The sequence below is a fragment of the Lemur catta genome, chromosome 3 (assembly GCF_020740605.2).
Source record: "Lemur catta isolate mLemCat1 chromosome 3, mLemCat1.pri, whole genome shotgun sequence".
Taxonomy (NCBI): Eukaryota; Metazoa; Chordata; class Mammalia; order Primates; family Lemuridae; genus Lemur; species Lemur catta.
The window spans coordinates 4,736,007-4,880,185 of record NC_059130.1 but is presented as its reverse complement, the minus strand read 5'-3'; the positions used below and the strand labels follow the sequence as shown (position 1 = coordinate 4,880,185).

The following is a 144,179-nucleotide window of genomic DNA, read 5'->3' as shown; positions in this document are numbered from 1 at the left end:
GGTCCAATCTCCATGATGTCATCAATGTAATTGAACAGCGTGATATCCTGCAGAAAGGAAAGGTGATGGAGATCCCTGCATTTACATTTAGGAGCGAAGAGTTGATATGTCCCTTAGAGAGGGCAGTGAGGGTGTATTGCTGGCCTTGCCAGCTAACAGCAAATTGCTTTGATGGGCCTTATGGATGGCATGGGGGAAAAGCTATTTGCCAGATTAATAGCAGCACACCAGGTACCAGGAGATGTGTTAATATGCTCAAGTAATAAAACCACATCTGGTACAGCAGCTGCAATTGGAGTCATCACTTGGTACAGCTTACAATAAGCCACTGTCGTTCCCCAAGCTCCACCTATCTTCTGTACGGGTCCAATAGGACAACTGAATGGGGATGTGATATAAATCACCACCCTTGCATCCTTTAAGTCCTTGCTGAGGGCCCTAATCTCAGAAATGCCTTGAGGAATGTGGTACTGCTTTTGATTCACTATTTCTCTAGGTAGAAGCAGTTCTAACGGCTTCCATTTGGCCTTTCCCACATGTTAGCCCTCCCTTCACTGGTCAAGGAACTAATGTGGGGATTTTGCCAGCGACTAAGTATATCTATTCCAATTATGCATTCTAAAACTGGGGAAATAACCGCAGGATGGGTTCAGGGACCCACTAGGCCCACTGTGAGATGGACTTGACCTAAAACTCCGTTGGCAACCTGACCTCCATAAGCCTCCACCCTGCCTGGAGAGCCACAGTGATGTTTTAGATCTCCTAGAATCAATGTCAGTTTAAAGACAGTGTCCGGTGGTCCCCAAAAGTTCTGATAATTTCCTTTTCCCCAGTGCACAGTTACCCTGCTAAAAGGCTGTAGGTCCCTTTGAGGAAGACTGGGAGAAAAATTAACAGTATAAATTTTTGGTAGGGTGCTATAGTCCTTCCTAGAGGGAACTTGGTCTTCATCCGAAGGCCTGAGAACTGGGTGGGCTGCCGGTGTAGGTCCCAGGGTCTGAAGGCCAAGAACCATGAGCTCTAATGTTTGAGAGCAGGACAAAATGTATGTCCCGGCTCAGGCTGGGAGAGGGAATTCACCTTCCTTTAGCTTTTTGTTCTATTCAGGCGCTCAACAGACTGGATGATGTCTGCCCGCATTGGTGAGGGTGATCTCTACTCAGTCTACCAATTCAAGGTAATCTCTTAATCTCAACTAGAAACACCCTCACAGAATGTTTTACCAGCTGTCTGGGCATCCTTTAGCCCAGTCAGGTAGACACATGACTCTTCTGATTTGTTGGGCTTTAGAAAAATTTCTCCTTTATCTCAGCCTTACTATCTTTTAAAAAAAATGTTCTATATGCTTGAAAAATCATTAGGAAATATTGAAGGTATACAAAAGATATAAAAATAGAATATAATGGTCTCATGTGAAATTATGACCTGGCTTAAAAAATAGCATTACCATTGTACTTGAAGTCCCCTGAGTACACCCCTGACAGTTAGAGAAGATAACCACTATCTAGTCTGTTATCTTTTACATGCATTTAGTTCTACTTTTCATAAGTGTCTATGCTATCCAACATGTAGACTTCTTTTGTATATATAGAGTTTATAATACTGCATATATTCTTTGGCAACTTGCCTTCTTCCATCAAAGTTATGGTTATGGTTCATATATTGATATTTGTAGTTATAACTCATTATTCCTCACTATTGTACAATATCCCATTTTGTTTGAATATACCATGATTTATGTATCCATTCTCCTGCTGACAGATGTTGAGGTTACTTTCAGTTTTATGTTCTCACAAACAACACTGCTACAGAGATTCATACATTTCTCTCTTTCTTTAAAACAGTATGCTGACCACTTGGGCCACAGATAGGTTATTGGTGCATCAAGAAATGTATCTCTCGTGCCCTCAGATTGGCTGGTCAGGGACTGACCAGAGTCCTTCACTGGTCCACTCTCCCCAGGAGCTATTTCACCTGTTTATGCCAGTGTGTGCTACGAAAGGAGAACCTAAATAATCTCAGCAGGGACACTAAAAACATAAACCAAACCTTACTGTCAGCATTCACATGACCTTGCCATTCCACTGTGTTAGCATTGCTTTACTTTCCTAGGAGTCTCTTGTCTAGGCAAATGCTTTGATTGTTCAATACAGAAACTTCCCAAAAGATGCATCAACAGCTTGTGCCCTAAAATTCTTTGACTCTTTTGCCTCAAAATCCTCATCTTGCTGTTTCCACCAATCCTGGACTGTTGTATCATGATCCTCACCCAAACCTAATCAAGTCCCCAGATTAAGGTACTTGTCTTAGACTAAAATTACAATCCCCATTAAATTCTGACCTTGCCTTTCCCCTTCTGAGATACTACCAAAGTTCTGCATAGGTGATAAACAATAAACTAAGCTTTGTGTTATCAATAGGTTATGTTTGAGGAGCCAGCATTCTCATTCAACATGAATACTCATATTTTCAACATGCGACAGGACAAAGACAGCTTTGAGAAGCAGGGCTCTGGTGATACTCACTCTCTCCCCATCTAGGATGCCCCCTTCTCTCATTTGGTCTAAGCTCCTTAGGGACATTTTCAAGGTTAAACTCACATCCAGTCTCCTCTGTGAAAGCTTCTCCTGCAATTGCATCCTGGTGACCTGTTCCATTCATAAACTCTGGAGGAACTTCAGCCTGAAGCCATCCTCCGTGATTTGCCATGCTCTGAACGTAAATGCTCTTTAGCGTTTCTGTGCCTTTGCTAGTGTTTTCCTTACACCTGAAGTCTCTTACCCTTTTTCAGCCTGGCCAACTCTCACTCCCTCTTCAAGATTAAGTCCAGGGGTCACGTCATCTGCTCTGTGAAGTCTCATAGACGCCTCCTTCAAAAGTCAGGCATTCCCTTTCCTCATCTCCCAGAGCATCCTGAGCTTTCCTCCTTCATAGCAAGGAGCACGTTGTCATGCCGCTGTTCGTCTCTCTTTACCAGGAGACAGCAAGTCCCTTGAGGGCTGGGATTTGCATTCACAACACCTATCACAGTCCCAGGTGCAGTGTTAGCAGGCAAGGAATGTTCCGCTGAGTTGAAATGAAGTGAAAAAAATTAGATTTACTGCAACCTATAAAACTAGTCCAGCTTTTTCAGGAAAATCTCAATTTCACAACATTGTATTATTTTTACTGAACATAATTCGGTAATGTACAACTGTGGGTTTATTTACAGAATTCTGTCAGGCTTTTGTCATAAATAAATTCACAGATGAGGAAAAAAGTCTTCTGTCAGATTCTGTGTCCTCATCTTGGTGGAAGTATTGTCACTGAACACCGCACGATTGCATTTGCTGCTGGAGGAACTATTCCCCAGGAGCACGACCTATCTGCTCTTCCATTTCCCAGACAGTAGACTCGTTGGTTGTGGTTTGATATATATACTGTCACCTAAGAGGAATGGAGGACACAAGATGACCATCTAATGCAGTAAATAATTGAGAAAAGTCCCAAGTCAGTGCAACTGTAAAAGTATAGGACAGGTAGGGAAGAACCTGGCATTTTACTTGGTGCAAAATGTTGGATGCTTGAGAGAACATTCAAGTAAAAACTATGGGGTGATGAACTCTTTGGAAATACATCGCACGGTTGGTCAAGAGTAGAAAGGAGATAGAATCAGGTGTCTCTTTGAGTAATTGTGTTTTTGCAGTCAGGTCATGTTTTAAAGAAAACAGTGTGGGAATCGGTGATAGAGAGTAGCTGAGAGAGAACATTTCTATTCCCCAAGGTTTATTTTGCAGCCTATTTTTCAGATCCTGAAGTTGGAAAAAGAGCACGATATTACAATTAAGAGCTTTCTCCATAAAGTTGATCAGCAGAAAGAGTTCACCTGGGCTGTGAAGGTTTAGGAATTCTATACAGCTACCCCTAAAGTGAGAAAGACCAAGGAATCTCCAGGCAATTGTCAGATCATGGTCCATCAATCTAATTTCACCATTAGGGTAGTCAAAGCAACTGGATCAATAATTTTAAAGTCCAACTCTTTGTTGTCTTGGAAACAGAATGGCTCTCTCCTGAATGGAGCTGATCAGTTGCTCAGCGATCAAACTGCAAATAATGCTCTGGCTAGATTGTATACCTGGCAGTTTTGGGACACAGACTAATTAGAATTCGAGGCGAGTTTTCCTATCACAGAAGGTTAAGGAGACTTCACCAACACAAAGGACTGAAGTGTTATATATGTGAAATTACTCAATTTTCTAATTCCTTTGTCCTTTCCCAAACTCAAAATTGCTTTCAATAAAGTTGCATGTTTAATTGGTTTCTCTGAAACCAGTAAAATTGCTTGTTTTAATCTAGGACTTAGAGGTAATGATTATAGATATAGCATTTTAATCACTTGTCATGTATATATAATTTCTGAAAAAGTTATACATGGTTTTCTTACATTGTTTCATTTTGAAGTGTTAGGCAATTTGCCTCAGTCCCATATTTGAATAAAAGAAAATGTTAATGAATCCGTTGGAAAGCAAAATGAAGGAAACAGAAGGTTTAAGGGGCCGGGCGTGGTGGCTCACACCTGTAATCCTAGCACTCTGGGAGGCTGAGGTGGGAGGATCGGCTTGAGCTCAGGAATTCAAGACCAGTCTGAGCAAGAGTGAGACCCCATCTCTACTAAAATAGTAAAAATTAGCCAGGTGTGGTGGTACACACCTGTAGTCCCAGCTACTAGGGAGGCTGAGGCAAGAGGATCACTTCAGCTCCAGGAGTTTGAGGTTGCTGTGAGCTAGGCTGATGCCATGGCACTCTAGCCCAGGTGACAGAGTGAGACTGTGTCTCAAAAAAAAAAAGGTTTAAGGATACTGTAAGTGCTCTTTAAAATAAGAAGGAATAATTTAAAAAAGCAAAATAACTGGGGGAAAATTTCTTTCTTCCTTGAAAATCTAGGATTAAAAGAATTACAATGAGTAGATATGAGGAGCAAATAACCAGTTAACTCTCAAAGATGTATACCCACATTCTGTGTCAGCCTTCCTGTTATATTAGAGGAGGTGACCCTCCTCCCAGGCCAATTTATGTACCTGTGCTTTGGAATCCTCACTCTCCCCCATCTTTAGAACCTTCTCTCTCCTATATAAATCAACCTCTCCCTTTTAATTGGATCCTTTCATCAACAATTATACATGCTCAAGATTATCCCATCTTAAAAAAAAAACAAAACTCTTATCACTCTACAGCATTCAATTTCTCTGCTGCTCTTCAGAGTTAATCTCTTAAAAGAGTTGTCTAAACCACAGCTTCCATTTCTCACCTCCCACTCACTAAAACTCACTCCCATATGGCCTCTGTGACCAACATGCCATTGAGACAGCATTTGGTTTACATGTCCACAAATCCAAAGGACACTTTTACTTGTTTAGGACAATACATGACACTCCCTCCAACTTAAAACACTCCTTCCCTTGGATTCCACGACACCCTACTGTCTTGGATTTCCCTCTCATCTTTGATTTCTTTGCCTCCTTTGCCATCTCTTTTTTCTTTAATAGGCCCCATGATGGAGTTCCTCAAGACTGTGTCCTTTACCGCCTTCTTGCTTTACTCTTTGCTCTCTCCTTAGGCAATTTCACCCAGACCCACGCTTTTGACTAGCATCTCTGGTCCCTAAGATCCTCAAATACATACGGACTGCCAGACCAGACTCCTCCTCTGAGCTCTCAAACACTATGCCTAACTCCGACCACGGAATCTCCAGATGGATGTCTTGGGCACATCCCAGTCTCAACATGTCCAAGGCTGAACTCATGATCTGCCCCTAAAACCTAATCTTACTCTCATGTTCTCAATCTGCGTGAATGGTACCAAGCTAGAATTCTGGCTTTGATATTTTTTTAAATATTTCCACTGGTTATCATATCTACTTCCTCTCCCCTCATCCATGCCGCCATTGTTTCTGGCACAGGTTTCTGCAGTAGCCTACTACCAGATGGTCATCCCACAGGACCACGTATCAGCTGGAGTGATGTTTTCAAAACCCAAATCTGTTGCTGTTGCCCCTTACACCATTATTGACTTCCCACAAATAGTCACAAATCATAAATTAAGGATCAAAATCCTTCATGTAGACTACAAGGTCCTGTAGTTCCGACCCTTATCCACTTTCAAGCATCAAATAATACCGTCCTCTGCCTTGTTCTCTGTTCTCCAGCCCCATGGACCTTCCTTCAGTTCCCTGGGCTCTGCAATTTTTCTACACATATGCCCCTCTGTTGGCCTGGAATGCTCTCCCTCCATCTCCCCGCCCCACCTCCAGCCTAGTTAATGGTCTGTTAACCCTTTATGTCTTAGCTAAACCATCACTTTCTTCCAGAAGGTTCCTTGCCACCCCAGTCTAAGTCAAGATCCTGTTATACATTTTTGCAGAAACCCATACTTTGTTCAGGGAATTTACCTACATTTTTAATTATACATCCATTAATGCCATGATTTGGCTAATGTCTATCTCACCCACCTGACTGAGAGCCCCATGGGAGCGAGCACTAGATCTGCTGTTGCTCACCACATTTTCCAAGGAGCCTCGCGGAGCATCCAGCACATAAAGACCACTTGAAAAATATGTGTTTAAGAAGAAATGTTTCTCAAGTATTTCACGTGTTTTATCTTTCTGTCATTGAAATCGTGCTAAAACATCTCAGAATGGCTGTTGGGTGACTCATACAACTACTTTGCGTGAAGGCAGGTGTCATAAATGTAGCACAAACATTCTGGGAACTGTGAGAGATAACTAGGTCCAGTTATTTTAAGGTAAAGGTATGGAGAATCCATTAAACAATTCCCCAACAATAGTTATTGTGCTCATTGTGAGAAGTCACTAATGAGAATGTGTTGTGACTATGACGTCTGGAAGAAATAAGAGATTGTAATCTTTTTTGAGTCTAATCCTCTCAATTTACAAAGTAGGTAACTTCCAGAAAGGTAAAAAGACTTGTCCAAGTCCCCGTAAGGTAAGACCCAATAGCACCACTGTATTCATGTCCTTCCATCTACCTAATATCGGGCTCTGTTCTCAGAGGACATGTGATAAAGGATGTTAATTAAAAGGAACATGGTAGCTACAAAATAGATATAATTCATTCAACAAATATTTATTCAGCACATTCTATTTTTCAAGGCCTGGGTAGCTAATGCTGAAAATAAGACAGACATTATCTCCCTTCATGGATCTTACATTAATTAAGAGAATTATAGATTGTGAGAGCTGTTATAAAATATATAAACAAGGCAAGGGGACAGACAGTGGTGACAGGAGAGAAAAAAGCCACAGCCCCTTCTGATAGACTGGACAGAGCAGATCTCTCCAAAGAAGGATGCTGGAGGTTAGACATAAAAGATGAGAAGCAGCTGCCCCCTTGAAGGGAACATGGGACAACTTCAGTGGACAGAGAGCTCCCAGCTGGGGCAACGGCATGTGCTAAGGCCCTGAGGAGTGAAAGACCTTGTCTTCCTCAAAGAGAATAAGAGCAGCGTGGCTGGAAGGTGGTGAGAAGTGGGAGCATCACATGGGATGAAGCTGAGGAGAATGGCAGGAGTCAAATCACAGGGAGCTTTGAAGCCCGTGGCCAGGAGCTTGTCCTTTGGTCTAAGAGCTATGAACAGCCATTGAAAGGTTGTAGGTGTATTAGGTGGAGGCAGAATGGTGGCATGATTTTCATTTTCATTTTTAAAAGAATACTTGAGCTATTGAAAAAAAATGGATTTTAGAAAGGCCATTCAGAAAACTATTGCTGTACTCAGGCAAGAGATATTGGTGACTTGGGCTAAGGTGATGGCAGTGAAAATGAAGAGGGAACTGTTTGTGCAGTATATTTGGGAAGGAAAAAGACAGGAAGGAGTAGAAATGGAGGCGAAACAGTGAACAAGAAGCTAAAGTCCTCAAAAAAGGAGTGACCGGGTCGATAGAAGACAGCTTCAGAAAGGGTTAGTGGCCGGGTGTAACTGAACGTCATAAGACAAAAGGAGCTTGGGGCTTTGAGTACGAAAGGAAGAGAAATTATTTAAATGTAATAATGAGAAGCAAGGAGGATGTTTACAACCTACCATGGGGCATGAGAGGGAAAAAAGGAAAGAAGCTTTCACTGGAGAGTGTTCCAAGGGCAGTGGCGTTGGAAGGGGACTAGGTTTCAGGTAAGGTCTGGGGAGGAGAGGGATGTCCACATGCAAACAGTGTCTGTGGGTCACAGATCGGGAGTTCCAAGGGACAAAAGAACTTGAGAGGAAGAAGGAGGGTGGGGAGTGAGGATCAACCCCATGATGTGGAAATGCACTTCCTCAGAACGATGGTTGACTCCAGAGCCTTAGACTTCTGGCAGAGACTGAGGTAAACTATGACCCGAGGCATGACAGGGTAAATCTTCATAGCCTCTTAAGAAGGAGGACAATAAATTCAAGCTGTGAACCTGAACATGGCTTACTGGCCTGAAGGTTTCCAGTGACTTCTCCCTCCTTCAACTCATGCAACAGTGGTCTGGGTGATGAGGTCACTTGGTGCCACCTCTCCATCTGCCAAGGACAGACAGTGAGGCATGTGACCACAGTCCAGAGGAGTACTCCCTCAGACAGTTGGAAAAGGTGTTTTGGAGCCGCCATCTTCTTACTGGACCCCACCCCCTACCCCAGACACAGTTGATTGGAACGTGGATGGACACCTTCCACAACCTGGGCCCATTAGAGTCTTTTCCCAGAATCTTTCCATTTCCAACAGGGAGCCCATCTCTAGGGATAGAGGGATGTCATGAGGTGTAAGACGTGGTATCTGTGGACAGGCATTTTTGCACCATGCAGAAAGAGCCAGGCTAAATGAGAACGGTTTGATTCTTTCTTGGATTTCACGAGCCAGTAAACTTACCTTTTTGCCTAAGGTTGAAAGAGTTGGATTTCTGTCACTCAAAACCAAAAGAGTACTGACTTGAAGCCAAAATAATAATAGCTAATGCAAGAATTCTATAGTCTTCTGCTATTGACCATAGCAAGACATAGTGTGGTCACCCCATAAAATAAGCTGGCAAATTCCATACACATCAGTGTCAGACAGCCACAAAAGTGGGAAATATTTAGTACTAATGCTACATGTTCTAGTCAGAGCTCGCCAGAGAAACAGAACAAATAGGCCGTGTGTGCATGTCTGTGTCGGTCTGCGTATGTGCATATGTCTGTGGGTGTATGGAGAGAGAGATCTTTACCATAAGGAATCGGCTCACGCAATAATGAAGGCTGATAAGTCCGAAGATCTGTAGTCAGCAAGCTGGAGACCCAGGAAAGTTGATGTAGTTCCCGTCCAAAGGCTTGTAAGCTTGAGGTCCAATAGGAGCTGATGTTTCAAGTTCAAGTCCAAAGGCAGGAAAAAAAAGAAAATGACCCAGCTCAAAGGCAGTCAGGCAAAACGAATTCTCTCTTTTCTCAGACTCTTTGTTCGAGTCAGGCTTTCGACTGATCGGATGAGGCCCCCCAACATTAGAGAGAGCAATCTGCTTTCTTCAGTCCCACCCAGGAACACCCTCACAGACGCATCCAGAATAACGTTTGACCAAATACCTGTTACACCTCATGGCACAGTCAAGTTGACATATAAAATTAGCCATCAAATCACATCACATAATCCTACAAGTCTGCCTTCCAGATAATGACAGTTTTGCATTGTGTTGAGGGCTGCAAAATACATTACTACTGCTGTTGAATAGGTCTAGATGCCAGGATGTCGTGTCCAAGCTATGGTGACTTTGGACTGGCACTAAGGCTTGGAAAAGCCCTGATGAAGAAATAGCAGAAGTAGGGAAATTGTGTGGAGAAGAGAAAGGAAACACCCTAAACTGAACTGGCTGGGATGCTCGAGTAAGCGATCTGTTTCAAAGCCAGAGGAATGGCAAACATTCAGAAAACTCTATAAAGTAGTTTGCAAAAATCTATAAAACAGAAATAGCTCAAGGAAGGTTAACTGGAAGAGATTATACACCAGGAAAGCCAAGCCGATAGAAGGTAAATTTTACGATCTGTGCAGAATACAGAAAAACAACAGGGTGAGGACCGTGAAGTGATATCAAGAAGAGCAGGAATTTGGCTCCAAGGGATAAATCATAGCTTTGAAAAAAATTCCTCAGTTTACTCATCTGTATAATGGACATGATAATAGTGTGTGACTTATAGGATTGTTGAGAGGATTGAAAAAACCCCACTTTTATGGCTCTTTCCCACTGATGTGTAGGGAATTTGTTAGCTTATTTTATGTGGCTATCGCACTATGTCTCGCTATGGTCAGTAGCAGAAGGCTACAGAATTCACGCATTAGCTGCTACTTTTTTGGTTGTGAGGACAGAATAATGCCAGAAACTATTAATATTAGCAAGTGCCTGACAGAGTAAGGGGTTGCGTACCTTGGCAACACTATGCCATTCCCAAAACATGTCTGCCACACTTGGCACTGAGAAGACCCTTCAGGGAAGGGGCAACACAAGAAGATGTGAAGAACAAGAGCTATGCGTTCAAGGACAAGGGCTGGGAGCCCAGGGATCAAGCCTTTAGGAGAGACTTCTCTAATTTCTAGAGTAGCGGCAGCATTAAGATCCCAGTCACAGGGATGTCTTCCAGCGTTGGGCTTAGAGAGCTCCCCTAGGCCCAGTTTGTTACCTGTCCTCTTTTTAAGGTTCACTATTCTTTCACTGCAATTATCTCAGCTGATCCCTGGGCAGATTGCAGAGCAGAGACCATAGTCTTCCCTGTACTAAGTCCTGGAGCAGTTTGGGACTACTTAGCTCAGGCAAATCATCATAGGCACAGTCAAGGCCCGATCCCGGGTGCCTTGTCTCCCAAGTCCCACACTATGCTTTTGTTCACGTAGCAAATGTCAAGCAAATTTTCTTTCCTTTTTTGCTTCCTTCCTTCCTTCCTTCCTTCCTTCCTTCCTCCCTCCTTCTTTCCTTCCTTCTTTCTCTCTTTCTTTCTTTCCTTTTTCCTTTTTTCTGACAAGGACTCACTCTGCTGCCCAGGCTAGAGTACAGTGGCACAATCATAGCTCATTGCAACCTCAAGCTCCTGGGTTCAAGCCATCTTCCTGCCTCAGCCTTCTGAATAACTAGGATGACAAGTGAGAACCACCCCATCCAGCAAATTTTTAAATTTTTTGTAGAGATGGGGTCTCACTATGTTGCCCAGGCTAATCTTAAACTCCTGGTCTCAAGTGATCCTCCCACCTCAGCCTCCCCAAGTGCTGGAATTACAGATGTGAGGCACCATGCCTGGCCAAATAAAATTTCAATGTGTAATATAGTTCATCATTTGAGCATTTGCTATATGCTCTTGCTAGATATTATAATGAAAGTGAAGGGCCGATGAATCTAATCAAAGGGGCACCAAAAATAACTCCAAAACATCTGTTGAGTCTGCCTGCTTCTGGAGGGTCACTGCCCATTCCTCTGTTCAGGCCACATCCCACATGTTGCAAGACTCTCCTCTGTGGTCTCCATCTCTCGTTGCTCCAATCCTCCATCATTTGTACACATTTCAAAACTTGTCATTGTCTTCATTGAAAACCTTGATGGCACCCCGATCAATTTGGCAGGCTTTTTCAATTCTACTGGCTACACAGTAGAATTATCAGGGCCTTAAATGCTTAGGCCCTGTCCCAGAGATTCTGATACTGATTGGTCTGGGTGGTTTGGAGGGGAGGGGGTTGTTTGTTTGTTTAATCCCTAGGTGATGTTAAAGTGCAGCCACGGTTGAAAGTCCCTATCTTACCAAATAGAGCTGGACCTCCTGAGCACTGCATTTAAGGCCTGCCTTTCCTGTCTTCTCTCTCCCTGTTTGTACTCTTACCACTGTAGTGCTTGTTATCATAACTGTATCTTAAGGTATCTGTAGTCCCTGTTGGACTGTGAAACTATTCAGGGCAAAAATCCTGTCATTTATCTCTGTATCCCTAGGATCTGTCATAGTACCTGACAAATAAGAAGTACTTAAGGGATACTAGTTGAATGCGTGGAGGGAAAAATGGACAGATAGACAAATAGGTGAGGGGACAGATGATGGATAAATTCTGATCAATCCAATCAGGGTCCCACGGGGCTACACTCCCATACCTGCATTATCAGGGCTAAAATGAAGACTCTTAGGTTCAAGTTGAGACAAATTGTCATGCAAGAGGTGGTAGATATTGTAGATATAAGAGTACTTGCTGATTCTAAAATGGCAATTCCCGAGGGCTCACTATAAATATTCTATGCCAGGAGGAAATTCAAGGACTAGAACAAGGGCAAGATCATGCAAAACTGTGAGTCTTTCTGCCTCCAGCAGTATTCATTCATTCTGCATGTATTCTGTCTAAATTGACTTATCTATTTATACTACCCTTGACATTACTAAGCTATCTATAATAATACTTTAAGAAGTTTATCAAATTGATACTTTATAAAAACATAATTCAGAATGACTCAGAATAGAACCGCCCAATGCAATGAGGATTATGCACAGTTAAAGAAACAGTTAACAGATATATTTGTGCACTCAACAAATGAAAATTGATATAAAATGTGAACATGATTATTATTTGCTAAGCCTTCCTTGTTAGACTATAAAAGCATCTAGTAAACTCTGAGGTTCTATAGAAATGGAAAAGATTTTTTTTTTTGCCCAAAACCTAAAGAATAATTGTTAATGTGGCTCCATTTTGATGGATATGTGACCATCATCAAAATAAGCCCATACTTATTTTTCTTCCCAGTGTCATATGCTCTAGATAATTTGTTTGAAGTGAGTAACCTATGTAACTTAAATAAATGAGATTTTGAGGAAAGGTAAAATATTGTGTGACTACATTTTTTTAACAATCAGGATTAAATATTACTTCTTTAGAGTTAAGATTAATAACCTTTAAAAATTCCTTTTAGTTATAATGAACTCTGGAGTATTAATACACAAAAGGCAAATATACAGCTATAAGTAAGGAAGCTTGGAGACATCACATTATCCGTATTTAAAAATTAGTAGTGACTGGAATTGATAATTAGTCTGTTTATAAATGAATATAATTTGAAATTCCTTTTCAAAGAGATATCTTTATGCCCATGTTTATTGCAGCACTATTCACAATAGCCAAGATATGGAAGCAACCTAAGTATCCATCAACAGATGAAGGAATAAAGAAAATGTGGTATACATGCACAGTGTGATGTTACACAGCCTTAAAAAAGAAGGAAATCCTGACATTTATGACAACACAGAAGAATCTGAAGGGCATTATGTTAAGTGACATAAGCCAGGCACAGAAAGACAAATACAGTACCACATAATCTCACTCATATGTGGAATCTAAAAAAGTTGATCTCATAGAAGTAGAGAATAGAATGGTGGTTTGCAGAGGCTGGGGTGGTTAGGCGGTGTATATTGCAGGGGTTGAGGTGATGGGGTGGGGTCAAAAAATACGTATTTATAGTTAGATGGGAAGAATAAATTCAAGAGATCTATTGCACAGCACGTGACTATAGTTATTGGCAATATATTGTATTCTTGAAAAATGCTAAGAGAGTGGATGTTAAGTGTCCTTACCACAAAAATGATAACTATGTGAGGTAATACATTGGTTATAATCAGCTAGATTTAACCATTCCACAATGTATATATACTTGAAAATGTCATGCTGTACATTATGAATATATACAATTGTATTATGTCAGTTAAAAATTTTTTGAAAAATAAATAAAAACAAAGAATCTTATACCAACATGCCTCTACTATTTGTTCCAGAAAATTCTTGCCCAGAGAGATAAGGATATAAACTCTTGGCCTACCAATTCTGAAGTATTACAACCTGAACTTTGTCTGATCCCAATCAGACTCCCATATTGAAATTCCATCTACTTTCAGCCAGACTTCAAAATCCTATTAATTTCTTCCCCTAACCTCTATCTTCTGAGATCCTGGACATTGTCAGGTGGGTATTCTCCCTATTTCAGTAAGTAATAAACTCAGCTTTGTTTCATCAATAGGTTACTCTAGTGGTCCTTTGAGGGTATAAAGAGTCAACACCTACATTCTTTTCCCATCTTACAGTGTGGCTTTGAGTAAGTCAGTTACATTGTCAAATGTCTCTAGATGTAAAATGAGTCCAATAAGACCATCATATGCCTTCTTACAAAGTCTTTGGAAAAATAATATATGCTATAATTTTCAACAGCACCCTCTATCCAAGGATCACAAAGCATTTTATTTCTGCCCAGTGCAAATATATTACATGAGCAATGGCACTGCTTCTGAAAGTGGCAGAGAAAAGGATTTCATAGCTCCAAGTACTGTGCTGTCAAAGTGGACATTTTCTAAATGCAATGACTTTATTATGCCATTATATAAGAGCAATACAATAGGGAGAATTGCATGAAAATTAAGACCATTAAACTTGCTGCTGGTTTCCTAATTAAGAACTAAAGAATGCCTCCCAACTGCTGATTTCTTTATTTGACTTCATTAGAAAATCACAAATGGATGGATTCATAATTATCCTTAAATTACAAGCACTTGTTTATTAATGTTACCAAACTGAGGAGCAGTACAACTGTCTATGACATGTCAATTTCAAAATGCTGTGAATCAAACTCCTTCACATTTTGTGTTTTAAATGGCACTAATGCTTTTACAGGCTTGGAACATTCTATCCTTATGTTTCGCAGGGAGAAAAAAAAAAAATCTACCTGCTGTTCATCACCTAACAAAAGGGTAGATAGAAAATAGTTAACACTATTTTTTTAAAAAAATCATAAACCAAACTGTATTAAACTTCAATAAAATCTCACTGCAGAACAGATCGGCATTAGAATTTCTATGCAAGAAAAGAAATATTTGCAAGGTTGGTTTTGAAAGTGTTCCTTTACCAATTCTTGTTGCCTGAGTGTTTAAGATGCAAAGAAAAGATTTAGAAGGTTGGAGTTCAGAAACTGATACCCAAAATATGGCGCTTTGTATATGCTAAACCGAAAAAAGAGCCTCAAGATCTCGCTGACCTCCACCTCCCCTGAGTCCCCCATCATCTCTCCCAAAGCACAGGATTCTCTGAAGTTCCCTTATCTACCTAAGGTCTGCACCTACCAAAGTGGAAAACAAATACCTCTGGTACTTACCCTGAGTTTTCATTAACTGAACCCATATCATAAGAAGGAAGACAAGGTTTGTCTGTCAACAATCCTGGACCAACTTTTGTCACAAACCATTGTCCACTCTGCAGGCCCAGCGGACTTTGTCCCAGACCACTGCATGTTCTTCAAGCCCATTGATTTCTCCCCAGTAATCATTTATGGGACCCCTCCCATCACCTATTTCACTGCGATCCGAACCCCCATTCCTTCCGTAACCTCAAGGTGGTATAAGATTCTGCACCCCACTGTGGGGTTGGGTCTTCATTCTGAAAGCTCCCGTGTCAGGTAAAACTATGATCAAATAAGTCTGTATGCCTTTTCTCCAATTAATCTGACTTACTGTGAGTTGATTCTTCAGTGAACCTCAGAGGGCCAAGATGAACTTTCCCCTTGGCCCCTACAAAAGAGTTAGTGAACCAACTCTTTAGAGAAGTTCTCTACTAAATTTCTAAGTTTATCTCTGCACATGGGGATGTGTATAATTCAAAAGATATAATTTGACATTCAAATAATAATACCAAATTTACTGGACAACATTGAAAAACATGAGAGAAATGTGAGGTTTTGTATGAACTTGAGATAATTGCTTTAGCCTTGTCAAGATTTACCGAAACTGGATTCCCAAAAAGGGTCCCACAGGAAATAATTCTGTAGCTTATAGGACCTTTCTGATTTGTACTAATTAACTAAAACACCCACGATGAATTATAAAATTTTGTGAATTGGAGAAATAAATAATATGATTATTAAAACCACAAAGCAATGAATCTAGCTGAGTGTCTTCATTGTACATAAAACTGTGCCCTTCAACAGTGACCGGAATATTTCCCAGCAACATAATAAGCTCTTCACTGGTAGCGAAGAACATATAGTAGCTAAAGCAAATAACTGCTCATCCCCAGTTTTGTATTCTATTCTTGGTTTTACTACTAATTTATAGATCTAGTAAATCACTAATCTACCTGCATGTCTCCAGGTCTCTTTCCATAAAATTAAATGAAACATTGTAGGCTATTTAGCAAGAAGAGCAAAGATATGAACTAGGTTAAGTAATATTAATTTAACTCAAATTTAAGGTCAATCTGAAAAGGAAGAAAGGTAAATGTCAAAGAAAGCTCAAACCTCCTCTTACCTGTCAACACATGATTTTGCAAAACACTGCTTGTTCTTTGGATAGTCTGCAGAGACCAGCCTTTAAATTCTCAGTATAAAGATTTGTTAAAGCCCAGCTACATGGAGCAGCAGTGATTTTTTTTCTCTTTCTTCATTAGCCCTCTGGCTCCCTATTTTCTTCTTCCTGCCTTGACAGTAGGATGATTTTAGGAGCAAGTTAGGGGCAAGGGAAAAGAATTTGGTTTCTCATCTGCCTCCCTCCCAGTTCCTCTCCTTTCCCACTCTTAATACAATTTTGTTAGAAAAAGGGTAAGCAAGACCCTGGAAAACTCCCACCACTAATGTCTCCTCTGCCCCATGCCCACCCACCTATGGACCCTAGGAAATCCCACTGCATGAGGAATCCTCTCCTGGCCATGACATAAAAATAAACTATCAGAAAGCATTAGTGAATTTTTTCATCCCTATTAAGGGAATATTATTAATTTAAAAAAACAAAAACAAAAACTTCACTTTGGTACCCTCCAGAGTATTTATTTTTCACTGCTAAAGAATCTAAGTCCAGGATAGGTGCAATGGCTCATGCCTGCAATCCCAGCACTTTGGGAGACCAAGGTGGGAGGATTATTTCGGCCCCAGAGTTCAAGACCAGCCTGGACAACATAGCAAGACCCCATCTCTATCAAAAATTGAAAAATTAGCCTACTGTGGTGGCACATGTGCCTGTAGTCCCATCTACTTGGGAGGCCAAAGTAGGAGGACAATTGAGCCCTGGAGTCGGAAGCTCCAGTGAGCTATGATTGTGCCACCGTACTCCAGCTTGGGCAAAAGAGTGAGACCCCCATCTTTTAAATAAAAAAAAAAAAAAGAAAAAGGAAGAATCCAAGTCCAAACATTGCAATGGGCTCAAGACAATTCAGCTATTAAGAGCTACACCCAAACCTTAACAAAGTTGTCTCCGTGGTGGCCTTTCTCAGCATTCCCTTCCACAAATGAAAATTCATCTCAAAGAGAAGCAACGCACTCATTTACAAATTAGTTCCTTGCAGTTAATATATTGTTGCTAGGATTTAATACTCTCATTATTTTTCATTATTTACAGCCAATGTTTTAATATCCCATGAAATGTTTCTTCTGAAATGATTTTAATCTTCTTATTTAGCTTGTTCTAAACTCAACCACTCTGCAATAATAAACCTGCTCCCTCTAATTAATTGTTCGTGGGGAATGTGGAGGAAAAAGGAAAACTTCCCCTTCACCCCCAGAAGGTTCACTGAAAGATCAACCCACAATAAGGCACATTAATAAGAGAAAGAAATTACAAATTTATTTATCATGTGTACAGGGAGAATCACAGAATGATTACCCAATATCCCAATAGGGTCCAGAAGTGTATGCACCCTCATTTTAGAGGGGAGGGGAGATGAGGACTTATAGGTAATTCTGTTTAAGGGCAGTCAATGGTTACTAGGGAGGATGAATAGATGTTTGGGAGAATGAATAAACGGGGGAAACAGATTGACTTGTAAGTGATTCTCTTTGGAAATTCAATTAACCTGAGAGACAGGTATTATCTTTAAAATGAGTTGGGCAAAAATGATTGCATTCTTGATCTTCTTTCCTGCAACATATTTAGAGAACAGGGAGGGGAAGGGAAGGCAATTGTTCTTTTTGTTGGGTCCCATCTGGTTTTATGCAGATAGAGGGAAAGCCCCTTCCAATGTCTATTGATCTCTGAGGGCCTTTAATTCAAAACACTCTTTATACTAAGGAGTCATATTTTGGGGTGAAATTCCCTGAGCTCCTTCAGAAACCCACGCTACCCTTCAAAGAAGTTATTACTAATATGAAGTGTTCATATTAGTAGGGTCAGGGGGTGGGAGGACAAGATGCCAGTAGGCTCAGTATTCACAGTTCCATCAATTCCCTCCTAATTATGAGCTTGAATTCTCATAATTAGGAGTAGCAATACCTTCTAACTGATACCTTAAAACCTGCCAAATAAATGTTTACATATCCCAAACATTATCCATTCACCCCATGGCCAGGACTCTAACAGTCTGTACTAGAAATGTATTCATTAAATTCAATAGCTCTTGCTGACATGCTCACCAAGAAACCATCACTGTGCAGGGCACTGGAGATAAAAGGATATATAAGCCACAGTCACAGGCCTTCCAGTCTCACAGGCAAGCAGAGCAAACTCCACAGGAAAGTTATTTCCAACAAAAGACATAATTAAAAGTTCTGTGCACACAAAAATATCAAAACCATTACAAGATTAATTGCCAGATAAGCAGATTCAACAGTTCAGAACAGTAAGAGATCACTTTGGGCTAGAATGAGCTGGGAAGGCTTCATAATTTTAAAGATGTTTAGGCAAAACCTTGATGAAAGTGTAGAGGTTGAGTGGGTACAAACAGAGGAGGACATTCTTAGTAATTGCAAGTCACTGAGTAGAATAGCTATTATGTGAGTACCAGTCAACTCAGGGCATTACCTATACAGTTGACCCTTGAACAGGCCCCTAATGCGAGGGTCAGGGGTACCAACCCCCATGTAGTCAATCCAGGTATAACTTTTGACTCCCCGAAAACTTAACTACTAATAGCCTACTGCTGACTGGAAGCCTTAGTGATACAAAATAATGGATTAGCACATATTTTGTATGCTATGTACATTATACACTGTATTCTTACGATAAACTACACTACAGAAAACAAAATGTTATTAAGAAAATCCTAAGGAAGAGAAAATATATTTACTATTCATCAAATGGAAATGGGTGATCATAATGGCCTTCATCCTCGTTGTCTTCAGGTTGAGCTGTCTGAGGAGGAAGAGGGAGAGGAGGGATCCATCTTGCTGTCTCAGGAGTGGCAGAGATGGAAGAAAATCTGCTATAAGTGGGAAGCTCAAATCCATTTTGTTCAAAGGTGAACTTTACTAACTTATGTATATTTCAAAACTTGCAACAAGTAGGTTTTATATCTTGATTTAAAGAAATAAAACAGGCATAGAGAAATCACACAGTTAATTAGTGGCGGAGACATAATTAGAACACACTCTTACTCCTAAGTCAATCTTTCCACTCTGCTATGTTATGTTCCCATTTAGTCTTAGGTGGAGGAAACTAAGTGAGAACGAACCTGAAGACAAGATATTTAAGTAGATCAGTTTGACTGTACAAAAGGGTCCAAGAAGTTGAACCAAGAGAAATAAAAATACAAAGATGGATGTTAGAGGGCTCTGAACACTATGCAGTATGGAGTCACCGAGTAGTTTAAAAAGCTCACTTTGGTCGTTGGATCAAAATTTATTAGAGGAGAGAAGACCAGAAACAGGAAGGCAACTTAGGAGACAAATAATTCAACAAACATTGCAGTATTGCACGTGCAATGGGATAATGGCTTGCACTAGGGCAGTAGCAGTGGAAATGGACAAATGATATGAACGTGAGAGACACTGTAAAAGAGCAATTGGCAGGACTTGGCAACTAGTCCAGACTGGCCAGCTTATCTGCATTTGCTTTTCCTCCAACACCTTTGCAGTTACATTGGTCAGGTGCCTGAGTTCCAGCCAAAGGAGCAGGAGATTAAGTGAGATTATTTCCAGGTCTAACCCCAAAACCTCCCACGCCTCACCCTCTGGGTTCTTTTTCCTTTCTCTCGGCAACCACAGAACCCATGAGATGATAGAGCCAAAGGATGGAAAGAGCTCAGGTCCCTTCTCCCTGTTCAAAGAAGAGCTACCCAGTGACCAGGAACACTCACTCATTTGGGACTTAATATAATTGGGAAATGTACTGCTGTCATGAGGCATTGTCTGTATTTTTATTTGTTTTTTTATATCAATTAGCATTATCTTCACTAACATAGCAATAGATCAGATGGAGAGATGAGATTAAGCGAGAAGAATGATTTGAACCTCAGTGTCAGGAATGACCATTTTTAATAGGGAGTTGATAAAAGGTAAATAAAGATGTGGGAGTATTAATTAATTAATTGTCAGTTTTCACTTAAAACATATCAAAGAGAAGGCAACAGCAAAGCAGCTAAATTGAAATATCTGCAGGCCGGGTATGGTGGCTCATGCCCATAATCCTAGCACACTGGGAGGCCGAGGCGGGAGGATCACTTGAGGTCAGGAGTTCAAGACCAGCCTCTGCAAGAGCAAGAGGCCGTCTCTACTAAAAATAGAAAGAAATTAGCCAGGCAACTAAAAATAGAAAAAAATCAGCCAGGCGTGGTGGTGTGTGCCTGTGGGCCCAGCTACTCAGGAGGCTGAGGAAGGAGAATTGCTTGAGCCCAGGAGTTTGAGGTTGCTGTGAGCTAGGCTGACACCACAGCACTCTAGCCCAGGCAACAAAGAGAGACGCTGTCTCAAAAAAAAAAGAGAGAAAGAAAGAAAAAGAAATATCTGCCCAGTGATTCACGTTATAGGGAAGATTGAACAGGGCTAGACATAAATATTTGGGAGTTGCTGCAAAAGAAAATAGTTAACATCATGGAAGCTGTTGAGCTCCCGAGTGTGTGTAGAGAAGAAGAGGCAGAGGTGGGGAGGGAACCAGTTGAGTTAAACGTCACGGGGCCCAGTGAGGAGAGCTGTGAAAAGAAGATGGTTAAGAGCTTGAGGTGGGGTGAGAGGGACACACAGACCTTATGTAATAAAAACAAGACTTCGCTGACTATAAGGACTGAATTGCACAGGGTGGAAGAAGGGTAGGGCTCACCAGTCAGATTCTGGGGTCACCGCACCCCAGTCCTTCACAAACCAAAGCAGGGGCTTTCTTTTATACATGAACACAACTTAAGACCCCCCTCCAGGAGCTCTCTTTGGATCAGAAGTGGGGGAGAGACGAAAGATGAGACCTCACGACACTCAGGCAGTAGAGATGAAGATGGAGCTCAGAGTCATAAGCTAGTAACCCTCAGGAGAGGCTACTTGGCAGGGATCCTCTTCAGGATCATTTGAAAGAGATCATGGTATTTCTTCCATATAGGATCTATAATGGGGTTACAATATTTAGCCATGGGAGGAAACCATTAAATATCTCTTTGTTAAGTATTTGCCTTTTAGAATATATGATGCAAAGTTCTTTTAATAACAGGAGTTCCTTTCATTATCACAAGAGGTCACAAAGAGAGTGAACTACAAAATAGCTATTGGATTTAGTAGCTAGATGTCATTAAAGAAGATATACTGAAAAAAAAACGGGAAGTAGGGAACCTGTCTGCAGTAGGGGAGTAAGATACTCTAAAACCCTACGCATGTACAAGTATTGACATAGATAGAATTGAATATTTGTGTATGTATAAATATGGAAAGATATATGCAAAGGCGTTGACGTGGGGGTGAATGTGGGGGAGGAAAAAGCCAAGACAAAAAAACAAAAAGTTGCACTAAAAAGGCACCTACAATATTATTGAATTTATGCACTTAAAAATAATTATATATGCATAAACATTGATAAAGTGAAATTAAATTTAAATTGGAGGTAGCAGTTACACAGCACTCATTGCAAATGTTTGCCAGCTAAAAGAAAAGAGCAAACTAGGATGCTAATTATAGGGGGAAGATTGGTTAAATTGAAGGTTTTAGCAATTCCACAGATGAGCTAGCAATATTTTTATATCTATTTTTATGAATAACACGAAGAACATAAGTTTAATATTAATATGACTATTTTTCATCTCAGGGAAAAGAAGCCAACAAAAATTGTAAATCATTTTTTTCAACTATCTTATTTGCTGTATCATTTAGATTGAACTGACTTCACAAACTTAAGAACAGTATCATTTATTGGGCCAAATGTTTCTAAATTATAGGATGCTACTCAGCACCACTTATCTAAAGAAGGGGTCACTGGCTTCCATCCCATTTTACAGACAAACACAAAGGTCATTCAATAATTTATTTAGGGTTCTTCGGAGCACCTCTGCCCCATCCTTTGCAGAATCTGCTGAGCATTCTTGGAACTAAGGGGTCTCTGCAGTTCGGAGCCCTCAAGCAATGCTTGCTACTACTAATATAACTACAAATTTAAAAGCAGGGGAAGAAGATGAAGGCCCCTTTTGAGCAGACTCCCAACACACTGTTACAAAATGAAGATTCCCAGAGAGTTCCCAAGCCGCAAGTTCTTCAACCAAGCACAGGTGCCACTTAACCTGGGTAATTTTGCTATTATTCCTGCTGTCGGGGAGAAAAAGTAATATCTTTTCCTCACCCATCCCAAGGCTCACAGCTGATACCCCTTTAACAAAAGACAGATTAACAAGAGGAAAGCGTAACAAACGTATCTAATAAAAGTTATACCTGGCATGGGAGTCTTCAGGAATGAAGACCCAAAGAAACAAGGGAAAACTGCATTTTTATGGATAGGCCTATAGAAGTATGATTGGAAGACAAAAAGGTATGATCTGGTAATAAACTGGGGGGAATTTAGTAAGGCACGTTTGTTCAGATTCTTCTTGGCCTCCAGGTAGAGGGCAGGATCTGTCTGCAATGAGGGTCTTATGAATAACTTTCAGGGAAGGTAGGTTAGAGAATTCTCCGATGGACTGCTAAAGGGGAGACAGGCAGAAGAAGGTCAGAGAGTGACCTTCCTCCTTCTGCAATTTTCTTAATTTCCTTCAACTTAAGATACTCACTATGCCAAGGTGCTACATTTTGGAGCAGCATACCAAAATACCTACCACATCACTGCCCTCGCAGCTCCCCAAAGCAGTCAGCTTAGATAGTGCCCAGCTACTCGCTATACGATACAAAGCCTCAGAATATCAAAGCTAGAAGGACTCAGAGAAATCCTCTGAGCTGAGGATTTCAATTCAATTCTGGGCATGCAAACCTTTATATCTCCTGCTGAAGGTCAAGAACTGGTCACCACCACACTGCCTCCTTCTGGCCATGTGATTTCGAACTCAGGACTTAACCTTTCTGTACCTAAATCTATCTGTAGAATGATCACTGTAATTGCTGCCCAGATAGCATATGCAATTTCTAAACATCTCTTCAGGTGTCTGATACCCTAGTCCCCAAAATGTTCTTGGAACTTCTCTACACAGCTGGGGAAACCATATAGAGTAGTTTCCAAAACATTTTGCCTATGAGAACCCTCACCTAACATTAAAAAGTTGTTGAGACTCCTCCCCCATTATGGTAGATGTTTGTTTTGTAACTGTTGACTAAAAAGATAATGGCCAAAAGCTTCTAGTGATTTCAGCCACTTTTGAGACTACATTTGCACTTTGCTATTTGAAACAGTATCTGTACGCAGTTGAAAAATAAAATTACCAATCTGTGGGAGCCACTGTGGACAACACTGGTTGTCTGATAGATCTGCCACTCCTTGCATTGCTGTTAAGTCCCTTCCAAAGATATTTAGCCCTCAGACTGGGAACCACTGACCAGAGATATTTAATTTAATTAGGTAATTATTATCCTCAGAAAGGTAATTTTTCCCATAGTTTCCTCATTTAATGAAATAGGGTATTAAATGCCACTGCTGTTAAAGGAGCCACACATAGTCTGACTTGGTTGATGTAGCACTGTAGATTACAAATACAGAAATGCTTTACTCACCTTCATAGCACAACTACATTCTGATAAAGATTTTAGAAAGCAATTGCTTAAAGGGCAGAACTCATGTTTTGTTGTTTGCTAGTTTTCCCTTCTGCAAAGCCTCATTAAGCACAAGAAGCTGAGCAGCAGTTAAAAGAAAGAAAAAGAAAAAAGGAAGGAAGCAAAACTGCCTTCCCAAATCCAAGAGTTCAGATGAGATTGCATACAAATTGCCGGGGTCTCTCTTCTTTCAGCCTAGCAGCTATTATTCCTACTTCTATGTGACTTGCATTGCAAACAATGGAACAGAACTCAGAGACAAAGAGCCACGACTGGTGAAGACAATAACATCTTGGTGTACGTTTGCTTGGGCAATCTACCAGGGTCATGACTGCCTCACACATTTCTTCCACACGCTGCTGTTCATCATACAAGCGGCTTTTATGAAATGGGGGGAAAAAAGCCATCAGTTGTCATAGAAACAATAGCAATATGTGCCACCTTTGTGCAAGCAAATAGGAGGGGCTCGCTGTTTGGCCAGTGTCCAAGGACCCAGGCTGAGAAATACCAGCCAGCTTAAAACGGAGCCCCTGAATTTCTGCCAGGCAAGCAAATCTATACCCTTCAAGTGGGCTGTCAAATATTTGCTTGGGACTGAGGGTTAATTAAAATACAACCCTGGATGTGGGAACACTTTGGGAAAGACGGGTTACTCAACCCCAAATCCCCTTCTCCAAGGTCTAATGAGGCAACTATAACCTTTGTATACCAGGGTCATCCTACGGGGAGCAGCAGGGTGCAGGGTGCTCAGCCCTCAGCCGGCGGGATCTGTTCCCATCAGGAGACACTGTAATCATTTCTAAGCGACTGTGATTAAGCTGATGATTAAGGTTAGCATCAGGACAGGAAACATCCCAAGGGTGAGGCTGAGTTGCCAGAGATCACACTAATGGAGTGCAAGGCTGAGTGGCTGTGGCTTTCCTTCAATGGACGCCTCTTTCAGACTGCTGCAGAATGGTTTCCCTCATAAACCAGTACCCCCCACCCTTCAACAGGGGGGTCTCGATGCTGGCAGTCCCTGGCGGCTCAGCCATCACAGAAAGTGTCCGCTTGACAGCAGGGACACAGCAACCTGACATACGTTAAGCTCACGTAAAAATACAGGTCCTCCGGGCTCGTGGAGAAGAAGAAATCTCCGTTAGCAGAACTGCTGTGAGTCTCTCTTCCACTCTTCATGCTGTTTCTATCTGTCAGTCCTGAGACTGAGAGTCCCCACATGTTGTGGAGACAGCAGTGAGCCAGACTGGAGGCTTGGGGTTTGTAGGTAAAGTCATGGTGGTGCAAGGTGAGCAGTGGGTCTGTCACCAGGCAAAAGGTGAAGGTGACAACGTGTAAATTACAGGGGAAAAGACAGCACGATGGTAGGTGTTGCTGGTGCACTACGGTAGATTTACCCATGTGGGAGGCAAAGGAAGGCTTCCCCCAGGAGAAATCCCAGTTTCATGCAGGTGGAACAGCACACACACAGATCGAAACACGACATAGGCCGTGTTCCGGAGGAATGCTGGTGGTGCAGTCTAGATGGAGTATTGGTAAAAGCGAATAGCTAGACTCAATCTTGAAAAATAGTAACAGCTAAGAGTTACATCATGCCCATTATCTGCCCAATTCTGTTCTACATGCTTTAGATATATTAACTCATTTAGTCTTCATGACAACTCTGTGGGTAAAAATCACCATTTTACAGATAAGGAAACTGAGGCTCAGAGATCACAGTCACACAGCTAGCACGAGACAGCACCAGTATTTGAATGCAGTCAGTCTGACTCCAGGGCCTACGCTCTTAATCACTCCACCAAACTGTTCCATTCTACAGCTGTGTTCCCCTGGCTGCAGACCAATACGGGTCTGTGGCCTGTTAGAAACCCGGCTGCACAGGCTCCACCTCCTCCCCAACTCTGTGGAAAGATTGTAAATTGTCTTCCATGAAACTTAGGAACCGAAGCACAGCAGGAGGTGAGCAGTGGGCGAGTGAGCAAAGCTTCATCTGTATTTACAGCCGCTCCCCATCGCTCGCATCACTGCCTGAGCCCCACCTCCTCCCCCACCCGCCTCTGTGGAAAATTTGTCCTCCATGAAACTGGTCCCTGGTGCCAAAATGGTTGGGGACTGTCTACAGTCTGTTGAAGGGTGACCACAATTTGGAATTTGAACTTTATTCCAAAGGCCATGAGGAGTCTTTGGAGGCTTTTAAGCTGAATAGGAACAAACCACTGTCCTAAATCTTTTCTAAAGAAAGCCTCTCCAGAGGTGTGTGAAGAAGGTTGAAAGGGGTCAGACTGGAGTGACGTGTCAAACCTAGCACACCTGGGACCTGAAGGTACACCAGACCTCTTTGGTTTAGGTCAGTACGAGGAGGTGGTCCCTGAGTGTGTCCACATTATGAGGCCCGGCTGTACCCGACAGGCTGGAGCACTGCCTCAGAGGACCAAGTAATTTGCACGAGGGGGACCCAGAGGTAGGCCCCCAGAGCAGTGTCCAGCATTCAGGAGCAAGACTCCGGTCCCAGGAACACTGGGCATGAGGCAGATGAGAGAAGGTGATCAAAAATTCCTCAAAGTCTGCAAGTCTTAAGCAGGGAAAGGAGTGAGGAGCCCAGGCCTTGGGAGGGGACAAGACCAGGAATCAGTGACCAGAAGAGAGGTGTAAGCAGAGCTTGGACACAAAGAAGGAGGCAAGAACCCAGTTCCTAGAACTGGGTCTTAAAGTCTTATACTGTGAAAGGGAGACCAACAGACTGACTTTGTGCAGTAACATATAAGCTCTCAGCTCAAGGGTCCCACTGTTAAGAATTTCAGGTGGGGCTGGGTGAGGTGGCTCACGCCTGTAATCCTAGCACTCTGGGAGGCCGAGGTGGGTGGATCGTTCGAGCTCAGAAGTTCGAGACCAGCCTGAGCAAGAGCAAGACCCCATCTCTACTAAAAATAGAAAAGAAGTTATATGGACAACTAAAAATATATACAGAAAAAAAAAATTAGCTGGGCATGGTGGTGCCTGCCTGTAGTCCCAGCTACTCTGGAGGCTGAGGCAGGAGGATTGCTTGAGCCCAGGAGTTTGAGGTTGCTGTGAGCTAGGCTGACGCCACGGCTCTCTAGCCCGGGCAACAGAGTGAGACTCTGTCTCAAAAAAAAAAAAAAAAAAAGAAGTTCAGGTGGGCCTCAAATATTGGCTTAGTGGCCCTGGTTGGGCTGCAGGAGAAAGCAGCCAAGCGGCTCGTTACCCTGAATCCGCAGCACAGGCCTAGACCCGAGCCAGACCAACCCCCCACGCCCAGATGTTCTTGCCACAGGGCCTGGACGCGCGGAACAATGATTTAAATAGGTTCTAAAAGTAATCTGAATGGGAACACTAGAAACATTCAAATGTCTGAGCCTAAGAGACTTGTACTTAGTCAGGGTTCTCCAGAGAAACAGAACCAATAGATCCACACAGAGAGGTTTATTATGAGGGACTGGCTTACACGATTACAGAGGCTGAGAAGTCCCATGACCTGCTGTCAAGATCAGCAGGAAAACACGTGGTGCAATTCTAGTCCAAGTCTGAAGGCCTGAGAACTAAGACAGACAATGGTGTAAATCACAGTCTAAGGGCAGCAAAAGACCCATGTCCTCGCTCAAGCAGGCAGGCAGGAAGGAAGAGGGGGCAAATTCCTCCTTCCTCCACATTTTGTTCTATTCAGGTCCTCACCAGGTTATTGGATGATGCCTGCCGGCATTGGAGAGGGTGGATCTTCTTCACTCAGTCTACTGGTCAAATGGAATATCCTCACTGACACACTCAGAAATAATGTTTATCAGCTATCTGAGCATTCCCTCAGCCCACTCAAGTTGACACATAAAATTAATCATCACAGAACTTAAGGCCAACAAATGGATTTTGGATGCTGCTGTCGGGTCATAGTCTGGAATGTTGGTTCTTGGTGAGCTCTTGCCCGGAGAATGACCAGACACACTGAAAGCACAAAAATGAGGTTTATTGAGGAGAGAAAGACAGGATTAGAGAGCAAGATATAGGTTTACAGAGTGAGAACAAGATATATACACCACAGACGACGACCAGACCCATTGCTGTAGCAAAAGAGACCTTGGTTATGGTCTGGGTCTTGTTTTATAGTATCTAGATTGGACCTTCCTCGTGGCCTCACCATGGAACCACGTGGATGGCCAGTTGGGAGTTATAACCTGAGTCTTGCTTACTACACGTGCCGATCTCCCTTGCACCTCTCTGAAAGCCAGTTGTTCTAGGTCCCTTTCCAGACTCTGTTGCAGCTATGCTGCCTGGCCCATGGACTAGAGAGTCCTCTGCATTCTTTTGCAATTGTTGTGCTAAGTTCTGATTGGGAGATTCATGGGATGTTCCTTCCTCCCCCAGGTGTGGCAATGGCCCTCCTTGTCCCCAGGAGGGGCTGGAGGTCCCTAGCTGTCTACCTAACACTGCCATGACAAGCAGCCTTTCCTATCTCAGGTGTGTCAAGTGAAGCTTCATCTGGCTTTTCTCAGTGGGACCAGCAGGTCCACAGGAGCAAGGCCATCTCAGACGTTTGGCCTATAAATGGGTCGGGGAGGGAAAGAAGTTGGAAGAAGACCAGCCAGGGTACCCCACTGGGATTCTGACGGGTAGAAGCCATGACAGGGATCTGCTGAGAACTGCACAGCACAAGCCCCGTGGGTCTTGAGCAAGCAGCACAGTCTCCTGATTCCCAAGAGGAGGTCGAACCAGTGGGTGATCAGAAAAGGCACTGTCGTGTGAAAAGCATCAAGACGGAAAAAGAAGTAGAGAGAGCACAAGTTTGGGGATTGTTTTATTTAGGAAACACTTGAGCTCCTACTACGTGTCATGCACTCTTCTGGGGACGCAGCAGCAAACGCTGGCTCACTGGCATGAAGTGGAAGGAAAGTATCTTAACACGCAATTTTTGGAAATGAAAACAAAATGGGGGTGAGGAGACCTGCTTCCCTCTTATCCAGAATACAATGGAGCAGCTTCAGAATTTTAGACCATTGTGAGGGACTGGCAAAACCCAAAAAAACAAATAAGCAAACAAAGAAACTCAATTATGTCATAATGACAAATCAAGAACAGCTGTGGAGTGGCCCATGCGTCTTCTATATTTTCTTTCTTATTATTCTAAAGTCAGAATAACAGCTCTGCAGTTACCAGCCATCATTTAAATATGCATGCACTAAGAACTGGAGACAACCTGGCCCTGAGGAGCAAAACATCATCAGCATTCATTGCCTTGAATCTGTCATCACAAAACCACGCTTAAATGATTTCACCCTTCCTTTTCCTACCCTTCCTCCGCAGTGGAGCATTTTCCACTTGAATTTGTTGCTTAGAATAAATATATGAGTATCTTGGTGTAAGCTGAGAAACGGTGTCCCTTGTGTATTTTTAAAATTATAAAATATGTCTTTCTTCCATCCATAGGCATTTGCTTCCTAGTACAGATCTCCACACAATCCCCCGCCCTGCTCCCGACCCCCAAGAGTAGAAAATGCTCTGAACATTTAAAAACTAGTGAAGCCTCATTATTCTGAATTACACTTTTTGGAAGATGCAGTCTTTTTAACTTGTCTTGGGACGAAATTTATAGAACAAGACTGCAGAAAAGTGTGCGCACCTCCCCCCACACACCCCATAAGGCACCTGATATATTAATTCTTTTCGGAAGTTCAATATTCCTTTCGGGGGGGGGAGTAGCTAAGACAAATGCAAAACCCCAGATTGTCCTGTGCCCACCACCCCGTCCCCAGATTTCCTGGGTGTGACTCACTGTCAAGACCAACATGCTGGGCCAGGGAGAGAGAGAGAGAAGGGAGAGCGGGGAGGTTTTTTCTCACCCACCCCCGCCCCAGTACTCGAGGCCGTGTTAAGTTGTGGCCTTCACCCCCTTTCTTTGCAACACCCCGCTGTGCAGGAACTCGGGCCCCGCACAGCTCGACAACGAGGGTCCCCAGGGGCGCAGGAGTAGCCCAGAAAGAGGCGGAACACAGATGCGGCCAAGAGATCAAAGGAGGTGGGGTCGGAAGGAGGAAGTGGGGCGGGGAGCTCCCTGCTCGCACTTGGCCTTGAACTCTGCGAAGGGCTGCAGGAGCGCGGCGCGGAGCCCAGGGCCGGGGCAGCGCTCGGCGCTGAGGCCTTTAACGCGGCCGGCGGCGCTTGTCAGCGAGAAAACCTGCCGTGTGAGAAGAACAAAGCCGGGCGGAGGCCACAGTGTAGCGGGGGGCCACAGTGTAGCGGGGGGCTACAGTGTAGCGGGGGCCACAGTGTAGCGGGGGCCACAGTGTAGCGGGGGCCACAGTGTAGCGGGGAGGCCACAGTGTAGCGGGGGAAGCGGCTGGAGGAAATGCCCGAAAGCGACGCTTCAGCCCCACACGCCTTCGGAGCCCCACGCGCCGCTCCACCTGCACCTCCGGGCGTTGCCTTCCCTTTAACTGCCACTTTGACACCACAGCCTTTCGAAGTCGCCTTTTATACACGCGTTTGTAATTTACTTCTGCACAACAGCGCCGACCGGGGCTGCGGGTCGCTCTCCGGCAGCGGGGGGCCAGGGAGGCCCGTCTGCGCCCTCTCGTGGTAACTCTGCGGAGCTGCAGCAGGCAGAGCTGAGAGGCCGAAGCTGGATTTTTTCCCCCTGAGTTTGGGGCGGCGAATTTTTATTAACGTTTACTCCTTATCTGTGGTTATCACGCTTTGGTGTTTACCAGAATCGCCTGCAGGGCTCGTTACGACAGGATGTCTGGGTCCCGTCCCCGGGGTTTCTGATTCAGTAGGTCTGGAGTGGAGCCCAACAATTTGCATTTCTAGCAAGTTCCCAGGTGATCCTGGCAGGGAACTCTCCCAGAACCACTGCCGTGTGCACGAACCCCTGCGGGAGGTAGGAAGGCTTTTCACTACGTCAGTGAGCCTTACTCTAAACCAGACAGGGCACTGAGACAGGGCTGGAGAAGGTCGCTACTCGCCAGGGTGTTGTAGGGGAGGAAATATTTTTTCTCAGCCACCCCTAGGTTCATGGCTGAGGCTCGCATAACAAAAGACAGATTAACGGGAGAAAAGCATCCAAGTCTATATTAAATAAGTTTCCCATGACGTGGGAGCCTTCGGAAATGAAGCCCCAAAGGAACGGGGAAACCTGTGTGGTTTTATGCTGAGGTTTGATGAAGAGTGGTAGCTATGGGGAAGTGGATTGCACAAGGGGATATGATTTGGTGGTAATAAACCCCGGGAACTTAGCAAGGCCTGCTTGTTCACATTCTCCTTGCTGTCTCTGTGTCTTGGGCCCCTTTCCTCTGAATATAGGGGGAACGCCTCTGGAATGAAGGGCTTATGACCTATTTTAAGGGTAAATCAGCTACATTTAATGGCCCATTTCTGGGGATAAGAGACGAGGGGGATTCTTTCTGGAGTCTGTGGCCTGAATCTGCCATTTTCTCAAGTGCGGAGGTGTCATATTTTGGGGTAGCATGTCCTGGATCCCATCAGCTCCCAACGACCCAAGCAGACTGTGACCCTCATCTGTACGGTAGTTAGACGTTCATGGTGGGCCCTCCCACTAGACTCCTGGGGCAGGGGCAGCGATTACGTCTTTTACATCTTTGTCCCTTCAGATTTAGTACAGCACCTAGACCGTAGTGGGACCTCAATACATAGGCTAGAGGAATGAGAGCAGGGGCATGGCACGGAGAATGTCTACGTCGCGGAGCCACATAAACTGAAAGAGAGCAAGAGTCCGTGAGGCCAGAGAGCATCTGAAGGCCCTGGAGGCATCACTGAGCTCAGCCCTGGGCCGGGCAAGAAAGGCCACACTTCCTGGAAGACAGGACCACAGAATCCCGGCCATCCTGGAACAAATCATAAACTTTGAGTTGTCGTGGTTGGGAGGGACCTTGGAGATTGCACAGAGACACAGAAAGGTGGCATGAATTGTTTCAGCCAAACAATAGGAACTAGTACTCGGGTCTTCAGACTCATTATGCAACGGTATTTTCACCACCCATTATGATAAAGATACTGGATAAGCCCGAGGATGAAAAGGTGCAGCTGAAAACGGGGAGGCCTCCCGACGCCAGGGCCAGCTATGGCCACCGTGGGGGTGTGCTGCATACATTTCCCTCCAGCAAATAACTTGCTGACAGCTGCAAGGAGTGCAGGTAGCTGACAGCCTCCAGCTGTTAGAAACTTCAAGCCTCACCTGGGCTTTTGTGTCTTGACTACACTCATCCTCAGGCCCCAGCCTCAGCACGGCAGGTGGACCAGGACTTGGTCACTTATGTCCGGTGTGAGACCGTGCTCATGGGCAACGTTGAGAACTCCCAACTGGCTTAGCTGAGACAGGTTAGAACTCTATAGCAGTCTGAGGCTTTCCCTGCACCACTCTGCTTCTGCCTGTCTTTTGCACACCTTACCCTTCATTAAACCTCTGGTACTCCAAACTCCATCTTGCCATCTGTTTCACAGAGGACCCAACTGACACATCGGCCAAAGCCACAGTGGGCCTCCAGGGGCAACAGTGGGGACCCCAGGGGAAAGGGGGTTCCCACTGCTGACAGCGAGCACCAAAGCCAGAGGACCCGGCAGTGATTTCTCACAAGGCCGTAACGCAGGCTTCCTTGGAGAAAACAGGGACTGCTAAGGGCATCTTCCATGCCATTAAGGATCAGGTATCCTTTTTTTAAAACCTGAGTCTCTGGAGCTGTATATCATGTGACCTTGCTTTCCTACCATGGAAGAATTTCTGAAACTCTTCCTTTGTATGTGAGGGGAATTTGGATAAAGAAAGGGAAGTCAGGGGTTCTAAAAGAGAGAGCCCCATCATTTCAATTTTTAAAGGTAAGCTCCTAATGCTAGCACTCTGGGAGGCCGAGGCGGGTAGATCGTTTGAGCTCAGGAGTTTGAGACCAGCCTGAGCAAGAGCGAGACCCCGTCTCTACTAAAAATAGAAAGAAATATGGACAACTAAATATATATATATATATGTATATATATATAAAGTTAGCCGGGCATGGTGGCGCATGCCTGTAGTCCCAGCTACTCGAGAGGCTGAGGCAGGAGGATCACCTGAGCCCAGGAGTTTGAGGTTGCTGTGAGCCAGGCTGACACCACGGCACTCTAGCCTGGGCAACAGAATGAGACTCTGTCTCAAAAAATATATAAAAAAAAATAAAGGCAAGCTCCCTTAGCTCCAAACTTCATGCTACAATCATTCATGCAGAATCATATCCTGATGCCCAGTGAGCACTCCCAGTGAGGAAGGGAGAAACATTAGACCCTCCCTCTCCTAAGCATAGCCTTTCACCCACATATCCTCTTCTAACCCACTGCCAGCATCAGAGTTCTTTCTCTTTTGGTGAAATATTCTTTAAAATGCTAGGAAAATTGAAGGATTTTCTACTCTTACAATTTCACATGTTCTCAAATCTACTGACAAATTTCAAATTTTCTGACATCCTAAAACCTATTGGTTAAAAAGCCGGAGGTGAGATGGGTGAAAAGGGAACAAAATGAGGAGGCTTGTCTTGGAAGATCTTGCCCAGATACTTCTTCAGCCTTGTCCGCAGGCGTGCCACCTTTGAACCCTGAGACATATGAGAGATGTCACATGTACCTCAGACATATTTTCCCACCAACTCCAACCTCACAGGCCTAAATCCCTTCAAGGCTCCAAAGAGAGAAGAAGAGTGATTCACCTCCGGTTGAGAACAATGAGAGGAGCTGCCCTATGGGAATTTACTAAAAAAATTAACCATACTTCATACTTTATAGATTTTCTTAGCCCCCCATTCATTATTGCAAATTAATTTTTAGTCCAACTTCTTTAGCAAGCTCAAACTCCAGATGCATGCTTAAATGTGTCCCCACCCACCCTCACACCATTCATAACACCTCCAGAAGAATACTCTAAGTATACCTTTAACACACTGTCTTGTATCACGACCACCTTTGTTATCCCCCTCGGCTCTCAAAAACACATTTCCTTGATAAATGTTTGAGGTGATAGATATGCTAATTGCCCTGATTTGATTATTCTACATTATAACACGTACTGAAATATCACACTGTACCCCATAAATATGGATAATTATGTGTCAACTAAAAATAATAATAAAAACCAAAAGAAAAAAAAAGAGAGAGAGACATTTTCTTGGTCAGACGAGACCTAGGGGCATACACTGGACGAGACAGTAACTCTAGTTTAGTTCTTATTGTCAAAGACAGTTTAAAATGAGGCCCATTTTCTTTGCCTCCAGCCTTTTATAGAACCCTGGGAATCAGAGGGCCGCTAACGAGGCACCTGGTTCATCCACCACCTTTAATCAGGGTCACGCTTAAACCTTCCAGACAGAGGAGAATCTATGTTTAAAAATAATTCTCCAGACACCGAGTGAATAGAAGAGGTCATTTCGTTAATCACGCGGTGAGCGGCGGCCGTTTGTGCACAGAGCCGATCTTGCCGTTGGCCGTGCTGCCCGTGGGTGCACACTGCACAAAAGCGCTGCGCACGGGCGTGGGAGCTCATCTGGGACACACTGGCAGGAGATAAGCACATAATGGGGCAGAAGTTAGAAAGCACTTCCCGGTGTGATGGATGAATCAAATTGACTTTCCGAAGTCTTCCGGGAACATGTGTAAAAACCTGGGAAAAGGAACATCCATCTCTAAGCAACTATGATCAACCGTCTGGGTATTTCCTGGGAATTCACAGCCAGTGGGGCCATTCACCGACCCAGTTGTGTGCATTATGCCACTAACTCGAACCGGACACTCATTTCCGGGAAATCTGTTGAGCTTGAATCATGGTCGCTGTGATAAGCACAAAAGAAGGGGGCATGAGGATTTCACCTAGACGAAGCCTTTGGCCTCGCGCGGGAGAGCTGTGTGCTAGGCATCAGCCTGGAGTAATTCTCCCAGTCTTTGTGACTCTTCTTGAAGGAGGATAATGATTTGTTAACAGAGTGTGCTGGAAAAAGCCAAAAATCTCATGCGTGCTCCTGTGGCAATTAACAAAACTGAACTGGAATTCCAGGTCAGTAATTTACTGCATACACATCTATGGGGAAGCTGTTTAACCTTTTGGACACTTAGTTTTCTCCTCTGTAAAATGAAAGTAATATCCTCTGCCGTATGGGTGGCTGCAAGGATGGTATGAAATTCAGCACAGCAGTGGGTTTAAGAGCTGCTCTTTGGCACCAGATTCCTGCGTTCACAGTATTTTCTTACCAGCTGTGTGATTTGGGGCAAGTTACTTGCCCTCTCTGTGCCTCAATTCCTCATAATAATAATGACACCTATTTATGGTACTATTCTGAGAATGACATGAATTAACAGAGGTAAAGCACCAAAAACAGCGCCTGGCACATATTAAGCACTCCAAAAGTGTTCATTATTATTATTATTGTACATAAAAAAAACAAGCACAATGCCTGCCCTGCACATCCTAGACATTCGAGACTCTCTGGCCACGATTGCAGGCTACAGGGGGAAATGTTAGGCAACTTTATTCAGCACTAGTTATTTGCCAGTCCCTCTCATAAATCAGGACTATAGCTAAGGATGGCCCCCTCACGTGCATATGGGCTCAGACTTCTCGCCTCATTTCCCAATGGAAACATTTCAAACTCGGCTGACCCCAAACCTAACAAAATTGACCTCTAAAGCTCCCCTGACAAAAAATACACATTCCTTCAACCCACCCGGCCCCAACCAAAGATTATATCCTTCTCCCCATCTCTCTGACCTACCCACAGGCCTCAGATCCCCATGATTCCATAATTCAGCAAATATTTGCAAAGCTCCAGCCATACGTAAAGCAAGAAGAGGAAGGAACACAAAAAAGAGGTCGCGGCCCTGCCTCCAGGAGCTGATAGCTAGCAGGGGAGAGGAGAAACAAAAGGCAGCTGGTAACAGCGGCCTTGAGAGAGAAACCACGTGCTAAAGGAGAAATGAGATTCAGTATGGGGAGCAGAAAAGATCCGGGAAGGAAATGGAAGTTGGACTTCATCTTAACTGATGTGTAGAATTTCAGTGGCAGTGATGTGGACGGGGAATTCCAAATGGAAGGAAGAGTGGGAGCAAAGGTTCAGCAGCTGGGAAGCTTGAGGCATATACCAGGAAAGGCATGCCATCTCAGCGTTTGTCATATTTGGGGCGGGGACTTAGGATACATAAAAAGTAAAAGTTGGCGATAAAATTTTAAAGATGTTCAAGGCAGAACCGGAAGGGTGCCGGGATACAGATAAAGTGGGGAGAGCCAACGAAGGTTGTTGAAAGGCAAGGAAGTGGCATGATCATGGCGGGTCCTTGGATAGTGAGTCTGCATTTGAGAGAAGAGAGACAGGAGTTAGGAGACTGTTACAACAGTAGAAGCGAGACATTAGGCTATTGGTGGGGGAGATGGGAGAATGAGAACGACAGGGAATGTAGCGGTCACTGATCTTGACCAAGTATTGGATTTGAGGTGAAAGGAGAAAGAAATAAAAAATGCTCCTAACATCTTGCGCCAAGCTGCCTGATGGAACAATGTCCCCTGCAGAAGTAGGAAAAAAGATTCTGGCTCTGACAAGCAATGATAACTGGGGTTCATCCTTCCGACAGAGCTAGTACTGCCCTTTTTAGGCATCCTTTCATGAAACTGCAGTGGGAATTCCTTTCTCAGCTCACTCGTTACTGACAGGAGTAGTCCCTATGAAAATCGTGGAGCCTTGGGACACTGAGTGAAGAGGAAAGGATGGCAAAAGCAAAAAAAAAAAAAACATAGGAATAAATCTTCTCTTCCTTCCTCAGGTTTGTCTGACAAGCTTATCCTTTGCATGGGGGAGAAAAAAACAGATGACAGGAGGACCTTCCCCTACTACAGTGTAAGATCCACAAGGTCAGGGATTTTGTGTCTCTTGTTTTGTTACTGATGTATCTCTGGTACCTAGAACAGTCCCTGGCAATGGTGAGAGCTCAGTAAATGTTTGTTGAGTGAATGCATGATGCCTGTTTCTAGGCAGATGAAGAAATAAGAAATAGAGGTCCCTCGCAGCTAACTCGGGATCCCTCTCCCACCCCAGTAATCTACCCTGTTCATTCTTTTAATTCTGTTTCATCCTTGCCCAAAAAAACACCTAGAAATAATTCTCAAAGAGCCCTACTTTGTATTCTCACACTCTTGCAAAGCTCTCAGGAACTGACAATTGCTGGCAGATATAACCAAGGAAAGGCAGCTCTCTGGCGAGCAGGGAGCTGTTTGTGATGCCAAGAAAATTGGATCCCTCTCTGGGGAGGGAAGCTAGATTTGGAAGCATGCAACTATTTGACTTCATTTCTAATTGTATTTCCTATTTATAGACTCACTGAATTATTTTCACCCATGCCCTTTTAAAATATGATTGGTAGAAATTTGCCATTTGGAGACTGGAATGCCACCCTGAATAATGAATCTCTCTTGATGTTATAAGAGGACATCTTACAACCAGTTTTGGGAAATCTCAGGAATGGGTTCTTCTATGGACTCTCACAAAACATCACAGGGTCCAGGACTAGGTGTAGGAAAGAGGACATCGAGGTAAAATAATCTTCAGTGGTTCAAGATAGGGAAGTAAAAGGATGTTATTCAGAAGAGTAGTTGATGATTCAGGTTGATCTTGACATCAGAAGCCTTTGCCATCGGACCCACCCATCCGGACTCATTAAGCTAAAATGTGTCTTATCTTCCTTTTCTGCTTCCTGAGATTTAATCACGGTTTCCTCAGTGGGTATTATCAGCTGCCTAAACTTTGTAAGATAAAAGGATGTTTTCTTTTTTGGAAGCTGTTACTCAAGGGCTGAAACTGACTTCCAAACCTACAGCTTTAAACTATGTAATACTTGACATGAACAACTCATCCCACTCTTGTCAAATGATACAGTAGGATCATTTATTATGTGCCCACTGCATGCAAGACACAGTGGGAATACAGATACAGAAATGAATAAGGCCGTCTCTGCCCTAAATGAACCTCAATTCCTGTGTGTCGAAAGACACACGTTGGACTCTTCTATCACAGACCCTGCAAGTGCTGACAGCAAGTGAAGGTTTTTGAGCAATATCCTGATTCATTCAGGCTTAGCCTTTCTAGATGTGTTTTACTTTATCTCCGTCATCACTAACTTCATCCCTTCCAAGGAGGTACAGGTGAGAAGATAAATTATTTTGTTTATTTTATAAATATTTAGTGTTGACTGCACCCTGAGGAATGATATGGACACCCATTTCTTGTTAAATCTTAATGAGGACTGTTGGGAGCAGCACAGCAGAGTGAGAGCTGAAGGTGAGGAGAGCAGTCCAGTTCAAGGGAAAAAAAAAGTTAACCAGGTGAGAAAACCAGGAAGAAACAAGGAAAATGGGGGTGGAATCTAGGAGAAAGAGAGACAAGGGAATCTAATTTAGAGTCGTCAAAACGCCAAGACACATGGAGATGCACGTGACAGAGGCCTCACTTATAGTATTGAATAAATATTTGTTGATGAATGTACTAAGAAATTATTAATCAGATGTGTTCCTTTCTAATCCTTATACTTATGAATCACATTTGTTCTCTTTGGAAACGCGCTACAATCTCTATTTAATTTCCCAGGTCATCGTACATATGCTAGGTCCCCGTATCATAGTGTATCACTCAGGCACTTTCCTGCTGCGAATAACTTACATCTTAGGTTACTTGCCCTGATTGATGTTAATATTGTAAATATACAAAGGAAGGCAAGAAAGTATCTCAACGTTGCAGAAAAAGACCCCATGGGGAACCCAAAAATAAAGAGAAAGATTCTTTGCTGGTTTGGAACTCAAAAGCAATCCTGGTGACCTGCTTATGCATCTCTGGTTGCTAGCATCAAATCTCCTCACGGGAGAGAAGGTGAATGGGTTGGTAAGGACCCAGTGGGGGCTGCTCCTGCCGGACAGGGGCCTTGCTCCTGGGATGGCGAGGAGAAGATAAATAGTAGGGAAAAAAAGGAGAGTGCACTTTGCTAATTGTAGTTCTTTTTTTCATCCCAAAACACCAAACCACAAACCGCAGTTGAATTTTCACCATACTTCATCTCTAAATTAGTAAGCTTAGGATACTGCTTCAGTTGTCCTGTAAATCAGACAATCAACAACAAATGTCTATTGAGCATCTACAAGTTGCAGAGATTGTTCTAGGTTTTCTCACAGAGCTTTTCATTCTGGTAGGGGAGAGAGATGAAAAACATGGTAATCCACAGGACCTCTACGGCTGGGTCCCCACGGGGGTACGTCCACGGCAGCAGTTGTGAGGGGAACTCCCAGAGGCTGCCTAAAGAGCTCAGAATGTCACGAGCACTTGGGGTTCCATGGATTTTCACCAAGTTTATACGAACTTAAGACAAGCAAGTATCCACAGATAGGTAGCTAGCTCCAAAACATTGGCGACATCATATGTCCACATCTGAACTCCTGAAATTCCAGCCCACCTCCAGCCACCACCTGCAGCAAACCCGCCCTTCCCACAGTCTGCCCAGGCTCAAGTCCATCCGTCCAGTACTCAGTCCATAAAATTGGATTCATCCTGATTCCTCTCCTTCTCTCACATCACACATCTGATCTGACAGGAAACCCTACTGACTCCGCCTTTAAAATATATTCAGAAAGGTGCAACTTCTCATAGTCTCCACCACCATCACTGTGGTCCAACCACCGTCACCTCCAGCCTGGATCCATTTGCAGCAGTCCCCTAACTGGTCTCCATATATCTTACCCCCCAACCCCACCACCACCACTCAACACAGCAGCCAAAACTGTCCTTTTAAACATGAGTCAGATCATGTCATCTCTCTGTTCAAAACTCTCTAGTAGGTCCCCGTGTCTCTCAGAATAAAATCAAAGTTCTTAAACAGCCCACAAGACCTGATGTGACCGGGTCCTTCTACCTCCTGTCTCACTCTCACTCACTCTGTGTCAGCCACGCTGGCCTCTTGGACATTTCTGGAACATACCAAACATGCTCTAGTCTCCAGCTTTTGCACTGGTTTTTCCCTCCTTCTGGAATGCTCTTCCCCCAGAAATCCACAGGACTGACTCCTTCAGTTCCTTCAAGTCTGCACTCGCAGGTCTTCTTGAGGATGCTTAGCAACCCACCCCGCTTAAAATCCTCCCAGCAGTTCCAACCCCCACACCTGCCCAGTGTGGGATTTCGTAACATACCGTATGATTTACTTATTTTCTATCTTCTGGGAATGTGGTTGTTTTTGTTTTTGTTTTTTTTAATTTTTGGTTTTGAGGTTTTGTTTTGGTTTTGTTTTTCATCTCTCTCCCCTACTAGAATGAAAAGCTCTGTGAGAAAACCTAGAACAATCTCTGCAACTTGTAGATGCTCAATAGACATTTGTTGTTGATTGTCTGATTTGCAGGGCAACTGAAGCAGGATCCTAAGCTTATTAATTTAGAGATGAAGTATGGTGAAAATTCAACTGCGGTTTGTGGTTTGGTGTTTTGGGATGAAAAAAAAACTACAATTAGCAAAGTGCACTCTCCTTTATTTTCCTACTGTTTATCTTCTCCTCACCAATCTGCTCTGACAGTGATTTATACAGAGATACTGGTGGACTACTTCCCATAAATAGGTGCAAGCCAGTGAGTCAGTCCCTTAGTTTATAAACAGATCACTGTGGGCCAGGGAAGATGAAAAGGTGTGGTTGTCATCCTCAAGGAATTTACATGTAGTATGCATGATTTATTGCACTACACAGTACTCAGGTGTAAGAAATGTCATACTGTGTGTGCTTTTTTTTTCCTGTCTCTAAATCAAATTAAATCTTCTCCATTCTCCCTGAACCAAACCTAGAGTGAGATTTTCTGCTGTGGGTCCCAAGGCCACCACCCTTAGTGTTCACCCACCCTGGCTTCTATATGTCCCTATCAGTGGACCCACTAGCTCCTGAGGTGCTGTGGGGGAGTGTGACACATGTCCATGACACTCACGGATTTTCTACCACCAACCATCCTTCCTGCATTTCAGCTAAGCTCACCCTCTGTGGGGTTGCCTCTTTTTTAAACAAGGGCAACTTCTAGTCCCTCTCTCTCAGTAGCCCTAAACTCCCAAAGATTTGTTATTTCAGCATGAAAGGGGTGTGTGGGGGGGGGTGCTCCGTGGGTCACAAGGAATCAGATCTTAATTCATTTCTTTACCTGATAATATATCTCTGATAAGACAAAACAGCTTCAAAACGATTTCAGCCAATGAAATTGTGTAAGAAAGCTTTTAAACGAAATATATAAATTCTCAGATGATAAAAAAAAATTAAGAATCCATCCAATAGGGTAGAATTTATCAGAGAAATATTCCTGGAAGAAGTGGATTTTGAAACAAGCCTGGAATCAGTGGAGAGAGATGGAAACTTTCCAATAAAAAGGGGACAGTTTTCTCCTTGGTATATCATAAGGAAATTAGAAAAAAGACAACAAGTCAGGAAATAGTGAGTCACAGAGTGGGAAGAAGAGCCAAAAGGTCATAATGTGGCTGCCACAGTCAACAGAGAAAGCTTCACCACGGCAGAGTGTCAGGGTCATGGTGTGGCAAACTGTCCTGGAAATTCAAGCACACCAAGCATGACTCAAGACCAGTTTAGATTTCGGGAAGAGAAATAAGGGAATGAAATGCTCTCATGAAGCATTAGTAAAATAAGACCCACAAAAAAGGAAAAGATGACCAAATACCACAATAAAAAAAAATCCTAAGTGTGGCATTGTGTTCTCCAATCCAACTGAAGCATATAATATCTACAATATTGCTACTTCATATCCCAAAGCTACTTCATAGTAGCTTCATAGTATCCCAGAGCTGCTTCAACCCCTGGGTTCATCAATTTCACTTCCTCCTTTTGGTGGTCAAAAATCTGAAGCCACAGAGACTCACCAGCGCAGAGAACCCTGAGGCCATAGGTCCCAAGTTTCTGAGATGGTGTTCCACTTCATAGCACTTCTTTCTACCTCAGGAGTTCAAACTATTTTTAAAAATAGACCATTAATATTACAGAGGGCGTGCTTCTAGCTAAAGGAAGCGCTTCTAACCAAGAAAAGGAACACTGTCCCCTTCAAAGTATTTTACTGGAAGGTCATATACTTAGTTCCAGTTGCTAGTGCTCAGGCATACATCTTTTTTTATTCCTAAAATTCATCAAATCTTTATCCTTTGAGGTGGATGATGGCCTGAAATAGCTGGAAGTTCTTTTATTCTATTAGATCTGGTGATCAAGGTGTATGATCAGACTGGGTATGATGCCATTTTTTATATACTAAATAGACTGATCTTCTCATTGATACCTTATGGAAGCTCACCATGGAGAGCTCTCTTGCCCTGTGCTGGGAGCTGCAAGGGGAGTGGATGGTTTCCACGGTCCCTGCTGTCAAGATGCTCACCTTACGGGGCAGTGCTTACTCAGACAAACATACTTAACACTAGCAAATGTGACCTGCCATGCATGACATGTGCTAAGAGGGCAAGCCATTATTTAGATTTGAGGAATAAAGAAAGGCATCTAGGAAAAGTAGAGTCTTAGCTGGCCACTGAAGGATAAACAGAATTTTAATAAGCAAAGAAAGGCCTAAAAAGAGCATTCCAAAGTGAGTAAGAATAACAAAGTCACAGATGTGTGAAAGTGCAGGGTAAGTTCAAGAAATATAAAACTGTTCCATGGTTCGAGCAATGGGCACTTGGGGGGATGAAGGCTGAAGATGCAGCCGGATCATGGCGGAGCACAGAAGTCAGACCCAGGAGTGCACCAGACCCGGAGGGCCCTTCCAGTCATATTTTGAACAATGACAGCCCTGTTAGAATAAGTGGGTAGCTTCCTGAGGAATGTTGTCCTTTGAAGGACATTCACTGGGATGTTTAAGATCTAGGACCACTTAAAACCAAATCAGTTCCCATCACTGGATAATCACAGCTGATACTATGGCCTCTCAGTAGAGGAAAATGTAGCACCACTTAGGTAAGAAATCAGGCTTTAGGGCACAGAATGAGTCATCAGCAGATCCACAAAGCAGGAGGAGACTCAGTCCTGCTGGGCAGTCTGTCAAGTGAGGTTACTAATTGTAAAGATAAACTCTTCCAGGCAGCTCCCTTGGCAAAATCTGTTGCTGGCTTGGGAGAATTGGAGTGGTCTCTCCTGGAGCCAGGAGTTGCAGGGAACAAGGATGGCAGGGGTCGGAGTGCATGGACTGAGTTTGGGAAGGATCCAGCACAGTGGAGTGCTGAGGTGCAAGGCTGAGAAACTGAGGAAGAAGCCCAGTTTATTCTCCAGCACCAAGGCTGGATGGAAATGATGGGGGAATTAGAGGAAGGCTGCAGCTTGTTCAGCCTCTGGGTGCCAAAGATGCATTTGCAAGGGCTCAAGATAGAGCATCCGTGGCAGCACAGCTAAACCTGAATGCCACCAGCTTGTGGTCCAAAACTACCAAGTTTCTGATTCAGTAGATCTGAGCTGGGCTGAGAATTTGATTTTCCAAGGACTGCCGAGGTGCACCACCTAGTGCTGCCGGTCTGAGAACCACGGATCTAGAACTTGGGGTCCACAGCACTCGGGTGACATCTTCTGTAGCTAAACCTGAGAGGAACTGGAAAGGGTAGGAGTTAATAGTTTCCAGCCCTGACTATCTGAAGGGATTTTATATGCTCAGGAAACTGATAAGCTCAAAGCAAGCAACAGCCCAAGACAGATACTGATAATGCAATAGAAAGAGGGAAGAAAAGGAAGTTTACAGGAAGGAGGTGGAGAGGGAATCTGGCCATTTGCCCAGGGACAACCACCCATTGGAGGAGGCAGGAACTGCACCACTGGCCAGGCTCTCAGGATCTACAGCTCTGTTGTCACCTGGATGGCCCTAGAATCATCTACGGGGCTTTCTACATTATCAGGCACTGGTCCTCACCCCAAGACCAATTAAATCAGAATCCCTGCAGATGGGGCCCTGACTGTAGGAGTTTCCAAAAGCTCCCAGGTGATTCAAATGTGCAGTTAGGGTTGAGAGTCACTGGTCTAAGGGAAATCCAATCCTGTTTAAAGGAAGAAAAATAATCTAATAGGGGATCTATGGAATGAGGAGTCCATTTCCAGTTAACTTAAAATTTAACAAGATTTCTAAAATAACTGGTCTTCATCTCCTTGCTCTGTCCTTCCCAGACTTTCAGATTCATTTGCTGCTGTGGGTGTACCCAGCCCTGTGCCTGAGCAGCATCTTTGCTGTGCCCCACTGCCACCATGCTTTGCTGACTGTGGGTCATGATTACGGATTGGGGTTACCAGCAGCCAACCCAGCCTTACAGCTGAAAACACTGCAAGAGGCCTTCTCCTAGTGCTCACTGTCTTCCTGCTCCTCAGAAGCCTGATATCCAGAGGAAGCTCAAATGGTTTTTGTCCCTGCAGAGCTACAAGTCTATGGATCACTCATTTTCTATCAGTTAAAAGTGTGAGTTTAAGAGTCAATGCCCTTGCTAAAGAGATGTATGGACCATCTAGTCAGATTTTATATATATATATAATATGTATATACTGAAGTGTCAGTGAAATTTTACATGAAACTCCAATATATAAATAGATAAAAAAAAAAGAGGCACTATAGAACTGTAGGTATAATACGTCGCTATGCATATTACTGAAAGAAAGGAGGTGGGGCAATATGAGGGGATATCCCTAGAAAGATAGACAAGACATTGTGACATTGGTTTCCTCTAGGGTGGGACACCGGGGACAGATTCATAAGGAGACTTTTTGCTGTATGCTCTTTTCTACCTCTTGAATTTTGAATCATGTGCATGGATCACCTATTCAAAAAGGAAACTTTTTAAATTAACTTAAAAAAAATTTTTTTACAGATGGGGTCTTGGAGTGCAGTGGCTGCTCACAGGTGTGATTATAGCTCACTGCAGCCTCAAACTCCCTCAAGTGGTCCTCCCACCTCAGCCTCCCAAGGAGCTGGGACCCTGGGAGTGCACCACCGTGCCAGGCTTTAAAGTAACTTTTTGTAGCGGAGCTGCTCTGGTTGGAGCGGGCTGGACCTTCCTTTGCTACTTCTTCCCCTCACACCCAAAGACCTATTAAGGTTTCCAAGCCCATGAAGTTCCTCAGCACCTCCCCCTCAATGGGATCTGGTGGGGAACTATTGAACCAGTTTCACCCCCACATTTTTTAGCAGCCAGAATTAATTCATAGAGAGGCCAAGTAACTTGCTGAAAGTCACACAACTAACAAATAAAATTCTAATTCTTTCTCCAGTGTTTTTTTCCATGCCCCCTAAAACGTTGAATCCCTCCAACACAGCATTTCAGACACTTGATGAACTTCTGTAGCTATGCCAAGGAGATGACATTAATACACACATCTGATTCAGAGAAAATTTATTGACCAGACACCAACTAAATAAGCATAAGCCTCACGATCACAGTATTAATTATATAACAATAACAATCATTTATGAAAAGCTGAGCTATTAACAACTTTTACATCATACAAAGGATTATGTGGCTTGTTTGAGCATTTTGTGGCATGAGTCACAAGACAAACATTTGGAAGACGAAAGTTCCATATGTAGAAAGCAACAGCCTAATATGGTTTTGCTGCTGGCACAGCCCCAATGGCCACTAGGTGGCAGTAATGACCGAACAACAATAAAGCCACAGGCTTGGAGCTCTCAGAAAGTGAAACAATGAATTTATATCACACAACTGGCCCATCTGACTACAGAGCCTTAGTACAGAGCTCCAAATAATTCTTCATTCGTTTGATAAGCTATGTCCTCAATTGTATTATCACAGCCAAGAATGTTTTATCTTACGTCAAAAAGTTGGCTCAAATCCGCAGCCCTGTGCAGAAGCTGGTCAGTTGCAATGTGTTTGCCCAGTGTAGTGTTTAGTTTTGTTTGGTTTTAATCTAAAATCCTTTCCGTGGGGCAGGCCGTCTCTAGTTTGCCAGAACTCTTGCCACTCTTTACTGTCTTACTCTGTGAGGCACACGTTTGCATGGGCCCCCCGAAGGCATTTGAGATTGGGATCCCTGCTAACACATCTCAAATACACAATGATTGCTTTGCAGCCTAACTAGTGTAGTCAACTCTCTTGGGCTTTTCCACCTCGATTTATCTTTTCCCAAGCCACTTCTTAGTCCACAATGTTCTTCCCCATGGTTTTCCTTTTTTTTTTTTGGCCCAGATCAAATGTCACCTCCGCCTCCCTTCTCTAACCTTCCGTGGCACAGAGAGCCTCTACTATTTAGTTGGTGCTTATTTTCTGCTCCATACTGTTAGTTATCTTTCATCTGTCTCAGCTGTTTGTAAGTTCCTGAGGGAAGCAAAGAAGTCTGCTACTACTTTGTGTGTGTGTAATGGTTTCCAGTACGGCGTCCTACCCGTGCTTATATTTCTTCCAACTCAAAATCTCTGCCAACATCTCCTTCGTGTGGACTATGGGAGGCAGGATAGTTTAGAAAAAGTCTGTTAAGGAATATCACTAAAGAAATAAATATAATTTATTGGCATAAGTATATGACAAGTAAAACTAAGCTCACAACTCCATCGTCTCCTAGAAGAACTAAGTCAGCCTGGGTGCATGTCATTTCTCCACCCTTACCAAGTCGAGTGACCCCAAGTAAGTCAATTCACCTGGTAATAAGATCATAATAGCACCTAGTTCAGAAGGTTTTTGTTTGTCTGTTTTTTACTGTGGTAAGAACACTTAACATGAGATCTATCCTCCTGACAAATTTGGAAGTGCACCATACAGTACTATAAATTAGAAGCACAATGTTGGACAGCAGGTCGCTAGAACTTACTCATCTTGCATAACTGAAATTTTGTACCTGTTGAACATGAAGGTTTTTTTAAAAAAAATATTCTACTTTGACATAACTTTAGGCTTACAGTAAAGTTGCAAAAAATTGTACAGCTTCTGTATACTTCCCCCAGCTTCCCCTAAGATAATATCTTACATAAATGTATTAATAGTACAATTATCAAAACTAGAAAATTGACATTGACAAAATACTATTAACTAAATCTACAGACCTTGTTTGAATTTAACCAGTTTTCCCACTGATTTCTTTTTTCTGGTCCAGGATCTAGTTGAGGATGCCACATGGCACTTAGCTATCATGTCTTCATCTTCTTCAATCAGCTATGTATTTGGAAAGTCCAGACTGGTTAGTTTCTAAAAGTCCCTCAGGTTTTCTCTTGAGTAGATTGAGACTATGCATTTTGGGCGAGAACAGCCCAGATGTGATGCTGTGCCCTTCTCAGTGCATCCCATCTGGGGGTACGTGATGTTGATATGTCTTCCTATCGGTGAGATTAACCTCTACTACTTAGTTAAGGTGGTAAATGCCGGGTTTCTCCACTGTAAAATTGCTATTTTTCCCTTTGGAATTAATAAGTATCTTGCAGAGAGATACTTTGAGACTGTACAAATATCCTATTTCTCATACTTTCACCAACTAATGTTATTGTCCATCGATGCTGCTTGCCGACGACAGTTATTCCTACAGTGTTTGCCCAATGGCAATCTTCTGTTTTTCTCATTCCATGCACACTTAATAACTGGAATTCTTCTGTAAGGAAGAGCCGTTTCTTTTCCTGCATTTATTTGTTTGGAGGGGTTTTATGAGGATTCAATGAAATAAGACGGCCGGGTGCGGTGGCTCACGCCTGTAATCCTAGCCCTCTGGGAGGCTGAGGCGGGTGGATTGTTTGAGCTCAGGAGTTCGAGACCAGCCTGAGCAAGAGCGAGACCTCGTCTCTACTGAAAATAGAAAGAAATTATATGGACAACTAAAAATATATAGAGAAAAAATTAACCGGGCATGGTGGCACATGCCTGTAGTCCCAGCTACTCGGGAGGCTGAGGCAGGAGGATCGCTTGAGCCCAGGAGTTTGAGGTTGCTGTGAGCAAGGCTGATGCCACGGCACTCTAGCCTGAGCAACAGAGCGAGACTCTGTCTCAAAAAAAAATAAAATAAAATAAGACATTTACAACAGTGTCTGGCACATGGTGAAGGCTCACTAAAGGTGAGTCATCTTTTTTTTTTTTTTTTTTCAGGGACAGGGTCCCTCTCTGTCACCCATGCTGGAGAGCAGCGGCATGATTATAGCTCACTGCAGCCTCGAACTCCAGGGCTTAAGCAATCCTTCCACCTCAGCCTGCCTGGTAGCTGGGACTGCAGACCCTGCAGCGGGCTGTCTTTAATATTATTACTATTAATGAGACAATATGAAAGTTACGTAACTAATGTTTTCTGGTTAGAAATGAGTACTTCTAAAATGTTGAAAGATGTTCCAAAATAGTCTAGTGTATTGGTTTGCTAGGGCTGCCATAACAAAAGACCACAGAGAAGGTGGCTTAAACAACAGAATTTTATTTCCTCACAGATCTGGAAGCTGGAAGCCCAAGGTCAAGGTGCTGGCAGGTTTGGTTTCTCCTGAGGCCTCTCCCTGTGGCTAGCAGGTGGCCACCATCTCGCTGCGTCCTCACACGGTCTTTCGTCTGCGTGTTCGTGCCCGGTGCCTCTCTCCGTGGGTCCTAATTTCCTCTTCCGTAGGGACCAGGCAGATTGAATTAGGGCCCACTGTGGGGGCCTCATTTTCATTTATGCACCTCTTCAAAAGCTCTGTCTCCAAATACGGTCACATTTTGAAGTCCTGGGGTTAGATCTTCAACATACAAATTTGGTGGGGTACAAAATTCAGCCCCTATCTACCTATTGACTTCAAAGAACTATCGTGAGGAAATAACTGTACCTGTCAGAGTGCTTTCAGAACTGGAAAGCATTGCACAAATATAAAGCAATATATAAAAGTTGTTGCAGCTCTCGGTAACCTTTCGTATACTTTACCGTCAAGTTGCTTAGGCCTTCCCTGACCGTATTATTCACGCTGTTCATTTGACTGTCGTTTTACACTGCCACAGCTCTCTGGAAAGCCAGCTTCCACCCGGCTGCTGTCTGTGTTATTACACAGCCTCAGGGGTGGGCACCCACACTCAGTGTGTTTTGCGTGGTTTTTTGTCTTTCTGGGCTTGGGGCTTCCAGCAGCTCTCTTCAGGCTGAAGGAAAGCCTGCCTGTGAAGCTGCCCGCAAGCCCTGATTTCTCCATCCACCAGCTGCGTAGCCTTGGGCCGGGCCCCTTTGTGCAGCACTTTGTCCCAATTCCATGACTGAAAAATAAGGATAACAATCCTCACAAGGACGCAATGAGGGTTAAAGAGTTAATCTTTCTAGAGCGTTTGGATGATACAAAATGGGCAAACTCCTACTCATCTCCGCCTAGAACTCGCCCACAAACTAAACACCTGCTAGGAAACTAGGACCCTTTTCTATAATGTTTATTTGAAGGAGGAAATTTACAGATTTTAATAAATCTTCGCTTGCCAGAAGTAGGCAAAGGGCACACACTTCACCATATCTGCGTAAGAAAAAAGTGGAATAATCTGTGCCCGCTGAAGGTTTTGCTTATCAGAGACTAACAGTGGCCAGGGAGACACTGTGACCCATGGTCTGTCTTGCCTGTCATGGATAAGAGAGAAGAATCAGAGACTCTCTCCCCAGCTGATGACTATTTCTTAGGCCCCTGTCATCCTTGCTGTCCACAGCCTCCAACTGCCAGGGTGTGGGAGGAGGGGATGGATAAAATGTGACCGCTTCCTCCAACTTGCCAAGCCTGCTACTATTCCCCCAGGCTAGCAGTAGCCACCCCTTGCTCCAGAGTAGTGCTGTGGAACTCTCCGGAGTCAGGAGTACTTTAGCAGCCAAAGCAAGAAGTCCTTCCAAGTCCTCCAAGTCATTTGGCTACTTCCAAAGCACCCCAAGGGAGTTTTTCTGCAGGAACTGTCTGCTTATCATGTTGCATTATCTCTTTGCTCAAAATCAATCCCTCCACCTGTGATTTATTGCCAGTGAGCACCAGCACTGTTTTGCTGAAAAGTCTGTCTCCACAGCATATCCTCCGGCAACAGCCTTCTCCTTCACTCTGCTCCTTGGTCCCAGGCATTCTGCTGCACCATCTTCTCTGCTCCTCCCCACCTGTTCAACCCCTAAATTTGAATCCCACCTCTGTTCTCAAATCCCTTGGAAGTTCCTTATGTAAGGGATCGGGCAAGATTAGCCAGACAGAGAATGCGTGTGTATGAGATGAGGCAAGGAAAGACGAAGAGACGGGGGAGAGACAGAGGGGGACTGGCAGAGCAACACATAGGAAGCTGTGACAGGAGAACATGGCCTATTTGCAGAACTATGTGTAACTCAGTAAAAATGGAAAACCCAAGGAACAAGGGAGAGAGAGAAATAAAGCTGCTGAGGGTACAGAGCCGGGTCACAAAGAGCCTTAGGTCCCACGCAGAGTTTGGACTTTATTTTGGAGACTGTGGGAGCCATTGAAGAGTTTTAAGCAGGGGACTGTCACAAATAGATTTAGGCATATTAGAAAGATTTCTCCAGTGAAAGGGTGGAGAATGCATTGGAGGAGAAGACTGGAAGCAGGGAGACCATCTGAGAGGCTTTTGCAATAATCCACAGTTGACAGCAGCAAGGGGCAAGGGGAAGGGATGTTAAGCAGCATTACTCCCCGTGTTGTCCTTGGGCCATTGCCAACTTCTGGGCCAATATCAGTCCTCCAGCTGCTTTTACTGATCCGCTATGAGATAAGAAACTTGTGCCAGAATGTAAACCCGAGGCATTTCTTGCTTCATCAAAAAAGTTTTGCTTTAGAGAAAAAAAAAAAATGTCAGTTGAACTAAACAGCGTGCTTAGTGAAGTATTTGATTTACATTCTGGCCCAAGTCCCTTATTTTCGTGAACTCATAACAAATAGTCTGCAGAGTGGCTCTAACTGTAGGTACTTTCTTGGGCCAAAAGGAGAAGTTTATAATCCTGCTGGATTAGGAAAGTGAGGGAGACAATACATGCTGATAAGAAAAGCCAGTAACCCAGATGTGGAAGGATGATACACTGAACGATGATACATGAACTAAATACATGAACTAAATCTTTGAGGGTTCAAATTGAGACGCCGGCTCCAGAATGCAATGACCACGGGCTTTTGCATAAGGCAGAACTGAGTTCAAACCCCAACTTCATGATTTATGGCACAAATTGATGTTAGCTAACTTCTCCAAACCTCATTTTCCTATCTATAACCTGGGAGAAATCATACCCGCCTCACAGGGATGCAAGTTTATGACCTAGCACATGGCGGGTGGTTGTTAAATGTTCCCAAGATGTGGCACATGGTAAGCACTTATTGAAAAAATGTGTTGAATATCTTTTTTTTATAAAAAAAAAAAAAAAGCAGAAAGGTGATGAGATGACAAAAAAGAGTGATATAAAGACAGAGTTGGGAGTTATGTAGGATAGAATATCAAACTGAATATCAAACTGTAAAAAGATAGTAAAACTGAATATCAAACTGTAAAAAGATAGTAAAACCATGCAGCTAAGATCTGTCCCCAGCAGAATTGTAAAGTCCACTTTTCACACCCAATCTTCCTTTCCCAGACTCTTCTTACTGGCTCCAGCCTCAACCCCACATTCTGGAGCCCAGCTTCGAGCCATCTTGGCTAAGGATTCATCCCCAACCTTGGGTCTGGGTCTGACAACAGTGCTCTGCCTTGGTGCCTCTTTTGGTCCTGTTCATGTTGGAGGTATCGTCCCAATACGCCACATCTCTCTACCAGACCACAGGGACTGCTCTTGCCAATCCTTTCCCACAGAGATTCCTGAACTCTCAGCCCCATACCTGTTGCCCTGGTACCTGCCTGCAGACAGATGCACTTTTGAACGCAAAAGAAACCCTTTACTACGTTGTTTGCATCTCTTTACAACATCTCCCTTGGGCACCAAACTTTGCAGTCAGATGGAAACATTCTAGAACCCAGTGAGTCCAGGTGTCCCCCCACCCCTCAGTACCTGCCTTACCTCTAATATGAAAATCCAGTTCTAGATGCAAGCCCTTGGCTACATGTACCTGGGATAAGAAAACAAAACAAACAGTATGGGGCAGGTGTGGTGGCTCACGCCTGTAATCCCAGCACTCTGGGAGGCCGAGGCGGGTGGATCGTTTGAGCTCAGGAGTTCAAGATCACCCTGAGCAAGAGCAAGACCCCATCTCTACTAAAAAAATAGAAAGAAAATTAGCTGGACAACTAAAAATATATAGAAAAAAATAGCTGGGCATGGTGGTGCATGCCTGTAGTCCCAGCTACTCAGGAGGCTGAGGCAGGAGGATTGCTTGAGCCCAGGAGTTTGAGGTTGCTGTGAGCTAAGCTGATGCCACAGCACTCTAGCCCAGGCAACAGAGTAAGACTGTGTCTCAAATCTCAAAAAAAATAAAAAATAAAAAATATATGTACTTTATGTTTATATGGCAGTTGACAATCTACAATGTCCTTTCACATTGTCTCATTTGACCTTCACACCAAACTTCCAATACAAAAAAGAATCAATCTCCCTATTTTACAGATAAGTGTAAGTGACTTAGTTGGGATGATCAACTATCCCAGTTTGCCCAGGATTGAGGGGTTTCCAAGACCACAGGACTTTCAGTACTGAAACCAGGACAGTCCTGGGCAAACTGGGATGGTTAGCCACCCTCGGTCACACAGCTACTGAGAGTGACTGAGCTAGGATTTGAACCCAGGGCACCTAGCCTGTGCTGTAATAGTTGGACCCAACAACTACTGGCTAAGTGAGCGGCACCTACCTAGTCTCTCTCCTTTCCACTGAGCCATGTGCTCCTCATCAACAGCATCCTCTTGAGACTAACACACAAAGGTCTTGTTTGCCTTCTTTCCTCTTGAAATGGCAGTCAGTGGAAAGGATAGACTAGGGGAAACACTGCTTTGCATGAGAAAAGGATCCTTGCATTAACTCCCACACAGGAATAATCACTGATAGTAATAATTTCTAGAAAAGGGATTAATTAAACAGAGTCTGTGATTATCTTAACAAGAGCTTGAAATCAAAAGTGATTGTGACGGATGATGGGCCACCAACCCAATCAATATACATACTCTGCCCTGAGATAATCAAAGACTGATTGCATACATGAATATTCAGTACATGTAAATTTTAAATCCTATCAGATAACAACAAAGGGTTATGGGAGATGTACTGGTCAGTGTATGTCCTTAAATTCAAACTTGGCCTCACTGAAACCATCTCAGAAAAGATGACAATCAGTGCTTCTTTTTAAAGACTTCCAAATGAGGAGCGCCCGAGAGCTTCTTCAGGTGATGCTTTGAGGAAGGATAAGTACAGCTTGACTTCTTAGCTGGTAGAGGGAGGACCAGATGTCAGTGCCTGCTGATTTCCCTTCTGCCAGAGTCTCTGTGCACAACACAAACTCCAGTTATCGTCCCCTCCAACCCTTTGCAGCTCAAGCCCTCCTCTGCCACCCAAGATACCACTATCCTCTAAGACTATGCCCAGTCTTTCTTTCTTCCTTTCTTTTCTTTCTTTCTTTCTTCCTTCCTTCCTTCTTTCCTCCCTCTCTCTCTTTCTTTCTCTTTCTCCCTTCCTCCCTCCCTCCCTTCCTTCCTTCCTTTCTTTTGACAGAGTCTTGCTCTGTTGCCCAGGCTACAGTGCTGTAGCGTCAGCCTAGCTCACAGCAACCTCAAACTCCTGGGCTCAAGTGATCCTCCTGCCTCAGCCTCCCAGGTAGCTGGGGCTACAGGCGCTCACCACCAAGCCTGCCTAATTTTTTTCTACACCTGGCTAATTTTTTTCTAAGTGTCCAGTCTTTCTTTTGACATTTTCTTTGTTAGCTTATTTCATCTTTTGGTATAATTCATTCCAAAGACTCAATCTCATTGTAGGACATCCTTTGTATGCATCTAACATTTAACTTTTTCACCATTTACAATCTCCGTATGCATCAAGAAGCTTCTGAATATCCATCCTTCATTCAACAAGCATTTGTGAAATGCCCATAATGTGTCAGGCACTGTGCTGGGTACTTGAGGTTAGTGGTGGAACAGTTACAGGGAGCAGGAGTTCTCAAGTTAATTAAGGGAACAGGGAATAGAAAAGCCATTCCTGGGCCGGGTCCGGTGATTCAGACCTATAATCCTAGCACTCTGGGAGGCTGAGGCAGGAGGATTGCTTGAGGCCAGGAGCTCAAGATGGCCTGAGCAAGAGCAAGACCCCATCTCTACAAAAAACAGAAAAATTAGCCAGGAATGGTGGTGTGCCCCTGTAGTCCCAGCCACTCCGGAGGCTGAAGCAGGAGGATAACTTGAGTTTGAGGTTGCTGTGAGCTATGATGATGCCACTGTACTCTAACCTGGGTGGCAGAGGGAGCCTGTGTCAAAAAAATAAAAAGAAAAAAAAAAAGAAAAACCATTCCTGGAAGAAAGGACAGCATCACACAGACGAGACAATATGCTCAGACAAAACTACACATGACTTCAAAAGTGTTGGAGGCAGGAAGTCTTTAGGAGCTGGCAGACATGGCCAACTGGGTAATTCGGTACTTTTCCAGGAAGTCTTCTCTGGCTAATCCCTGGAGAAACAATAGCTTGTGTCCCTCACCTTGAATAAACATAAAGCAATCAAGGCTTCCTAAGGCCCTTCCTCTCTTATTTTCCAGTTTCCAATGCTTTTCCACTGATGAAAATATTTTAAGTCCTTTTTGCATTTTCTTTTCCATCTGTCTTCTGCGTATAGCCTACATACCGATCCACCGCAGTGTTTACTGCCAGCAACCACTGGGAAGGGTGGAGTAGCCATCATTTCCTGTGACCCAGGAAGAAGAGAAAACATGAGGTTATCAACTCTGCGATGTGACGAAGCCACGGTATGTTTCCTTAGAAGTCTGGTTACCCTATCTCAGCGCAACATCAAATACCTCTCTCTGCTAGGCAAATTCTGTCAACTAAAGGGAGAGAATCCCTTACACTCCCGAAGATGCTTCCCGGCGTCAGGAAGGGAGCTAAGCAGAGGACTGGCTTAATGCAGGCAGTATTGAGAGAAACACCCAGAATGGCAAGGGGTCGGAGAAAGGCTGAGAAAAGCAAGGGAGAAGAAGGAGAAGTGTTCTTGGCTTTGAGCACTATGATGGACATGACAGTCACGTGCCTGCCCCACCCGCAGGCTCAGCTAGAAGGTTTTCCCCCAGGCCTCCCTGCCAACCCTGAGCTGATTGGAAAAGTGAAAAAATCTGATCCAAGGACTGTCACCCCACAGGCTGGAACGTGGCCTGTCATGCAGCTGGAGAATGACGATAACAATGGCCGTAGTGATAACAGCTCTGATGCCTTGAGGGGTTACAACATGCATGGCAGTTTATCTCATTTGATCCTCACGACTCTATGAGGTAGACAATATTATTATCTTCCTTTTACAGATGCCAATACGTGTTTTCAGAGGTTTCACAAGTCTCCTGAGGACAGAGGATTGATTCAAACTCCGGTCTATCTGATTCTAGAACCAAACCCTTCCTCACCTTTCAGTATTGTCTTTCCTTCACTTATTTATTCAAAAAATGCTTTCGAGTACCTGCTATAAACCAAGCACTGTGCTAAGTCCTGGAAATACAACAGTGGCCAAGACTTAAAATGCCCCCGTCCCAGTGGAGCTCATACCTTACAGAGGAAATAGAGAAACAGTAAACAAATAATCAACAAAAATAAGTATAGGTTGCACTAATAACTAGGAAGACAAAGGGCGTGTTATGGTACAGAAGTGTAGGGAGGCCTACTTAGTGCTCAGGGAAGGCCCCTCCAGAAAGGGAGGGACATCACGCTGAGATCTGAAGGATGTGACAGAGCCAGTCATGAGGTCACCTGAGGAAAAGGCAAGGAACAAGATGCAGAACAGGCCTCTCAAAGAAGAGACAGAGGGTCAGTGTGGCTGGGTGTTTATAGAGAGTTGGGCAGGGGCCAGATCACGCAGGGCCTTAAAGGCCATCACAGGAGTTAGAATCGTCTTCCACGTTCAGTGGAAAGCCATCAGAAGGTGTTAAGCAGTGCAGTGATTTACTTTTTCTTTTTTTTTTTTCTGAGACAAGGTCTTGCTATGTGCTGGGGCAGGGCTTTAGTACAGTGCAGTCATCATAGCTCACTGCAACCTCAAACTCCTGGGCTCATGTGATCCTCCTGCCTCAGCCTCCCGAGTAGCTGGGACTACAGGCATGCACCACCATGCCCAGCTAAGTATTTTTTATTTCTTGTAGAGACAGGGTCTCCCTATTTCTCAGGCTGGTCTTGAACTTCTGGGCTCAAGCGATCCTCCCGCCTCAGCCTCCCAAAGTGCTAGTATTACAGGCGTGAGCCACCGTGCCCGGCCGATATACTTTTTATTAAAAAGAGGAGCATAAGTAACAGTTAAGAACATAGACTCTGGACCCAAAATGCCTGGATTCAAATCCCTGACTGGCTGCCTACTAGCTGTATAACTGTGAGCACCCTCTTCTGTGCCTCAGTTTCCTGATCTTTCAAATGCAGATCCTACCAGTATGTTCCTCAGAGGGCTGTTAGAAGGATTAAATTATTTATTATTTGAAAACACTTAGAATAGTGCTTGGTACACAGTACTATAGGTGCCTGTAAAATAAATGAATACACTGGGCCTGGTGGCTAATGCCTCTAATCTCAGCACTTTGGAGGCTGAGGCAGGAGGATCACTTGAGGACAGGAGTTTGAGACCATCTGAACAACATAGCAAGACCCTGTCTCTCCAGATAATTTAAAAAATTAGGTGGAGTGGTGGCATGTGCCTGTAGTCCCAGCTACTCAGAAGGTTGAGGTATAAGGATTGCCTGAGCCTAGGAGTTTGAGGTTGCAGTGAGCTGATTGTGCCACAGCACTCCAGCCTGGGCACAGAGTGAGACCCTGTCTCAAAAAATATATAAATGAATAAACAGATTAATAGATGTCTTTACACATATAATCATACAATTTTTTTTACATAAATACAGAAGTGTAATATCAACAGCATGCTTTTCTTTTAGCGATGTCTTTTTGCCATGTTCTTTCTCTTTCTTCCTCTCTCTCCTCCTCCACTCACATCAGCAACTGCTCCCCCTAAAGTAATTCATGTCAGGGATTCAATGTGTTTCCTACCACATAATCCTAAATAGGCACACATAAGATTTATGCATATATACATATATGGTATTCTTTTATCTTTGTTTTACCAAAATTCAATCATATTCTATACAGCTGACCCTTGAACAATGCAGGGGTTGGGCCGCTGACCCTGCACAGTTGAAAGTCCGCCATAACTTGAGACTGCACAAAACCTTAAGTATTATTAGCCTACTGTTGACTAGAAGCCTCACCAATAACATAAATAGTCGATTAACACATATTCTGTATGTTATATGTATTATATACTATATTCTAACAACAAAGTAAGCTAGAGAAAAGAAAATCATAAGAAGGAGAAACCATTTACTATTCATTAAATGGAAATGGATCATCATAAAGGTCTTCATCTTCATTGTCTTCACATTGAGTAGGCTGAGGAGGAGGAGGAGAGGTTGGCCTTGCTGTCTCGGGTGGCAGAGGCTGAAGAGGTAGAAGAGGTTGAAGGGAAAGTAGGAAAGGCAGGCACATTTGGTGTAACTTTCATTGAAAAAAAAATCTGCTTGTAAGTGGACCCATCCAGTTCAAACCAATGTTGTTCAGGGGTCAACTGTGCACATTTTTCTCACTCAAAGCTACTAGAAATCCCTTCAAGGCAAGTGGTATAACTCTACTTCATCATTTAAATGGATGTACCATAAGTTACTCAGCTGTTTCTCAATTGATGAACACTCGTTTGTTCCCAGGTCTTTCGCTATTTCTAACACTGCCTCAGTAAACATCGTTCAAATGACCTTACACTCTGCTGCTTGCACCTCTACGGAGACCGGAGACCGATGTCTGGGAGTGGTGTTGCTAGACTAGATGACATAAGTGTTATTTTTTAAACAGATATAGATGATACATTGTTTGCTGAAGAGTCTGATACTGTTTCCATTTCCTGCAGGAGGTATGTGAGCGCTCATTTGCCTACAGCCTTGCCACAACAGGTCATTTTTAGATGGGTGCAAGCTTATGTTATTTTCATAGAAAATTTTGTATTTAGTGAAAATTTGCATGTAATAAAATACACATATCCTAAGTATACAATTTGACGAGTTTTGATAAATGTTTATGCCATGTCACCAATACTACGGAGGATCAAGACATAGAAAATTTCCATCACCCTAGAAAATCTCTCTTCAAGCCAAATCCCACCCTCCACAGGCAACCACTGTTTTGATTGATTTCTATCACTGTAGATTACTTTTGAATAATTAAACTTCCTATAAATAGAATCAGATGATGGACTTCTTCTGTCTGGCTTCTTTTGCTCAATATGATGTTTCTGAGATTCATTCATGTTGTTGCATGTATCAGTAAGTAATCAGTAAGTAATCAATATGGTTTTTTAGTTATAATTTAAATACAATAAAAGCTATAGATTTCATATGTTCCATTTGATGAGCTTTTATGATTGTATACAATGTTTCTCATGCAAAACATTTCCATAATCTCAGGCCCTCTGGGCCCTTTGTGGTCAATCCGCATCCCACCTCACTCCATCCGGAGGCAAACATTTATCCCATTCCTATTATCATTTGTTACTTTTGCCTGTCCTAAAGTTTCATACAATTGGAATCATATTATATATACTCTTTATATCTGGTTTCTGTCACTAAACGTAATGCTTTTTTGATTCATTTGTGGTGTTTCAGTTAACAGAAGTTTGTTCCCTGTTATTATTGATTAGTGTTCCATATAGCACAGTGTATTTATCCATTGCCCTGTTGCTGGACGTTTGTGTTGATTCTCATATTTTAGATATTATATATAAGACTACTATAAACTTTCTTCTGCAAGTCTTTTTGTAGACATGTGTTTTTATTTCTTTTGGATAAATACCTAGCATTGTAATTGCTAGGTCATAGGTTTGATGTATAAGTTTGTAAGAAACTGACAAACAGATTTACAAAATGATTGTAACATTTCGCACTCCTACCACAAATGTATGAGTTTCAATTGTTCCACATCCTTATCAACATTTGGTGAGTTATACAATTTCTTTGTATATTTTAGAAATAAGTCTTCATGTGTGTGTTTATATATACATATATATGTGTGTGTATGTATATATATATGTTTGTGTGTGTGTTTGTGTGTGTGTGTGTGTATGGGGAGAGAGAGAGAATTATGAGTACTATCTCCTGGTCCTGGATTACTTTTTCATTTTCTTATTCATTTCTTTCAATGAACAGTTTTTCCTTCTATGTTTAGTGCTTTTTTCCTAAATATTTTCCTGCCTTAAGTCACAAAGATATGCCTATTTCTATGCTTGCTATGTTTACTTCTGGAAACATTATACTTTTAGTTTTACATTCAGGTCTTTCATTCACCCTGAATTAATGGTTGTGTATGGTATGAGATAGAGATCAAGGGTCATTTCCCTTCACATATTTATATAGTTTTTCCATCATGATTTGGTAAAAAGACTTTTCGTTTCCCACTAAAACTGCTGTGGCATCCTTTTATTGAAATTCAATTGAGCATGCAAATGTTTCTGGACTCTCTATTCTATTTCATTCATCTGTTTGTCTATCCTTATGCCAATACCACACTGCATTTGTTATTGTAGTTGTATAATAATTCTTGAAATCAGATAGCATACTTGTTCTTTTATATTCTTGTCGAGACTGTTTTTGTTATTCAATATGTATGATGTATTTCCATATAAATTTTAAAATCAAAATGTCAATTTCTACAAAAAAGCTATTTAGGTTCCGACTGGACTTATATTAAATCTATTAATCAATTTAGAGAAAATTGACATCTTGACAATATTTAGTATTTTGATTCAATTATTTATATCTTCTTTAAGTGCTCTCGGAAATATGTAGTTCTCAGTGCAGAGGTTTGACATGTCTTTTGCTAAATTTTTCTCAAGTATTTTATGCTTTCTTGTACTATTGCAAATCGGATTGTTCTTTTATTTACACTTTCCAGGGCCTGGTGGCTCATGTCTGTAATAATAGCACTCTGGAAGGCCGAGGTGGGAGGATCACTTGAGCTCAGGAGTTGAGACCAGCCTGAGCAAGAGTGAGACCCTGTCTCTGCTAAAAATAGAAAAAATTAGCCAGGTATGGTGGCAAGTGCCTGTAGTCCCAGCTACTCAGGAGGCTGAGGCAGGAGGATCGCTTGAGCCCAGGAATTTGAGGTTGCTGTGAGCTAGGCTGATGCCACGGCACTCTAGCCTGGCAACAGAGCAAGACTCTGTCTCAAAAAATAAATAAATAAATACATACATACATACACTTTCCAATTGTTTGCTGCAAGTACACAGAAATAAAGTTCATTTTTGTATTTTGACTGTGTATCCTGCAATCTCAGCTAAATTCACTTAGATTCCATAAGTCTCTGTATACAGGGTTTTCTATGTAACCAACCATGTTGCCTCCAAATAAAAGACAGTTTTACTTCTCCCTTTGCAGTCATATGCATTTTATTTCTTTTTCTTGTTTTATTATATTAACTAGTACCTCCAGTACGGTGTAAAATGTAAGTGGTAAAAACGAACATCCTTGCCTTGTTTCAAGACTTACGGTAAAAGCATTCAACATTTCATCAATAGATGTAATGTTACCTGTAAGTTTTCCATAGATGCCCTTTACGAAATTAAAGAGGGTGTTTTCTATTCTATTCCTTTAGTGAGAGTTTTTAATCATAAAGGGATATTTCATTTTTTCAAATGTTTTTCCTGCATCTATTGAGGATGATTACCATAATCTCCTTTTTTCTTTAATGCATGAGTTATATTGATTGACTTAAATAAGACCTTTAACCAAGCTTGCATTCCTAGGATAAACTCTACTTGGTAATAATATATTATCCATTCTAGATATTGCTGAACTTGTTGTACTAATATTTTGTTCAGAATTTTTGCATCTGTGTTCATGAGGGACACTGGTCTGTAATTTTTTCTTTTTTTCTTATCTATATTTTTATTTCTTTGGCAGGTTTTGATATCAATATAATTCTGGCCTCACAAAGGAAATTGGGGGCAGTTCTCTATATTTTTACGAAGTTTATATTAGATTTGTATTATTTCTACCTTAAGTATTTGATAAAATTTATCTTTGAAACTATCTGGGCCTATGAGATCAGCTCCTTCTGGATGATGTAACATGAGAAAAAAATACATATATATGGATGCCATATTCATGAGCTCACTCCCATACCTCCTTCTTTAAAGTGAGACCCCTGGTCAGCGCCTGTGTTGAGTGAGATTCCATGCCTAGACAGCAAGAACTCTGTAAATCCCCTGTATAGTGGTACTAGCTGAGGCTATGGATTTCCAGAATTGGTATATTTCTCTGGAAAATAACATTCTGGCCCAACGTAGTTGACATGCCACCACGTTACTGGTTGTTCTCCTTGGGAAATAGTGCCATATTACCATATTAGGGGCAGAGCATTGGTCTATGCTACTGAAAGTTTGAATCTTCAAAAGCAGCAGTTGCTGTATTGAACGGAGTAAGGGGAAGTCCGTGCTGTTGCCCTATTTGTGGCTTCCATCTCTGCCACCACCACACTTCTTATGCCAGTCGCAGGGTGGCCAACGACAAAGACTAGCTAGCATCAACTGGCCAAGCAATTTTGAATAATTGGTTGTTCAGTGCCTCTTTACTGGTGGATGTTTTCTATGGGTATTAACGCATGATGCAAAAATATTTATACTTTGTGCTTATTTTCATAATTCCTCTACCTCCATATACCTACCTGAGACCCTTTTGTCCTCAGTTTTCTAGTCCTTTTCCCTCCAGTCCCCTTACCAGAGAGCTAGGCCATTTGCCACTGCCCAGGGTTCTCTATATATTCTTGTTTCACGCCCTTCCTCTTCTACATGAAGTGGATGACTCAGTATACTTATAACATCTCTGCCTATTAGGGAGATTGTCTCTCTCCACTTTCAAGGCCAATCCTGACTGTAGCTATATATGTGACTACTGTTTATATTTAGCTTGCACTCGCATACCAAGACCAGCCATTGACAAACCAATCTCAGGTTTCTTCCTGCTCCCTCAGCTGGTCGTATGAGAACCTCTTATGTGGCCACAGGTGTGAGCTAGCAGAGAAGCACTTGTACAGCTATGGAGAGTGACATATAGTATAGTCATGCCCTCTGGTCATAACTGAGTTTCATCTCAGATAAACCATTATGATGGAGTGTGGCTAGACCTGCTCAAATTTATGACTTGGTCAGTCCCATCACTGACATTTGCAACAAATTAGGTGTTTGCCATTTGACCCAGATGACAGGGATGCTTGCACCACAGCCTTAATTTAGTATATAGCTCTTTCCTGTTCTGGTTCCCATTCAAAACTAGTGGTATTTCTAGGTGTATATGTGTTGACCCCAGAACCCAAAGATGCCTACCAAGAACTGAGCTTCCTTGTTTGTGGTAAGAAATGCAAGATGATATGTCTGTTAATTTGGAGGAGATAGTCCAGTACACCCCAGACCACTAGATCCATAAAGACTTCATTAAAGTGGCAGGTCTCTGAATCTTCCTAGTGTTTATCTTGTACGTGTCTTATGAAGTCTTCTAGAGCACTGTCCAATCAGCTTGTCATTGATGGAATGCATCAATATGATTTTCAGTGGGATTTCAAGATGATTCAAATACCTTCAGACTATATTATGATAAAGGAAAGAGGGTCAACATAGCCCTGGATCAAAGCTGCAATTGAATATTATTCATGTCACATGAATACAAACTATCTCTGATCTTCTTTCTAATTGGAATAGAAAAGAATCCATTTCTGGCTGGGCACTATGGCTCATGCCTGTAATCCCAGCACTCTGGGAGGCCAAGGCAGGAGGATTTTGAGACCAGCCTGGTCACAACACAGTGAGACCCTGTCTCTACAAAAATAGAAATAATCAGCCAGGCATGGTGGCACGCACCTGTAGTCCCAGCTACTTGGGAAACGGAGGCAGAAGATTGCTTGAGCCCAGGAGTTTGAGATTGTAGTGAGCTATGATGGCACCACTGCACTCCAGCCTGGGCAACAGAGAGAGACTCTTTCTTGAAAAAAGAAAAACAAAATCCATTTCCCAAATTAATGACCACATACCATGTACCTGAAGCGTCATTAACCTATTTTATCTTATTTATCTAGCAAAAAACCACATCTAGCACAGTAGCCACAATCACAGCTATCACTTGTTTGAGCTGGTGGTTTTCTGTAGTTATTCTCCAAAACCATCCGGTTTCTGCAGAAGCCAGACTGGTAAATCAAACGAAGATATAATAGTAGTGACCACCACCCCTGCATTTTTTAGGTCTTTAATAGTAGCATTAGTCTCCACTATTCCCCTATTCCCAGGAAGTAATTTTTCTTTATTTGCCCTCTCGGCTGGAGGAGGGAGGTACATGAACAGTTTCAGAGGTTTCCACTTGGTCTTCTCCACTAGGCCAATGACCCAACGTGCCTCTAACGGCCAGTATGTCATTCCTAGTTATGCACTTGGATATTTGTGAAATAATCACTGGGTATGTCTTTGGACCCAGCGGACACACAGCAGCTGGAATTTACCCAGGTATTTATTTGTTTCTGGCCCCATAAATCTCCAGTCTAAGAGGGCAGGGGAGGACTGTGATGACACTGGGTCTCTGGGGATCAGCTCAGACCACGTGTTGAGTCATGGTATTTCCTTTCCTCAGGGCAGGGGCTTCTGAATAAGATGACCCTTCAGTGCCTCCCAAATCAAGGTGACAGAGTAAAGCCTTTGTGCCCCCACTGGATCTGTTGTTGGATGGCAGCTGCCCTAAAGGGGCCTTCTGTCTGAGTACATTTGCCCAGGGTGCAGCAGCCACTGAGGGGACACTGGGGGGTGCATCACAGCACCTGCTACAGGAATGTCTTGGGAACAGCGTCTGTAAGGGAGTAGGGGAAGCATGATGGGGCAGGGAAGAAGTTGGACTGTGATGCAGTTGTAACAGACTCAGCCAGTCCTACAGGGAGCTCTGGAACTGGTATGGATGGCCCTTGGGAGTTGTCCTGAACCGAAGGCCTTGGTGCTCTGGCTTCGGCTAGCAGTTAATGCGTGCTGCTCTTGAGGAAGGGGTGTGATCTTGGGCAGAGGACAACACCCAAGGCGGGAGCTGCCAAAAGCCAACATTCCCAGCAGTTGGAGAAACGAGTGCCTTCGTCCTGAAGGGGGTATCTGGGCAGTGCACCACAGTAGAAGTCATCAGCACGTGGATGAGATCACTAAAGAGCAAACACAGAGAGTAAAGAGAAGATCACCCAGAACCCAGCTCTGCGCTAAACAATCAGAAGCCAGCTGGAGGAGGAGAGCTGGCAAACCAGACGGAGAAAGAGCAGTCAGTACGGTAGAAGAAAACTCAGGAGAACAAAGTGTCACTGAAGTCAGGGAAGAAAGACAGAATGATCTACCATGTGGAATAATACTGAAAGGCTGACAAATATAAGACAAAAAACCTATCCATTATTTTGTCACCATGCAGGCCACTGATAACTTTAATCAAAGTTATTTTAGAAAGTAGTGGACACAGAGGCCAGATGAAAGTATGTTAGGGGATAAAATGAAGTTTAGGCAGTGAAGACAGCTTATTCATATTAAAACTTTTTTGAGCGTTCCTGAACATAAAAATGGGGGAAGCTGCTGGCCAGAGAAGATAAGGGCTCACAGAGGATGTCAGAGTTTTTTGTTGATTTGTGCTTGTTTCTTAATGTGATAGCTTTTAGAGTATGTTTGCAGTTGGGGGAAGGGATACATGAGGATGGAGAAAGAGTAAGAGAAGAAACAGGGACCACATTTAGCAGGCAGAGGCACTGGGTCCCAGGACGGAACTGGAGAGGATGGCCTTGGGTAAGAGCAGGACATGAGAAAGGAAGACGAGGGAAGGTACAGACAAGACTGCTGATCTGGTGGTGGGACAACGAAGAAGCTGCCATCTGATGCCTCTTATCTTTTTAATGGAATACAATCGCCTTGGGTAGGTATCTGCTTGTACATTGCAGATCTGTTTCCACCCTGAACCACGATGGCTCAAGGCCCCGGTTATCAACGTGACACAGGAAGAGAGAAACAAGGTGTGGCTCTGCAGAGCTGACAGCTGCTTGGCACATGTCACTTCACTTCTCTGCCTTCTCTTTTTTTCTTCCATTTAGAGTCATGTATGCCAGCTTTCAGACTGGTAAACAGAGGGTGGGGCTGAAGGTCAAAAGGTGATGTGATCTCAATCTGAACTTACTGGCGTGATCAGCTGTGCTTCCTCCGTATAATCAGGAAATCCTGGAGTGGCCCAGCCAGCAAGAGGACATCTGGAGAGAGAGGGGCGTGAGTTGGGGGGGGGGGGGTGGCAAAGAAGGGAGGGGCTCGTCATCTCTCTTCCCTGGGCTCAAAATGGAACTTCGTTTCTTTAGTTCATGTCTTTGCCTATAGTCCTGTAAACGTGTGGCACATTCAATCTTTGGCATATTTTTTTCCCCTTTAAGGCTCTGTTGTTTTTATGATCTCTCTCTTGTCTAGAGGAGATTACAGTGCATTTATAGATAAGGTCTGTTGATTTGCAGATAGAGCAAAGATGGTCAATGTTCTATCTTATTATGTTACAAAGCATACACATATTAATGGTAAAAACAAATAAAATAAAACAAGATTTATTTATATCCCAACATTATAAATATTCCCAATATACTGCTTAGCAATAAAAGTAGATTTTTAAAGTTCACATATACATTTAAAGTACATGTATACACTTTTAAGTGGCTGACATTTATTAAATGATTATTATATTATGTGCCAGTTACAGTGTTAGCTCTGGGTATTGAAAATAAAGGTTAAATTTTTATTTTTAAATTTTATCAGTACTTACTAATTTTTCCATATGCATTACTTTTGCAAATAAAAGCTAATTTTAGAGTCAATATCAGGTTGCTCCTGGTAGGATTTGCTATTTACAAGTAGACTCTGTGGTTCCTCCTCTCCATTTGCAGCCTATTACTGTATTGGGCATGAGGTTTGGGAGCTCTGCCCTTTATTCTGCTCTAGCCTTACTGAAGCTTTTCTCTGCACTTCATAACATTTGCCATGGCTTTGGGGCTGAGTGTGGAATGTGCTGTAGAAGCTGATTATTTCCTGGGCTCCGTAATTTGCTAACAACAAATTTCATGTGTTAAGCAACACTAGCTTAATCTAATTCCTGTTCTCTTCTAAAAGAAGCTCTCTAACTTTTGAAAAGCCTATGCCTGGCTTCCCATTACTTCACTGTTTGTGGCTTTGACCTCAAAAGTCTCTTAACTACTTGAATGCCAGAAGCAGTTCCATCCTGTGACTGCTTGCTGCAATTTATCAGAAAGAAGGCTGTAAGTGCCTCCTCAGCACCCTGAATTGTCTCATTTTCCATTCTACAATGTCTCTTTTTGTGCAAGATAGAAAACTTTGTCCTTTCTTTCTTACGAAGTTTGAAGACAAGGGAGATGATAAAAGTGTGTTCACGGGGACCGAGCCTGTTTTCACAATGTCTGTCTGTCTTACTCCAATCAGGAAAAGTTACCCTGACAACCAAATAATTGTTGTTTTTTTAAAATCCTACTCTTTGTCTAATGTAAGTTTAGTCTCTTCTTATGGAGTTAGCTTGCCTCCTAAATTCCGAGAGCCCCAGGATTCAGTTAAGCCTGTTGATGACAGGCTTATTGTTAAAATTGCTGGAAACCTTGATCTGATTTCCTTCTCTTGAAGTTGAAAATTATCTGAATGTGGGCCTTCCACAGTTCCTATTAAATCTCTCTGTTTCCTTTGGAGATCACAGCCAAAGGAAAGGGACTGGCAATACAATCCTGAAGGTAATATTTAAAGAGAGTGATCCTTGCCAGGCAAAAAAGAGAGAAAGAACCACTAGAATCATGTTTTCTGATCATCAAGAAGGTTTTCTGACCACCCTATTGGTTGATCTTTCTGGGATATTGTGCTATTTCACCATAGTTTCCAGGGGAGTATTTTCCTGAACTGATTATGCTTATTTCACTTACCAGGAAAAGAGTACTCTTTTTATAATTCTAAACCTTTCTTTTTGAAAGCTACTCCCTTGACACTTAAATCCTTTGAATAAGACCCTAATTTAAATTAAAAAGAAAAAAAGTAATAGTACAAGAAGACTCAGCCAGAGCCTAAATTGCTGTCTTTTATTTCCTAGCTTTTATCTGCTATGCATCCCTATTCCTGATTACTGATTTTCCGTGCAGTTATTCGGATCCCATTACTCCTACCAGTTAATTGATTTTCCTCAACTTCAATTCAAATGCCAATTATTGATTAAGGGCAGGGTTGGCCCTGGGGAATAGGAAACAGAATGGTTAAAGTGAGGCCTTGATCACAACTAGAAAAATGACGTGGAATGTATGCCCTTTTCCAAGTGGTTGGTGACCACTTCTTTGTCTGAAAAAGTCAGCATATTCACTGCATTCTTTTTTTTTTTTTTTCTAGGCAACTCTGGCAGGGGGAGATGGCATTGCTCCCAAAAACAGTACAGCAGAATACTTGGGGAAAGTACCAGAAGCAAGTCTTCTTGGACATCTCACTTTTCTGCTCGGTAGATCTTGAGGGTAAAGAATCTCAGCCACCACAGAGACACATGCACCACCGTCTGTCATCTTGGGCTGACGTCATGACTCTTCTAAACACGTACGTGTCTTTATGGGACCCATGATCAAATGACTTGTACACAAATAAGACAAACTCGGAGATACAGATGCTATGTGAGACAACGATATCCCTGTGTTTATACAAATCATTTCTTAAAATTTAACAATTGATAAATATGACATATTGAAATCCATTATTGCTAATACTTTATGCCCATCAATACCGATAGTATTCCACACATACCAAAATGGAGTAGCAGGGTTCCTTTCTTCCAAGTGCCTCAGATATCACTGAAAAGTCTCCTAAAAGTCACAGCAGCCTGAAGGCAAAAAAAAATCTCCATCTCAAAAAACAGAGAAACTCTAGGAACTAATGTTACTTTCTTCCAAGATAAAAGGATCTGCCCCCCTAACTCTGAAACAGAAACCTGTGAAAATCTTTCTTTGTTGTGAAATAGGGAGCTCAGAAAGAATCCTCCCCATTCTCCCTCAAGGACAAGCCAGTCCTTAAGGAAATAGGAAATAGGGCAGAGGGGGATGTCAGAATGAGAGGAAAGAGATTAACTGTGCTTTAGTTTAGTTTATACCGTCCTCTGAAAATTCTCCTTCTTTTATTCCTCTCTCCCCCTCCTTAAAATGCCAGTCTCATAACCACTCTAAATCATCATTTTCATCTGATAGGAAAATCTATCTTGATTCAAGAGGATGTGAAGAAGTAGCTCGTATCAAAGAACTCTGCATTCCTTAGGGAGAATTCACCTCCCTGCTCTTTCCCAAAGCCACACACACTCACACACGTGCACGTGCATCCCCACACACTCACTTAGTCATTTATTTTTTTTCCTAGAGAGAGAGCTCGATCAGGTTTTTTCCTTGACCTGTCCATTATTTTTTTAGCAAAATCTCACAGAATAAAAAAAAATCTACCAGCAGGGCTCTCCATACCACCTTCCAATGCCACAGCAGCACAATTGTGAATGCTGAATGGATTGGCCATCCAAGAGCAGAGGTTGCAAGCAAACTTCAAAAGACCCTACTTGTGACAGCCAGCGTTTTAGAGTTAGAATTCCAGCACATTTTATTTTCAATAACCTACTGGGGCAGAGCACTGTGAGCCAGGATGCACAAAATGAAGCGGGAGAGAAAGAGACCAAAAAAAGTGAACAAGAAAGGGGAGAAAATAAGGCCAAATGATAAAAGATGCTTAAAAAGTGGGGAATTAAATATGATTTTAAACATTAATAATAACCTAAACAGAAAAGGGAAAAATAATTCGGCCTGCAAGAACAAAACAGAAGAATAGAAGAGGAAGTGGTTAAATTAGCCCAGCAAAAAAAAAGAAAGCTGGAACCACAATAATATGGAGACCTCCACTGTTAGCAATTTTGAGTGGCTGAAATCTGTGTGCTTCTTTCCACTTCCTGGCCTTAATGCCCTCTTTACAACACCAAGATCAAAAATAAGCAGTCATCAGACCATTAGTCAGCACTTCTAGTAGAACTGCATCAAGCATTAATCATCTCTGAAGAGGAGTTCCCCATTCTTCCCTTCAAAGCAACGGTTTTTAGACCAGTCATCATAAGAAAATTTTGAGTTTCATATTTCTGTTATTATAAGATAATTAAATTGACATAAAATCTTTGTTCAAAAGCCCGAATTTTTGTTTGTAACAATGTTCCTTCATGGAACGGGCTTTGAGGCCAATGAAGCCTGGGTTTAAGTCCCAGCTCTGCCAATTACTAGTTCTGTAGTCTTGAACGCATTTTTTTGAACTTCTTTGAGCCTCAGTTTCTTCCTACATACATTGGGGATTCTAAGAATTAAACGAGAAAGCCAATATAAAAAGACCTTTCTCATCTTTAGTATGTAATAGATGCTCAATAAGTTATAGCAATGATTGTCATCATATTAAAGAATCAATGCTCATACATATAGAAGGACAAAGGAGAAAGTCCTGGAGAAAGAGCGGCAGCAACAGGGGACTGGAAATGTGCATATATGGACAAAGAGAAAGGGCTGATATATGCATTCATGCGTATGCACGTGCCTGTGTATGTGTGTCCAGTGAGAGAGCAAAGTGCAAATGTGGGAGCAAGAAGAAAGAGAGAGAGAGAGAGAGATCCGACAGCAAGGATGGAGAAGAGATTAATGGAGAGTGAGAAGAAGGAAGACCCCTTTAGTAGTAAGGAGGGTGAGAAGCACATTGGGAAAAAGAAGAGAAATTTGAGACAAAAGCATGCAACCCACCACCAATTCCTAATCAAACGACAGGGGCCACCAACACCTGGGTGAAGTCCAATCACCTGGACAGCCGGAGAACCATAAAGCTAATAAACAGGGAGTTCTCTGAAGGCAACAGCCATGGTTCTGTAACCGGAGTAAACTTTTACGTTTTAAAGTATTCTTCTCTTTTTGTCTCCTTCATTAGAAATCTTCATACCAGTCTGCCCTAGGCAATGATTTGCCCAGAAGGAAGGTTTGAATTTATTATAGAAGGAGAACAAGAGTAATATTTGGCTTCTGTCTTTCAAAAAGTAAGTTTATGCAAACCTCTTGAAAAGAGATTTGCTAAACTCCTTTGTGAGGTCTTAGTATTTTAACAACCAAGCATGGGAAAGAAAAAAAAAAAAGTAACCTGTGTGTCATTAAGATTTAGCCAGGTGAAGTCAGGAAAAAAAGATGGGGTCCTTTGTTAGTGTGCAGAATTGGGGGGGGAAGCGGAGACACAGACAGAAGTAAAATGGTGAAGGTTGTCCTTATCTCCCCTTCTCCAGCCCTTCTGAGTTTGGCCCAGGTAGGGAAAGGTACACTAGGAAACCAAGGTTAACTCTGAAGGCAGAGCGGGGGTCACTATTGAAAAGACTCCCGTGGACTATAAAGAGGTGGTTTTGTGTGTGGCACATTCCCATACAAACCTAGGGACCAAGCCCCTCCTAGGCAGTGCAGCGTGGTCAGACAGAGGGATGGACAGAGGGCCAGAAATACCAAGGCCCTCTGCTCGTTAAAGGCAGGTTGGAGCCAGGGCTGGGTGAGAGGCCAGCCGGACTTCAAAGGGATCTCCAGCACCAGGGGAAGCAAAAATGAGGGCAGGTCAGCCAGAGCACACTACCGGACTTCGACCAAACCCAGCAAGGCCAACCACAGGCCACACCCACTCAAGCATCAGCCACTAACACCCCAGGGCAAGCAGCACTAAGTGGAAAAGGGACCACAGGCTGGAGGATGGCCAGGGCAAACAGGGAACCATGCCTGAGGACATCAGGCCTCCCCACCATCATGAGGTTGCATAATACCTCCGCCCTCCTCCCATGTGCTGGGCAAGCGGAGGAGGAAGAGCCCTAGAGACTGAGCATTTTTATCCAAAGGAGGCAGAACAGTATCCAAGTGGATTAAATTACTGATTGGGACTACATTTTAAACCAGGCATTTAGTTCATGTCGTTTTCCCTTCTAACCAGAAGGGCTAGTAAGGGCTTGGGAGGGAAGCCAGAATAGTATAGACTAAATAAAGTTCATTTTTCTGTACATCCAAGTAGTAATGTAGATTAAATTGTGCAATTCCATCACACATTCTTTCTTTGGTCTCATTTAAGGAAGGAGTCTAAGCGCAAGACATAATTGTTGACTAGCAGAACTTCTACAGGGAGGAATTCTTTCAAAGAGCAGGACTGTTCATCCTATATGATCTTTAGTGGGGAGGATCAGTGGAGGACGAAAAAGAAGAACAGAAACTGGCTGTGGCAAGGATTTTGTCTATTTTATTCACTGCTGTATTGGCAAGACATGGAGCGTAGTGGGTGCTCCATAAACACGTGTTAAATGAAGGAGCAAATGAACATGTGTTGGGTATCATATATCTCATGCCGGGCGTTGAAAAACAGGATCCTATTTTATTCCCACAACAGCCTTTGAAGTTAGTGTTGTTATCACTATTTAATGGTAAAGAAATGAGTTCAGATAGGTTGAAGAACTTCCCCAGGGCCACACAACTAGTAAGTAAATATGTGGTGGAGACCGGATTCAGACACAGGCCAAACTGACTTCTGCGACTTCTCAATGTATTTCCTCCTATGGAGAGAAAAACCTTCATATAGAAGAAATTCTGATGATATCTCTGTCCTCCGCTTTATATTACAAGAGAGACCGTGATGTGTTCTGTGGTGACCAGACTCTCACTGCAAAAATGATCCTTCCTGCCGCAGTGATCATACCCCAAACGGTGACACTGGTAGTGTGTCGGTTGTTGTATCGAAGTCAAAATGCTAATAATTATCTGGATAGAAAGAAATCACAAGAAAGTAGACAGAACCATGTGGGAAACCAAGACACAATCCCAGAAAAAGGAAAGGAAATTTAAAAAACAGGAAATCATAACCTTAATCAGTACTTTAACTGAAATAAGCATTTTTAATGTCAAAAGAATCTTTGAGCTTTGTGTAATCAAACAACAAAATGGGCCAAATTGCATAAAATAGTTCTTTCTTGGGTTTCCAGTGACGTTACAAACCACAGAAAAACTCCACCATGTATTTAAATTCTAGCCTGTTATTTTACCCTCTGGTGGGTTGTTTGGTCAAAGGCCACCATCTGCATTGACATTTGCCACGCCCTTTGGCTTTGATCCGCAACTCCCTCTAAATTCGACATTTACATTGCTGCACAAGCAAAATCACTGTAATTTCAAAGACTTGCATTCCATTTATCCCAGTTATAAAAATTAGCAAGCCAATAGCCTAAGGGTCTAAAGAAAACCTGGCTGGATCTAAAAGAAATGAAGCTGGAGGCATAAAATTGGAAATATAACCAGCAATGATCACTTTCGATCATTGCTCTGGCTAATATAACTATGATTTCAAAATAGTACAAGAAAAAGAGAAATGGCTAGGAGTCAGGAGCAAGTCCTTATTTCTAAAATGAGATAGCTGGACAGGTTAATCTCTAAGGTCCCTTCTAACTCCATGTATCTCTATCTATGACCATGGGTCTGGGGAAGTTTTCCTGGCCTCGCTGTGTAATAAAAAAGCAAAGCCCCACTTCACTGGCCACTGGCTAAGTGGAGGAGATAATTAACCTAATTAGCCTCAGATTCCTCATCCTTAGGGGAGAGAGAGTAACAAATACACCCTTCACAGAATTGTTGGGTAGAGCTAGTCAAAAAGTGGGAAAGTCAGACTTGCTAATACGTTTTTGTTTTGTTTTGTTTTTTGTTTTGTTTTGTTTTGTTTTGTGTTTTGTTTTGTTTTGTTTTGTTTTGTTTTGTTTTGTTTGAGACAGAGTCTCACTTTGTTGCCCGGGCTAGAGTGAGTGCCATGGCGTCAGCCCAGCTCACAGCAACCTCAAACTCCTGGGCTTAAGCAATCCTACTGCCTCAGCTTCCCCAGTAGCTGGGACTACAGGCATGCGCCACCATGCCCGGCTAATTTTTTCTATATATATTTTAGTTGGCCAGATAATTTCTTTCCATTTTTAGTAGAGACAGGGTCTCGCTCTTGCTCAGGCTGGTCTCGAACTCCTGACCTCGAGCGATCCACCCGCCTCGGCCTCCCAGAGTGCTAGGATTACAGGCGTGAGCCACCTCGCCCGGCTGCTAATGCGTTTTTTTAAGCTTTTAATTTTAAAAGAAATGTTAGAATGGGAAGAAGTGGGGAACCCACATTTGGAAAGTGCCTGGTATGCAGCATACGATGGGCTTGTTTGATCTTCCCATGATGTTGCTACATTGTGCAAGATGGTACCTTTTAGAAGTGTTGAGATGCCACTGTCTCTGTGCCCATCACCACCACACAGTGGAAACTCAGGAGCTGGAGAGGGTCCGTCAGACATGTGGTAGCCTCCAATGATCAGATATGCCAACCAAGAAGTCTCCCCAGCCCCTCAGTCCCTGAACCTGAGCTAGCCTGTCCCCCCACTCCACCCGTGCTTGTCACACTCCAGGCCACCGCAAGGAAACTGCTCCTTTGTGGGATTGATTTAGCACTCACAGTGGACCAGCAAGGGAACAGCTCAGCCATGAGAATTCAGTTGTTCCAATTTATATCAGGTGACGAAGTAGGATCCCTGAGGTCAGGTATGGCTACTATCGTGTCACATTTGGCCTGTGTAAGATTGTTTAACTGAATTAGTTACCCAGCATTTAAAAACCAGGAGATTACACCACAAAACCCTTATTTTCAGCACCCTTTGGAACACCTAACAACACTGGGCCCACATTCTCAGCTGGCAACAAAGGACAGGAGTAGGATAAAGCCTTCTTCACTGAGTCGGACGTTTACTCTCAGGTTCGTCGGTCCTTACCTGGCCCACTTCACTCCAGTAAGTTCTCTACCTGGTTCCTAGGCATAATTGAGCACAATCGCTGGTTCAGAACATCTAAGCAGGTAAGGAAAACTATATCTGAGTAGTCTAGAAAAGCTTCTGAAGGCTCATCAACTGCCTGGGTACAGCAGCCTCAGGATTTCAGTGGCTACTTTGACATCTATCATGAAGCTGATCTAACAAGGGTTCTATCCTAGGGACCCCAGAAAACCAACTGATGGATGCACACTGGCTGAGTCAGTGCTGGGGCAAACAGGCTAGAAATCATCACAAGACCCTAACAAGGACTAGAGGCCAGACCAGAAGCCCTGTTCTGATATTGTAATTGCTTTTCAATTGCTCTGCCATGCATGGTATATAAAATATCATTTTATAATAGATGTTAATTAACCAACAAATATATGGGGACATTTCTACAATATAAACAGATATTTCAGCCTACTTAAAGCTGAATTCAAAGAGTGCTTCCCTAAAGTAAATGCTTTCTAGATCTTACAATTCCCTTCAATAAAAATACACCCAGTTCCATGGAAAACACTGTAAATCAGAGATCCTGATCTTAGCAAAGCTGAACAGACAGATCCTTATTTTCCCAAAGCCCATAAGTTGGCTCATTTCAGTGAAATAACTTTTGTTTCTCCCTATTACCGTTTCCTGGTATACGATGGTTGTCAGCCCGAATGCCAGTCTCTGAACCACGTCCTACTTGTGGGAAAGGGCTTGGTGTACTTAGACTTTTATGTTAGTTCATCCCATTAAGGAGCTTATGCTTTGTTTATCCTTTTCTGAACCTTGGCAGGGACTCTTCATTCTCTTACAAGTTAAGTGAAAAGCAAAACTCTGCCCTGGGCTGTTAATGATTCCTAGTGAGAGCCATGAAATGTGAATGGGGTTCATCCTAAGAGATTATGGATTATGCAAGTAGGCAGCCACAAAATCCCAGGGACACTCTACCAGTAAAAAAAATGGGAGGCAAAATTGCACCCTCAATTCATGCTCCTCCTTAAATTTGCCAAAAAAGAAAAAAAGGAATTTGGCAAGGGGAAATGACGCTGCCAACCTTATTTGCTTTAGCCCGGGTGTTACAGCCTCTGAAATAGGAGTGAATGCTATGGATTTCCTCCAAATAAAAGAAAAAAGTTCATGGTGTGACATATAAAGAATGTGGGTAGTTTATAACACAGAGAAACTATAGTAATCCCTGATGTCTAAAACTTCTTTTGTATGGAATACAAAATCCTCTTTTTCCTTTAGATAGATTTAAACGAAAGTAGGGAAGAAGTAAGAATACTTTTAACTACAAGAAAATGTTCCGATTACTTTGCTTGAAATAGCAGTTTCCTGCCAGTTACCAGTGCATTCTTAATTGATAATGAAATGCAAAGCCTAATGCAAACTTACTGTGGTCACCCAGACACACAATTCCATGTGACTCATAATTCTGTAAACCGCCAGCAACATCATTGGCAGTGCCAGAACTCAATCCTGACATGACGAAAGGCAGTTGTGGTAACCTGAAAACCGCCCTCACCAGGAAAGAAATCATAGCATTTGATCACAGCATGACTTTTCAGTAAAACTCATCTCTTGTGTGCTTTTTTATCTTCAATGTTTATTTAAGTCTTCCAAATTCCCCATACGTTTATTCTATCCATTAGGCAAAAGTTAGGTAGAAAGAATTGTTTCTCATAAGAGACTCCAATCATTAAAGAATTAGAACAATCATATATTGCTCTTAAAAATCCACCTATCTGAAGAACAAGAAAGTCTATTCTAAAACAAAAAGAAAAATAATTGTCTGTTCCTTCAGTTAAAAATATTTTAGGTTTTCAAACAATGTTGAACATTGCATTGAATTAATACCTTTATCCTAAATTTTTACTTTAGGGAGGAACTAGTTAGTTAATTCATTCCTTTTTGGAGAAGACAAAGGAAGAATTGAGCATTTTTTTTCTAGTAGGAAATCTGATGTGTTTCTAGGTATCCAAGATCCCATTCTACCAAGCCTCCAGTAGTTAGCTGCTCTTAACATTTAGGTATTAACACACAAACTCCAGATACATGCTCTAGTGCCTTGATTTGCATTTAACCTAGACTTTGTGAGAATACCCAACACTGATGTTTTTACAAATCTAATAGGAAATCCAGGTGAGTGCAGAAAGATACCAAATAAACAATCCTAGAAATCAAAATCTTCTCGTTATCTGCAGGCCACATAAACCTCAGCAAGGCTCCTGTCCCTACGTTACCCTTTCAAGGACAGGACAGTGCAACCCATGTATCTCCTTCACATTTATGTTGGTATCAAGCTCAGCAACTAACCTGGCTATATCAAATTCCTTAGAAAATCAACAGAGAGCAGAGACTTGATTTGACACAAATTTCCTATGATGTCTAAATCACTTTAACATACTTTAATTTTTGGTAATTAAGATCACAATTCAAAATCACTGATTATGTAAAAAAATAAATAAAATAAATAAAAAGCCATAAAACGCTGAATGAGCATAGTTTTTAAAACAAACATTAATAAAATGAATATATAAAATGAGACGATGTATATAAAACTGCTTTTCAAACTGTATGTTATTATATGGGTTTTTTTGTTTCTTTAAATTAGGAGGTCCTTGTGGCTATGTATTCTAAATTCCCTGTAATTCTGCAACTCCTATTATGGTGCCTATTCTAGTATAAATATTCAGCTGGAAAAAGTATTGACATAAAGTATTCTGTTAATTGAGGCAAAGGATTTTATTGATTGAATAATCTAGCTAATTCTCTGATACCCATTGCACGTGTGAATGAGAATATGAAAATCTGTGTTTTTCTAAAAGCTGCCTTGGCCAGTATCTAGACAAGGAAGAGAAACCAAGAACTATTTCTGCAGGTGGCCACATGAAGCTCACTGAAGCAGGACAGCATGTGAGAGCTAACCACCACTTCTGGTACTAGGAAAGATCTGCAGAAGCTTGGTGAGAAGAATCTTCAGGCAAATGATAGTTAATGTCTTTACAAGTGATTTAGCATAAGTCTTCTCTTATTTTAGAACATAACTTTACTGGTGACCTAAATATGTTTTTCTCCAAAGTGTCTAGACAGGAGCAAGAGAAACCCTAAAATTAGAAATAAATGCATTCTCCTTTGCACAAAACATTGAAGTCACTCATCGTCCCCCCACTAGACCTTATGTTTTGAGGAGCGTTAGATCTGGTAATGGTGAGCAGGTATCTGAGATATTGGCATTCTCCAGGGTCTTCCTCATGAAAAATGGCACACAAATGTGCGAAGACCAGATCAGATTCAGGAGGGTTAGCGTACAAGACTCAGGTGCAGAGTTTTAGGGCTGCTCAGGGAGTTAGCCCCAGCTCCCTGGCATCAAGCCGTCACTGAGCATGCAGCACGCAAAAGACCTCCCTAGGCACCTCTCTCAAGTCCTCTAGATGATTTGCAATAATGGCTCGCCATTAGATAAGTCTGCTTATAACTATTTGATCTTTAAGTGCATGTGTCATGTTTCCTTTAGAGTTGTGCATTTTTGCTGCTTTTGTCTTTCATCAACTTGTCTTTCAAGTTAAATAAGGACACCACTTAAAGCTTATTCAAATGTAGACTTCATTTGCACATTATAACCCAAGTGGTTCCACCCAGCAGAGTTCAAGGTGGTGCTCTAGAAAGAAAAGCACAAGCTAAGGTGAGATAGAAACTAAAAACAATGTTGAATGCTTTGACTTCACAGAGTTGCTTCTTTATCACATGGGGCCTAGAACAACCTGAAAAATAGAATACAAATATTGACATTTACAGCAACATCCAATAACATAAAGAACTTCTCTCCATTCCAAATATGAGTGAGTTATTTGCCCATTATTCAATTTTAAGTTATTTAGAGATTTCAGTTAAATAAAGGCCAATGATGAAAAGCTGTCCACATCAATCATATTTGTTACATGAAATTATTTTACACTGCTAAAAAACTCAATATACCAGGGGAAGTGTAAAACAATGAGCAAATTCATAGGGGAAAAAAACAAAACAAAACAAAACAAAACACTATTTTTTGCCATACCAGGATCCCTGGACCCCAAAGGGAAGGAGTCATTGAAGCACCAGAGCTGGGGAAATGAATCCTGCAAATGCTATGAAGGCAGGGCTCCTATTAATGTTCGCCCCTATACCCACAGCACAGAGCACAGGGCAGGCATTCTCGTTGAATGCTCAGGTGGGTGGCTGGGCGGGTGAAACTTTCACGAGGTGTAGGCGCAGGAAGCATGAGCCACACCAGTGCTTCCTCCACAGTTGTTCTTTCTGCCCTGGTATCAACAGAGTAGCAGCAAGGTGCAGCAATAATAGGATTAGAGCTCTAGGGAAATAGAATAAGCAACTTACTATCTCCTTTGCTCCTTGTAAGCCCAGGTAACATTGCTCCTCCTTTCCTACTTCTGTTCCTGCTTTGAATCTTATCAGCCTATCCGAGGACCAGCGCAGCACCTGAGGCCACTTCACCTCGCTGCCCGGTTCCTCCCAGAGGTGGCTGGAAGAAGGTATCCTTAGCAGGGAAGAGCACAGGCAAACAACATACCTGACTGCAAGCTTGTAAAACCCACAGTAGCATAAGCCTGTCTTCCATAACCTATGTGTCTCTGCCCATTACTTCTAACAATGCTGTGCTTATATCCAGGGCAAGTGTTATTACCTGCCTGAATGCCTTTTATAGGTTTGGTCAGGTGGGTCGTGGTAAGAAATGGTTGGGCACACTCCAGTTTGTGTGTCTCTAATACTAATACATTTCCATAAACTTGCAGTAAATAAAAGTCCAGTCTTCACAAGGTTATTTACAACCCACCACATATTCCTAACACTGAAATCTGAATGTCAATAAACTTTTATTGTGACAGTTTCATTACATCCCTAGACTCTTCCAAGACACAGAAATTCTTCAGGGATTACAAATACGAATAATAAGCCAAATTCTCATCCTATAGAAGCAAAGAATATCGTCAGGTCACAATTATTTAGCATTTTAATGTTTTTGTTCTGAGGCATGGGACAGTACTTAAAGACCATATGTTCCTTTTATGGAACACTTGGGGACTTTTGCCACATTCTATTGAACTCCATGGAACCTTCCCATAATTTCACAAAGAAAGTCCCATGTAGCCCCCATACTCAGAAGTGAAAGACTAGCAAATTGACTTTTTTTTTAAATTTCAGGTCTTAAGAATATGATTGGATAAGTTTAGACAAATATGCACATCTGAATAACCCATGTCTTAAAAAATTAAGATATAGATACACTAACAACCCAGAAAGTTCCCTCATATTCCTTTCCACTTAATCCCCTTTCCCCAGGCAATGGCTGTTCTGATTTCTATCTCTATAGGTTAGTTTTGCCTAATGTCAAATTTCACATAAGTGGAATCATGCAGTATGTTCTCTTTTGTGGCTGGCTGGCTACTTTTACTCAACATAGTAAGTTTAAGATTCATGCAAACTGTAGCAAATATCAGTAGTAGTTCCTTTTTTCAATGCTGAACAGTATTCCATTGTATAAGTTTACTACAATGTGTTTATCCACTATTAACATAGAAGCTGCTGGTTGGGTACATAAAGACATTTCAATAAAATGTAATAAATTCCTGTTCGTTCAAATCTACAGCTCATACTTGGCTTTTGCTAATGGCTATACCCAGAGCTCACTCTGATTTTTAATCCTTCAGTCCTCAAAGGGATGAAAAAAAGGACACGGGGAAACAGGAACCACTTGAGAGTCTAAATCCAAGAAGAAAGCATAGGGAACAAGAAATAGGACATATTAGGGGAGCTATCTTCTACATAAACTAAAATTGCTCTGTCCTGAATCTTGTCAAAGGTTATAAAAAGACTGAATTAAATGTAGGTCTAATCCCTCATTATTATCTTCCTCCTTATCTCTCCTAGCTCTTTTGACCACTGGTTAAAATTTTCTTTTTCTCGGTGGACAATCTAAAGGCTTTTAGTTATTCCAGTAAACCTTGCTTGCTTGAGTGTCCTGAAAGATGACTCTAGTTCCAATTAATATAGCAGTGAGGGCAACAGCATATATAAAAAAGCTTTTTGAATCTTTTTCCTTGGATCCTGTGAAGCACACATCAAAAGAGCAGGAAGGAAGATTGGAGGAAATTATGTAATTTATAATGATTTCTCGTCATCAAGAATGTGTTCTGTCCATGGGGAAAGAACAACTCTAATAGGTATTACAAAGATTTCTTCTGGTTATCTGTGATTCCTCCTTCAAGGTGTTTATAACCTATTTAGAGAAAATACAGACAAATCTGGTCTGGAAATAAATAAAATCTAGTTTGATCCAATTAGTTAGGTATCTGCAGGAAACAATACCATTCCAGCTGAGGAGTATGGGACAAGTCATATAAAAAAGAATAACTGAACATAATACAGAGATTACACCAACTCATTATTACAAATACTATAAACATTGTACAGTGAATAATGGTTCCTAACTAGAGACTAATTTTTGAGCCGATAACTATTTACAAGGTCAAATCTTTAATAGTTTCATAGGTGGGATATCTTTTTAATGGGTTACTCCAGTACTATCCCATGCTTCTTAACTGAAAATGGGATTGCTAATATTCAGAATTACTTGAACTTCAAGTCCTCACTTTGTAGGATTTCCCGATAGAGCCTAATACTTTCTGTGAAGTTGTTCTTTCAGAGTAGTAGCTCCCAAACAGAGCCACATTTCTAGTGCCTAGAAAAAGTGATAGATCTCAGTGAAGTACTTTAACAGAGTCAGGAAAAGTCAAAATCATATAAAAAGGGCAATCTAGATTAGAAGTACATAAGGATATTCACAAGGAATGTCTTTTAACACAGGCAATGTCCACAGCAGAAATTAATCCAATTTGAATAGAAGTAAAATTAAAATCTTTATAATAAGACTTTTTACATTGGGGAAAAATTAGAGATGCCATATATCACAACTGAAATGCTGCTATTAATAAAATAGAATTCAATATCTAATGAACATGAATGCAAAATTTCTATTACTGTTAACTCCTTTCTAATAATATCACCAGATTAGCTTTTATTAAAGAATTCGAGTTTTCTCCTGATAAGGAGACTTAAAAGCAAGAGTAAGAGTTTGTCTTATGTAAGATTTTTATTTAAATGTTCTGTAAAATTGTAATCACATTTAATGTCAGTGGGGGTAAAGTGTTAGGTGATGTCATTTCATAACTTTCTGGAGTATTTTGAGCCAACTGAACTTTTTACAAGAATATATCAAGTATTGTCCAGGTTGTCTGCTTTACTCCTCTTGAAAAACACTACACGTTTTTTAATCAAAACTTTATGTGTGTGTATTTTTATATAAACATATAGTTACTGAGATTTTTTTCTCATCCTCACTTCTCAGAATATACCGAATTAAAACCAGATATTCATGTTGGGATACAGTCAAGTATCCCTTCAGCTTAAACCTTGGTTTCGTGGCCAGAACTGGTACCCTGCCATACATCTGCCCAGAAAAACCACAGTCCATGACTGTCCAGCTCTCTTGGAGTGAAATGCACTGCCTGGGGTTTCCAGTGAGAAAGCACATCTAATCATGGGGTACTGTGCTCACCAGGGGCAAGTGAGGCTTGTCCTCCCTGTCCCCAAAGAACTCCCCATTCCCCATGGTCAACAGCCCTATCCCATTTTCCCCCACATCATGAGTCACCACTGTGCTTATGAAGATAAGTCAGTTGTGAACATTTTATCTGTCACAGAAAAACACAAAATGGACACACTTTTCCATTCTGCTTGACTCGGTAATGAAAGCCCTAGGAAGTGAGTGTAACATGAAATCATTCCTTCCGCCTCAGCAGACAGATGGAGAGAGACATTCCAGTTTGTTTCCAGCCTTTTGTCTTTGGAGCATTTTTGGCATTTCCTTCAGGAAGCTGGAGGTTGTGACCTAAGGTTTCCTTAGCGAACGTACTTCTGTTTCCCACAGTTAACCGTACCCAGAAATGACATCTACTCTATTAGGTGAGGTTTATCTCTGTGTCCCAACTGTGTCCTGTGCATATTCAATGACATTTGAAAGCACAAGTTCTGCAAGTAACAATGGAACTGGAGAGCCAACCCACTTACTTTAATCCCCCAAAGATGACAATAATATCGAAACAAGAATTAACTATTACAGTAATTCTGTGATGATGGCAAAGTGCTTTGCTTTCATTTTGTAATTGGAGACATTAATGACTGGGAATGTTAAAGCTTTCAGATACTATGAACTGAAAGTTTTCAGATAAAAGGTGCTATGCTACTCAGCTCACATTCTACAACTAACTACTTCATTAATATTGTATACTTGTATATGGTTCAGAAGAAAGGCTGGGAGAAGCCAAGACAGTGTCCTGAAAAAAATAAAAGGATTTATTATCTCTCATATTCATACCCCTACTTCCCTAGCATGTCCGTGGAAAGGCAAGAATGTATGCTTTTTTGAACTTATCATTGAGTCTCATAATTTAAATTAGCTTTGCAACCTCATTGTTGTATATTAGTTCTTTAAAAATCCACGTTTTAGGACAGAATTTTTGTACTTAATTTAGTTTGACTTGAATGCAATTTAAAACTCAAACAATTACATTTACTTGCCAATGTGGTATTCAGAAGGTTGGTGGTTTTAATCTCATTCTTTACTACTCTTCAGTGTTAACTTATTGAAGTTTCTCTTCCTGAAAAAGATAGAGCGGTTTCTAAACAAACCACATTCTTTTCACACCCTAGTTAATCAAGGTAAAAATCCTTTAAAGAATAAGAAAAACTTGCCCTTAACTTTGATTCCAAAGAGTCACAAAGTCAACTAGAATGTCTCAATAATTATTTTTAAAAATGCTCTTCACAAAGGGATCTTTACAAAAAAATCAATTTATTAATGTTTAAAAGTTGATAAAGCTATGTGCAAAATGACCCACAAAAGTCAGAAACCTATTAAATACTATTTTTTTAAACAAGACATTTCTTGGTTTAATTGCACTGAAAACCATGCTAAAAGACAGTAATATATTTTTATTCTTTGTAATATTTATACATGTCTTCAATTATTATCTAATGAACAGCTGAACTGAAAAACTTGTGGTATTCCCTATCAGTTAAAGTAATGCTTTTTTTAAGGGCACAAGAGGGTGGTATTTTCTTGAGAAATACACATTCAATGGTGTTAACACAGGTTAGAAAAAAATCCAATAAAATGATCCCCACTGAAACAAATACATTCAAAAATCATAAAAAGTACTTTTCACACGACAAAATACAACCATCTGGTTGCTCGAAATGAATCACACAACACTCTGAAATAAACATCAACAAAAGTGCCAAAGACAGATGTTGTATTCATTAGACTAATTCATTAGGAAATCTCCCTTGGTTTACAAAAGTTAACTCTGTGAGTTTTCACCTTGTTTTGCTTGTTTGCTTCCCCTATGACACCAAGGATCCTGGCTGGTATCATTTAGATATAGTGGAATTCCTTAGGCAGATTTCAGCCACAGTGAACATGAAACTGTAACACATTTCACTGAAAGATGGTTTTTCCAAAAAAATCAAAGTGCCTTCAGCCAAATTCAAAAAATTGATCCTGCTTACATGGAAACTTTGGCCTCAGCAAATGAAAATTGCTCTACCCCTCCAAAACCTCCTCCACCTCCTCGCCGCCTACCTACTCCAGGCAGCCTACCTGCTACAGATGATCAGGAAATGGACCGTGCTGCAACTTCAGGTCTGATGAGTGCCAGGTAGTTAAAATATAAAGTAAAGGAATTTTCAGGAGGGAGGGTGGGACACGCAGGGCATCCCTAGAGAAGCGGAAGTGCACGCGCTCACTTGGGTTTGAAACTAAAGTGAAAGAAAACATTTTCTCCTCAAAGCTCCAGACAGACAGACGCTTTCACGTGGGGATATCAGTCTTTGAGGGGGGGCCCAAAGAACCCTTCAGGAGCTTGACCATGCTAGACCTTTGGCTCAGTGCAAAATCAAAGCTCCAAGGGGTGGGGGGAGGAAACATATTCCAGGCCGGGGCCTGATCTCCACCCTTCCCAGTGCATTGTTCGCAGGAACTCACTACCCACCGACCCCGGCACCACCAGGCTGTTCGTGTCCTCCCTCCGGCTCGCAGCAGCTCCTCCCCGGCGGCAGGGGAAGCCCAGAGATTTGTTTCCCAAACGCTGGGGTGGTGGGCGACCTCGTAAGAGCTCCAGGTGGGTCGGCAGCTTCCAGTCTTAAGAAGAAGAGTTGACGTTTCCAGAAGACATAATGGTCTCTGGGTTGTCCCCATCGTCCTTCTGGGGGTGGGACGAGTTGTCCGACTTACTGCGGCTGAATTCCACGCCCGCGACGATGGGCCGCTTGACTTTGCCGGCGGCGTCTCCGCCGGGGCACTTGCAGCAGGACACGATCCGGATGAAGGCCCTGCGCATCTCCTTGTTGGTGAGAGTGTAGATGATGGGGTTGGTGCCGGAGTTGAGCACGGCCAGCACCAGGAAGTACTCGGTTCTGAAGAGGATGTCGCAGGTCTTCACCTTGCAGCCCACGTCCAGCAGGAGCAGGATGAAGAGCGGCGCCCAGCAGGCGATGAAGACGCTCAGGACGATGATGACCGTCTTGAGCAGCGCCAGCGACTTCTCGGAGCTGCGGCTGGCCTTGGAGACGCTCTTGCGGAAGGTCAGCCGGCGGCTGCGAGTCCTGACCAAGGAGTAGATCCTGCAGTAGAGAATGACGATGGCGAGCAGCAGCAGCGTGAAGACCGTGGTGCAGAAGAGGATATAGTGCTTGTGGTAGAGCGGCAGCACGGTGGAGCAGCCGGGCAGCGCGCCCACGCAGTTCCAGCCCATGATGGGCAGCCCGCCCAGCGCGAGCGCCACCACCCAGCAGGCGCTGATGAGCAGGAAGGAGCGGAAGCTGTTGCTCCCGTTGTGGAGCTTCATCTTCAGCATGGTGATGTAGCGCTCGATGGCGATGGCCAGGAGGCTGAACACCGAGGCGGACAGCGCCACGAACATGCTCCCTTCCCGCAGGAACCACTGCGCCGGGGTGAGCTTGTAGGTGGTGGCCCCGGACAAGAGCAGGTTGGCGATGTAGGCCACCCCGGCCAACAGGTCCGACAGGGCCAGGTTGCCGATGAAATAGTACATGGGGCGGTGGAACTTCTTGGTCTTCCAGATGGTCAGCAAGACAAAGATGTTCTCCAGGATGATGAAGCAGCAGATGAGGATGAACACCACCGAGGTGGGCTTCAGGCCGTTCTCCTTGTCTGCGCTGATATTCAGCTTCCCCGTGTAGTTGTAATGCCGGACGATGATATCATAGTTGACATAGTCGGAGACCGAGCTGCGGAGGGCCTTGACCAGCGGGATGCTGGTGGACCCCATGGTGCCACACGGTGTCCCCGGGAACCCGCGGTGGGGTGGGGGGTGGCGCTTCTCCAGACGGACGCTAGAGGGCGAGGCCGAGCGAGCCTTCGGTCGCTGCAGGGGTGGTTCGGTGAGAGATCCAGGCTTTTTGTGTAGCTTTTCCTTTGGCTGGAGAGGGCCTCGGAAACCGCAGCCTTAAACAAGTCACAGAACAGAAAGTCAGGGGAAAAGCCACCGCACACTGGCATAATTCATTCTAGCTAAGGCATTGCTCCAATTCTGTTGTCGTTGTTGATTCGTTTTAGGGAAACTTGGGGAGAGCTCACGGAGAGGGAATTTTTTAAAAAAAACATCTATCATTTCTTGCAGAAAAGAAAGAGAGGAAGAAAACGCAAAAATCTGCCTAAACGCAAAACTCCAACTGGACCAGATGAAAACTCTGTCTAGAGTCATATTCACTCCAAGGGAAATGGGAAACCTGGGAATGAGCGCCCCCTTTTACTGCACTCTGGCCCTCTCGCCCCACTCCCGCCCACCCCCATCCTCCCCACCGACCCACCATCCCCCCAACTCCGACTTCTAGCGGGGAGAGTCTCTGAAGCAGCCGCCAGCTCAGCTGCGTTCTCAGCACCGGCCCACGGGCTCTCTTCCGAAAAGACCACAACTGCCGATCTGAGGGCGGGACGCACTTCTCTGCCTCCCACCTCCGCAGCCCCCAGCTCAAAGAGATGAGCACCTCCCCCTGATTGCCATGCAAGAAATCACATTTGCACGAAAATTATTTGACAGCGTAAGTCGTTTGGGGGGTTCTATTAATAACTCTCTAGGAGCAGATGTGCTGAGGGTCCGAGGGCGCGGTGAGGTGTGGGCAGCCGGGCCCGCCCCGCCTGGCGGTAAACAGGAAAGCTGAGCGCCTTCGGTGAAGCAACTGCCTTTTCTTTCTTCTTCTTTTTTTTCCCCGAAAGCCAGTGCAAGTAAATTTAAAGGTATTCAGTGAAAACCATTCACGAGAGATTGCAGCAAATCCCAGAAGTTTCGTACATTAACTGATTGCATAAACATTTTTAGTTTAGCCAGAGCACACACGTAAAAGAGAGAAGTCATACCACTAATGCTAACAATACATGCCACCACATTTCTGATTTCGAGTGCAAAACCACTCTCCAGAAACTCACATTACGGACCTTGGGTGTCTTGCTAAACTTGCGTGGGCAGTTTTATTTACTGCGGTTCCCCAACATGTTGCCTCCTCTCATGGAATGATAAAGTTAGAAAGGAACGACACACGGCACTGTCAGCAGAAGTGTACTTTTAAGGTGTTTAAATGTTTCAAGGTAATGCAGCAATGTGAGAAAAATGAAGTAATAGAGGCAGGACAAATTCCAGCGATTCCCCGAACAGCAGGGGCTGCTCACGCCAAAAAGCTCCGCATTCCGCCCCCGCCACCCCCCCCCCCCCCGCTAACTCTACGCTGTGCTCGCGGGCAGTGCAAGTTTAAGCCATTGCCCCTACCCCTATAGTCTTTGTCTATAGGAGTCCCAAAAATGAGCTCCTTCCCTTCTTCTCCTCAGACCTACCGCAGCCCCCACTCCCCCCCGCCCCAGTCAGTTCTACAATTGGGAATTAACCCTTTCCCAAACTCCATAAATCACCAGTGCCCAAGAACAAACCCATCGAGTGGGGTTCGTTCCTTAGTAGCCCAGATGCAAGTTTTCAGAGCCCAGAGACGGATGCTTTCAAAGTTTCTGTATGCTTTGTTCAATTTAAAAATTCGTTTCTGACACCAAAGCCCTCTCGCAGCGGGGCTCCCCGAGTCTCCCCGGCGCCCCCGGCCCGCGCCACCCACGGCCCCCTACCTCGCTCAGGCGGGGCGAAGCTGCGTTCGGAGAGCTCCGGGTCTGCACCGCGCGCTCCGCATCTTGCTGCTGCCCCCGACTGACTGCGTCGTGCTCTTGCAAACTTACTGGAGCCGGGTCCCCTCCCTCCGCAGCGGTGCAGTCCAATGGCCTGTCCCGTTCTCCGCCGCCCGCTCCTGCCAGCAAAGCGAAGTCGCCTAGCGCCGCGCTAAGGCTGGGTGGCTTCTTTAGGAAGAGACTGGGAGGGGTTAACGCTTTAACCCCCCGCCCCACGCCCTCCGCCTGCGGCTGGGGGCTCCCGGATCCGAGCTGCTGAGAAACACGGTCCAGAAAAGATCTGGGGCAGAAAAAACAGAAGGGGCGGAGCCTGGCAACCCTGGATTCTAACGTATAAATCACGGCCCGCGCCCAGATGTCCACCGCGCCCGGGCGGTGGGAGAGGACACTCCGGAGCCCCGGGAAAGAGAGGCGGTGGAGACCCTTTGGAAACTTTTCTCCCGAAAAGTCTTAGCGGGCAGAGGACGACCCGGCGTCTCGCAGCGCACCTCCCTGGTCCCCTAGCCCCGCAGCCCTAGGAGGATCCGAGTCCCAGGACTGTGACCGGGCGCCCCCGGGGCCACTGTGGAACGGGCGGGGGAAACCGGGGCTCAGGGAGTCTCGGCTGCGCTCCGGGAAGGAGAGGCAGGGAAGGGGCTGCGAGAGGTACGGAGTAGGCGAGCGGCCCGGGAGGGAGCAGGGACTGGGGGGGTCCTCTGCTCGCTCATCCCTCCGCCCCTGATCCCGGTGCTGCCTCGAAACTTGCGGTCCGAGGGGCAGAAAGCGGCTTCCCCAGCGCGCACAGCGACGTGGGCCGGCGCCGGCCTTGGTGTTGGACGGGGGTTTCCCTCGCTCAGCCGGGCACTAAGTCGGCCGTTTGTCCCAGATTCTGGCCAGTGTGTGGCCTTTGAGGAGGTGGGCTGCTGACGGGGCCTGAGAGATTTAAAAAGCTTGGGCAGCTCAGGAATTTCCAAAGGGGAAGAGCCGCCCTGCCCGGCTGTGGTGGGCGCCCCTCTCTCACCTTCTACTTGGGAGGCAACTCAAGGGTCCCCAAATCTCAATACTTGCACCTCGCCCATCCTTCCCTTTTGCCTTGATGCTACTTAAGAACGGGAGGGTGAGAGGTGGCCTTGGTCATGACTGCCCGAGCGGCAAGGTCAGGGTACTTCTGCCCCTGCCCTGCTGTTTGTTACAAAGAAGGCTTCCACCCGGTCCCTGGTCGCACTGCCTTACCTACCATCCCGGCAGATGTGAACTCAAAACTTCCTCCGCTGTGCAGTTTCAATTGATAGACACACCCTGTACCTGAATGACTCAGAAGGAGGCTGAATGAATAAACAACAGACCCCTGGCTTCTGGGATTTTATGAGTTTGCAAAAAAAAAAAACCAAAAAAAAAATTAAGTGACAGTTAATTCACACATATCCGCATATTCAACAACAGTAAGTTCATACCATGTGGAAACTAAGATAACAGTTCTCTAGACTTCAGAATAGACCCTGACTGTGTTTGAGGACTTAGTTCACTTAAAAGGGAGAAGATAGTGTGTCTACCCAGTATAACAAAAGTGAAGATTTGGCAACCCCCCGCCCACAACCCCCGCCACACACACACTAATTTATGAGTTTTTTAAAGGGAAATAAATTAATGTGAATTTGGCACCTGGTCTGTGTCAAGCATGTGATAGATTAATTTAACACTATTGCTCTGTGAAGCAAGCAAGCACTGTTGCTCATTTTATTGTTGAGGGAAATGTCACTCAGACAGCTTAAGTACCTTGTAGATTTCCCAGCTAGTGAGTGGCAGAGTTCTGTTCTAAAACGTAAATACTGCAAATGCCTTGTCTCCTAACTCAAACACCATGAGTCAATGAACAGTTAAGGGATTGAAATGTATGTTCCTGAAGGGAAGCAGACCTCCAGATTTAAAGTTTTAAATTTGTACATCTCAACAACATGCACATAAAAGTATTGTGATGAATGTCCTTTTTAAACCATTCATTTTCTGTATATGTATACAAAGTGTATACATATGTATATTAATGAATGTTTTGGGTTTGTTTTTTTTAAGAGACAAGGTCTAGCTCTGTTACACTGGCTGGAGTGGAGTAGTAGCCAGATATAGCTCACTGCAGCCTCAAACTACTGGGCTCGAGCGATCCTCCTGCTTCAGCCTCCCCAGTAGCTGGGACTGCAGGCGCAGTGCACCACCCGACCCGGCTAATTTTTTCATTTTTTTAGAGACTGTTTCCCTATATTACCCAGGCTGGTCTCGAACTTCTGGGCTCAAGAGATTCTCCCACCTCAGCCTCCCGAGTCTCTGGGATTATAGGCATGAACCATCACACCCGACTTTTAATGAATGTTTTCTCAAACCTCTCACTGCCTGCCTGTGATATCTAATGTAAGGTTGTACTCTTAGTATTTGTGTGCCAGATTGTAAGTGTTACACGTATTAACTCATTTAATCCTTACAATGACCCTACAAATTAGGTAATACTAAACAAGAAAACTGAGTCCCAGACATATTAAGCAACTGGGTTAATGTGGAATACACCCACAGACAGGCTGCAGACTCTTAACCACTACTCCAAACCACCATGATAAACCTCAAACAGGTTAAAGAATTTCATTGGGGAAATCAGTACTTTCCTTGTGAATACCATTGGTGAGGACAACATTCAACATTGATCCAATGTTTTGAAGAGCCCAAATACTTTGCAGATAATTATTTAGTGACATTCATTTCTAGTGCACATCTAGGGGATATAAAATGTAGAAGACCCACTCAGGCAAAATCAGAAAGTAGGCAAAGCTGTTTCCAGCAATGACTTCCCTGCCAATTCCACGTCTCCAGTTCCCACACACATCTCTTCCCATTGCTCTCAAGAGAGGCCCTAAGAATTGCATCCTCAAGCTATCTACTGGCTGCCAGCCCAACTCCCGTTCCGCTGCTGCCTGGAAGCCAAGCCCAGTGTTCCTACCTTATTTCTCATCACACGGAGTTTACCATCTGATGCCCAGTACCCGCTAAGGTTGCTTCATTCCCAATTTTCTGATTTCAAAGTGGCTTTGCTGTTCTCTATGCATGCTTTAGTGTCTCTCTTCAAGGGTTGCCAGATAAAATACCATGCTATCTTTGGAGCATACTCTAATAAAATATGTATTGTCAATCTGCCATTCAAATGTAACTGGGCAAGAGGTTTTTTTATTTGCTAAATCTGGCAACTCTCTTTCCTAATTGTTCCAGTCAGTTTATAACTCCCTTTTCTCCTCATTAATCGCTGGTAAAGATCCAGCTTACCCCTCATTTATTTGCAAGAGAATAACTAGCCTCTTACTTCATGGAGAAAACAGTATGAAGACCTCAATTTGTCTCCTCTCCAAGTTCCAGCCTAATAGCAACTTCACCCACCCTTACCTCCTTCCCACCTGTTTCAGAAGTCAAAGCAACTTTACTCCTTCTCAAGGCAAACTCTTGCCCACGTCACCATTCTGTGTCCTCCAAACTTTCTAAGAGGCGGGTCAATTATTCCTTCTCTCTCTTGTATTATACTTTCAATTACTGGCTTCTGATGACTCTTTACCTTCAACTTACCTGAACGTTTATGTGTTTCCTCTACCAAAAACTCACTGTATTCCCCTCATTCTAGGTCCCAATACCTCTCTCTTCTCTTGTTTGCCAACATTCAAAACTACGTAGTGGAACATGATTGAACCTTGGAACCAGACTTGGGTTCAGCCTTAACACTGCCAGTTCCAAGCTGTGTGGCTCTGGACAAGTTCCCTTAACCTTCTTGAGCCTCAGCTTCCTCATATCTAAAGTGGTATAATGATATTTGTCTCTCTCAGTCGTTGTGAGGATTAAAGAGCTTCGTATGTGTAAGAGTTCTCTATAGAGAAAATGCTTCATTCTCCCACCACCCCTGTCTCTCGCTTTGTTACAGTCATTGCTCTCATCATCTCAATTTCCATCTTTTCACTCATTTTCCTTTTGGATTTTCAAATAAAATTATTTTCAAGTCAAATTAATATGCACACATCATTTTTAAAAATCAAATAGTACAAAATTTGCAATGAAGAGCATGGTCTTCAGAGGCTCCCTGGTACCTCAAATCTCCCAATCACTGTTAAGTCTTGTTGATGTTTCCTCTGGTGGCTACTTGTAAATCCCTAAATCTCATGTCTCAAACTTCTATTTCTTCATTATCAGTTTTAGATGATACTTACAGATTTTCTGCCATGTTGAAGGAGTATTAATTCACTCAACTTTGAGGTATATAGATGTCAAAAGCTTTCTAAATTCTTGCATGTCTGGTATTTTTAAAATTCTGTGTTATACTTGACTAACATTTTGGCTGAGTATCAAGTTAAAGATTTATAAGTAATTTTCACTGAGAATTTTGCAAGCATTACTCCATTGTCTTTTAATTTCTAGGGCTACTGATAAAAAGTCTAAAGCTAGTCTGACTCCAAAACTTCACATGTGACTATTTTTCATCTTTGAATGTTTTTAGAAACTTCTCTTTCTCTTCAGTGTTCCAGAAAGACATGATGATATGCCTTGATTTTTCAAGCCGTTTGTAGTTCTGGAAATTATCTGAAATGATTTCTTTGATAACTTCGTCTTCTCTGTTTCCTCTGCTTTCTCTTTCTGGAGCTCCCACTATTCAGATTGTAGACCATCTGGGCTGGTTTTTAATTTCCTTATATTTTATTTTCATTTTCTACTTCTTTTTTGTTGTTGTTTTCCTTCAACCCTTCAGTTAGTATTTCCCTTTCCATTATCATACTTTTCATTTCCAAGTGCTCTCTTTTTCTTTTCTGAATGTTACATTTCTACAGAAACCTGTTCTTATTTTAGGGATGCCACATCTTTACCTTTGAGGATATTAGAATGTTGTTGTTGATGATGATGTTTTCTTCCGTCTTCTTTATTGCCTTATTTTCCTATATGTTCTGCTCCCAGTCCTTTGTGTCAAGGGCTTTCCCAATTATCAGATGATCTCTGGCTGTCTGTTCACATTTCAGAGAGAGGCACTGAAAGCTAATTGAAAACTTTGTGCAGGGGCTTGTCGGTGGAGGGGAGGAGGGTGATCACACTGCACATTTTTGTTGCAGGACTCCAAATGTCAGTCTCTGGAGATCTCTCCTTTGGGACAGGTCATTTTCACCAGAGAGGAATTCTAAAATCTCTTGTGTGCCCTCTCGCATTTTCCTGAGTGAACCAAAGAAGAACAGTGAGGGAGAACAGAAGGGGGAACCTCATCATTCGATATTTAGATTTGAACTGAATCACCATCATGGGGACCCCTCTGCACACGCTCAGCTTTATCAAGTGTTCCTGAGTCCAGAGACTCTCTGATTTAACCCACTCAGAAAATAAACCTCCAGTCTTCTGCTGGAACGGGGGTATTGATGTTTATCCTATTGTACAGGTTGGAGATGGAGGGCTGGAGATTTGACTGCTTATTTTAATTAAAATAATTGTATCTTAAAATTAAAAAGGAAAATAAACGGAAAGAGATATTGAAAGCCATGAGTACAGGAGAGTTAGAGAGAAGTGGCTCAGTGTGTGTGGAACATTTTCTCACTATTACAGTGGATGCTTTACAGTCAGTCTTTTTATTTTCAGATCAGTATTTACTGCCACCTTCATAAATACCTGGAGTTTCTGATTCCTGACCTCCCTTGAGGATCTGCAGTGGGAATTTAGTTTGCTTCTAGGATCCTCCTGCTGCTGGCTCAGGCCTCAACTTTCTCTGGTTTGTCAAGACAGTTATACACATTAATTTGTTTTCTAAAATTTTATTGCTATTATTACTGGCAAATTAACCTTAAAACTAATGTAGCTTAAACTTGAGTCCTTCATCTCCAAGTTCCTGGAAGGAGCCCTAGCAATATGTCCACGTGGTTCTATGTTTTTGTAAAATATGAACAGCAAAGTATTTTAACCAGAGTTGGCTAAGATTAACTAAAATTGCTGTCTTCTTCCATTAGGAAGTCCCTCTATTTCATTTTGCCTTGTATAGGGGTGATTTTAAAGTTGCTGAAGGCATTTTTGGGATCTGGCTAATAGGAATTTGAATTTGGGCTACATTTAGTTTGAGTTTAGAAGGATATGTGAATGAGATTTACAGTTACTTCCATATGATCACTAACCATCCTAGCGTAAAATGGTTTTCAAGACCACTTCAGCTACCCTCCACAGCTGTCATGGTACAAAAGTACAGAGCCAGTTTCATGTGACTCTGGGCCAGAAGCTAGTCTGGGAAAATTCTTTCAAAGATACCATGTATAAATTGCAATTTGAGGGTTTGATTCTCATTGATACCTAATTAAAACAGAAGTTCTCTTCTCCTCAGAATTTATTTAATAACTCAGTATGTATAATTATAAATACATTATGCATATTTTCCATTTTTGATAAGAATTATACAAAAAAGGATTGATCAGAATTTTCATATATATCTGGTATTTGTAGGGTATAACTATTATAATTTGGAAATAAATTTTGAATTATTTCAATAAAATACGTGAAAAATTACAGACTCCTCACTTAGCCTCATATAAAGAATATTTTCTTATCTATAAATTTATTTATTAAAGGGTTGACAGAAAATTCATATTAAAAATTAATGGAATATGAAATAAAAATAATAAAAGCTTTTCTAAGCCATCAGTAAAAAAAAAATTGATCAAACATTACGGAGGGGAGACCTTTCCATTCTCTCCAAAAAAATTATATTTTAATATTTTAGTCTATGAAGAGATCAAAGGATATATAGCCAAAGGATGTAAGAAAAAAAGTATTATAAAATGTTTGACAGTTAATAAAAATATTGTTATTTTTATGATTCATGGTGTTTGTTAACTTTTTAAAATTAGTAATTTGTTGTAATGTCTTTTCTTATTCTAAATACATATTCACTTTCATATCAAGTTTTGTGTTCCTTTTCTAAATGAGGGCCTTCCATTCCCAACCATATAAACTTCTACCTAGCTTTTGTGTCTTCTCTCTTTTTCTTTGTCCTTTTAAATTTATTTACTCTATGTAGTGGGTTTGGAAGCGTGAGAAAACATGGTTGCAAACCTACATATTTTGGCAGAAATTTCCATTCATGATTTCTCAAAATGGTAATAATTTGTATTTTAAGCAAATATATATGAGGGTGTAGTTGATTCTTACTCAGAAGCACCACCTGCTATCTCAGAGATTACACTGGGCATGCCAATATAATCCACATGGCTAAGAAGACCACAGGACTGGGGAAAAAGAAAGGATCTCAAAGACTTCCAACCTCCTTCATCAAAGAGCGATAGGGAATCTGCCCACAACATAGCTCACCACTGCTACAGCCTACAAACAACTAGCAACTGAGAAAGCCACCACACTAAGGATATATATAACCAAGGCGTCCATCCAGAACCTGGACCTCCATCAAAGCACCCACAAGCAAAGCCAAATGTTCTTACCCAACATATGCTACAGACACACCCTTACAAGTGAGGGGGGAAGGAAAAAACCCCACCTAAACAAAAGAAAATCCAAAAATAAGAAGTGCCAGTTGCCCCAGATGAGAAGGAATCAACGAAATAACTGCAGAAGTATGAAAAATCAGAGCAAAAGGACACCCTCAGAAGGGAACACCAGCTCTCTAGCAATGAATACCAACCAAAATAAAAATGTTGAAATGACAGATAAAGAATTCCAAATATGGACTGTAAGGAAGCTCAGCGAAATCCAGGAGAAAATGGAAAATCAACTCAAAGGAAACTAGAAAAACAATCCAGGAAATGAATGACAAATTCACAAAGGAGATCAACATATTGAAAAAAAAACAAATAGAACTTCTGGAAATGAAAAATTAATTTAAGAAAATATAAAACACAGTGGAAAGTTTCAAGAATAGACTAGAGCAGGCAGAAGAAAGAATCTCAGAGCTTGAAGACAACTCTTTTGAATTAACTCAGTTAGTCAAAAATAACAGAGCATTAAGAAGAATGAACAAAGCCTAAAAGAAATATGGGATTATGTAAAACAGCCTAATATAAGAATCATAGACATCCGTCAGGGTGAAGAAGAAAATGCACAAGGGCTGGAAAACTTATTTGAGGAAATAATTGAGGAAAATTTCCCTGGTCTTGCTAAAGATTTAGACATCCAGGTACAAGAAGCTCAATGAACACATGGGGGATTCATTGCAAAGAGGCAATCACCAAGACACACAGTTGTAAGACTGGCCAAAGTCAGCACCAAGGATGAACTCCTGCAAGCCATCAGGCAAAAACGTCAAGTAACTTACGAAGGAAAACTGCAGACTTCTCAACTGAGAACTTACAAGGCAGGAGGGATTGGGGCCCCATCTTTGGTCTTCTTAAACAAAACAACTGCCAGCCTAGAATTTTGTATTCTGCAAAACTAAGTGCCACATATGAAGGAGAAATAAAGACTTTTCCAGACAAGCAGACACTGAAGGAATTTGTCAAGACCAGATCTTCCTGCAGGAACTACTCAGAACTGCATTACACATGGATCAGCCTAATAGACACCCACCAGTGTAAAAACACTCAAAAGCTGAAACTCATAGCTCATATGAAACAATAACACAAGAGGTAAAATAACGCAAAGGTACTACCTAACAGGATGAATAGAATGGCATCCCACATATCAATTCTACCAATCAACATGAATGGTCTGAACATCCCACTCAAGAGACACAGACTGGCTGAACAGATGAAAAAATACAACTTAAGTATCTCCTGTCTCCAGGAAATATATCTAACTGACAAGGACTCATACAGACTGAAGGTGAAGGGATGGGAAAAAATATTTCATGCAAATGGAAACCAAAAGAAAGGAGGCGTAGCCATTCTCATATCAGATAAAATTGACTTCAAATCAACAATAGTAAAGAAAGACAAAGATGGTCTCTGTATAATGGTAAAGGGAATAATCCAACAAGAAGTCATATAATAACAATCCCAAATATTTATGCACCTAACACAGGAGCACCCAGAATCATAAAGCAAACCCTACTAAATCTAAGCAAAGAGTTAAACAGGAGCATTGTAATTGCTGGGAACTTCAAGACCCCACTGACAGAACTGGACATATCCTCCAAGCAGAAAATAAATAAAGAAACACTGGACTTAAACAAACTCTAGAACAAATCCTAACAGACATTTACAGAACATTTTATCCCAAAGCTACTGAATGTACATTCTTCTCATCACTACATGGAACATTCTCCAAGATTGATCATATCTTAGGCCACAAAACATGTCTCAACAAATTTAAAAAATAGAAATTATATCATGTATTTTCTCAGATCACAGTGGAAAAAAAACTAGAAATCACTTCCATGAGAAACATTCAGATCTACACAAAGTCACAGAAATTAAACAAACTGTTCCTGAACAATTACTGAGTCAATAATGAAATTAAGATGTAAAGCGAAAGATTCCTCAAACTGAATGACAAAGGGAACATAAGCTACAAAGATCTATGGGATTCAGCAAAAGCAGTCCTAAGGGGAAAGTTCATAGCCTTAAATGCCAACATCAAAAAGACAGAAAGATCACAAATTAACAATCTAATGACACATCTCAAGGAATTAAAACACAAAGAGCAAACCAAACCCAAAGCCAGCAGAAGGAAAGAAATAACTAAGTTCAGACTAGAAATAAATAAAATGGAAAACAAACAAAAAATACAAAGAATCAATGAAACAAAAAATAGGTTCTTTAAAAAGATAAACAAATTTGATAGACCTCTTGCTAGATTAACCAGGAATAGAAGAGAAAGAACTCAAATAAACTCAGGTAGGAATGAAAAAGGAGATATTACAATGGATACCACAAAAATACAAAATATCATCTGTGAATACTATGAAAATCTCTATGTACATAAACTCAAAAATGTAGAGGAAATGGACAAATTCCTGGAAAGAACAAATCTGGAGGCATCACATTACCAGACTTCAAACTACACTATAAGTCTATAGTTACCAAAACAGCATGGTATCAGCACAAAAATAGAGACATAGACCAATGGAATAGAACAGAGAACCCAGATATAAAACAATCTATCCACAGCCAACTGACCTTTGACAAAACAGACAACAATATACACCGGGGAAAAGAAGCCCTATTCAATAAATCGTGCTGGAAAAACTGGATAGCCACATGCAGAAGGATGAAACAGGATCTATTAATATATCTCTCATCACTCATGAAAATTAATTCAAGTTGTATAAAAGACTTAAATGTAAGGCATGAAGCCATAAGAATTCTAGAAGAAAATGTTGGAAAAACTCTTCTAGATATTGGCCTAGGCAAAGAATTTATGAAGAAGACCCCAATGGCAATCACAGTAACAACAAAAATAAATAAATGGGACTTAATTAAATTAAAAAGCTTCTGCACAGCTAAGGCAATAATCAACAGAGTAAATAGACAACCCACAGAATGGGAGAAAATATTCACAAATATTCACAAAGGCTAATAACCAGAATCCACAAAGAACTCAAGCAAATCAGCAAGTAAAAAACAAACAACCCCATTAAAAAGTGGGCAAAGACATAAAAAAGAAGCTTGCCAAAAGAAGATAGACAAGCCAATAAACACATGAAAAAATGCTCAGTGCCAATAATTATCAGGAAAATGCAAATTAAAACCACAAGGAGATATCGCCTTGTCCTAGTTAAAATGGCTTTAACTAAAAAGTCCAAAAACAATAGATGCTGGCATGGATGCAGAGAGAAAGGAACACTTATACACTGTTGGTGGGACTGCAAATTAGTACAACTTCTATGGAAAACAGTATGGAGATTCCTCAAACAACTAAAAGTAGACTTATCATTTGATCCAGCAGTCCCCTACTGGGTTATTTACCCAAAGGAAAAGAATTCATTTTATCAAAAAGATGCCTGCATGTGAATGTCTATTGCAGCACAATTCACAATTGCAAAGATGTGGAATCAACCCAAATGCCCATCAATTTATGAGTGAAATTAACAAAATGTGGTATACATATACTATGGAATACTACTCAGCTATTAAGAAGGATGACTTAATGACTTTTACAACAATTTGGATAGAACTGGAGATCATTATCCTAAGTGAAGTACCTAAAGAACGGAAAAACAAACACCACATGTTCTCACTATTAAATTGGAACTAAACAGGCCAGGTGCGGTGGCTCATGCCTGTAATCCTAGCACTCAAGGAGGCTGAGGCAGGAGGATCGCTTGAGGTCAGGAATTTAAGACCAGCCTGAGCAAGAGCGAATCCCATCTCTTTCTACTAAAAATAGAAAAAATTAGCCAGGCATGGTGGTGCACACCTGTAGCCCCAGCTACTCAGGAGGCTGACACAGAAAGATCACTTGAGCCCAAGAGTTTGAGGTTGCTGTGAGGTAGGCTGATGCCACAGCACCCTAGCCCAGACAACAGAGCAAGACTGTGTCCCATAAATAAATAAATAAATAAATAAATAAATAAATAAATAAATAAATAAACAAATAAATAAAAATTGGAGCTAACCAATGAACATACATGTGCACAGAGGGAAGTAAAACTCAATGGAGATCAAGCAGGGAGTGGGGCAGGGAGGAGGAGGGGATGGGTGAAAACCCACCTACAATGAACACTATCTGGGTGATGGGCACACTTGTAACCCTGATTCAAGCATAACAAAATCGATACCTATAACCAAACATTTGTACCCCTATAATATTTTGAAATTAAAACAAAACAAAACAAAACAAAAAATTTGAACAAAAATTCCCATAAATATATATGCATAATTTTTAATGAAATATTTCTATAAAACATTAATTTTATGAATAATTTCTGCCCCCCTATTTTTGCTTCCCAATAGTAACTACTTTTACCTTTCACTTTTCCTTTGTATAGTGTATTTGCTTTCCTGTTTTTTAATTATGTTGACATTTTTTATTTTTTCAATTTTAGATATTATGTATTGACTTTATCCTTTGAATATTAGGATTTAGCTTTCTTAAACACACTGCTTCCCCCCTCACACACAATTTTCCACTCTCCAAATATAAATTGGACATTAATTTTTATATTTTTATGACACTGCAGGTTTTATTCACAGTTTAGACACATATGAATTATGATATATTTACTTTTTTATATACTTTTTGGTATTGTCTTTTTGTTTGCTCAGTTTCCTATGTACTTATCACTAATTCATCCACCCACTCTCAGGGCACTCAAACATACGGGAAAATATATCAAGTTCATGGAAACATCACTCCTGAGTCCTCTGTCTTCTCCAGTCCCAACTGTTGCTTAGTTGACACCTTGGAGGTTCCACTCACCTGTCTCTTGGTTGAGTCTCATTTCTTGGATGTCCTTCATTCTTTAAGCCTTCCTATTGATGGAGCACAGCTCCCAGGAGTTTCCTGGTTAAGGGAATATGGAAAACAAATTTCTTGAGAAGTTAAACATAAACAAATGTCTTTATCCTGTCTTCACTCTTTATTGAGTTTTGCCAAATATAAAATTCTGGGTTAAAAGTTATTTTCTTTGAGAAATTTCTAAGGTGCTGTTCCATCATCTTTTGGCATCCAGTGTGATGCCATTGTGTTTCTCTATCCTTTGTGTGTAAGCTGTTTTCATTGTTTTTTTTCTGTTCTTCTCCACATGCCCTTCTTACAATGTAGTATTTACACTCCTCTATCAAGGCTGGGATCTATGTTACCTCTACTTGGACCTTTGTAACCAGAACAACGTAAAAATGATGCTGAATGACTTCTAAGGCTAGACTATAAAAAATGATATGGCTTCCCTCTCTCTCTCTTTCTTTCTCTCTCTCTCCCTCCCTCCCTCTCTCTCTCTCTCTCTCTCTCTCTCTCTCTCTCTCTCTCTCTCCTATAGGGTTCACATCATGATTGTCTTAGTCTGTTCCTGCAGTTATAATAAAATGCTTTACACTGGGTAATTTATAAACAACAGAAATTTATTGCTTACTGTTCTAGAGGCTGAGAAGTCTAAGATCAAGGTATCAACAGATCCAGTGTCTGATGAAGGCTCCTCTCTGCTTCCAAGATGGCACCTTGTTGCTGTGTCCTCACATGGCAAAAGAGACAGAAGGGCCAGGCAATTCTCTGAGGCCTCTTTAGTAAAGGCATTAATCCCATTTATGAGGACTCCATCTTCAATCACCTGGCAAAGGCCCCACCTCTTAATACCTTGGGGTCTAAATTCCAACATACAAACTTTGGATGAACACATGCATTCAAACTATAGCAATGATTTAGACACCATATGGAAGGAGGGGAGAGAAAGAGAGACAGAGGGAGGGAGGGAAGGAGGGAGGAAGGGAGAGGTAAGCACAAGGTGTCCCAGTTATTTCAGCCCCAGCTGTTCAAGTCTTCCAAGATAGGAGAGAGAACCCTTTGCAAGGTTCCCAGCCCAAGCCACTACCTGATTAAACCCTCTTGAGAGACCCTGAGCCAGAACCACCCAATGGAGCCACTCCTGGATTCTTGTCTCTCAGGAACCATGAGAGATAATAAGTATGTTAGAGTTTTAAGTCACTAAATTTTAGAGCAATTTATTGTTACACAGCCACAGTAAATGTAACTGTTTATCATCTCATTGCCTACCTTTACCAAAGCTTTTGGGATTCTGTCTTTGTCTTGAGTTTTCTGAAAGTTCACAATGATCTGCCCTGGCATGGTTTTCTCACTCTTTTTCCACACATTTTCCTAGTCACCCAGTGGACACTTCAACTTAGAAACATAGTTCCTTCAGTTAAGAAGAATTGTTTAAATTAATTAAATCCCTGAATTATTTCTTTGTTAATTTCTCCCTCTCTCTCTCTCTCTCTCTCTCTCTCTCTCTCTCTCTCTCTCTGTCTCTCTGTCTCTCTCTCTCTTCTCTCTTTTTTTTTTAACTACAAATTTATATTATTTTGATGGTAGAATTTCTGGATAGAGCACACGGGTCTCTTCTCTATCTGCATGTGGAATTTCCTTGACTTTACCTTGCAATCCTTTCTTCACTCATTCAACATATATTTACTGAGAACCTACACTGCTAGGATGCAAGAAGATAAAACAAGTTAACTGAGATTTTGATTTCTACTACCAAACATTTAAGTTCAAGTACTCATTTTTGTTTTCTGAATGTCCCGTTTCTTTTTTTGCTTTTCTTTTTTTAGGTTTTCTTTATCCTGCATTGTCTCATTTTTGTTTGTTTCTTTTAGTCTCTAACTTTCATGTCAGCAGCTTAGCTGACATCACTGGTGATCCGTGGCTATCATTTGTTAGGATTTTAGACATACACACAGAAAACAGTGGGAATGCCCTGTGCCTGAGCAGGACTTGTTAACTGGTGGGCAGGGCTGTAAGATGATTTGGCTGAGCCATTTCATTGGGAGACCCCTGTCTGTCAGTATCTGCAGGTCTTACCTTCTGGGGTATTTATTCATCCAGAGAAGAGTCTTCTACTCTCCTTCTAGAAGATAAAAACCTGATTACTGCGTTCTGGGAGAGGAGTGAGAGAATAGGGCTGGGCTGGCTGGCTCACCATTCAGCATACAGACTTCCACTTCACCCTCCCGTTTCTACTGTAGCATTCCGCAAAGTCATTCTGGTTCGTTCTTTCTGCCCCAGTCTTCTGCCCCGACAGGGGAAAGACAGTCCACCTTGGTGGGGCAGAATGAAGGAGGGAGAATAGTTCAACTGCTTCGTAAGCAGACTCCATTTTCATCTTCACTTTCAACCCCACTTTCAGAGGTACCTGCGAGCCCCAATTTCTGGGCGTTTCCAAGGTTCTGTAGAGCAACTCAGCTTGCTTCTGTGCTTCTTTCATTGCAGCCTTAATTTTCATATTTCTTAGATGTCATAAGTAAATTAACACTCGACTGTCTGCTTTTCAGTTTCCAAAATTTTGTTGTTGTCATCTCCTATCTTTTCCTTTTCACTGTTTATCAAAAAAAAAAAAAAAATCCCTTCACATCAGTGAAGTGTTAAGAGTGGAGGGAAGTGAGGCCAGGTGTGGTGGCTCACACCTGTAATCCTAGCACACTAGGAGGCTGAGGCAGGAGGATCGCTTGAAGTCAGGCGTTCAAGACCAACCTGAGCAAGAGTGAGACCCCATCTCTACAAAAAAACAGAAAAAATTAGGCGGATGTGGTGGCACGTGCCTGTAATCCCAAATCACTCTAGAGGCTGAGGCAAGAGGATCACCTGAGCCCAGGAGTTTGAGGTTGCAGTGAGCTATGATGATGCCACTGCAGTCTAGCTGGGACAACAGAGGGAGACTGTCTTAAAAAAACAAAAAAAGAAGAGCAGAGGGAAGTGAAAGTGTTCGATTCATCATCTCTGAACAGAGGTCATTTTCTCTTAAACCCATGCAGTTCTCCTGACCTGCCCTTGCTTAGGACACAAATGACTCCCTCACCAACACATGCAAGGGCCCCTGATGACTTGTCATTCTGAGAAGCTCCCTGTAACATTGACACTGTTGACTACCCTCCTGTTCAGTCTCTTCATGCTGTCTTCGGTAGCACTGCTGTCTCTCAGTCTCCCCTGACTCAGATCACTCTTTCCCAGCACTCTTAACTGGCTTATCTTTCTATATTACCTTAAATATCCCTGTTCCAGTCATAGGGAATAATTGTACTACCTGGATTACGTGCCAGGCACTATGCTAAATATGTACTTTGTGTGTAATAAATTCATTCTCTCAACGACTCAGGTAGGTACTATTAAATAACCCATTTCACAGATGAAGAAACTGAGGCATGGGAAACTTCAGTAGTTGGCCCAAAGTCTCACAGCTTTTTACCACCGTGCATGTTGCATCTCCAAACGCGGTATCCTTGGTCTTCCCTCTTATCTGTTTATATTTCCCAGGATTTTCTCATCTACTTCCAGGGCTTTATCATGCACATATGTCTACATTCAGGCAACTCTGAACTGTACATATCCAGTCCTACTTTTCTCCTAAGCTCCAAACTCAATTTCCAAATATTTATTAAAAAAACATCACTTGTAAGTCTCACAAGCACCTCAAGATCAAAATATCCAAGGTCCTGCTGGGCCATTTTCACTTCTTTCTCTTCTCAAAACAACTCAACCTGTTATATGTTATGAGTCAGTGGAATCACCATTGACCTCATCAGAAAAGGTAGAACATTCAGAGTCTGTTCTGACTGCTCCCTCTCTCTCCCCTCCGTATGAAATTTACTGCCAAGACTGTTGTCCCCTGAAGGGGCTTCAGATTGCATTTCCTTATCATCCTGCCACTATCCTTGCTAGACCCCTACCCGCCCTTCATAACAGCTTCCTCCTAACTGGCCTAGGCTCTAATTCTCCATGTCACCGTCAGAGTTGCCTTTCTAAGTACCTTTTCAAGATCTGCTCATTCTCTGTATTTTGGGTTGACTATCAGTCATGGGACAGAACGGGCTCCTCATATTGCAAAAAGATGACAGGATCCCTTTAAAAAAAATCTCATGTATATATTTACAGATCAATAAACACATACCAGGAGAAATGTAATAAAAGCTGTAATGTTCCAAACCATTGATGATTAAGGACCAATGAGAAATTAAGATCGAGCAGTTCTGAAATGATAGTCATAAAAATGGACATTTTTTATTTATTAGCAATTATTTATTGAGCACTTGCTGTGAACCAGCAGGCATTCTTCAAGGAACTGGGGCTGCAGCCATGAAAAAGACAGATAACATCCCCGATATCATGGAGTTTACATTCCTTTAGAGAAGACAAATAATATAGAAACAAACAAATAAATACATAAGAAAATATCAGATGACAATGAGTACAATGCTGAGAATTAACACAGGTTGATTGCCTTGAGTTGTCCCTCCGGGTGGCCAGGGTTGGCCTCTCCAGGTGAGTGACACTGGACACTAGTGCGCCACGACAGGCTTGGGGCTCCTCAGCACAGCACTGGCAAGGGCTGAGAACTCTGCCCTGCCCTGAGAGGCAGCAAGCCCAGCAAGGGAGCCTTGAAGCAGGCACCCTGAGACCTATCCAAGGACTCAATCAGGGGCCCACGGCAGGTCCCACTCTGGGCCTGTAAAGTCCTTTCCACCCCTAGCACACTGTCACTTGCCCTCCTGGGTCCTGTTTCCCTCAAAGCAATCTTCTGCCACTGCTGCCTCCTCCCCATCCCCAGTTTAAGACTCTTTCAAAGGCCTGGCTGGACCTCTATCCTGTCTGCCGTGGAGCCTTGCTTGGCTAGTGGTTGGGAGAGGTCCAGGCAGCCAGGGTATGGGGTGGCAGGTTCCAGGGAGGAGCTAGGCCTGGGGGTCCCTTAGCAATCAGTACTAGGCGTGATGGTCAATGGAACCCCAGCGGGCAGCCCTAACTTTCAATAAGACCACCTTCTCTTCAGGGAAATTTTGTAATCTCTGCCCAGTTGTGGGATTAGACCTCTATAAGCTACCATTTTGGCAAAACCTAAACTTTCATGATCAAATTTTTAAAAATAAAGGTTGAGAGATAAAAGCAAAAATCTCTCTCTCCCCACCCCCACCCCCCATATATATATTCACAGTCAGAAAAAAAATACCAGAAGAAATTTTGGTATATGTAAAATAAATAACATTTATCAGCTTTGAAAATCTCCTCAATAGATGACCTTTCTCCTGAATCACTTCTCTAGTTATTTTAGAAACAGATTGGAGACAAATTCTCCAACAAATTTTATGGTATATAGACGCTCTTTTTAAAGTTTCCAGACTAGTCTTACAGTTTTGAACTGTTGTGTCTTTTACATTTGTTTTGTCTTTTAGTATGTCATTTTCGGAAGTCTTAAAAATGATCTACTTCTTCACACTAATTACTGGTGTTATGAGGGACCCTTTGGACTATCAGCATGCGGAAGGCATCTCACTCTGCATCACCGAGCAAACCAGGCCATGTGGAGGAAAGAACAGGGATTGCTGGCACATTTGTGTGTTCAGGGAGATCAACTGAATTGTGCATACATGAAAACAAAAAATGTTTAATTGTTAAGAAATATAAGGGTATGTTAGTATCACAACCCTGGTTGGCAAATAAAAGGGATTACTATGCATTTAAGTAAGTTCACAGTTTTTAATTTATTTGTTCCTCTCAACTAAGGAGTAGGCAGGGATTGTCATTCCTGTTTTGCAGGCCAAGGAATACCCCTCGGAGGGAAAGTGAGTTGCCCAAGGTCACACTGTGTGTCTATAGCTAAGCCAAATGAGAAATTACAGACTCCTGGCTCCCCACCAGTGCTCAAAACACAGTTCAAATAAAAAATGTTGAAAGAAGGAGGGAAAAAATGGAAGGAAGACAGACAGAAAGAAAGAATGAAAGAAATAAAAGAGAGAGGGAGAGAGGACTCCTCAAGTATTTATTCTTTTATAATGCTTACTTATTTTATTTTTTACTTTTTTTTTTTTTTTTCAGGGACAGGGTCTTGCTCTGTCACCCAGGCTGTTGTGCAGTGGCACGATTGTGGCTCACTGTAACCTGGAACTCCTGGGCTCAAGTGATTCTCCCACCTCAGTTTCCCAAAGTGCTACCTATTTATTGTCTGACCCTCTACTGTAATAGAATTTAAGTTCCATGAAGACTGACATTTTGTCTGTCTCTTTTACTACCGTGTGATATGGATATTTAATATTAGTACTTAGCACAGTTCCTGGCACATAGAAGGTACTCAATAAATATTGATGAATGGATGAATGAATAAATTAAATGCTTCTCATACTTATCCTGAATTATGTCAAATGGAGTGGACTATATGAAAGCAGCTAGATCATAAGTCACAGCATACTTTTGATTTCTGATTGAATTTCAAATCACAGAGGCATCACGTGTTGCCTCTGTCTATAGCTCATTCTCCTGTAGTCAGTAACTGTATTCTCTCCTTGGCCTATTGTTTCAGTTGCAGTGAAGGATGCTTATTCAGTATTTCTGGGTCCCCCAAAACACTCCAAGTTTTTGTCTATATCGTTTAAGTCAGACCATCTTAATTATACCTTCTCACTTTGAGAAAAACTTGGCCAGCAACTTTTGCATGATGAAGTAGTAGAAAATTTTATTTACATAATTACAAATATTATGGTCCTCGGAAATGTAATTATTAAAATAAACATTGCAAAATCGCATTAATCCTTATTACCCAGAACAGGCCAAATCAGATTGGTGAGACATCTATATTTTTAATAGAAAATATTTAAAAAATAAATTCAACCTAGTTTAAAATTCCCCAGATTATAACAATGGGTAAGCAAGCACTGTTCAGGAGATGGCCTATTCTGAATGAAAGGAGTGGGTCAAAATCAGCTCTCATAAAAGTGAAATAAACAAATACTTCTCAAGTGGTGAAGGGATCTTACGTGTTTACTCCGAGCCCTTAAGTCTTTTAAGGATCACTTAAGTATTGTTTACACTCAGTGGGCTGACCGAACTTTGTTGTCACGTTACTCTGCTTCCCAGTCCATCCAAATTCTTATATTTATTAAATTTTTTTCTTTTTTCAGTTTTCTTTTTTTTTTAGTTTTTTCATTTTTTCGTTTCTTTTTTTTATTTTTATTTTTAAATAATTCTTATATTTTCTATCATTTGCAATTTTTTTAGTTTCTTTTCTGTGGCAGAAGGGGAGTCGACAATTGAACACAAAAGCAAAGCGATAAACCGATGAAGTGGTTTATGTATATTTCAATAATTCAGACAAGAATTTCCAACCACTGGAGTTATATCTCTTTCATTAAATGCAAACTGCTAAAAACAGGAATTTCAGAAGGTAATATTATATGGTATCAAATAATCGCTCTCCTGGTATCCTGCTTATTTGAAATGTAAGTCTCTGCTTTAAGCAATAAAAAGGAAAATAACTGAAGCTTGGTTATTTACATACACTCAAGAATAATTATATGCCAGTCTTCAACTAGGCCTTTGCACTTAACTCTTCTCTCTGTCTAGAATGTTCTTATTGTCCTCAGCTCCCACCCTCCCTTCATGCAGGCCTCAGATCAAACGGAGCCTCAGAGCTGCTGGCCCTGACCCCTGGCTAAAAATGCACGTCTCCTCTATACTCCATTTCTTCAGACAGACTTTATTTTTTCTCTACAGCACTTAAATTATCACCCAACACGTGATTTGTTTGAAATTTGTTTGTCTTCTCCCACCAGAGTACAAATTCTAGAAAATTATTGTTTTATTGGTGGCCCAAAAGAGTTCATGGGACAGTAGGCACTCAAATATTTGTTGACTGAATAAATTAAAATCACAAAAATTAGTGATATTTCTTTTTCTTTAAAAAAAGTGACCTTTTTTTTTAAATCTAGAAAGCAAAAAATTCTTTGATTTAAAAAACACAACTCTCAGTAAAAGCCAAAAAGAAAGCATCAAAACCTCTAAATCTCTAATGTAAAATCTAGAGCTTTCTTAAGTATAATGGACAACCTCAAACTATACCAACACTGATACTGTCTCACCCTTAGAAGAAAGGTATCTGCTAAAGTACTACTAAATTACTAAATTCAGTCAATTCAGTGTAAGAAATCAGTCAAACTGATTGGTCTTGCGTAGACAAAACAATTGGTTGCTTGGTTACATTGTTCCCCATTGACTTGGCTTCAGGTAAGACAGTACTGGATCTCTAACTGAAAAACCCAGTGGCTCAAAGTTGAGTCCAGGGGACTTTCCAGTTCCCGTCACATCTCATTTTGTGTGCTTCACTAATGAGTTATTTGTTTTATGACATCAAGAAAGATGTGTTTATGTATTCATCCAATTCGTAAATACCTAGACTGTATATATACTAATACTAAGGATATAAAATTCCTATTCTTAACCTGCTTACAGTATAGTAGGGATGGCTGAGAAATAAACAAATATGTATCATCCAGCATAGAAAGTCATTCGTTCCTGGCTGAGCTTGCACTCTTAGGCACACAGGTCCTGAGCGCATTGCTACAGAGACTACTAGAGGGAGAACTTGGTACCTGAGCATGAGCTGTCTGAAACTTGGCTTCAAAGTCATTGAGACCTCAGAGTGGATAGACACGGAGCCGGGAAAACTCATTTCAAAACCACAGGCAGTTTTCTGGAGAATTTGACACTTGAAAACATCTTTGAATCAGAATATTCTTTTATTTTTGAAAAAACATCTAAATGGGCCTTTCAGTTATACAAGTGAAAAATGAAAAATCAAAATCAGGAAAGGTCACTTTTGAGAAACTTTCAGCTTTAGGGAGCTAAATTTCCATTGCCACAAAGAAAAATAAAAACAGATAAAAAATAATCCACTTAATCGCTCTGCCTGAATTTCTCAGACATCTCGTACTCAACACAGCTACAGTGGAACTCATGATTTCCCATTGCAAGGAACCCCTGCGCCTGGCGGCCGCCCACTCACTCCCGTCTTCCAGTTCTCAGCAGATGGTATCACCATTCATCCTTGATCATCCCTTTTCTGTACCAGCAGATCCACTCCTTCAGCAAGCTTCATCAATGCTATCCCCAGAATACACATCTGTCCACTGACTTGTCACTTTCCACTGCCACCCTGGGTCCAGGATGTGATCAGCTCTCACTGAATTACTGAAGAATTAGTGTGGGGGCAGCCTCCACTTTCAGTCTTGCTCATCTCTGGTCCATTCTCCACTCAGGAGGCAGAAAGAACTTTTTTATTTTTATTTTTATTTTTTTTACTTTTTAGTTTGGTAATTCCATTTTTTAAAAATTAGTAAACTTTATTTTTCTAGAGCAGTTTTAGACTCATAGCAAGGTTGAGTGGAAAGTACACACAGTTCCCATATGCCCCCTTTCTTCCAACCACCCATAGTCTCTCTCATTATCGAAATCCAGCACCACAGTGATGCATTTGTCACCACTGATGAGTGTACATTATCACCCAAAGTTCATAGATTACATTAGGGTTCACTCTTGGGGTTGCATATTCTATGGGTTTGGACAAATGTATAATGACTTGTCTCCATTAATGTAGTTTTGTACAGAAAAGTTTCACTGCCCTAAAAGTCCACTGTGCTTCTCCTATTCATACCTCCCTCTCTTCTAATCCCTGGAAACCACTGATCTTTTGACTGTCTCAATAGTTTTGCCTTTTCCAGAATGTCATATAGTTGGAATCCGTATGTAGACTTTTCAGATTGAATCCTTCCACTTAGCAATATGTATTGAAGATTCCTCTATGTCTTTCCATGTCTTGATAGCTCATTTCTTTTTAGTACTGAATAATATTCCATCATCTGGGGGTCCCACATTTTATTTATCCATTCAACTACTGAAGAATATCTTGGTTGCTTCCAAGTTTCGGCAATTTTGAATAAAACTGCTGTAAATATCCATGTGCTGGTTTTTGTGTAGATATAGTTTTTATTTATTTGGGTAAAACCAAGGAGCATGATTGCTCCTTGTTTGGCAAGAGTATATTTATATGTACCATATGGTAAGAGTATGTTTAGTTTTGTAAAAAGCTGCCAAACAATCTTCCAAAGTGGGTGTACAATTTTGCATTCCCACCAGCAATGAATTAGGTATCTTGTTACTCCACGTCTTTGCCAGCGTGTGATGCTGTCAGCGTTCTGAATTTTGGCCATTCTAATAGGTGTATAGCGGTATCTCATTGTTGTTTTAATTTGCAGTTTTCTAATGACATATGATGTTGAATGTCTTTTCATATTTTCACTTGCCAACTGTATATCTTCTTTGATGAGGTATCTGTTAAGGTCTTTTTAGTCCATTTTTATTTATTTACTTTTTATCGGCATGTTTCTATTTATTGAATCCCAGGTCAAAGTAATTCTACAACAAAGAACAACAGTTTTCATATCAGACTGCTTGTATGCCTGTGAATTGAGGTTCTCGCCAAGGAGGTAATGAATATAATCTCAGGTTTCGTGAGATGAATCAAAAAATGGAAAAACCAGTAGCAGAGTTCTCATAGCTCAGATAACCTAACTCAAGGTATCTTTCTTCTGCTTCTCCATAAAACTAGCTTTTGAAATTTAGACATGAGGTATTAAATGTCATGAAGATAAACCATACAGGAAAACTCTGAGACTCTGTCTCCTATGCAATTTTCATTTTTTAAAACAACTTGGATGGTCTCCCTACATCATGATGATTTACATCAAATCCCATATTCCTGGAATAACAATTATACCCAGAAGATAGTATAGCATTGTTTAGGTCATTTTTAAATCAGGGAGTTCATTTTCTTATTTTTGAGTTTCCAGAGTTCTTTGTGTATTTCAGATAATTGTTCTTTATCAGATGTGTCTTCTGAAAATATTTTCTCCCAATCTGTGGCTTGTCTTCTCATTCTAGTCACATTGTCTTTCACAGAATACAAGTTTTTAATTTTAATGAAGTCCAGTTATCCATTTTTCTTTCAGGGATTGTGCCTTTGATATTGTATCTAAAAAGTTACCATCATAACCAAGTCACCTGCATTTTCTCCTATGTTATCTCCTAGGAACTTTTATAGTTTTGTGTTTTAAATTTAGGCCTATGATTCATTTTGAATTAATTTTCATGAAGGGTGTAAGGTCTGTGTCTAAATTCACATTTTTGCTTGTGGATGTGTAGTTGTTCCAGCCCCATTTGGTAAAAAGACTATCTTTGCTCGGTTGTATTACCATTGCTCCTTTGCCAAAGATCAGCTGGCTATATTTATGTGGGTCTATTTCTGAAATCTGTCTTGTTCCATTACTTTATTTAGCTATTCTTTTACCAATATTGCTGTCTTGATTACTGTCACTTTATAGTAAGTCTTAAAGTTGGACAGTGTCAATCCTCCAACAGAAGGAGCTGTTAAAAACATTGTGTTTTAAAAACATAAATCCTTCAAAGTCGTCTTCTTGTCCTTAGTATAAAGTCCAAAATATTTAACCAGGCCTCCAAGAACCTCTACCAACCTCTCTATTTCTGTCTCCAGCTCCTCTACATCCTTACTTTTTATTTCCCAGTCACGGGGACTTTTTTTGTCTTCCTAAATGTGCATGCTCCTAGGCACCCCCTAGGCACCTCAAAACTTTCACACATGCTGTTCCAGTTTTGTTTTGTTTTGTTTTGTTTTGTTTTGTTTTTTTGACATAGTCTTGCTCTGTAGCCCTGGTAGAGTGCAGTGGCATCATCATAGCTCACAGCAACCTCAAGCTCTTGAGCTCAAGCGATCCTCCTGCCTCAGCCTCCTGAGTAGCTGGGACTACAGTGCACATGGCACGATGCCTGGCTAATTTTTCAATTTTTAGAGAGATGGGGTCTCGCTCTTGTTCAGGCTGGTCTCGAATTCCTGGACTCAAGTGATCTTCACAGAGTGCTAAGATTACAGGCATGAGCCACACACGCTGTTTTGTTGCAAGGAATATTCTTGCCAACTCTTCCCCCACCCCCACTGGTCCCCCCATGCCAGGCCAGCTCCTTTTTTATCCTGGAGATGTCAGCTTAGACATCACTGCTCAGGGAAACCCGTCCGTGACCCTCCTGAGTGGCTCAAGGCCAGCATCACATGCTGCATTTCCCCTCTGTTCTCTTTTGCAGCACATATTAAATCACAGTTAGTTTATTTGCATAGTTATTTTGCATAAAGGGGTCCCCACTGGATTACAAGCTGTATGAGACCAGGGACATTGTCATCCTGTTCACTGTGGTCTCCCTGGCACAGCGCCTGGCACATGATGAGGAATCAATGGTTCTATTGAAGAAGTGAGGGATTGAACCCTCTACATTCACATATACATTTGAACAATATAAGGATGTGCCAAATTAGATGTGGAGTCTTTTCAGTACTAGAATTCATTCGCAAGAATAGAATTCATATGTAAAGAGTCATTTTACCTATTTGATTATTAATTAGGTAATATAAAAAGTTATTTTACTCTGGTTTTCTTACTTGTAAAATAACTACAGTTATAACAACAAAAAAGCTAATGTACTTTTCTCTGAAATTGGTATTCTGCAGAGAAGAAAATTATTCTCATTATAATGCTATCATTAGAATTTTCAGGTCCCTTAGAAAAAAAAATTCATGAAAAACCCACCCCTTTGTTAATTATACAAAGAGCAGGGCCCCAGCTGCTACTCAGGTGGTATTTTTTTTACCTATGGAGACACACAAGGAAACTAGTTATGGAGAATGATTTTTGTTGTTTTTGTTCTGGTTCTACGCTGCTTTCTAGTACTTTTTGTATTTTCTGTAGCTAATCCTCAACAAGTTAACTGATCTTTGGAACATAAGCACCATTGGCTCTTATTTTTAATAAGGATTAAACCTAAGTAGGTATTATATAAAGAAGCAGTTTTAAAGAACATCTTTGAAGTTTTATTAAATATTGTAAATAACTTTTTGAACTATAAACTTGAGAAGGTAGAGGCTCAGCCAGAACATACTCTGGAATTATTCTTGGAATAAAATAGGTTTCATTGGGGCTCAACTCTTCTGAGAACTCTGCAAATAGCTAAGAATATGGTTCTATAGTATATATTCTTTTTAAAAGCTACCTTTAATAAGGAAATATGCTAAAGCTTAAATCTGACAACATTCTAAATAACTTATAATTATGTTTAGCCGGGCACAGTGGCTCACGCCTGTAATCCTAGCACTCTGGGAGGCCCAGGAGGGTGGATTGCTTGAGGTCAGGAGTTCGAGACCAGCCTGAGCCAGAGCGAGACCCCGTCTCTACTAAAAATAGAAAGAAATTATCTGGCCAACTAAAAAATATATATATAGAAAAGATTAGCCGGGCATGGTGGCACATCCCTGTAGTCCCAGCTACTCGGGAGGCTGAGGCAGTAGGATCGCTTAAGCCCAGGAGTTTGAGGTTGCTGTGAGCTAGGCTGACGCCACATCACTCACTCTAGCCCGGGCAACAGAGTGAGACTCTGTCTCAAAAAAAAAAATAAATAAATAAAAATAATTATGTTTATATAATTTGGGGACAGAGATGGATTGATTTATGTTAAAATATTTCTTTTATTCATTCATCAACTCATTCATCAAACACTTATTCAAAACCAAAACGTACCAGCCCCAGTTCAAAGTACTTGGGATATATCAGTGAACAAAACAAAGATCCCTGTGCTTGTGGCAGTTACATTCTAGTAGGGAAGACATCCAATTAACCATCAATATAATAATAATTAAATTATGTAGTATTAACCCATTCAAAACATTTACTGAGCAGTAAACAAAACAGGCAAAGATCTCTATTCTTGTGCAATCTACTTTCTAACAGGGGAAGATAGACAGACAATGAACATAAAAAGTAGATAAATTATATACTATGTTAGAAATAGTTAAAACTAATAAATCTCAATCCAATATAGGAGGAAATGGCTAAAATATATTTTCTTTCCTTCTGAAAGTTTCAAAAGTTTTGCATACTCTGCAAACAAAAACTGCTCACTTTTTAATGAAATTTTCTGCAAAAAAATCCATTCATATAAAATCTCTTTTTAAATACTATGTATATTCATAAAGTTTTTGATCCATTTGTTCCATGAATATGTATTAAGTGCCAATTAAATACAGAAGATATGGCAGCAAGCAACATAGACACAATCCCTGCCCTCATGAGCAAATATTTTGTATTCATCCAAGAATTTCATGGCACAGAAGCAGATCTGAAAGAGCATGTATCCTCTGCACTGCACATTTACCCTAAAGTTAATAACTACTTTTTGAAGGCTGTGTCATGTTTGTTTTGTCAACTGAGAGGCTCCTGAAATCCAAACCATTGTTTTTAAGTGGAGGGGTGGAGATGGGATAAAAGCCTTTGCTGCTGCCAATACTATTTTGTTTTCACTGTGACAAGGAAAACTTGCTGGTAGCCTGTCCCCGTTACTCCTCCTTGTCCCAGATGTGGCAGCTGAGCCGTGGTGGAAAGTGTCTCCCAACTGCACACTCTGCAGGGCCATCCAGGTGAAGAAACTCTGGTTTCTACAAGCATTTTTCAAAACCACCTCTGTGGCCTCCTTTCAACCTTAGTTTCATATAATATTCTTAATGTCCCAATGTCCAAATTGTGGAAATTATTTTAAATAAGCAAACATACCTCTATCCAATATCTTAATAATATGTCATAAGATGCTCCAAAGACTTTTGTGGTATAATTTGTTCTTTTCAGCAGCCCAGAATCTCTCCCGCCTTCTCTTGGTCCTAGCACCCTTCTTCTCCTTTGGCAAAGCACCTCTTTCCATCACATGCCAAAACTGCCAATCAAGTGACCCCACTCCCCTGGCCAAGCCGTGTGCCTGGGACCTGAGCCAGGCCAGGCTGATTCCCCTAAGATTTGAATCTTGAGCAGGGTGACTCAAGGTCAGAAAACATTTGAGCCAAGACTTTCTAACAGCAGAATCCTGAAGGGATCATCCGTTAGTTCCTGCCAACTAGATCCCCAAGTTTAACTTAGCTACCTCATATATTCTTCCAGCAAAATTCCCTTTTACTTAAATATGCCTGAAATATTTCTGTTGCTTACAACCAAAGGATCCTAATATATCTGCTCCTCTAAATAGATTGGAGCATGTAATTTAAATAATTATTAGACCTTTAAAAATACAGTATATACATTGAAAATAGCAAAAATGAGAGTTCATTTTGTTTTTCCTTAAGAATTATCCAGAAGTTGACTCCTCAGGCTACAAAAGTACAGTTTAAGTATGTTGGTGATAATCATAATTTTTCTTAATGCATTGAAAATGGTATTCTTATAAAAATTATTTTGAAAAACAAATTTTAAATAGCCAAGGACATTTTTATGAAAAACTGCTGATGTCCAAATAAACCTTATAATGAATACAAATTTCTACCTCCAAATCGAGACACTTACAGCAGAAATAAAATGAGTCACTATAATAGCTGTGTGGGGAGCAACTGTCAGAGTCTTTTCACTAAAACATGCCGTATGTGTATATGTATAGACAGATACGCACACACACTCACACCTACTTAGATGTATACAAAAACAGTATCTGCTTATTCTACATTTAGGCACCTGTTTCTTGAGGCTGGAGAGTTTACTTATGATTGGAAATCCTTCCATTCTGATAACTGTTCAGCTCTATGATTATTTCCTAAAGAGGAAGCAAACCAGATACAGACGCTCTTTATTTAACATAACCTTGGTCACAGGCTTCTGATTTTTTTTAATTTCTGGGCTAGCACAATATTTAGATATAACCAGGAAAGTTTTGCAAACTTCAGAATGTAGTATTGATGGTGAAACTATGGCAAAAGAATAATAAATAATGACAATTTGATGACCTGTATTTTTATAGATAGTGCTCTGTCGTTTTCAAGCCATGTACTATAACAGTTTCCAAGCAAGCAACAGAATTTACTCAGAGGATTCAATGAAGAGACTCTAATGAAGGAGCTACTTACAGATGTTGTGAGCAGGTGAAAGAGCAAACAAAGGATGTCGAGGCACCCAGAGTGGAGTAGGAAGCCAAGACTTCCCCTAGAATCTAAGGGATGAGGGGTGGAAACAGTGTTGTCTAGAGTCCCGTTTAAGGCTGGGGCCCAGGGAGAAGGGCCTCCCTGCTGCTGCCCGGTATGTGGTGCAGAAGCAATGAGAGAGGGAAGAATTATCTGGCTCCCTCTCTCTTCCCACCTTCTGATCTGCTCCTAAAGTGAAGCAGAAGCCAGATGGCAAGGAAGTGCTAACAATGCAGTTAGTAGGAGGCACAAAACCCTTAGAACATAGAGATGAGCAGAGAAGTGTGTGTGTGAGAGAGAGACAGAGAGAGAAAGAGAGAGAGAGAGAGAGGGAATAAATCTGGGGGAAAAACCAGAGAATAACCAGCCACATACATTAACTCAGACTGCAATAGGCTCAGAGAGATTAAGAAGCTGATTAAATTTACACAACTCATGATCCCTGATTTGGGTGGGACTTAAATACAAGTTTTCCAAACCCTACAAAGCCAGTGCTTTTACCAATATGCTTTAATGAACATCTTAGTTGCTGATGATTGAGGAGTATCGTGTTGCTTGAGTCTAATATAAAATTTTGTTTCAAACTGACCCAGCCCAATGACGGTCTAGTGATGCATATCTACCACGGGAATTGGCCCATCAGGCAGGTTGTCCAGTGAACCAGAGAACACAGTGATGACTGTCTTGTCCTGGTGAGGTCAGTAGAAAGACGGTGGGAGACATGGAGCAACAGAGAGAAGGAAGGTGGCCAAGAGGACCCCGATGTCATCAGAGAGAAGCAGCATAGTGTGGGAAAGAGCCTGGCTATAGAAGTCAGCAAGCCTGAGTTTGAGTCTACTCTCTCTCTCAGTGCCTGGGGTATTGGGTAATTAATCTGAGTCTCACTTTACTCATTTATTATATAGGGTAAAAGTACCTACCTTCTAGTGTTGGAATGAGGACTGAAATGATGTTTGTAAAGTGCTTAGCATGGTGCCAGGTGTACTAGTTCTAATTAACAATAAAGCCGGCAGTCCATTCATTGGACTGCAGCATGCAGTTAAGGGAGGGCTTAATATCTCTCATTTTACAGATGCGGAGATTGAGGCTTAGAGAATGATTTGCCTAAGATCACGGAGCTAACGCAGGTGTTGAGATCTAAATTTAAAAGCACATGCTTCTACCCCATTATACAGACAAGATGGGGTTCCAGTAGTGGAGCCAGTAGGGATGCAAATCAGAAACTTACATTGTGCCTAAACACACATTTTCTTGAACTTGTTCAGGTTGTCGTAACCTGGGGGACATGAATTATACACCTTTTACTGGTTATTCCTCTCATCAGTTTGCTGTGTCCATTGCGACGTCTCAGGGCTAGCCATCAGCAATGTTACTGGTTTTAAATAAAGCACAGTGTGCCCTTGACAAATATGCCTTTCACCATGGGATAATTGGTTTGGAATCCCAATGCCATTATTTATCATCACGCGGAGCTGATTTGCAAGGAATATGGCTTTGATGCTTGCGGATTGGCTTTGCGCCAAGAAGTCATTGTTGGGGATTCTGGCTGTTTGATGTTAAGATGCAATCTGCTAAGGAGCTGACTAGGCCTATTAATAGAAGTTCAAACACAGTGTCACATGCTTAACTAGGAGGGCCTGGAAGGAGAGGCCTGAATAACAATTCTGACAGAGCCGGGAGGTGTCATTAGACAGGAGAGCATGACCTCAACACCATGTTAAGAACTCACGAAGGTATCTGAAACATGCCAGCTGTTCCTCTCCACACTCACTCTCTCTCAAATTCACTATTTTGGGCACACGATATGCCCCAATTAGGTGTCTGTCTTTCCCACAGGATAGAGCTCCTTAGAGGCAGGGATTATGTCATTAATTCAAAAAGCATTCACTGAGTGCCCCTTGCCACTGCCAGGCATTGTGCGGGGAGCCAGGAGCCTTATTCATCTCTGTGCCCAGCGCCTCATCCGGAGGCGAGCACATGGCAGGCGTTCAATCAGTGTTATGGCTAAAATATTACTCGCTGAGGAGGCTGAACACAAACACTCGGTTCTTTGAATAATGAACATATTTCGAATGTGTTGTTTCCTCAAAATTCGTCCCAGTGTCCAAGCTTTTTGAATAGGAAAATCAACTTGTGGCAAATATGGCAGAACTATCAAATACATTTCTATTGATCTTGGGGTTAAAGGATGCAGCATTCTAGTTGATCAAATATTTTGGTTGTTTGAGAGTTCAGTCCATAACCTGGTAGTATCAATTAAAAAAAAAAATCAACTCAATACCAAACAAGATATACATCGTTCCTTGATGATCAAAAGGCAATGTCTCATGACCATCACTGTGGATTAATCCATCACCCGGGTTAATAACTGCTTTCTCTCTTAGTGGGATTTGTTTTTTATACTCAACTAATGACACGTAATTATGATGAGATTCCCAGGTTACAGCCAATCATTTAAAAAATCATTAAAAAAAAGGAACTCTGTGTCAATGAAGGCTGTTTGTGAAAGCAACAGAAACTGACTCTGACTAACTCAAACACAAAAGAAATTCATTTGAAAGATAATGAGTAGCTCTCAGAAGGGAAGGCTGGAAGCCCAGGTTCAAAAATAAATGGCAGGAACAGAGGTTAGGCAGCAGGAAATGCAGCCAAGGAGCTGGATGGGTCCATTGCCCCTGGACCCTCCCTGCCACTGCGACGGTGAGGAATGTGAGCTGGAGCCCACGTGGGCTGAGCTGAAGCCACAGGGCCACAGCCTAAATGCCAGGGCATGGTGACAGCAAGGATTTGGCCCCTTGAACTTCTGTGGCAAAAATTTGAGCCCTGCCTCCCGTAAGCCTTATCCATTGGTGGCGTCAAAAAAGGCAATGTCTACTACGTAGAGTGCATGATTTGAAAACAAACCCAAACTATTTTCTTATAACACCTTACGGTACAAAATATAATACAATGGGATAAAAACAGTCAAGTAACAAGGTCATGATAGGTTGAATAATGTCCTCCTCCCACAAAGATGTCCACATTCTAGTCCTTAAAACCTCTGAATATGATGGTTTCATGGCAAAGGGACTTTGCACACGTGATTAAGTTAAGGGTCTTGAGATGGGGAGATTAACGCGAGTGTCTGGGTGGGCCCAGCGTAATCATCTCAGAGGGAGGAAGAAGGATCAGTCAGTGGAAGGATGTGTGACCGTGGCAGCAGGAGGCTGGAGAGAAGCAAGCAAGGTGTCATGAGCCACAGAACACAGGCAGCCTCTAGAAGCAAGAGAAAGCAGGAGACGGATTCTCCCCTGGAGCCCTCAGAAGAAACCAGTCCTGCTGCCACCTTGAATTTAGCCCCATAAAATACCATTTTGTACTTCTGACCTATATAACTATAAGAGAACAGATCGTGTTGTTTTAAGCCACTAAGTTTATAGTAATTCATTATAGCAGCCATAGGAAACTAATACAAATGGTAAAGGGGAAATTCTAGCCATTTAAACTTTCTAGTAGGACAGGCGTGGTGGCTCATGCCTATAATGCTAGCACTTTGGGAGGCCGAGGCAGGAGGATTGCTTGAGGCCAGGAGTCCAAGACCAGCCTGAGCAAGAGCAAGACCACATCTTTACAAAAAATAGAAAAATCAGCCAGGAGTCGTGGCGTGTGCCTGTAGTCCTAGCTACTCAGGAGTATAAGGCAGGAGGATTGTTGGAGTCCAAGAGTTTGGGGTTGCAGTGAACTATGATGATGTCACTGTACTCTCACCTGGGTGACAGAACAGACCCTGTCTCAAAAAAAAAAAAAAAATTCTAGTAAAAAACAGAATTCCAGATAAATGGAAGATTTTAGAAAATAAAAAATAGAATACAAAGATACTTCATGTGCATTCGTTGCGGTTCTTCAGTATTGTCAATGTCGCTGTGGCTTACCTTATTCTATCAGCCAAACTCTTTGATAATGGGATCAATATGGTGGTATTTTGGATACAACTCCATAAGCTCATATGTTTCTATGACCTAGCAGTAGGACTACCAAATATATAAGACATTTGGTAATATATCTATTACCAAACACAATGTGAAGGCAAAAATTAGAAAAAGATTACTATGTACTATGCTTAATTTTCACCTGGCTTTAGTAGTCCTTTCAATATTATTAAATGTCTTGTACGATGGTTAAGCCTTGATAATATACTAGTTTGAGCATGTAGGAGAAACTAAGAAGCGTAAATATTTAAACTTCATGTATTTTTAAATAACTCAATAAGCCATAAAAAGTAAAAATGAAACTGATCAGTAAGAGATGTAGTCTTCTTTTTTAAGTATGTTTTTCACATTAAAACAAGTTCTATTTAATAAGCTATTTTGAAGGAAGAAGGCTGCTCATTCTTTAATAAAATTTCTTTCTTTTCTTCCTCCTCAGCAATCATTAAAAATGATTTAAGGACCTAATCACACCATTGATAAAAATCACAATTTATAAAGAACAAAACAATTATGTTCATTTCTCTGAGCAAGACTTCACTGAAACAGCATTTTGACTTTTAATGAATCTTGGAAGCAATAGTTTAACTTTCCTGGAATTATTATACATTGATCTATTTTAGTGCAATGTAAATGATTTCTTTCTATGATAGTAAAGTTAACAGTTTGTATTTCCATTTGATTCAACAGACCTCAATTTCCTAGAATTAGGAGCAAGCTCTGGCTATGCTGTTTCTTGCTCCCCAGAGGCTCATTCTTGTTCCAGAATCAACTAACTGGGGGCGGGCAGTGTACTAGGAGCACCGACTCCATTGTGAGGGGGAGGCCTGGAACTGAGTCTTGCTGAGAACAGACTGAGTAGGGGGCAGCTCAGGCATAGGCCTTGGTGCTGGGGGGCTCTCAGTCCCTGCGTTACCTGCATTCATCTACTTGTGCCTCACTGGCCTTGCCCTGACTAGCCCTCCATTTACCCCCGAGGACTGGAGTTGGATCCTGAACATCAACTTTACAGTTGCCTCTCTCTTAGTAATCTTCTCCTTTAATCCTGTACTCTGTATCCCTTGACTATTGGGGTGCATCAGGAATCGACAGAGAGACATGATACAACTACCCTCCCTGACATATAGAACAGTCTTCCTCCTGATCCTCTCTCTGGCTGTAGGAGCTATGACAGTGGTCTGAAGAAGACTTTTTTTAAGTAGGGTAACTTTATATAATTTATTGTCCAACCGGGGTACATTGAAGAAATATCATAAGATTTGTGTTTTTGAAATAACGTTCTGGTGACATGTGGCCGAGGGATGGCCAAGCAGGCAGGTGAAGACTGAAGCAGATGTCTCCTGCAAAGGCTTTGGAAGAAGACTGATGAGGCCCTGCCTGAATGTACAGTGGGGGTGGTGAGAGGAGACAGATGCAAGGGATAGTAGGAAAATATTTACTAGAACTGCTAGGACCTGGTCCCAGAGAATATGTAGGAGACAAGGGACAAGTCCAGAAAAGATAAGTTTTGGTTTCAATTACTTAGACTATGGAGATGCCATCTACTGAGCTAGTAAATAAAGAGAAAGGTCAAATTTAGAGAGGAACTTACATTTATTTTGGTAAATAAATGACGGTGACCCTAGGTGTTTAATTTTTAGATTCTGATTCTAAACTATGGAATATGATAAAGTTACATTTGACTGATATTAGTATTTTAAGTTATTTGTTAAAAGTGGAATAAATGTCCAACTTCTCTTTGAAAAGATTAATTTAAATAATCAGTAAAATCATGCCTCAACTGTAATTTTATATTTCTCAAAATTTCTTCTAGACAGTAATGATAACTCTCACATTTAAATAGCCTATGTTATCAATTATTTAGAACCTAAGAACCTTTCCCCTCACTGGGGATGCTAGCTATCCAAGCACGGTGCAGATGAGGTTTGGCTGTTTAGGGTGACAGGAAGATTTGGTCAGTCAACCTTGAAACCAGTTGTTCACTTGCTTCTTGGATGATCAGTCATTAAGATCTCCCCTTTCTCATGACTCATTAGCCTTTTGGTAACTTTATCAACAGAAGTCATTCACTGATCCACTCAATACGTTGATGTGATGAGCCTGGCTGCTATGTAGACGTCACTGATAGGTCTGGGGGACACAAATTTAAGGAGATGACTATTGTCCCTAAGTTGCTCAGCCTGTCACAAGGGAACGAGTAAGACAGCTGATGGTTTTGGTTAGTGCGGTGATTGCCTTAGTAGGGCTACACACAGGGAGCTCTAGCAATCCTTGGACAAGAAGCAGGGTTAACCTCTCACCACCCCAGGCCTGCCACAGATTCCTATCAAAGAACAGGCTCATACATCCTCCTATGTCTCAGTGGGATGACAACGATAACGTCTAACGTTGATTAAAGAAGCAATGACATAGACGTTATTTAAAGATACGGAGCTAACCACCAGAAGTACTAAAAACAGAAAAACTTTCAAGTGATAGCCCCAGGGGTAGGAACGGGCAGTGAAGAGGGGGTTGTTGCTTTCATTGTAAACCCTTCTGTTTTATCTTTCTACCATACGCATGCATTTGATAAAAATAAGAAAAATAAAAAGCCAATGTAGTTCTTTCTCTTTCGTGTTTTCTCCACCCGTGGCTTTCACAACTATCCCTTAATTGATAGAACAGGGGACAGACTCGATCGATTCATTTCAACACATATTCGTGGCCTGCTTGCTCTGTGCCAGGCATGGCGGACATGACGGTGGGCATCAGGGAGCTCACAGGATTTTTTTTATAAGGCTACTCAGAGCTAACCCTATTGGGAAAGATGACTACAACCACGTAGCTGTTTAATTTCAGTCTCCTGTCCCTCCCGACGTATCTGAAGAGCCAGATAAGTGAGGCTACCCGGCAGTCATCAGCGGAGTGTGAGCAGCTGGGGAGGCACGAGCCCAGGGAGGAGCAAGTGCCACCGTTAGCAGTGGAGGAGAAGCCAGGAGGATATAGCGGAAACAGTCCCTGCTGCCAGTTTCCTGCCGCAGTGGATAGGATAATTGACAGCAGAGTGGAATGCTAAGGATACGAGCTCTGGAGCCTGACTTCCTGGGTCAGAATCCCAGCCTTTCTACTTACTAGCTAGAAGCTTTTGATACCTCATTACAATATTGCATTGCCCACCGGTAGTTTCTAAACTTCTTATCCTGGCAATCAATAAATTGGGTCCCTCCCGATATTAATTTTCACTGTTTCTCAGAACAAATCCAGGCTAGTGTACTCACTGTCTCCCAGAATTTCTTTCTTTCTTTTTTTTTTTTTTTTTTTTTTTGAGACAGAGTCTCACTGTGTTGCCCGGGCTAGACTGAGTGCCGTGACGTCAGCCTGGCTCACAGCAACCTCAAACTCCTGGGCTTAAGCGATCCTCCTGCCTCAGCCTCCCCAGTAGCTGGGACTACAGGCATGCGCCACCATGCCTGGCTAATTTTTTCTATATATATTTTTAGTTGGCCAGATCATTTCTTTCTATTTTTTAGTAGAGACGGGGTCTCACTCTTGCTGAGGCTGGTCTCGAACTCCTGAGCTCAAGCGATCCTCCCGCCTCGGCCTCCCAGAGTGCTAGGATTACAGGCATGAGCCACCGCGTCCGGCCAGAATTTCTTTTAATTGCCATACTTACACCTGGCCTTGCACCATTTCCCTTGCCCTGTATCCTCCTCCTCTCTCTGTTTCTTCAGTCTACTAAATTCCCAAGGTTTAAATGAGCATCATCCTCTCTGTGAAGTTTTGCTTTACAAATCTAACTGCTATAATATTTATTTGGGGGTTACGTAGTTGGCGTTTAGATATTGCCTGCTATTGTTCAGTATCATGCATTCTTTCAATTACAAGCTTCTTGGGGGAAATAAGTGATTGGAGAAGCACCCAGCGTAATATTATTTTCAAACCGAAGTATTGTTAAACTGCTGTATCCATGTGCATAGTTTGGGGAGTGTTGAAAGTGTATACGCCTGTGTGACCACCATGGTAGTCAAGATAGAGAACGTCCCCAGCCCAGTGTGTCACACCAAGTGGTCCACAGACACCAGGCTCGGCACAGGTAGGGGCAGGGTGAGTCCGGTCAGGCAGGACCAGGAGAGTAAATCTTAAGTTTGAGCCTGCCAGAAGGGCTTGAATCATCTGAGGTCAGATGAAGTAAAAAGTCAAATACTGAAGTCAGGGGCGCCGGGGACAAGGGGGCAGTATTTTGTAAGTCAGCGCAGGTTTGGAATTGTGCAATTTTGTGTGTTATGCAGGCAAGGTTCAGTGACCCACAGACAGAGGTGGAGGCAGGGCCACTGGGTGGTGACATCAAAGTCAGCTTTCTCTACTTGGGACAATTTGCCCTATTGGAAGGTTAAGGGTTGTGGGTATGTGGTGCTCCTGCCTGAGGTATGAGATTTCTGGGAAGCTTCTTATTAAAAATCTTCGCTCACTGACTGACTACTAATAAAAGGGAGATCTGGATATTTTGCTGTTGCTACATTCGCAAATCATTCCACTCAATTCCCCAAATGGGAATTGCATTTAAATGAGAATATGTAAAAGGGCTGATAGGCTTTGATCCCAGCAGAATATTTCTCTAGCATAATGCTAGATTGTTTCTATCTTACATTTAAACAGAGCTGTCCACTTCAGGTATCAAAGGGCTTGCAGTGCCTACTGAACGTCTCTACCTGTCTACTTCTATGTGCCATCTTGAACTTAATGTGTTCTAAGCAGAATTTTTTTTTTTTTTTTTTTTTTTTTTTTGAGACAGAGTCTCACTCTGTTGCCCAGGCTAGAGTGCCGTGGCGTCAGCCTAGCTCACAGCAACCTCAAACTCCTGGGCTTAAGCGATCCTCCTGCCTCAGCCTCCCAAGTAGCTGGGATTACAGGCATGTGCCACCATGCCTGGCTAATTTTTTCTATATATTTTTAGTTGTCCGGCTAATTTCTTTCTATTTTTAGGAGAGATGGGGTCTCGCTCTTGCTCAGGCTGGCACGAACTTAAGCAGAAGTTTTGATCCCTGCTCTCCTGCCTAGTCTTCTCTATTTTAATAAATGTCACATCTTAACAAATGTCACACAATTGCTCTTGCCAAAGTCCCGGGAGTCTCCCTTGATCCTTGTCCTCTTCTTCACACCCAACAGCAAATCCATCAAGTCTGTCAGCTGTATCTTCCAAATGTGTCCTGATTTTTTTCTAGCACAGAGATGAAGCAGGCAAACTCTAGAGGCAGGTTGCCCAGGTTTGAATTCTGGCTCTAACACTTACTAGCTGTGTAATCTAGCCAAGTTATTATACTTTACCTTTCTGTGCTTCGGTTTCGTCATATGTAAAATGGAGATAACAATAGCACCTACTTCATAGGGTTGGTTGAGGAAATAATGTTAACACATACAAAGTACTTAGAATTAAGCCTGGCTATAGTAGGTGCTCAATTAAGGTTAATTAGTACTAGTTGTCAACCTGCCATTTTAATCCAACCCTCACCTCCTCTTAGCTGGATTAATGAAATCATTGAATCATTGACCTCTATCAGATTTCCCTGCATTTACTTTTACCTTCTATGGTCTACACAGCTACCAAAGTGAACTTTTAAAAACATAAATGAGATCAAGCCATCCACCTGTTCAACCCTCCAATAGCTTTCCAATTGCAAAAGAAATTCCAAGTTCTTACCCTAGCCAACAAGGCCCACGCTGGTCTGGTTTCTGCTGGTAACTCATCACCTGCTGCTCTCTCTTTGCACTGGCTTTGCTTAATTTTGCTGAGTCGTTCCTGCTGCCTTTGCACTTGGCTGTTCCCCCTTCCAGGAATACTCTCCAGTAAGCCCCTTGCATTAGAGCATCCTCACTTCACTCATTCAGCTCTCACACAGATACGGAAAGAAGTCTGTCCAAATTGCCCCATTTCCCCCTTTGTCCATTTTACTTTTCTTCGTAGCTCTTGTCAGCACCTGAAAATACACTGTAACTTAAATTGTTTCCTTGCTCAGGTCTGTTTTCCTCACTACTGTGTCAGCTTGCATAGTGAGTCTGGTTCACTGTGACGTTACTGTGACGAAAACGGTACCTAAACATTATAAGAACTCAAGAAATTTTTGTTGACTACGTGAATGAATGGGTTAATTTGGACATCTTCCCATATTCTCCGCCCATCCACTCTCTGCTCCAAATTAAACACCACCGAGATCATTTAGCTCAACACACTCACTGCACAGGCGAAGCAACCCGCCCGCAGAGCTGCAGGTTGTCCTGGGACTACCTCCTACTCCTGCTGCAGTGCTCCTTAGTGTGCTGCGCCTCTCCTTCCTCCTTCCGCCCCCCACTGTGCCTCAGTGTCGTCGACAACGCACGGTATCGTGAGAACTGTAACTAAAGGAATCTTTCAAAGGCTCTTCTCTTTTACCTTCCACCTTTCTGAAGTCTCTCTCCTCTTTCCCTCTTCTCCCTCTGCCTTTCCTGCAGCTAATCCTCAGGGTCCCACTCCTGACTCGCCTTCTCCCCGGGCACCCAGGGAGTCTCATCTATTGCCATGACTTCAACTATGTGCTGATGAATCTGTACTTCCAGCACAGACTTATCTCCTGGTCTCCAGCTCACACTTCTACCTACTTATGAGGCATCTCCATCTGGATGTCCCTAAGCATCACATATCCAGTGTTTCCAAAGTAAAATCCACTCCCCATCAAAATTGTTCCTACAGTGCTCCGTCTCTGATGAATGGTAACACGTTATCCAAACTGGAAACCTCCTCACTCTCTGTTCCCTTCAAACAATCTTGCAGACATATTGATTCTACTTCTCAATTAATTATTACTTCTATTTCTCCCATTTCCACTGCTACCACTTTACTTCTACCTACGATCATCTCTTACATGGATTATTATAACTTAATCACCTAATTAAGTATTTTTCAAAATGTAGGTTTTGACCCATTAGTGAAGTATGAAATCAATTTAATGGATCATAATAAACTTTTTAAAAAGTCTTAAATTTACTTATATGTGCAATCCAGAAACTAGCAGGGCCAAAATTAGCAGCCACACAGAGGCGTTTACTGGCAGCTTTTCCTTGTTTGTAAAGGTCAAAGTACTCAAAATATTTTCAATGAGCACAAAGACCCATCTAATTAAGAAGCCTGCCCTTGTACCCGTACACTTACCCTGAGTAAAGAAATGTTTTCTATGAATAGCACTTAGTGGATAGTATTATCAAACGTAGTGGCGATTTAATTTTAATATTATTTACTACATATGCATCATGGTTGTGAAAGACATTTAGTGTGTTTCACTGTCATGCTCCTCTAGCTTGTTCATACTGTCCATGTCTCCTGCCCTAACGAGGTTAGCTGCCCTGGGATATCTACTTGGAATATATCTTTTCTCCTTTTCTGCATATTGGCTGTAGCAACCATCTTGGATTTGAAATAGCAGTAAGGTACTCCTGTTTAGGGTTGGTCATATAGTTTTATTCTTCAGTTCAACCAGCTGGTCAGGAGTCAAGTTCCTTGGACACGTGAAATATTCCCAATGTCAATGAGTCCAGTAATCGCTCCTCTTTCAAATGTTTCTCCTTCCTGAATCGACTTCTGAGTTTGAACGGGAGTCATTCCAAGCTTTGCCATCAGCAGCTCTCTCCAGATTGCGGCTCCCCAGTCCTTGTGAGCCATGTGTACAGAGTTCCCCAGACGGTTCCCGTGACTGGCTGGTGAAGAATGACAAGGAGTCTCCAAAGTCTTGAGTTGGCCTAAGATAAACCAGCAGAGGCTGCAGGAAGGAGAGACAACCAAGCTTCCTCTTCCTTAAGCTGTCTGGCCCTCCGGTATGACCCTTGTGCCTGCGTTGTCTTATTTTATCATTTTCTTGTTCGTTGCAGGTTAGCTCCACTGGGATAGGGATTATTTTGTTCACCACTGTATCTCCAAGGCTTTCTGCTGTGTACTTCTGGGTCCTGTTTGCATTTCTGACCATTTTCTTGAATTACTTGCTTTGTAGCCTGAAGAGGAAACACTTTTCTATTTGTCTCAGTTCCATGGATGACCGGGCAAATAGCTACTGACACGAGCGGTCCCAACTCCCTGTGGCCAGGGCCTGGTCTCCCAGTCTCCTGCCCTGCCTGGCCCGCAAGTCCCGGTGTGCTGGGTCGACTCAGGCCTGCAGCCAAGTGAGGACCAGCAGGGACCACTCCTCAGCCCTTGCAAGGCCCAGGTGAGGACCACAACCAGGTGAGGAGACTAAGGCCTCAGAGAGAGTAGGAAGCTTTGCCTGGTGACCTGAGACTGAGGTTGTTAAATTTCCCATATGCCCCAACACCACCCCAGACCCCACCCCTTAGTCTGCTCAAATTAGAATTTTTAAAACATGAAATAAAATAGAATGGGATAGAAAATATCTGACTACGGCACGTGCACTAAGGTTCAACTGTTTTGCATAGTTGCTTGTATTCAGGGTTTACCACGTAATACTGTGGGTCACCATCAAAAAGTGGGAAAGGCACTGTCCTCATTTGTTCCCCTGCCTTCATTTTTGTCCTCCTCTTATTCATTTTCTACCCTGGAAATGGCCTTTCTAAAAAGTGAGTGCAATAGAGGAAATGTTAAGTGCTATTTTCAAAGTCTGACAAAGCTGGGGTTGAAACCCGGCTCTGGCACTTAATGGCTGTGTCATGTATGAGTTACTTCAACACTGACCCTTGTTCTTGTCATCTGCAAAGTGGGAATAACATAATTAACTCAGGGCTGTGGGCCGGCCCCATGCCAGCCACTTTGAATCATTTATCTCTAATCTTTGTGAGAATCCTAAGGTGCTTATCATTATCCTCATTTCCTTAAGAAAACCGAAGCTCAGAGAAGTTACGTAAGTTGCTTGTGGTCACATTGCTAGTATGTTCCTGAGCAAGGATTCATTTCAAGCTTCCCCATGCTCTTCCTATTGAGCATGAGTTTCCACCCGTATAGAGTCTGAGGTTTGTCAGCTCATGGCTATGTATATTGGCTTCTCAATCAACAAGTATGTATTAAGCATCAATTTTGTACATAGCACTGAGTTGGGGAATGTAGGGAAAGGAGAAGAGTAAAACGTGGTCTGTTCTCATGGAATGCACATTTAACTTAGAAAACACTGACAGACACAAAGCAATGGCAAGCTTATCAGTGGTGCTGGGTATCTAAAGCCCATTAGATACTTAAAATTTATAACAGGTGTTATTCTATTATAAATTTAAATCACACTTAAGGAAAGACATCAATGTATATTTTATACAATGCACAAAAGATCTAGTTTATAGATCTACATTTATAGATGAAGAATCTATGTGGATATGAGTAGGTATAAGTTGCTTATTAAAATTTAACAGGAGTTGTCTTATTGTAGAGACTGTGGCTGTTGGAATAACATAGTCTCTTTTGCATTGTAAAAATTAACCCCATATATTTGTGCTTTACCTAATTATCAGCATCTTTTCAAACAAATCTGCTCTCCAGTTAAGACTAGGGAAGAACATTTTTCAAAAAAATCATTCTTTAAAGGGCCCACAGGAAGCTGCCTACTTAGTCACTCATCGGAATAAGCCTCGCCCTTCCACATTTTGTTTACTCTTTCTGCTTTCCTTATTTATTGTTTCAAATTGATTTTCCATTCTTCTAGTGAGCACCATGTTCCAAGCAAAGCTGGGAAATTCAGTTTGTATGCACAGTACTGACTTATCAGTAGAAATATAAAAAGTTATTTAAGACAAATAAGATGTATGGTGCAATGGAAATGGATTCAGTGGGTGACCAAGAGCTGAGCGTGTGGACTTAGGGACAACCCCAAAAAGGTGCTGGAACCCTTCTGTAGCCCATGTCTATAGTGTGGAGAAAAGAGGAGAGCCAATAATTTGCCCTAGAACTTTTGCAGTGGTTGATATGAAAGAAAGAGTCAGACAGGATACTTCTTTGAAGTATAAAAAAAGAACACTGACATGAACTACATCATTACCTTGGTTTAACTGATACTTAAAAATTATACTCTGTTGTTATGATTTCTTAAAACTAAGCCCTGTTGTTTTTTAGCTACAACCTATGAGGAAACTCTAAGAAGAAATCCTAGGAAGGATTAAGCTTTCAATTTTCTTTCTTTCAATTTCTTTGCTTACAAATAAAATTAGTATTAAAGCCTCTAGAAGAAAATCAATACTACTCATAACCTGTTTAGGAAACCAAACGATATATATATTTATCCAGAAACCCAAAGTTCATTTCACTATTATTATTTTCCACACTAGAGTTTCAAAGGATCTTAGATTGTTTCTCAAATAGATGAGAATTTGCATGCAGGTATGCACACTCAGAGATATACCATAAATGGGGATTGTCTGGTTACTGAACGGGTCAATTTTTCAAACTTTAAAAACATTATCAGATCCAAGACATACAGAAAGGATCTTTAAAAACATTGTCAGAAGCATGAAAACTAGACAAAACATTTTACAAGAAAAAGAAAACTTGAGCTACAACCCATACAGAACTCCCAGCTGCCACAGTATTCCCAGCCAACTCAAAATAACAGGATTATGTTCTTGTGATGTGTGGGAGTTGATAAATATAAAAGAAAATAATGGTTATGGTTAGTGAAGGCACAATGTGAAATTTACAGATTATCTCACCCCTGACAGGCAAATAATATGGGTCAGGTTTAATCCACTCTGCACTTATTATAAGGTATATGGTACTAGGCCTTGTGGGACCATGAAATTAAAAGGCATCCTCTCTTAGGCTGTGTTAGTTAAATGTGCAAGATAGTAAGCCAGAGACTGAAAAATAGAAAACAGCCATCCACCTCTTCTCCAAAACGACATAAAAAGGCCTCAGCTGAATAGAATAGAATAAAAAGATTAAAATACAAAGATTTTTCTTTTAAAAAAGAAAAATATAGGAAAGGGCACGTCTTAAATCATGGTTGGGATGTGGCAAAGTCATAACATGTAACCAAAATGTTTGTAACCCCATAATTTCCTGAAATAAAAAAAAATTTTTTTAATTTAATAAATCCTAGAAGCTTATTTAAGAAGCTTATTTGTAAAAAAAAAAAAAAAGAAAAAAGAAAAGAAAGAAAAAGAAAAATATACCAATGAACTTTTACAGCCAGATTAAGAATATGCTATCTGAAAGGAAGTGACGACATTGGCTTCTCAGGGACACCAAAGTGAGGTGACAGGATTTCAGAGAAAATGCAGTCAGCAGAAAGCTTTGTTTCATTCACCTGAGAAATCCACACTGAGTGCCGCTTATGTATATACCTTGGTGCTGTATGTGAAACAATCTTTTTAAAAAGGTAAAAGAAGTGATTTTATGACCTATTCTAAGGTTGGCATTTTACAGGTACAATTAAATAGTGCTGAGATTTGCCTATAATGATATTTCTAAAACTATATTTATTTTTCATCCCTTTTAAAGATATTAGAAAATTAAAATGGTAATGTAAAGCAATTGATGAGCTAATCTGGGCTAAAAGCAATTTATAGAAGGAAACAGGTGCACTGCTGTTCGTACATGCGTGTGTGAGCACATGTGTGCATACGTGTTGAGGGGGTAGCCTCTAGTTTAACTGAGTATTTTAGACAAATTTTGCAGATTCCCTCGTGTCCTCTAATTCCACATGTCATAGTAGCCACTCTTCAGCTTCCAATTTTCTAGGTTATTTGGCCACATATTCTGGTGAGAGGAGAGGCTTTTACCAAATGTCTTATTTGCGTTCCCTTTAAATATAGGCTTGTTAAAGAACTTCACAGATCACTTGTTCTGGTTTATAATTTCAAAGGAAAATTGCTTTGGTCACTCGATCAAAATTTCGGTTTGAGGCACAGTGAATAATTATACTTAAAAAGTTCAGCATCACTTTTACTGTTGATATTTATAATGCATATAATATCATGTAAATAAGCACAAGGTTTCTTATGTGGAACAAGTTCGATGACTTATATAGAATATAATTTAATTGAACACTTTACATCTAGTTTGCAAAGTAATGATGCTGAGTGAAAGAAGCCAGACAAAAAAAGAGTCCACGTCGTATGATTACATTTATGTCAAATTATACACAATGCAAAGTAATCTATAGTGACAGAAAGTATGTCAGCGGTTGCCTGGGGGAGGGGCTGGGAAGAGGGAGAGACAGGGATGACAAAGGGACACAACAGAACTTTTTGGGTGCTGGAAATATTTGTTAGCTTGATTGTTGATGATGGTTTCGCTAATGTATATTTGTGTTAAAACTTATCAAAATAATACATTGTAAGTATAGATAGTTTATAGTACGTCAATTACACCTCAACAAAACTTTTAAAAAATTTAATCTTGACTGTCCAGTTATTCCTGTCCAAATGAACTGTGTCAATCTAACTACTATATATTACGCATACCTGGAAATTAAGGTGAAAAATAAAAATTAGAAAACAGAACCACAGACATATGATTGGCAGGAAGACAGACAGGTCCTTCTTCTGATGTATCTGGAGGTCATGTCTCTGGTGACTCATCACCTTAAGCTTTTCCAGCGACCCGGAACAGTTTGCTTTCATCACCACAGAACAAATAACTGGCCAAGTCTTCACATAACACTGTTTCCTGTGGTCTCTCAAGAAGCTACAAGACAATATCCCACAGGACTGTAGCTGCATAAAACATGGAACAGATTTAGTAGCTTTTATTGATAAGAGGAAAGGGAATGACAAACCGTGATTCAGGAGCAGGAAAGACAGTTTGGTAATTTTATTTTACCATTAAGATCTACAAGAAGGAAAATGATGTTTGAAAGATACAAGTTTAGTGTTCAAAGTATCCTTCCAATCCATTATATTTGCACTACAGCCAAAATGATATTTCAAAACCCCAAATCTGACCATGTCTTTCCTGCTTAAAACCCTAGGCTAGCTTCCCACTGGCCACTCCTTTTAGGAAAAAGCCTTAGGCTGGTTTACCAGGTGCTTCATGATTCGACCGTTGTCTACCTTTTCAAGCTGGGCTCCTCTCCCTGTCTCCCACTCAACCTGCAGCCATGCCGATTGCCTTTGCGTAGCTTCCTCCTCAAGGCTTTTCATGTTGTAACGCAGTTCGGGTTCTCCAGGAAGCAGACGTTAGCGTTCAGGATGTTTATCAGGGAGTGCCCTTCCTTCCAGCAATAACTCTGTGAGAATAGGGATAACTTCTGCAGTATTCACTGCTGTATCTTTAGCGTCTACCACGGTACTGGCACATAGTAGTTACTCAAGTAATACAGACTGAATAAATGAATGAATCTGAGGTTTAAAAAGCATTGCAAGGAGCAAAAGTCCTTGCCGATCTGCTTTGGCCATCCTAACGCGCATGGGAGTGTGATGCTGAGGCAAAGACTTCAGGCTCCATTGCTGGATGGCCCAGCTTGTCAGTGCCAGCTCAACGACATCCTATTCGTGTGACTTTGGATACAGTAACTGATCTTCTAAGCCCCAATTTTTAAAATCAATAATAATAATGGTAATAGTATTAATGGTAATATTGTCTTTCCATAAGGCTGTCGGGAGGGGTCAATGAAATAATCTATGTAAAGCGTTTATCATAGCACCTGGAATACGGTAAGGCATCCGTAAACGTTAGCTATAAATTCTATTATTATTTGACCTTTTGCTGTAAGTTCTTCATATACCTTTAAAAAGATACAAATGCAGGGAAAGACTGTTTTATATTTGCTGTCAAAAATGCATCAAAATAGTAATCTTGGAAAAGACTAGAACTTTGTTGTGTTTCCCTCCACTTACTTTACAGGTTAGTAGTGGTTTTTATTTGGCATCATATACAGGAGGTGGGTATAGCATCATCTTCCCATTACTCACAGTCTTCTGATGCTTTAAATAAGGCCTGCCTCTACCCTTCACTCACACAACCTAGGAATTTTGGTAATACTTATCCACTTGTAGCTTACAATAGTGCTGTGCTTGTGTGTGTGGGTGTGTGAAACATGCTTTTGCCTATGTCCAACGTCCCTTTTGCTACATTAGGAAATTTCTGCTTCAGTACGAGTTGGCTCATTGGCTCAAAAATCAGCTCCTAATCAAAGCCTTTCCCTGGGTCCTCCCTGCTAATCCTCCTGATTTGCCATTTTTTACCATGACACCATTTACACACGGGGACTGTTGTCCTGAGCCCCCTGCATTACATCTCCCCCTTTGACTGTGGGCTTCTTTTTAATTTTTTTTTATTTTAATACGCTCAGGGGGTACAAGTTGAATTCCATTACATGTTTATATCACCTACTGGTGATAGACTGTGAGCGTCTTGAAAGCAGTTCTTCTTCATGTGTTTGTATCTTGCACATCCAGACATGCAATAAACGTTTATTGAATTGACTTGAATTAGAAGGAAATCACCAGATCTCTTCAGAAAGACCTAAATGGTGAGTGGGTTAGGTAATCTGTGGTGTGCTCAAAGAACACAGTACGGATTTAATAAGATAGAAGTCAAATATTTATTCTCTGTTACCTTTTTGTTTTTAATTGCAATATAACACACCCATATAAAAGTGCCCAAAATAGTAGTTAGTGTATTACTCAACGAATCATCACAAAATGAACACCTGACAACCACCCAGGTCAAGAACTAGAACATTGGCAGAAGCCCCTCTCATGTCCCCATAAGCATCCATCTTTATAAAGTATTTTTCTTTATACTCAAACCTTACTTGAGCCTTTAGAGGTTATTCCTCTAAGAAATAAATAATTGTCCGCTCTGCTTTCTTTAAGGGCCACCATAGCAATGGATTGCCAGACACTTCTGTCCACTCTTTCACTGAGATGTATTTTCAAATTCTGTTGTCTTCTTAAAGAAATACACACATTAACACTCCATTTCTACACCTTTATGACTCTTATTTCCATTGGGCCCCACGTCTTCCTTTGTTTTCTTTTATTGTATGTTCTTTCCCCCCACACTCTTCCTAATTGAAACACTCTACCCACTTCCTGTTAACTGTCTGACCTCTCTTCCCCTTGTAACTCCTCCACTATTACATGCTTTAAATAAATCTCCAAAAGGAACTGAATTTTTGATTAGTACTTCCAATAAGATACAAATGTGAATTCTTCATTTAATTCACACTGCAAAGATTAAGGGAACATAGATATTAAGATGAGTCGATTAACGGAGTAGAAAAGATGACAGATTTAGAGAAAATGACTTACTTTTCTGGGTGATAGGCAAAGGAACATGAAGAAACTGAAACCACTGGCAGCCTCAAAAGGATTACTAGTAAGAGTTATACTCGGGATGCTTATGTCACAGTGATATAAACAACGCTGCTACAGAAAGTTTCAGAAGTTACATTGAACTGAAAAAGCTACTTATTAGTCAGTCTAAAAAGAAAATCAATAATCACAAGAATTGACTACTTTGGAAATGGTTCATTTCTTTACATGTCACTGTAAGTTAGCTTTTTCTTTTTTATTATTCTTAACGGTTCTTTCCATTTCTTGTCAATCTCGTGTCATTTGAAGAACCGGTATTTGCTGAGATTTGTAATTATAAGCCATTGCATGCAAGGGATAAAATGTTCTCTTAAATCTTAACGAGATGCCTCTAATATTCTGAAGGTAAAAAAAAAATGTACTGGTATATATGTTTTAGCTATTACATAGAAAAGATAAAAGACTGATCTGGGAAATTCAGTGATGAGAATTTATGTGACTATAATAAGAATAAATTCTGGGGTCTGATAGCACTCACAATTTAACAATAGTTCAGCCAAGTGTCCACAGTAAATTATTCCTCCCATTTGGAAGAGATATAAAAGGTGATGCTGATACAAAACTCCTGCCTAGAATATGGATTTTTGTTTCATTAATTTTTTTATTTTCTGAGAGGAGGTCTTGCTCTGTCGTCCAGGCTGAAATACAGTGGTGTAATCATAGCTCACTGCAGCCTTAAACTCCTGGGCTCAAGTGATCCTCCTGCCTCAGCCTCCAGAGTAGCTAGGACTACAGGTGCTCATTGCCATGCCTGGCTTACATTTTTACTTTTAGTTTTTGTAGAGAAGGGGTGTTGCTATGTTGCCCAGGCTGGACTTGAACTCCTGGACTCAAGTGATCCTTCTACCTCGGCCTCCCAAAGTGCTGGGATTACAGACATGAGCCACTACCCTCGCCAGACTTATACTGTGTCTATTCATGTAAGTATCTGTCTCCCTGGTAGTTTTTGAGAACCTCAAGGAAGAAAATGTATCTTATTCATTCACAGCACCAAGCATGGTACCTAAAACACAGAAGAGTTTCAAGCCTCCTAAGCTAAAAACCTCAGTGTCAGCCTCAGTCCCTCTCTCTCATTGACCACTTCTGAGAGCCACAAAATTCAGTAAATTTTGCCTCAAAAGAGAAATGTCTTTTAAATTCCACCTGTCTTCTTCACTCCCAGTATGGGTAAGTGCATGCCCTCGTGGCCTACCTGCATCGGGCTTTTCACTGATGCCTTGTTTCTCTCATCCATTAATTCCAGTCTGTCTTCCACGATGCCCTGGAGGTGCCGTCTCCTATTGCAAGGGGAGAGGACACTTTTTGAGTGTCAACTATATGCCAGGTACGATGTTGAACACTTAAAATTACGTCCTTCAATACTTGCAGTACCCATGTGCAGTAGGGTTGTATCACTACAGTCATTCTACAAGAGGAAATTAAGGGAGATCAGATGTCTTGCTGACACTGGCTGTCTTCCTGAGGGTGGCCCTCTCTTCCTGGTCATGTTATCCTCTAGCTTAAAAAAATCAAAAATGTGAAAGGTTTTTACTACTGGCTCCCACTTACTTACAGAATGAAATGTAAACTCTTTGGCTTGGCATACAAAGAAAAGACAATTCTCCCCAATATAATTCTATGCACTTCTCAAGGCTTCTTTACCTCCGCTCCTATGGTGTACTGGCAGCTCCAGCAGGTCTGGACTTTGCACGGTTCCTCAGACTTCCAGGCTATTCCGTGACTCCCTTCCGTTGCGTGTGCTAGTTTCTGTCTGGAAGGATCGTTCCCTTCTTTGCCCAGCACATTCCTATTCACCCTTCAAGACGCAACTCACGTTAAGTCAATTCTCAGAGGTTTCCTTGACGTTTCCGCGTAGTTGCTCTCCTGTTTATGACGTGAGTCATATATTATAACCCATTAGAAAGATCTTGCTTGTCTTTCTGACTCCCCCTCTGTGAGATCTTTACAGCTGTGGACTGTGTGGTTATTCAAATTTGTATCTCTAACTTTATTAAATGCTATTAATATAGTACTTAAAAAAATGAGATTTTCCTGCCTTTTTTTCATACCCAGAAAGCAGCTTAGAGTCAAGCTGGTTAATGAAAGGTATCTGCTTACATAGTTCTCAAAATGTGATTGTTTCAACAGGCATTTAGTAAGGTCATTACAAAGAAGATACATTAGCAAAGAATAAAGACTATTAAATCTAAATAAACAATGCAACAGCTAACAATTATTGCTCAATTACTAGGTACTAAGAACTATTCCCTTTGTTTCCATAAACAAACATTTAATCTTCAGATCGACAATGCTATTAGGTAGTTATTACTATTGTGAGCCCTTTTTGGAAAATGAGTAAACTGAGGCACAGAAAGATTTCTCTGTGAATATATAGAACTAATAAGTGGCAAAACTAGGATTGAACTTAACCTCTAGCCTACATTAATAAAAAGCTATGAAAAGCCAGATGGCAGAGTGAGATCTTTTCAGAAAGAATAAATTTTCCCATCTGTTTTAATTTTTAGGGGAAAGATTCAAATCGGAAAGGCCTTATGTACAAATAATTGGTAATGCTATTTAAGACTAAGCCACATCATAGGAAGGTCTATAATGTTGCTATAGAGTATGATTAAGGAAGGCAAGTAAGACTCAAATTATAAGAATTAAATAGAAAAAATACAACATAAACACCAATTTATCAAGTGAGCATCTACATATATTATACATCTAGAACTATGGTAAAAGTTTTAGAAATACAAAAGAACTATAATACACATTTCCTGTCCCCCAAAATAAACACTGCTATTGCAAAAAAATATGGCTCTTACAAAGTAATTAGAGTAGATAATAAAATCTTGAATTATGTAGTACCGGTAATGTTAATAAATGCAATTATAGAACAATGAATATATGTTAAATAGTTAAGTTATTTTTAAAAATAATTTTGAAAATTGAACTTTTTCTCAAACAGGTCCAAAATTATCCCCTCAATAGGAGAAGTTTTATAAAATAAAATTGTTATGACTATAAAATTCCATAAAAATTAAACTTAAGAAACAAATAACAAAACTTAAATACAAAGTTCTAGACTTCATTCTGATTAAAAAGAACCAACAATAAACGAGCAAGCTCTGTTTCACGGTATGACTAAAATGGAATAGCATTAGGAAAACTGCCTCAGGAAGTCAGAACACAATATAAATCAGTAAGAGTTTCCATACCTTTCTAGTCACAGGAAATCTTAAAATATCAGTCCATTCTGCCTGTGTGTGTGGCAAAGGCAAAGTTTCCAAAGCATTCAAAATATTTCATAAGGTAGAGATTACACACTTTCTTTAACAACTTATGTGTTAACCTTATTTATAAATGCCATTTCAAAGGAGAGTACGTTATAAAAGACATAGGAAACCTTATCAAAAGTGAATGAAAGAAAAAAAGGCTATAAGCAAAGAAAATTAACTAAAGAAAAGAAAATAGAAAAAAAACACGGCCTTCTCTGGCCATTCAGTTTTAATACTGAATGCATGAAAGGTTTCATGTTTGCTGAGATGAAAATTACAGAATCAGAACTACATAGTAGATTTGTACGCAGGCCACTGGAAGGGTAGGGGCCAGCGGACATTAGGGTCCACATGACTGGGAGGCTGACTGGGAAACACAGAGACAGCATTGACAATATAAGATAGAGGATACCTCAGCCAAATAAATTCTGGAACTTCCTTCTTGAACTAAATGAGAAGTTCAGAGATGCTTTGGAATAGGAGGCCAGATAGTTTGCAATGACTTGCTTGATGAGCAGTTTCAAAGGTCAGTGCAGGTGTTCGGCCCTCCATCTCCTGAGAAGCCTTGCTAAAAATATTTGGTGTCTTTAATTAGGCCTCTAGGAGTTTACCTTATTTCCCACCTTAACTATTAAGGTCTTACCTTTGCATATTATTTTGTACTTGAACATTCATAATAATTCTTAATTTTTTTCCATAGGGATATACTTATCTGTGTGTGTGTGTATGTGTGTGTATTTATAAATAGTCCCCAAATAGACTGTGGTAGCTTGTTTCCAAGATGGCTACCATCAATTTCTTTCTTCTCTGTATCTATTGCTTTATTCCCTTGAATCTGGGCTTGTTTTGCCTAATAGAATGTAGTGGAAGTGATGCTACATGACTTCCAATACCTCCCAATCCTTGAAGCTTCTGCCTGGGTCTCTTGGAACACTTGTTCCTGAAGTCGCCATGCTGTTTGAAGCCCAAGCCAGACTTGTGGCTATGTAGAGAGACAAGAGAGAGAGAAGTCCCCGACCAGCCTCCAGCTATTCCAGCTGTTCTAGCTGTCCCAGCCTAGGAGCCAGACATGCGAGTCAAGAAGCCTTCAGATGATTCTAGCCCCAGCTGTCATCTTTCTGCAAACATTTGAAGGACCCAAACTAAGTGGTTCCCAGCTCTTTCAACTCCCAGAAGAATGAAAAATAACAATAAATTATTGTTTCAAGCAACTAGTTTTGGTGTGGTATGTTACACACAGCAATAAATAACTTGAACATGCATGCAATAAACATCTGAAGACAAATCTAATTCTTCTTCATTCATTTGTAATAATCACTATGAAATTTATCACCACCCTGTCATTCCAGAAATGTAACTAAGTTCCTATATCTATCATATATTTAACTGAACAATATCACTATACTCCACTTAAATATTTATTTCACGGGCACAAAAACAAGTTGTTATATTTTGTTGACATTTTCAAGGGCTATAAAATCATGCAATAAAGGCAATACATATATAAACATAACACAAGTTTATATTAACGAAAAAGGGTTATATATTCTTTTTTAATAGACTTCTTTAGAGCACTTTTAGGTTCACGGAAAATTAGTGGAAAGTACGGAGTTCCCATATACTCCTACCCCCATACATGCACATCTTCCCCCCCATCGACATCCCCTCCCAGAGTGGTACCTTTGTTACGACCAATGAACCTATATTGACACTTCATAATCACTCAAAGTCCATAGTTTACACTGGGGTTCACAATTGGTGTTGCACATTCTATAAGTTTTGACAAAGGTATAACGACATGTATCCACCATTACTATGTTACTGTATAACACAGAATAGTTTCACTGCCGTCAAAAGACCGTGCTCTGCCTATTCATCCTTTCCTCCCCGCAACTCCTGGCAACCATTGATCTTTTTATTGTCTCCATGGTTTTGCCTTCTCTGGAATGTCATTTAGTTGGAATCGTACAGTACATAGCCTTTTTAGATTGGCTTCTTTCACTTAGTAATATGCATGTAAGGTTCCTTCATGTTGTTTTATGGCTTGATTATCCTTTTTTTTTTTGAAAGAATACTCTGCTACATTTTCTTATCCGTCACTCATCCTTTTAAATTGTGCTTTTGGCCTTACTCCTCTATGAAACCCTATGCTCTTTTAAACAAATTTTTTAAAAATTTTTTAAAGACAGGATCTCCCTCTGTTGCCTGGGCTGGAGTGCAGGGGCCAGATCATAGCTTACTGCAGCCTCAAACTCCTGGGCTCAAGTGATCCTACTATTTCAGCCTCCCAAATAGCTGGGACTGCAGGTGCACACCACAAGGCCTGGCTAATTTTTCTTATTTTTTGTAGAGGTGGTGTCTTGTTATGTTTCCCAGGCTGGGCTTGAGCTCCTGGCCTCAAGTGATCCTCCCACCTCGGCCTCCCGAAGTGCTGGGATTACAGGCCTGAGCCGTGATGCCCAGCCAACGCTGTGCTCTCAAAGGTCACGAAGAACTTCCTACTCATGAAATCTAGAGCCTTTCTGGCAGCCTCAAATATCGCTGCTCACTACCTCCTTAAACCCTTGCCTTTGGCTTTGTGAGACTGTTCTTTTGTTTCTCCTCTATCTCTCTCTGCGCATTCCTCCCTTGTCACCTTTCTGCATACTCTGTAGATATAAATATTTCCCAACAGACTGTCTCTGGCCTTCTCTGGCCTTTTCACTACCAGCTCAGCATCTCATTTTCTCACACCCACATTATCCTCTATTGAAAATATCTAATAAGCATTGATAATCTCTCTTGCTTCTTACACTCAGCCAGTTACCCAAACTCACCACTCCTTCCTCCCTACTACTCCTTGAAACTGTCCCTTCTTTCCATTTCCTCTGTCCCTTTCCTAGTTGAAGAATTCATTAACTCTTGTTTAGATAATGGCAATAGAGTCCTAGCCAATATATCTGTGCCGTTAGCCTGCTTTCTGCTGGTGCTCTTTATTCAGTCCTGCCAGATTCATTTTCCTGAACTGTCTTGCTGATTAATGCCTACTTTAACGTCATTTGAAGTATAGATGTATATTTATTATTTTAATAACGTAATGTTGAGATATTTAATGATGATTAAGAAAGCTATTATTTTATACATAAAACAGTTACTAATAACTTATAAATAGATAAAAATAGTGAAATACAGTTGACCCTTGAACAATGAGGGGGTTAGAGTTGCCAACTTCTGCACAGTCAAAAATCCACATATAACTTCTTACCCCCCCAAAACTTAATTACTCATAGCCCACTGTTGACCAGAAGCCTTACCAATAACATAAGCAATTAACACATATCGTGTATTAGATACTGCTGTGGTCCCCAACCCCCGGGCCGTGGACGGGTACTGGTCTGTGGCCTGTTAGGAACCAGGTGAACAGCGGGTGAGCAAGTGAAGCTTCATCTGTATTTACAGCCACTGCCTGTCACTCACATCACCACCTGAGCTCCGCCTCCTGTCAGAGAAGCTGCATTAGATTCTCATAGGAGCACAAACCCTACTTTTAATTGTGCATGCGAGGGAGCTAGGTTGCGGCTCCTTATGAGAATTTAATGCCTAAGGACCTGAGGTGGAGCTGAGGCAGTGATGCTAGTGCTGGGGAGCAGCTGCAAATACAGATGATCATTAGCAGAGAGGTCTGACTGCACAATAAATGTAACGCGTTTGACTCATCCTGAAACCGTTCCCAGCCGCGGTCCGTGGAAAAATTGTCTTCCATGAAACTGGTCCCTGGTGCCAAAAAGTTTGGGGACTGCTGATATACTGTATTCGTGCAAGAACATAAGCCAGAGAAAAGAAAATGTTATTAAGAAAATCATGAGGAAGAGAAAATATATTTACTATTCATTAAGTGGAAGTGGATTATCATAAAGGTCCTCATCTTCGTCATCTTCATGTTGAGTAAGGTGAGGAGGAAGAGGAGGAAGAAGAGGGGTTGGTCTTGCTGTCTCAGGTATTTTATGGTAGTAAATAATAAAATTGATTAGTATGTACATAATTTTATGCACTCATGACACACCTTTTTCATGATTGTTTGATATTTCTAGGCTATGTAGTTCATCTGTGAGTTTTTCAAATTGTCACAAATCTCCAAAAGATTTTTCAATATATGTATTGAAAAAAATTTGTGTATAAGTGGACCCTTGAAGTTCAACCTATGTTATTCAAGGATCAACTATAAATTGACATCAAATGAAAATTCATCAAATGAAATAAAATGACTTACTTATTCCATAAATTGAGTACCAGAAGGGAGTAAATTAGATGACTTAAAGGAGAATATTGTATCTTTATTGGGCCAACAAATATTTACAAAATTTTGAATTACAATACAAGGCATAAAAACAGATGTTAATCATAATTCTAATGTTTGTAAGCAGTAATTGTGTACTTACATTTATAACTTTAATAAAATTTTTATTTTATTCAATTTAGGTCATGAATGTTTTATGAAAAAGGTCCTATTAGGTAATTATTCACATCTTGAGAGGAAGAAGAATCTTATTCCCCTCAAAATTTCCTCGAAATTTAGAAAAAGCTACAACCTTGTGTATAATGCACATAATTTTTGTATATGTAAGCTAATATGAAAGCATGTGTAAGGAAAAAGTGAAAGAATTAGAGAAACATCAGGTATTCAAAATACATTTACAAATAAATAAAGCTTCTGTGTGCTTGTGCTCCTCCCTGAGTTTATATGTAAGTTGCTATCTCATCCCTGGTCTATCTGCCCTACATTTTTATTTCTGATCTCTTAGTAGTATATATGTATACAATTAAATATATAGATGGATAGATATAGATACATAATTTTTTTCTAAGAGAGTGTCCTTAAATGTTTTCAGGCGTGGGAGTGAGATTACTTTATTTTTAACATTTTTACTAGCAAGATTTCAATAGATTTCATTTTATTCATTCTTTTTTTTGGGGTGGGGGGACAGGGTCTCACTCTATTGCCCAGGCTGGAGTGCAATGGTGTGATCATAGCTGCCTTGAACCTGGTCTCAAGCTATCCTTCAGCCTCAGCCTCCAGAGTAGTTGGGACTACAGGCACTACTACTTTTGTACAAGCCTGGATTTTTAAAAAGTTATTTTTGGTACAGAGTCTTGTTATGTTGCCCAGGCTGGTCTTGAACTCCTGGCCTCAAGTGATCCTCCTGCCTCAGCCTCCCAAAGTGCTGGGATTACAGGTGTGAGCCACGGTGCCCCGCCAATTTCAATTTTAAAGAAAGTTGTTTTTCTTGACCTTAGAGTTATCTGGCATTCACAATATTAGTCTTATCTAGGTAAGAAAAGCCTAATCTAAAACCCAGGAAACATGATATTATTCTTGGTTCTGTCATTGATTTTTTTAATCTGACCAAATATTTATATTTTCAGTTTAAAAAGAATTTTAAGAAAAGTGCTCATTAGCCTTACCTCTTTTTTCCCTCAAAGTAGTAACATTTAAAAAATAAGAATACTGGGTATTTACCCAAAGGAAAAAAAGACATTCTATAAAAAAGACACCTGCACTCAAATGTTTATAGCAGCACAATTCACCATTGCAAAGATGTGGAAACAACCCAAGTGCTCATCAATACATGAATGGATTAATAAAATGTGGTATATGTGTACCATGGAGTACTACTACGCCATAAAAAGGTGAACTAATACCTCTTGTATTAACCTGGATGATACTGGAGACCATTCTTCTAAGTGAAGTATCACAAGAACAGAAAAACAAACACCACATGTACTCACCATTAAATTGGAACTAATCAATCAACACTTATGTGTACATATGAAGTAACATTCATCAGAAATCAAGCAGGAGGGAGGGAAGAGGAGGGGATGGGTAAATTCACACCTAACAGGTACAATGCACACTATCTGGGTGATGGGCACACTTATAACTTTGACTCAAATGGTACAAAAGCGATTTATGTAACCAAAATTCGTACCCCTGTAATATTCTGAAAATAAATAAATAAATAAATATAAATAAATAAATCAATAAAAATAAGAACAGAGGAAGACTAATAAATTTAAATATGTTAAAT

General features: G+C 41.5%; 1 protein-coding gene across 8 annotated transcripts; it reads right to left on the bottom strand.

Moving 5' to 3' along the window:
* Nucleotides 1-48,266: 48,266 nt before the first annotated feature.
* On the bottom strand, nucleotides 48,267-136,733 carry S1PR1 (sphingosine-1-phosphate receptor 1). Of its 8 annotated transcripts, none has more exons than XR_006734026.1 (12): nucleotides 136,496-136,733; nucleotides 136,226-136,352; nucleotides 136,047-136,131; nucleotides 101,958-102,140; nucleotides 101,627-101,862; nucleotides 100,820-100,961; nucleotides 100,182-100,376; nucleotides 99,530-99,613; nucleotides 87,146-88,506; nucleotides 67,821-67,896; nucleotides 65,185-65,254; nucleotides 48,267-49,060 (listed from the first exon to the last, which is right to left on the bottom strand). XR_006734026.1 is itself a non-coding variant. In XM_045546648.1 (2 exons), exon 2 carries the CDS (start codon nucleotides 85,305-85,307, stop codon nucleotides 84,159-84,161), a length of 1,149 nt encoding a protein of 382 aa, XP_045402604.1. In that variant the 5' UTR covers nucleotides 85,308-85,483; nucleotides 87,146-89,356; the 3' UTR covers nucleotides 82,792-84,158. The 8 variants fall into 8 exon arrangements, 2 of the variants coding, with proteins under 2 accessions (XP_045402604.1, XP_045402605.1); XR_006734022.1 differs by lacking the exon at nucleotides 48,267-49,060 and adding an exon at nucleotides 63,230-64,177; XR_006734025.1 differs by lacking the exons at nucleotides 48,267-49,060; nucleotides 67,821-67,896 and adding an exon at nucleotides 63,230-64,177.
* Nucleotides 136,734-144,179: the final 7,446 nt, after the last annotated feature.

Coding starts and splice junctions, on each gene's coding strand:
- S1PR1 (XM_045546648.1), bottom strand. CDS start 85,307: ATGGGGTCCACCAGCATCCCGCTGGTCAAGGCCCTCCGCAGCTCGGTC.